General features: G+C 37.1%; 12 protein-coding genes and 2 long non-coding RNA genes across 17 annotated transcripts in view; 4 read left to right on the top strand and 10 right to left on the bottom strand.

The window, feature by feature from the left end:
* The window catches only part of tdrd5 (tudor domain containing 5), an 11,530-nt gene extending 10,274 nt beyond the window's left edge, over window positions 1-1,256 (bottom strand). The window contains exons 1-3 of the mRNA XM_065245614.1: window positions 1,175-1,256; window positions 450-686; window positions 1-157 (exon numbers count right to left, since the gene is read on the bottom strand). The exon at window positions 1-157 is cut by the window's left edge and continues 263 nt beyond it. Of these exons, the coding sequence (XP_065101686.1) occupies window positions 1-157; window positions 450-678 (386 nt within the window). The 5' untranslated portion in view covers window positions 679-686; window positions 1,175-1,256. The remainder of the gene's footprint in view (window positions 158-449; window positions 687-1,174) is intronic.
* Window positions 1,257-2,279: 1,023 nt separating this feature from the next.
* nphs2 (NPHS2 stomatin family member, podocin) lies at window positions 2,280-7,781 on the top strand. Its single transcript, XM_065244031.1, has 8 exons — window positions 2,280-2,794; window positions 2,869-2,972; window positions 3,111-3,183; window positions 6,105-6,187; window positions 6,788-6,991; window positions 7,194-7,249; window positions 7,324-7,402; window positions 7,515-7,781. The coding sequence occupies exons 1-8, from the start codon at window positions 2,479-2,481 to the stop codon at window positions 7,779-7,781; spliced, it is 1,182 nt and encodes a 393-aa protein (XP_065100103.1). The 5' UTR covers window positions 2,280-2,478.
* A 2,155-nt stretch (window positions 7,782-9,936) lies between these two features.
* Window positions 9,937-40,137, bottom strand: axdnd1 (axonemal dynein light chain domain containing 1). Its single transcript, XM_065243268.1, has 25 exons — window positions 40,041-40,137; window positions 36,418-36,596; window positions 36,221-36,324; window positions 36,063-36,144; window positions 35,903-35,988; window positions 35,761-35,817; window positions 35,327-35,435; window positions 34,918-35,039; window positions 17,900-18,040; window positions 17,696-17,800; window positions 17,495-17,615; window positions 17,316-17,417; window positions 17,063-17,229; window positions 14,100-14,157; window positions 13,788-14,022; window positions 13,369-13,582; window positions 13,187-13,280; window positions 12,921-13,105; window positions 12,751-12,841; window positions 12,519-12,653; window positions 12,335-12,424; window positions 11,996-12,106; window positions 10,866-10,957; window positions 10,658-10,788; window positions 9,937-10,083 (listed from the first exon to the last, which is right to left on the bottom strand). Exons 1-25 carry the CDS (start codon window positions 40,135-40,137, stop codon window positions 9,965-9,967), a joined length of 3,027 nt encoding a protein of 1,008 aa, XP_065099340.1. The 3' UTR covers window positions 9,937-9,964.
* LOC135721632 (uncharacterized) lies at window positions 20,557-21,445 on the top strand. The gene is made up of 4 exons (XR_010521535.2): window positions 20,557-20,724; window positions 20,807-20,953; window positions 21,043-21,108; window positions 21,191-21,445. It is a non-coding gene; the product is annotated as an uncharacterized lncRNA (long non-coding RNA).
* LOC135721627 (uncharacterized) lies at window positions 31,947-33,204 on the bottom strand. The gene is made up of 4 exons (XR_010521534.2): window positions 32,668-33,204; window positions 32,439-32,585; window positions 32,284-32,349; window positions 31,947-32,201 (listed from the first exon to the last, which is right to left on the bottom strand). It is a non-coding gene; the product is annotated as an uncharacterized lncRNA (long non-coding RNA).
* A 4,017-nt stretch (window positions 40,138-44,154) lies between the features above and the next one.
* On the bottom strand, window positions 44,155-51,883 carry rab3b (RAB3B, member RAS oncogene family). Its single transcript, XM_065245600.1, has 5 exons — window positions 51,741-51,883; window positions 50,788-51,012; window positions 45,466-45,584; window positions 44,979-45,103; window positions 44,155-44,704 (listed from the first exon to the last, which is right to left on the bottom strand). Exons 2-5 carry the CDS (start codon window positions 51,010-51,012, stop codon window positions 44,520-44,522), a joined length of 654 nt encoding a protein of 217 aa, XP_065101672.1. The 5' UTR covers window positions 51,741-51,883; the 3' UTR covers window positions 44,155-44,519.
* A 1,572-nt stretch (window positions 51,884-53,455) lies between these two features.
* atpaf1 (ATP synthase mitochondrial F1 complex assembly factor 1) lies at window positions 53,456-56,078 on the bottom strand. The gene is made up of 9 exons (XM_065245586.1): window positions 55,859-56,078; window positions 55,660-55,768; window positions 55,435-55,482; window positions 55,266-55,328; window positions 55,044-55,094; window positions 54,566-54,613; window positions 54,228-54,323; window positions 54,044-54,151; window positions 53,456-53,967 (listed from the first exon to the last, which is right to left on the bottom strand). Exons 1-9 carry the CDS (start codon window positions 56,065-56,067, stop codon window positions 53,791-53,793), a joined length of 909 nt encoding a protein of 302 aa, XP_065101658.1. The 5' UTR covers window positions 56,068-56,078; the 3' UTR covers window positions 53,456-53,790.
* Window positions 56,079-57,271: 1,193 nt separating this feature from the next.
* On the bottom strand, window positions 57,272-59,025 carry LOC135721619 (interferon-induced protein 44-like). Its single transcript, XM_065244002.1, is given in 6 exon segments — window positions 57,272-57,830; window positions 57,912-58,000; window positions 58,189-58,360; window positions 58,453-58,605; window positions 58,689-58,884; window positions 58,962-59,025. Coding segments are annotated over 5 exon segments (783 nt in total). The 5' UTR covers window positions 58,869-58,884; window positions 58,962-59,025; the 3' UTR covers window positions 57,272-57,641.
* Window positions 59,026-74,767: 15,742 nt separating this feature from the next.
* lrrc39 (leucine rich repeat containing 39) lies at window positions 74,768-77,943 on the top strand. Of its 2 annotated transcripts, none has more exons than XM_065245574.2 (9): window positions 74,768-75,015; window positions 75,149-75,308; window positions 75,612-75,717; window positions 75,816-75,972; window positions 76,053-76,189; window positions 76,282-76,427; window positions 77,093-77,245; window positions 77,497-77,639; window positions 77,752-77,943. In XM_065245574.2, exons 2-9 carry the CDS (start codon window positions 75,181-75,183, stop codon window positions 77,820-77,822), a joined length of 1,041 nt encoding a protein of 346 aa, XP_065101646.1. In that variant the 5' UTR covers window positions 74,768-75,015; window positions 75,149-75,180; the 3' UTR covers window positions 77,823-77,943. The 2 variants fall into 2 exon arrangements, with proteins under 2 accessions (XP_065101646.1, XP_065101636.1); XM_065245564.2 differs by having other exon boundaries at window positions 74,777-75,015; window positions 75,144-75,308.
* On the bottom strand, window positions 77,835-80,425 carry trmt13 (tRNA methyltransferase 13 homolog). The gene is made up of 12 exons (XM_065245551.2): window positions 80,265-80,425; window positions 80,086-80,135; window positions 79,821-79,887; window positions 79,677-79,736; window positions 79,536-79,605; window positions 79,334-79,440; window positions 79,083-79,250; window positions 78,905-78,977; window positions 78,753-78,827; window positions 78,293-78,680; window positions 78,031-78,215; window positions 77,835-77,953 (listed from the first exon to the last, which is right to left on the bottom strand). The coding sequence occupies exons 1-12, from the start codon at window positions 80,397-80,399 to the stop codon at window positions 77,835-77,837; spliced, it is 1,497 nt and encodes a 498-aa protein (XP_065101623.1). The 5' UTR covers window positions 80,400-80,425.
* A 476-nt stretch (window positions 80,426-80,901) lies between these two features.
* Window positions 80,902-102,049, top strand: osbpl1a (oxysterol binding protein-like 1A). 2 transcript variants are annotated; one of them, XM_065245517.1, is made up of 29 exons: window positions 80,902-81,203; window positions 82,974-83,099; window positions 83,231-83,316; window positions 84,500-84,574; window positions 85,751-85,862; window positions 86,048-86,133; window positions 86,229-86,373; window positions 86,797-86,864; window positions 87,782-87,826; window positions 88,006-88,079; window positions 88,708-88,771; window positions 88,876-88,977; window positions 89,214-89,336; window positions 90,321-90,402; window positions 90,494-90,600; window positions 90,932-91,094; window positions 91,655-91,853; window positions 92,788-92,863; window positions 95,603-95,737; window positions 96,073-96,170; window positions 96,247-96,429; window positions 96,508-96,615; window positions 96,843-96,932; window positions 97,010-97,136; window positions 97,228-97,338; window positions 98,239-98,362; window positions 98,452-98,542; window positions 99,457-99,477; window positions 100,828-102,049. In XM_065245517.1, the coding sequence occupies exons 2-29, from the start codon at window positions 82,976-82,978 to the stop codon at window positions 100,928-100,930; spliced, it is 2,922 nt and encodes a 973-aa protein (XP_065101589.1). In that variant the 5' UTR covers window positions 80,902-81,203; window positions 82,974-82,975; the 3' UTR covers window positions 100,931-102,049. The 2 variants fall into 2 exon arrangements, with proteins under 2 accessions (XP_065101589.1, XP_065101598.1); XM_065245526.1 differs by lacking the exon at window positions 99,457-99,477.
* An 89-nt stretch (window positions 102,050-102,138) lies between these two features.
* On the bottom strand, window positions 102,139-108,471 carry LOC135727622 (uncharacterized). Its single transcript, XM_065245537.1, has 16 exons — window positions 108,347-108,471; window positions 108,163-108,260; window positions 107,894-108,049; window positions 107,749-107,808; window positions 107,564-107,666; window positions 107,411-107,469; window positions 107,013-107,113; window positions 106,858-106,935; window positions 104,735-104,788; window positions 104,600-104,634; window positions 103,788-103,905; window positions 102,970-103,054; window positions 102,777-102,892; window positions 102,526-102,693; window positions 102,371-102,460; window positions 102,139-102,287 (listed from the first exon to the last, which is right to left on the bottom strand). The coding sequence occupies exons 1-16, from the start codon at window positions 108,463-108,465 to the stop codon at window positions 102,162-102,164; spliced, it is 1,566 nt and encodes a 521-aa protein (XP_065101609.1). The 5' UTR covers window positions 108,466-108,471; the 3' UTR covers window positions 102,139-102,161.
* A 3,755-nt stretch (window positions 108,472-112,226) lies between these two features.
* On the bottom strand, window positions 112,227-126,861 carry ttc39c (tetratricopeptide repeat domain 39C). Its single transcript, XM_065245438.1, has 14 exons — window positions 126,185-126,861; window positions 122,800-122,848; window positions 120,689-120,817; window positions 120,424-120,538; window positions 119,823-120,192; window positions 117,190-117,358; window positions 116,403-116,496; window positions 116,052-116,159; window positions 115,857-115,966; window positions 115,647-115,770; window positions 115,465-115,562; window positions 114,082-114,186; window positions 113,501-113,539; window positions 112,227-113,198 (listed from the first exon to the last, which is right to left on the bottom strand). The coding sequence occupies exons 1-14, from the start codon at window positions 126,325-126,327 to the stop codon at window positions 113,109-113,111; spliced, it is 1,743 nt and encodes a 580-aa protein (XP_065101510.1). The 5' UTR covers window positions 126,328-126,861; the 3' UTR covers window positions 112,227-113,108.
* A 7,872-nt stretch (window positions 126,862-134,733) lies between these two features.
* The window catches only part of lama3 (laminin, alpha 3), a 22,155-nt gene continuing 14,503 nt past the window's right edge, over window positions 134,734-142,385 (bottom strand). The window contains exons 24-38 of one of the 2 annotated variants that reach the window (XM_065245405.2): window positions 141,249-141,353; window positions 141,022-141,167; window positions 140,818-140,932; window positions 140,366-140,506; window positions 140,004-140,134; window positions 139,786-139,920; window positions 138,349-138,496; window positions 137,847-137,956; window positions 137,578-137,755; window positions 137,355-137,504; window positions 137,084-137,249; window positions 136,158-136,288; window positions 135,552-135,642; window positions 135,325-135,441; window positions 134,734-135,226 (exon numbers count right to left, since the gene is read on the bottom strand). In XM_065245405.2, coding sequence (XP_065101477.1) covers window positions 135,084-135,226; window positions 135,325-135,441; window positions 135,552-135,642; window positions 136,158-136,288; window positions 137,084-137,249; window positions 137,355-137,504; window positions 137,578-137,755; window positions 137,847-137,956; window positions 138,349-138,496; window positions 139,786-139,920; window positions 140,004-140,134; window positions 140,366-140,506; window positions 140,818-140,932; window positions 141,022-141,167; window positions 141,249-141,353 — 2,007 coding nt within the window. In that variant the 3' untranslated portion in view covers window positions 134,734-135,083. The remainder of the gene's footprint in view (window positions 135,227-135,324; window positions 135,442-135,551; window positions 135,643-136,157; window positions 136,289-137,083; window positions 137,250-137,354; window positions 137,505-137,577; window positions 137,756-137,846; window positions 137,957-138,348; window positions 138,497-139,785; window positions 139,921-140,003; window positions 140,135-140,365; window positions 140,507-140,817; window positions 140,933-141,021; window positions 141,168-141,248; window positions 141,354-142,385) is intronic. The other variant, XM_065245411.2, reaches the window with a different exon arrangement.

The following is a 142,385-nucleotide window of genomic DNA, read 5'->3' as shown; positions in this document are numbered from 1 at the left end:
ACAGCTGGACCCCGTCGAGGCAGAACGACTGGCTGGTGGTGCGGGTAACGGACTTGAAAGGGCTTTGATTGCAACCTTCGATTGTTGGTTTTGGGTTTGTGGTCACGCTGCTTGGAAACCATCTCTTCGATGCGTTTGGTGTTTTCGTCTCCAATTGCTGTAAAGAGGACGATGCACAATTACTCCGAAATTCGATAAGTAAGAGCCAAGACCTTATTGGGAAATTACTTTTACCACACCCATCTACTTGCACTCAATGGAGGGGTTATCAGTAACATGAGCAACATTGAAATGCTATAACCAGTTGTGCAGCCCAACAATACCAGCTATGGGAACGTCTCTTATGAACAACAATACAACTGCAAGATGCAACCTTCAGTGATGTAATCATTGCCAGTATGAATGTAAAACACAAAGTATGTACAGTACATACACCGTATGAACATTACCTTTCAAAATGATGCTGCCATCAAAATTAAACTCCAAGCGCACAACATCAGGGATTTCCTTGACCATATCCAGAACACTGTGGAATCCCAGTACCCTCAGTGGCAAGGGATATCCCAACATCATCTGGTAGTCCCGCTTGAGCTGTTCTGGGGTCAGCCCATGCTTGGCTGATATCAGCAGGGATCTGACATCTTTTTTCAGAGCTGCGAGGACGTGATCCTGGGTCATTCTGACCACTGAAACAACAATAGAAACCATTACAGAGATTCTAATGAATTTAAAGGTTATAATGGGAATTGTATTGGTCTCTACTGGTAATGGGTTTTATTGGTGGGATTTTATAATATGGTGGATGGGAACCAATGAACACCATTAAATCCTACGTTAAATAAGACCCAAAACACACTTTATACAGGATCTTGGTACGGGTTTCAATACAACTTAAACTGATTTTGGTTCATACAGGTAACGTTATTTTTAATGGAAACCATACGTTTTGTATCGTTACCTCAGCAAAACTATTTTTCCACAGATTTGCTTTAATACAGCATGAACTACGTCTAAGAAAACCACAAACATTAAGACACATGAGATGTCTCCACAAGTATTGATTTAATGATATCTCCACGCGCACACGTGCTAAACACGACATTCGCGGGGAAACTTATATTTCTACATTTCTCTCTAACGTTATATGTTAATGTGTTTGAGAGAGACATATTACCTTTATCGAAAAATAAGTTCAACCGTTGTCGTGAAGTAAACGCGGTTTCACATCATCGTGTGTCAATCACGCCACAACACACACGTGTTCGACTTCATGCGGCGCTGCGCAGACCGATCGGCGTATGACATCAAAGTACCGCGAGAGCGACTTATTTATAACCTGCGCTTACGCATCGCGTCACTAAAAACAACACCAAATAAAAATTTTTTATTTTATTTTTAAAAATATTTATTTTATCAAAACGTGTTTACATCTAAATATAGTTTAATTTACAAATACATTGATTTTAATATTTACTGTTTATATTTTAAAAAACAGTCAATTGTTTTTGCATAATTAACAATTTCTACAACATTACACTAATACTTAAATGAGTCATTTACGTTTAAAAATGTTAAGTGTGACTCCAAATATTACATTTGAATATAAATATTTAAAAAAGTTTAATAAAAACGTAAACCTTAAAAATCATTGCATAGCATTACATTATGGGGTGGTTTCTCTGACAGGGATTAGGTTAGTCCTGGACTAAAATAAATGTAAGAGCTGTCCAAACTGAAAACAACTTGCACTTACAAATCTTAAAATACATCAGTGCCATTCGTTTTGCCTCAAAATGCACACAAGTAATGTTTTTAGTAAAGTATGTTTGTTAAAACTAGTTCTATTTCATAATTAAACTAAGGCCTAGTCCTGATTTAAGCTAATCCCTGTCCGGGAAACCACCCCTATAGGGATTAAATTAGGGCTGTCAAAAAATTATCACAATTAATTGCACACAAATAAAAGTTTGTTTGTGCACTGTCTATCATTATTTTGTAATATAATTATAATATAATAATATATATTTTGATTTTGATTTATTTTATATTATATATAAATTACAAATAATATTATACATGTATGTGTGTATTTATATATGCAAAATAATTAAACACAAAACACACACAAATTTATTATGCAAACACAAACTTTTATTTTGTATGTGATGAATCTTTTGACAGCTCTAGATTAAATCTTAAATTTTGAGGGAAAAACATTTAGAAAAAAATGCAATGTTAAATTAAAAGTAATTAAAACATACACCATACTTAACATGAATGCCGGTGATACATCTAGCACCTCTTACAAAACTTGAGTGGGATAATACCACTGTGATGAGTTAGTCAGACGTGTACAAACACTCCCCCATCTTCAAATTAACCAAGATACTCCTCCCTACAAAATCCAAGACCATACAAACACATCAGATATCATACAAACACCACACAACAAAGTCTCCTCTCCACTGTCTGCTTCTTATGATGTTGGCTGAGATGGAGAAAAGATCTGAAACATCACACCATTCTTCAAAATCTGGAAGGGTAAAGAGGGAATCATCACCTTCATCTAAAGAAAGAAAAAGAAAGGCACCCAAATCTGTAAAACTCCAAGAGCCTAACAAAAGAAAAGAACGAGAGAAACCGGAGGTTTCGGAAGCAGAAAGAAAGGGTGAAGCAGAAGATGTTCAAGTCATCTCCAGCAGCACTGTTGTTAATGTAGATAGTGTGAGAGATCACATTAAAGAGGAAAGAGAAGAGTTATTGGGGTTACTGGAGACCGAGGGACATGGAGAAGGTACAGTAAGAGAGGACAAGGACATTACAAAAACATGAAGAAATGATGCTTATATCTTTACTTTTCATCTGCAGGCCTGAAAAAGCGATACTTTGGAGTTTGTGAGATGATTCTTGTGGTTTTTGTCCTTTTTGCTGTTATTTTCTTCTTTCCTATTTCAATTTGGTTCTGCCTGAGGGTAAGCTATTATTTTATATATATATATATATATATATATATATATATATATATATATATATATATATATATATATATATATATATGTTATGGTCTTTAACTTTTATTTATGATTATTATTCATTATCTTTTTTGTTAGATCGTTCGGGAACATGAACGAGCTGTCATTTTTCGACTGGGGCACCTACTGCAAAGAAGACCCATGGGCCCTGGTACATTTTAATATACATATTTGTAACTGCAACCTTGTCTGTAAATACATTATGTAGGATGAGTTTATGTAGAAAACCACAACAATTGACTTAAGCTGCTCACCTTTCAATTTAAGTTTTAAAGGGACACTTTTTGGGAAAATAGGCTCATTTTCCAGCTCCCCTAGAGTCAAACATTTGATTTTTACCATTTTGGAATCCATTCAGCTGATCTCCAGGTCTGGCAGTACCACTTTTAGCATAGCTTAGCACAGTCCATTGAATCTGATTAGACCATTAGCATCACACTCAAAAATAACCAAAACGTTTTCAAATTTAAAACCTGACTCTTCTGTAGTGACATCGTGTACCAAGACTGCTGGAAAATGAAAGTTGCGATTTTCAAGGCAGATATGGCTAGGAACTATACTCTCATTCTGGCGTAATAATCAAGCACTGTGCTGTCGTACCATGGCTGCAGCAGGCAATATTACGCAGCACCTGAAAAATAGTCCCCTTGGTAACTTTTAATAGCAGGGGACTATTTTTTGGCACTGCATAATTTTTACTGTAAAAATGTATTGTTTATAGGGAAGCTGGAAAATGAGCCTATTTTCAAAAAAAAGTGGAGTGTCCCTTTAATTTCCACATTAGCACATTATGGGGCAGTTTCCCAGACCGGATTTAAGTAGTTTTAACAAACATACCTTACAAAAAATCATACTGGTGTGCATCTTGAGATAAAACAATGGCACCGAAATATGTTAAGATGTTTTAGTGCAAGATGTTTTTAAATTAAGGCAGCTCAAATATGCATTTTAGTCTGGGATTAGGAAAAGCCATGTCCGCGAAACCGCCCCTATGTGCTAATAATTCATCATACAGATCTTTTTAAAGGGGACATTTCACAAGACTTTTTTAAGATGTCAAATAAATCTTTGGTGTCCCCAGAGTACACATGTGAAGTTTTAGCTCAAAATATCATATAGATAATTTATTATAGCATGCTAAAATTGTCACTATCAGGGGCGGACTTACCCATTAGGCAAAGGTCGGCAATTGCCTTGGGCCCCGCGTTACCAAGGGGCCCCAAAACGCAGGGGTGTACTTGGTGAGCTGCAACTTTTTGCCCCTGGTTATCATCAAGATTCCCAGAAGACTATCATAATTTTGTTTAATTAGGAATTGTATTTAAACATCTTTTATGTTTTTCAGTATATTCCCATAAAAGGTTTGAACGTTATTATTACATCTGCACGAATCCGCCCCCCATTATAGTTTAGAGTGGATCAATCCATGCATTACCGCATATGCGCACGTAGCTCAAATCAACAAGTTTTAGCAAGCAGAGCTGCAGACAGCAGCGAGTGAGTATGATACATTAAAAGAGCGAAGCTGCAAGGAAATAAACTAACAGTGAAACGTAGCTACACCAATGGAGCAGAAAAGATGATTCAAACAAAAATGTAGCTAAAGTCTCCGCTTTTCTCAACACAAACACTGCCACGGTCTGTGCTGCTCTCAGCAACCTCTTTTCCGTCAGACACATCTCTCTCTCGGCCACGGACACTGATAGTGTGCCGGTGAGTATGCTCCGCAAATAATACAGGTTCTACAGTTTGTATAATATTAGCGTGTAATCTCAGGTACAGTAGCCTTTAGGTAACCTTTAATCCTCCGAAATGTCTGCCCAGCGCCACTAAAGATTGTAATTCATTCCCCAATATGCACACGAATTGGTGATCGCTTGAATCTCATTTAAATCTCATATGAAAACGGTAGCATGCATCGGCTTTGCCCTATATGTCACTAGCGACCGTCAAAGTACAAGATGTGTAGATTAACTGATAGATGACATCTGTATAGTAAATTAATATCACTATTTACATATTGTAATGCAGAAGTAATACATGACGCTTTACCATCCACTGTATAAAGTCAAATTTCACCCCTTGTTTATCTTATCTCCAGTTCTTAACACCTATGATTGCATTATTTTAAAACTAAATTATGTTTCTTCTCATCGTATTATGTTCATTTGAATACAAAGTATTTTGATTTAAAATATATTGTGGATGTAATGTGGCATTAAATGAAAATATATTAAATAAATTCAGTACACAAAGTAAAATAAAAAAGTACATAAATGTACACATCTTTTTACCATGTAGTACTGTGGTTAATATAAAATCCAATCATAGTATTCACTGTATGTATGTATGTGTATGTAAAGGAATACAAAACAGAATACAATTTGGGGTAGATAACCATACCTTAAGGACCTACATAGATGTAAACATTTAGTACCAATATGTACCTTTTGAGATACTAATATGTGTTTTTGAGGTACTAATAAGCTCTCTTTGGTCCCAGTATGTACATCTGAGGTAGTAAAATGAAATCCCTAGGTGCAAAGCTGTACTTTTTGAAAGGGTACAGCCCCAGTAACAGAAAAGGTACAGTTTTGTACCTTTATTTCTGACAGTGTATATGTATATATACTGTATATATTAATCTCAACCTCATTGGGGGCTGAAACTTAGGTAACCTTGAGAAAAAAAGAGATGGAGATAGCGATGATAAAGAGATAGAAAAATACAGTAAAGGGTGCATAGCTAGGGCCCAGACACACATGGTTTTGCCTTGGGCCCCCAAATCACTAAATCCGCCCCTGGTCACTATGGCAGTGCTGTGGTTGAATAGTGCAGATTAAGGGGCGGTATTATCCCCTTCTGACATCACAAGGGGAGCCAGATTTCAATGACCTATTTTTTCACATGTTTGCAGAGAATGGTTTACCAAAACTAAGTTACTGGGTTGATCTTTTTATTTTCTAGGTTGATAGAAGCACTGGGGACACAATTATAGCACTTAAACATGAAAACATGAAAAAATAATAATGTTTTTGGATTTAAAGGCATATATATTTCATTTCTCTTTAGGACTCATATTTAAGCTTCCATTTTTGGACGTGTGCCAAATAGTGGACATACGTCTGAAGATGTTGAACGTCCCTCCTCACGCGGTAAGTTCTCAGCAACAAAGCCATCGAGAGCTTGTGCGGGTATAAGATTGTTTCTGAGATGACATCAGTGTCATTTAATGAGCTGCACTAAAAAGCTGACTACCACAAATACCATCCAACACACCCTAAAATGTAAACATGTGGGAGACACGGCTGGTCCGAGATGATTGGAGACTGAAAAGCTTAGGTCTGAGATTTTTTTCTTTTCGGTGCTCCATGGAAATTATTGCATTACGTTTACATTTTTGCATTTGGCAAATCCAGTGTATTTCAAGACATACATTTGATTTATTTTCATTATGTGAGTGTTCCCTGGGTTCAAGCTGGTCCTCCCAGCCTGCCAAAGCTGGTCTTTCAGCCTGACCAGCTAAGTCCAGCTTAAAAAGTGACCAAAACACAGCTAGACCAGCTTGCTACACCAGCAAAACCAACTAAAGCCAAGCTGGGAGCTATACAAGAGCAGCGCAAAGGTCATGGGTTTGATTCCCAGGATACACACACATTAAAAAAATGTATACCTTGAATGGACTGTAAGTCAATTTGGATAAAAGCATCTGCCAAATGCATAAATGTAAATCTATTTTACTGTTGTCATTTTAGGTGGTGACCAAAGACCTGGTGTGCACTGAGGTGAGCGCAGTATGTTACTATCGTATCGAAAATGTGTCCGTGTGTTACTCTTTGCTCTCCGGTGTCCCGTCCGTGCTGCAGATGCTGGCTCAAGTCTCGGTGAGAGAGATACTGGCCCATCATGTCTTCACTGACATTTTGCTAGACAGAAAACAGATCGCCCAGGAGATCCAGGTAAGCCTCCCAATCCTGTTCCTGGAGGCAGTGCAAATTTTGCTCTCCCATTATTTTCCATCTTGGAGTCTCTACTAATGAGCTTATTCAATAGGAAAAATTGGAAAATGTGTAGTGTTGGTGTACCTCAAGGAACCACTGCTTTAACAGATATGAAGTCAGTGATCTCATAGGCACTCATGGTCTCTTTGCTGATGTGCAGGTGTCTTTAGATTCGGTCACCTGCAGATGGGGCATCAAGGTGGAAAAAGCCGAGATGTGAGTAAAGAGACGAAACTTCACAATAAATATTAATTTATCTAAGAACTGATCCATGTTGTCCACTGCTGTAGAGAGGAGATCAGTCTCCCACCAGAGCTGCAACACAACTTTGCTGTGGAAGCTGAAGCCAGACGTCAAGCACAAGTCAAAGTAAAGCACCACCATTTTTGAGGAAACACACATGTACTGGTAAATACAATGTATTGGAAGTCACTTTGGATAAGAGTGTATCACTACAACGCCACCTTACTTTACGTTGCAGGTGATTGCCGCTGAGGGTGAGAAAGCAGCATGTGAAGCACTGAAGGCCTCCGTAGAGTCTCTTTCTGGGTCTCCGCTGGTCGTGCACCTTCGACTTCTGCAGCTTCTTCACAGTCTACGCTCCGAGCAGCCGGCTGTGGTCCTCAACATACCTCCTGATGTCCTGCACCAATCCATAGACCTCGGCAGTTTAACCAGAACAGCCAATCAGAGCCTGACGCCGGCCGACGAATCGGAAGAGAGTGTTAAAGACTCGCCCATGATGTAGGGACAACACGATATGAGGTGTCTGATGAGATTCGGCTTTAAGATGTTAAGAAATGATTTGTTGCCATGGCAACAGTCAAAACATCAAATGGGTCCATGTGTGGCACAATCACTGGCTATAATAAAAATCGTTTCGAAGCAATTTACATTTATATGCAAATGTGATTTATTTACAGCTATATTAGTGATAGGGATGTACCGATATTATATTTTTTTTTGGGGGGGGGGGGTACAGATACTGATTTAATCAGACAACTATTGCCTAATACCAATGCTGGTATTAAACACTTGTATACAATACACAGTTGGTCTATTAACTAGTTTATTTCTGCATCAACTTATTTTAATGGATTGGATCTATTTAATATTGACCAACATAATAAAAGAGGCACAAAGTAAGTAAATATTGACGATTTTTGGTCTTTTTCCAAGATTTTAAAATAAGCCCAGACATTTTCCTTAAATACTCTTGACCACATGACCCACGCGAATAATCTCACACGTGATTAACTATGTGATTTACGTTTTTTCCCCCATTGCACATCTGACAAACAATAATTTGTACAGATTTTATTTTGTTTTGGGAAGTAGTTAAATATTTTGATAATTCTTGTTTAAAAATGCTGGATTATGCACCAGACATGCAACTTTTTGCCTTCATGCAGTTAAAGGTGCAGTGTGTAATTTTTAGATGGATCTTTTGACAGAAATGCAAAATATTATACAAAACTATATTATCAGGGGTGTATAAAGACCTTTCATAACGAACCGTTATGTGTTTATTACCTTAGAAGGAGACCTTTTTATCTACATACACCGAGGGTCCCCTTACAGGGAAGTCGCCATTTTGTGCTGCCATTTTTCTACAGAAGCCCTTAAAGGACAATTTTTTTTACTAAGTTGTCTCCGACGATGACATGTTTGTCCGATGGGGGACACCGTAGCTTCTCTATGTCTTTTTTAAAAGCGAGGGGTGAGCCGTGGACTAAGCCGTTGGTTGCAATTCGCAACCTCACCACTAGATGCCGCTGAAATTCACACACTGCACCTTTAAAGAGCACCTATTGTCCGATTCACGTTTTCACATTTCCTTTGGTGTGTGTGTATTTGTACGTTAATGATATGCAAAAGGTACACGATGGAGCGAGTTATCGTGTACAATGTAAATTTCTTTTCTTGGACTACAACAAACACATGGATTGTAGGCAACAGTTTACTTCCTGGGATTGGTAGAAAAGCCAACATTATCATTATTCCTCCCGCTTGGACTCACAGCCTGTAAGTTAACTCCTGTTAGCATTGCAATGTGACTGAATCTTTTAAACATGGTAAGGAGCGTCACGTTTCCGGCTGACGTCAGAGATATTCAGGCCAATCATTACGTACAGATCAGCTGGCCAATCAGAGCTTTTCAATCCGTGCTTTTCAGGAAGAGTGTGAAATCTGGAGCTACAAAAATGTACGGTATGTGGAAAATAATGCGGTTTTTTAAACATAAACCACGCAAACACATTGTATTATAGACGGTTTCATCGGACGCACGTGCGGTGACGCGATACGCATCTGGTCCGAACTTTACTTCAAGTTTCAGTTTTTTTAATGGTCTGACTAGTTGCTAAACTGAACTCTTGAACAAATACCTCGTCGAAAATAACAAATGTTTTGGTTTCCTAGGTAATCTACTTGTTGTTTATTTTGCTTGTTATAAAAATAAACTACTTTTAAAGTACTTTGTCGTTATTTATTCTCAGCGGAGTTTACCGAAAGTTACGTGTTGACCACGAAAGCCGCTTGTTTATGTTGTTACTGCTGAAACCGTCTATACCAAATACACAAAATAACATTGTTTTTAGCAATGAAATAGCTGCTCTTAAGCAATCAGTATCTGCCTTTCTCGTGCTATTGCAGATAAGCCGATGGTTTCAAATTCATAAAAAATCGGCTGATACATCAGTGCACCACTAATGACAAACGTAAAAATGTTAAATTTAGTTCTGTAGTTGTTTTGACTATTCACTAAATTAAAAGCTTTCCTATACATCAATCAAGCTAACGCTGAAAGTTTATTTGTTTTTTTAATATTTTGGAAAGACAATAAAATATCATAAATGGTTCAATACACTTTAGACACAGACTAAATACTTTTTAATCCCATTGAACTGTGGTGTATGGTGTATCTCTAGTTTAGTGTCTCTTGGTGCCTTTAGCGCTCGATGCGGCTTTCCGACTTCGAGTTTTGGCTTCAGACGACGGAGCAGGGGTGCTGGGGGTTATGGGAGCAGAGGTAACAGTTTCCTTGCTCACTGTGGAGAATTAAACATAGAGTTAAGTTAGACAGTCAAAATATGTTGTTAAATGTATTTCTACATAAAATCATCCATCCTACATAATGTAAAGACCATTTTGTGAAAATATAACCTTGATATCTTTAACTTCCTAACGGGGCGGAAGCGTTAACGCTCCCATTCACTTTTAATGGGTGACATCATGCATTGGCGAACTGAATTGTGGATCCGTCTGCGCTCGCGTCAGTGCCGTTGCTCGTGGCAGAAGTTGAAAATTTCTCAACTTTTTATGCGCCAACGTGTGCCTTAGCCAATCAGATCGCCTTATGCAAATAACTTAGGCAGAGCCAGCCAATTACGTTTATGGAATACCGGAGCATGTGTTGTGGCCACTGTGATTGGCTGTTGGCCACGCTTCATACAAGCCTTTTGCAAACGTTAACGCTTTCGCCCCGTGTGAATGTACCGTAAGACCAAATTTAAGACTTAAGCCTGGATTTCACAGACAGGGTCATATATTTTTGGTTGTTATATAATCTTAAAGAAAAATGTAAAGTGTAGTAGTAGTATTGTAAGTGTGTTTAACACTTACAAGTGCCCTCCACATTGTGCCGAGCCTGTAGTTGTCTCTCCAGATCTTGTATCTTGTCCAGAGCCGCCAGCAGATCTTCTTCTGCTTTTTGCGCTCGAGCTTCTGCACCTGCGGCACGAGTTTCCACCTCTCTACAAAATACATCTTATATAGAGAAAATCGACAGATCTCATCACAGATTGATTAAATTTTCAGCACCGGTACTTACAAAAGCTCCTGCTGAAGGGATCTCACTGTTTCTAAAGCATTGAAGGCTTCCTTGGCATTCTCGGTGTGAGGAGACACAACAAGTTCTTCTGTCTGTTAAATAAAGGTATTCAAACTTCATAACTGATAGCTGGGAATGGGATTGAAAACAGTTTTACACAGCGGGGTTAGTTGTCACATACTGTTACAATTAAAGGCGGGGTGCGTGATTTTTGAAAACCGCTTTGGAAAAGGAAGCCTGACCGACTAGCAAAATACACTTGTGTAAGGGGCGTAAGGGGCATGTCTACTAACCTACATCGTTGCCTGGGTTGCGTTTGTGTGGGACGGGTCTATCAAAAGGTAGGGGCGTGTTTGTGTAGGTGATTTTAAATATCAACATTGGCTTTCAAAGATCATGCAACCTGCCTTTAAGCCTCAGGTATACAATGATAATAAAAACAATGTAAATACTATTAATCAAAATGATAACTGTTAATACAATATCAGGGGAAATAACTCAAAATTATGATTTTTTTTTTGGGTCCAAATTGTGCAGCCCTTTCAAAAAATCTATTTATTTGCATTGATGCATAATACAAGGATGGTTAGATGAAGGATCATGGATGGAGGAATGTGTTGATATCTGTCTATTAGAGGCAGATATATAAACAATATCCACCTTTAGTATATAGACAGAATTTTATTGCATTATTTGTGTTTAAATCAAATTTTCTAGCAGGTGTTACAACAAACTTTCTGTTTGTTACAATGAACCCCACCTATGGGGTAAGTTGTCACGTTTGCACTCCTGTCACTTTTAGTGTAATTGTATGATAACAGTAGGTCCTTTAAGTATTCATTTGTACTTGTGTTAATTGTGTAAAAAAAATATTAATCTATCTTAAATATTTTTAAGACCCAAAGCCAAAAGGCGTTACTTTCCCATACTCATTGTTATGGATCACAAGATGTTATACCAAATTTTTTAATAATAATTAGAAATAAATAACCAATAAAAAATATTACTTAAGACACCTAATGTACCTGCATTTATATAATCGCCCACATGCTGCATTGGGAATCTTGAAGTGAGATATGTTACCCTCTTTTTAGATGGAAACCTAATGATGTTAAAATGCATAAACTCACCCTGGTGAGCTGGACTGTGTCCTTTCCCAAGATCTGTTCGGTTATATTACCATCATGACCTATTAGCTTGAGGACTGAGCTTTCTTTAGCCTTTACATCGTGGTCTTCCCCCTGCAGAGGTGACCACATGACATTTAGTAACAGTATCTCAAGCCAACATAATAAAGCAAAGACTAAATAGGTGCATAAGTCAATGTTATATGGCACTACATATAGTGACTGTGATATAATATAGGTACAAAGCTTAGTATATAAAGTTTTTGAAGGATTTATGGAGCTAGTAAGTAGGCCAATGGCTAGCTTGCAGTTTATACAGTATAAAAATGGTTCATTATTTACATATTCATCAAGCTTGCTGACATCTTTTGTGAAAAATGGTTCTGCTTCATCTTCCTTTGTCTCTCTAGGTGCCTCTAGTTCTTGCTCTATCTGAAAACACATAAAAGGAAAATACATATATATATACGTAGTTCAAAATTAAATTAAATTAAAACCCATTAGAAACACCTGGTTAAAGTTTTACCAGAGACTCCATGCTGGCGTCCTCTAATGGGATCTCGCTCACAGACTGTGGCACAGAAAGCTGGATCTCCACATGGCTTCCCTTCACATCCATCAGGAGGACCCGACAGCCTTCCATCCATTCGCCGCACTCCTTCTGTACAACGCAAAAGAAACGTGACATTTTAGACCGAACTAAATCTCTTTTGCTACACTTGTAGACGTTTGTCCAGGAAAGATTTGAGGGTTAGCACCTGAAGCTTGGCGAGTCGATGTAGCTCATTTTCTGTATCATGGTGAGTCGAGTTCTGCAAGACGTCCTCTTCCACAATGGCTTGGCAAGAACTGCAGAGCAGTTAGTTGTTATACTACTGATTAAATCTTAAAGCGTCTCTAGCGATGTTAGGTTTAGTGATGATGTCACCTTGTGATGTATTTGGAAAGGTAGTCCAGTTTCCCTGAGATGTTGCTGGCATCTTTACCCAGCTGTTCAGCGGACACATCGACTATGATGTTCAGTTCAGACGATGGATGAGATGCTGCATCCGGCACCATCAGAAGCAGAAGGTCCACCATCCAGCGGATCATTTTAGAGTGAACAGAATTAACCTGGCAACCATGAGACAAGATCATCCAATGAGATTGATGGTTTATGGGATTTGAGGAAAACTGTGTGTGACTGTTCTGTACCTCCTCGCGAAGTCTCATGTTTTCACAGTCGAAAAAGTTTTCTTGGGAGAACAAGAAATCCTTCAATGTTTTTAAGACATCATCGATTTGAATCCTGTCACAGATACATAAGGGCAACTGAACGTCTTTGTTTAATGAGAAACATCTATTTTATATACAACAACAAATAAAAACATGTCTACCTGGTGTGAGGTTTCTGCTTGGCCCTCTCCCGTTCTGGCTGTGTGCCATCCACCTGTAGAAGGGCGTCTTCAAGCTGATTTATCAAACTACCAAGCGCTTCCTCCAGCTCCACCCAATCTAACGGATGGCGTTCTGGATGTCCGCTCAGGGATTTTAGTCTTCTGGACCAGAACTCCATATTTTCAATAAGGGTCATCAGTGTTGCATGGATCCCTGCATAAAGAACCATTTATATTTTACATTTAGGCATTTGGCAGATGCTTTAATGCAAACTGACATACATTTTATCAATATGCTTGTTCCCTACCATCAAGAATCAATCCCATGACCTTTTGTGCTGCAATGCTCTACCAATTGAGGGACAGGAACAAGAACCAAAACATTGATATTTATTGGAGAAATAAGACCCGATTCTCACCACTTTCTCCACTAAAACGGATTTCCAATTGCTTGTGAAGCTCGGTTATGGTCTTGGCCAGCTCCGTCATGGCCTCTTGACCTTTAGGTGGCTCTCCATCTGAAGCAGGGTGTCTCCTAAAGACCCGAAGACAAACCTCAATCCAGGACTCTTGGAGGTTAGTTAGCATTTCAAGCGTTTCCTGAGCAGACACTAGTTCTTCCCCGCCATAACGCTCACTTTGCTCGGTCAATGCCTATAGTTAAATAGAGATACGGCTACTTGAAGTGGCGTACAATTTTACAAGTGAGAAATAAAGTTTGCATTGCTTACCATCGACCATTGTTTCAGGTCAAGTGACAGTTCTTCTTCTGAAGATTTGTCCATTTTTCTAGGGAGGGAAAAAAAAGTGAATTAAACGTACACTCTTATGCTGCGTACACACCAAACGCGAAGCATTGTGTTCCTCGCTCTAGAATACTCGCGGGATTTAACTTTGTGTCATGGGAATTTTTAGCTCGAGTTGAGTATTTTCAACTTGCACGAAGACGCGTTTGAGGCAAATACAGTGTGTTTTTGTGCAATCGCGCTGCCCAATTTGCATCATTTGCATTGCCCCCGCATAAGTTTGCGTCTATTTGCGTTGACTTTGTATGTAATCTACTCGCGCACATCGCTAAACTCGCGTTTAGTGTGTACGCCCAATTAACGTCATTTGCATCGGCCCGCGTGAGTTTGCGTTTGTTTGCGTCTTTGCATTTACTTTGCATGTAATCTACTTGCGCAAATCGTTGAACTCTTGTTTAGTGTGTAAGCCCCATTACGCTGCGTACACACCAAACGCGAAGCATCGTGTTCCTCGCTCTAGAATACTCGCAGGATTTAACTTCATGTCATGCGAATTTTTAGCTCGAGTTGAGTATTTTCAACTTGCACGAAGACGCGTTTGAGGCAAATACCGTGTGTTTTGTGCAATCGCGCTGCGCAATTCGCGTCATTCTCATCGCCCCACATAAGTTCGCGTCTATTTGCGTTGACTTTGTATGTAATCTACTCGCACACATCGCTGAACTCGGGTTTAGTGTGTACGCCCAATTTGGGTCATTTGCATGGGCCCGCGTGAGTTTGTGTTTGTTCGCGTCTTTGCATTTACTTTGCATGTAATCTACTTGCGCAAATCGTTGAATTCTTATTTAGTGTGTGTACGCCCCATTAAGCTGCGTACACACCAAAAATGAAGCATCGCATTTCTTGCTCTAGAAAATTCACGGGATTTAACTTTGTGTCATGCAAATTTTTATCTTGAGTTGAATATTTTCAACTTGCGCGAAGATGCGATTGAGGCAAATACCGTGTGTTTTGTGCAATCGCGCTGCCCAATTCGCGTCATTCGCATCGCCCCACATAAGTTCGCGTCTATTTGCATTGACTTTGTATGTAATCTACTCGCGCACATCGCTGAACTCGCGTTAAGTGTGTACGCCCAATTCGCGTCATTTTCATCGCCCCGCGTGAGTTTTTGTGCAATCAATTCGGTTAATTCGCATCCCCTCGCATAAGTTTGCGTCTATTTGCATTGACTATTTGTCAATTGCATTGGCCCGCGTAAGTTTGCATTTGTTTGCGTCTTTGCATTTACTTTGCATGTAGTCTACTTGCGCAAATCGTTGAACTCTTATTTAGTGTGTACGCCCCATTATGCTGCGTACACACCAAAAATGAAGCATCGCATTTCTTGCTCTAGAAAACTTGCGGGATTTAACTTCGTGTCATGAGAATTTTTAGCTCGAGTTGAGTATTTTCAACTTGCGCGAAGATGCGTTTGAGGCAAATATCGTGTGTTTTTGTGCAATCGTGCTGCCCAAATCGGTTCATTCGCATCGCCTCGCATAAGTTTGCGTCTATTTGCGTACACACTAAAAATGAAGCATCACCTTTCTTGCTCTAGAAAACTCGCAGGGATTTAACTTTGCGTCATTTTTTTGAATATTTTCAACTTGCTCGAAGACGTGATTGAGGCGAATAGAGCGTTTTTGTGCAATCGCGCTGCCCAATTCGGTTAATTCGCATCGCCTCGCATAGGTTTGCGTCTATTTGCGTTGACTTTGTATTAAATCTACTCGCGCACATCGCTAAACTCGTGTCATTTGCATCGGCCCGGGTGAGTTTGCGTTTGTTTGCGTCTTTGCAATTACTTTGCATGTAATCTACTTGCGCAAATCGTTGAACTCTTATTTAGTGTGTACGCCCCATTATGGTGCGTACACACCAAAAATGAAGCATCGCATTTCTTGCTCTAGAAAACTCGCGGGATTTAACTTTGTGTCATGCTAATTTTTATCTTGAGTTGAATATTTTAAACTTGCGCAAAGACGTGTTTGAGGCGAATAGAGCGTTTTTGTGCAATCGCGCTGCCCAATTCGGTTCATTCGCATCGCCTTGCATAAGTTCGCATCTATTTGTGTTGACTTTGAATGTAATCTGCTCGCGCACATCGCTGAACTCGCGTTTAGTGTGTGCGCCCCATTATGCTGTGTTCACACCAAACTCGAAGCATTGCGTTTCTTCACGGTATTTAACTTTGTGTCATGCTAATTTTTAGCTTGAGTTGAATATTTTCAACTTGCACGAAGGCGCGTTTGAGGTGAATAAAGCGTGTTTTTGCTCAATCGCGACAACCAATTTGCGTCATTCGTATCACCCCACACGAGTTTGCATTTATTCGCGTCTAGAGTGTACGCCTCATTATGCTGCGTACACATCAAAAACGAGGCATCGCATTCCTCGCTCTACAAAAGACTAAATCTCATAGATTAAACTTCATGTCATGCAAATTTTTAGCTTGAGTTGAACATTTTCAACTTGTGCGAAGATTCGTTTAAGGTAAATGCTGCGTTTTTACGCATCAATCATGCGCCCAATTTGCGTCATTTCGTATCGCTCCTCGTGAGTTCACATCTATTCATGTTTTTGCATTAACTTTGTATGTAATCTACTAACAAATCCTTAAATTCATGTTTGGTGTGAATGCCTCATTACACAAAAAGGTTCCACACAGCAAACTCCTTTTAAGTATGTCGTGTCACTCCATATTTGCAACGCCTCCAGGTCTTGTAACGAACAAGACAAACAAGACCTGTCGATTCTGTCGATTGGCTCTTTTTAATGGGAGGTGGGACTAGAACAGCCATTCTGACTGTTGCGATCTTCCCCATTCATAAAAATAGCAGTGACGCATCTGGTTAATAATAACTATCTTTGCTCTCACCAATGCCATAGGAGAACCAATCACTGACCTGGTCTGGTCTTGGCAGATCTTCTGCCACTTTACAACATTCGCTCGGACAGATTGGATGGTCTCACGTTGACTGGTTTCTGCCTTTCCGATGTTCTGCATGAAGACGGTTAATTTTTCTTTCCATTGGTCAGTCAACTCTGTGATATGGGACATATCCTCAGAGTCCTATGAAGATAAATAATGATGATGTACATAATCTCTTACACGGTCAAGTACTTACAGATGTCTATTTAGAGGGACTGTGTTTATACCTTTGATGTTAGGACGAGTGTGAAGTGTTCTGCGGTCTTGGCCCAGGTTTGTTCGCTAACATTTAGCCGTTTCACAAGCTGAAGTTTATTTATCTTTACTATCTAAGAAAAATATGTGGCATAAATTGAAACATACACAATATGAACATGTTATTATAAGAGATTATATGCAAAGTTACCTTTATAGCGAGGCTATAGGTCGCTTTTCTCCAAAGGTCCCTCTCATCGGACAGATGGAACATCTGCACTTCAAGTCTTCTCCGCTGCAGCTCGTAAAGATCATGAAACTCTGCTACAATACTACAGAAAAGTCGCTCGTGTGTAAATCTGTATTAAATAGTCTTCGATCAGACCATAACAGTTAGTTTTGATTCACATACTTTGCATTGGACTGCGATTCCTCCAGAGCTTTGGCAAGTTCCTCTTTTGTTTTCTCAGCCTCTTTGGACAAAGACTCATCTTGTTCTTTCATCATACTTAATTCCCTGTTACAGATCCAACAGATACAGGGTTGAAATGTCCAAAACTTTGAAGAGTTGAAATGCAAGCACAATGTTTATTAATTTTTGTATAGTCAGGTTTACGAGTGAAGCTTTGCGACAGAGTTTTTAAAGTGCATGATCTCCTCCATAAGCCGGCGATCCAGGGCCCTCTGTGCTAACGTTTCTGCGTGTAGACCCTTCACCTGCCGTGGGATACGGTTGAGAAGCGCCACATATCTCTGCCTGAAAAGAAAGAGGAAGTGAGGTTGGTACTATTTTAAAGAGATAGTTCCCCCAAAATATTTTTTTAAATAAAGTTATTTAGCCTCAAGTTGTTACAAAACTGTATAAATTTCTTTGTTCATCACAAAGGAAGATATTTGTAATCAAGCAGGAAGCAGGAGCACCATTGACTTCCATAGTAGGAAGAAAATGCTATGGAAGTTAATGGTTGTCCTTATTGTCCCTTTAAAGGGTTAGTTCACCCCAAAATAAAAAATGTATCATAAATCTCTTACCCCTGTTTCAATTGTCTTCAGAACACGTTTTTAGATATTTTTGATGAAAACTAGGGGGCTTGTTACTATCCCATAGACTGCAGTTTGATTTTCACAATCAAGCCCAGAAAAGAATGAAAGACATCGCCAAAAAGGTCCATGTGCCATCAGTAATAATATTATGAAGCGACGAGACAACTTTTGTGCGCAAAGAAAACAAGAACACCTTCAAGGCGCGTTCACGAGCAGACAACGGCGCATGCTGCTGACGTGACCTGCTGAAGTAGTTGCCAACTTTTTTTTTGCAAATTATGCAAACATTGTAAACAATACTTAAACAGCCCGAATAATGCACAAATTACTTATTCTGTGTCTGTACGCTGGCAACTACGTCAGCAGGCCGTAGTCTGCTCGTGAACGCGCACTGAGGGACCAAGAAGGGGAAAAAATTGTTGAATAAAGTAGTTTGTTTTGTTTTCTTTGCGCACAAAGAAACACAGGGGTAAGAGATTTATGATAAAATTGTCATTTTGAGGTAAACTAACCCTTTAATAAAGTGGTTCCCAACCTGGGAACCAGGCACCCCTTAGGGGGGCGCCAGAGTTCACAAGGGGAGCGCGGGAACCGAATCCGATATGCTTTGAGCTCAAACAAAGATATCTAATTATATATATATATATATATATATATATATATATATATATATATATATATATATATATATATATATATATATATATATATATATATAATTAAAGTAATAATATAAATACATATATGTATATATATATATATATAAAATGTTTTAATTCCCATAAAATTTTATAAATCCGTACCCAGTACATAATATATCCTCTATAGCAGGGGTGGGGAACCATGGTCCTGGAGGGCCACTGTCCTGCGTAGTTTAGTTCCAACCCTAATCAAACACACCTGAAATTAATTTCGAAGTAGTCCTGAAGCCTTTAATTAGATTTTTCAGGTGTGTTTGATTAAACACTCCTGCTCTATAGAATCAGCTAGGTCTGGCTCTGTCCCAAGGTTTTTTTCCTCCTAGGACTTTTCCCCCAGGGGAGTGTGCTGACATTGGCTTAACTTAGCACCGTCTTACATACATTACATTATTATTACGCTCGCTAGTACGGTTAATCTTAGCCGCTGTATTCTGCTGCTTATGTTTATGATTTTTCTGTGTTTTTTCCTGCATCTATTACAGTTTTTCTCCATTGGTTTGGCTCATTTCTTGAAACAGAAATTACATTCTCAAAACAACATGGACAAACCTCCAAACCACTTGGCAAGTGTTCACAACAGAATTGAATTTCTCATTCATCTCATCAAATTGCAAATATCTAAGTACATGTCTCAATAGCTCAGTACATCTTTGCAACTGATTAAGTACAGGTAGCCTACATTTAGCACAATTTCCAAGTGAATAGTTCTTTTTGATCTAAACTGATTGGTTGATTCTCAGTCTAATGGTTGTTCACTCCAAAATGTGTCAGCGTCATTTCATTGTATAAGTCATCACATGCACAATAGTCTGTTCAATTGGCAAAATTAGTCAAGAACATAATACCATGAATAACATATATGAATGCTTTGAACATTTGATAAATTTATTACAGCAATTGACAGTCAGGTAAAACTAAAACTTGACTAACAAAGTAGGAGTTTACGCTTTTGTAGAGAATAATGGCATTGGAAGCAAACGAGGCCTCTCACATCCTTGTGTTTGTGGATGAAGCTGCCTTCAACCTGGCCAAGGGCCGAAGACGTGGCAGTAGTTGTAACGGGCCACCATTCGTCAAACTTTTATGACCCCCTCCCCCACCCGTTGACAGGTCGTGTTTTATGACCCCTTTGACAGGGGGCGGGGCCATCAATCAAAATCTGTACAAGTTGTCAACTTTAGACAGAAAGTATTTAATGGTTTTATTGCCGGTCATTTAGTGGTTTGTTTATTCCTGAGTGTGTTTTATGTCACGCGTATGTTGTTATGTTTAATGACAGGTTGTGTTTGTGACATTTGCTATCTATCACCCCTCCCTTTTCGACCCGTGCGAGTCTCAATACGGACTGCATTTCTTTCACAGGGGTGTGTGTTGTTTAATCTACAGTTTTGCAACCTTAAAAGTTTATTTAAAGGCAATCACTAATTATATATATATATATATATATATATATATATATATATATATATGTGTGATTAGATGTAACTGATTAAACTTAAAGCCGATATTTTCTATCGAGTCTATTTTCTGTTCAGACACAAAGTTTTCTGATGATGATATTATGTCAGTGTGTGTTTGTGTGGGGTTCGTGTGATGTAATCTTTGAAAGTTTATGACCGAACTTTTATTGGGGAGCGATAAGAGATCTCCCGGACTCAGGTTGGATGGAGCAGAACTGTTATACTCAAGTCTATTGGTATGTATGTGTTTCGCTGTGTTCGTTCCAGTATTTTGTCTGATTTATTTAAAAACTAAAAATTCAATCTCTGGTATTGCAGCGAAATTGTCTAAACTGGTATTAACTATTCCTGGTAAATCGCGGAGAAGAGTGGCTTGAACAAAAAAGTCAGACCGTGACTAGAACCACCAGCAGCGTAACAAGGAAATCTCGGAGCAAAGAGACGTCGAGTGGTTCGTGTTGTCCGGTGTGTATTTATTTAATCATGTTACAATAGATTTAAACAAACTGGTTTGTTTTAATATTTTCTAATAGCATGTGTTATCTGTTTTAAAGGTTTGGACATCAGCGGTAAAGCGAACGTTGTGTGTACTATTGCAAAATATATAGCGGATCTCCACGGTACGTTTATATTGTATAAGAAAAAGTTTTAATTGTTTTATTTAGATATTTGTCCTAATAACTTGTTTTTATCTGTTTACAGGTTAGGATACAGACCACAACGCTTTGGACGTATCTTTAAAAAAGAGAAAAATCAGAGACTTTTTGGATTTGTCTGGGGGACATTTTAAACATTTTGTGACAAAATGGATTTAAAACATTTCGGATATTGGATACCTAGTTTGATATGTCCACAGAGATTGTTTAAGACGTTTTCACCTCATTTTAGGGTTTATTTTTAATTAAAGGCTTCTTAAAACATGTATGAAAATGTGTATATTATACAATGAGTCTTATATTGTCTGCTCTGACAAAAATAAATTATTATTTTAGATTTTAGGTCAAATGACTGAGTGTGTTTTATGTCAAGCGTATGCTGTTATGTTTAATGACGGCTCGTGTGTGACAGATCGTGTTTTGGCATTCGATGTCAGCACTCACCCCTCCTCCCTACTGTCTCACAAGCCATGCATTCATTCACAGGGGTACGTGTTGTAAAGCGAGTAAAGATTTCTAAAACCCATTACGGGGGTCAAAAAAGTAAATGTTTATTTTAGATTTAGACAAATCATGAACAATGCTATAATTAAAACTTTTGTTTGTAACATCACAAGTTATTTAATTAAATATTCCATATACGGGTATAGTTTAAGCAAAGACCTGAGTCATTACTACAATCTTTAGACGATAGTCTAAACTAAATAAAATTTTAAACGGTTTCAGGAACGCTGTGAACCTTTTCATAACCTGCTCTATAGTTTCACGCGTATTAAAGATCCGGCGGAGCCTGACAAAGCGCCGGGTGTGTGTTCATATATGCCGTTTTAAAATAACCTTAATAAAATGTAATTTTGTCCACTATGGCAAAATAGGGGTTTTATTTTAGATTTAGGGGATTCTTTAACCAAGGATCTGATTAAGACATGCACCGATGGTGTCAGAGAACTTGTATCTGACGTTAATAAACTTTTTAAATGTTTTTAAGACGTCTTAACCACATTTTAGGGTTTATTTTTAATTAAAGTATTCTTAAAACATGTGTGAATATGCGCATATTATACAAAGAGTCTTATATTGTCTGCTCTGACAAAAAAATAAATTATTATTTTAGATTTTAGGACAAATGTCTGCGTGTATCTTATAAATACAACTTGATAATACGTTTGTTTTGTCAAGAGACTTTTTTAAAGTCACACAAGAATAAAATATTTTAGTTGTAACTGGTTACCCTTAAATGTACTATTATCTATTTAACTATAAGCTATATTTTTCTGATAAGCCTTAAACAGAAGCTGCTCTGTGAGCGTCTGGGTGTTTGAGATAATTCACATTAGGGGGCTGCTTGTAAACTAATGTCTTTTAAAACTGCCGTGGTAATGTGTAATATGATAACTCTGTCAAAAAGTAAAAGGTTTATTTTAGATCACAACCTATTTTATGGCAAACAATGCAGTATCTAAAAGTTTGTAACAACACAATTTTATTTAATGAAATATTCAGCATGGGTATAGCACTGTGCCAAAACCACCGGGGTCCGCCAATAACACATTCTTTAGATTAAGGCTTTTTATTTTTAACTAAATAAAATCTTAATCTATTCATGCACAATATTCTGTTCACACCATTAGATTGCGGTCCTGCGCTTACAATAGAGAACATAAGCGGATGCGTGTTCATATCCATACCTTAAGAAACTTTTTTAAACGATTAAAGACATTGTCAATTCATCTTCTGGGGTTTGTTTTTAAAAAATGACACCTTAAAATCAACGGTGAATATGTGTTTATTACACAATAAAATGTAATTCTGTCCGCACCGTTATAATAAGGGTTTTATTTTAGATTTGGGACTTTCTTTAACCAAATGCGTGTACCAAAGTTGTCAGAAAACGTAGGCTGATGCTCTCTTATATATGGTGTTAAGAACCTTTTAAACGTTTTAAGATATTTCACACCCTCTTCTGGGTTGAATTCATTAAAGTCATCTAACATCCACATGTGTACATGTGTATTTACGATAAATGTAACACGGTAGGCATTGTCAAAATAAAAGGTTTCTTGAACATGTTATTCCAGTGTGTGTTTCTCGTCTTGCGAGTGTTCGACATATTTATTGATGTGGAAAAAAGTTTGTTGTTTTGGACGATCAGTTTCAGTCTCTCTCTCTATCACAATCCGTTAGCAACCAGCAGACAACCCCAGCTGTCTGAACAGCGATGATGTTCAGCGGACCGTATAGCCTACTGTTTCTAAAAATCTGTGTTGGTAAAATAAGTGTAATTCACCCCACCCATTGACAATAACTAAAAGGGTTATTTAAGATTTTAGATAGAGCACCAGAGCCTATTTTTTTATTGCCAAACACGGGGGATGTAATAGTTTGTAACAGTACAAAATTATTTAATGAAATATTCAGTACGTTTATATTTAAGCAATGAATTGTACCAAAACCTCCATAGGTCTACTATTCTTTAGACATAAGTCTATTTATTTTAAACTAAATAAAAGCTGATTCGCATCACGAGATCTGTGAAGCATTTCAAGCAGAGGGTTCTGTTCAAGCCATTAAAGATCGGGGCTCCGGCGTTCACAATAGAATATACGCAGATCCGTGCATATATCGGCCATTAAGAAACTTTTTAAACGATTAAAGACATTTTTCATATCATATTCGGGGTCTGTTTTAATATCATGACACCTTAAAACCAATTGTGAATATGTGTTTATTACACAATAAATGTAATACTGAGAGCTATGGCTATATAAAGTTATTTTAGGCATATCATTATCCCATACTAATAAGATAATGATTAAAGCATGTTATTGCATAGCGCAATAAACACATGCACTCACATATCTATGGTTTTAAAAACAAAACTTTTTAATGTTTAAGACATTTGGACCCCATTTCCTGTTTTTTTGTCCGCTGTGGATACCAACCTCTATGTGTTTATTATACAACAAATGCAATTCTGTCAGCATTTCTAGTTTTAGAACGCCTCTGATTTAAACATGCGGGTTTTTAAAATGAAACGGCCATGTGACTATTATGACAAAAGCTATTCGATCTTAATTTTTTGTTTTAACATCCAAAAGTTTTTATACACATTCCATAATTAAACATCTAGGTGTGTATGAGTAAGTTTATATCTAATGTCACACGAGCGGTACCAAGTCGCGTTTGTGTCTGTGTGTGTGTGTGCATCCAGTCTGTTTTTGTGGGGGCGTGTTTATGAGCCCGTGTCTTTGCAAGGTGTGTGTGTGTGGGTGTGTGTGTGTGTGTTTGCATGGGGGTCTATGATGTCTCTGTTTGTTACTAAAACTTTGATATTAAGTCTGTGTCCTCATTGACAATAAGTAAGGGTTTTTAGATGCAGGCTTCATTACACAGATACTGATTAAATCATGTTATCCATTATTTGCGATTTAAAGAAACTTAAAAGGTTTAAGACATTTTATCTCACATTGTGGTGTTGTTTTTAATTAATGTAACCTTAAACCCCCCTCTGTTATCCATTTAGGGAACAATAAAATGTTAGCAAATATTATTTATCAAAGTTGACGATGTTATAAGCCAGGATGTCACTAACGTGACAACAAACATTTTCTTTAAAGACAAAACATCTAACAAAATTGCCAAGGCTTACAGAGACACACTAGACTTTTTTTTTTGTTGTGTGTGTGTGTGTGTGTGTGTGTGTGTGTGTGTGTGTGTGTGTGTGTGTGTGTGTGTGGTTTTTGTTAAACATGATTGTGTGCTACCATTAAACTATCTATATCAACAACACCAGATAGGGTGTACCTCTACATAACAGTAAAATCATGTACATATATTAATTAGGTAAACCTTAACACTTATTTAAAAAATAAAAATATACTATTCGAACATCCTAACCTGATATAGGATAGATTAGGTTTTAAGGTCAACCAGTGTGTATAGCTTTACGACTTACAGCACAAAACACCCCTCAATGACACGAGCAATGACAGGATCTTTATGATGTGGAGCAGACCATTGTTTTGTCTGAGGGATAGGTTCAACTTAGGTTAACATCTATCATTGCATAATAAGCAAACATGAAATTATATTTCACCTATGGTTTGTTACTGATGTTCCTAGTTTCGCGTATTTTTTCTGAAACAAACTTTTCTTTTCAAACTCAGTTGATGTCTAACTAATGTCTGAGATTTTGTAAATTCATCAGATGGTCTTACGTGTGTACTTCTTAAACAAACTTTTCTTTTCAATCTTAGACAGCTTTCATAGGTTTGTCTTTCGATAAGTTGTTCATAGTTTTTATGTGGTAGTGTCAACTTATGTCTGAGATTTTGTAAATTCATCAGATGTTTCTTACGTGTATATTTTCTTAAACAAACATTTTTCTGTTTTTCCAAACTTAGTTAGGATACAACCCTTTGTCGCCTCAAACACATGATCAAAGTTTTTTCTTCGTTAGCGTCAACTAATGTCTGAGATTTTGTAAATTCATCAGAGGTTTCTTACGTGTATATTTTCTTAAACAAACATTTTTCTGTTTTTCCAAACTTAGTTAGGATACACACCTTTGTCGCCTCAAACACATGATCAAAGTTTTTTCTTCGCTAGCGTCAACTAATGTCTGAGATTTTGTAATTTCATCAGATGGTCTTACGTGTGTATTTCTTAAACAAACATGTTGCGTTTCAATCTTAGGCAGAGTTCATACGTTTGTTTTTCATAAGTTGTTCATAGTTTTTCTACGCTAGTGTCAACTTATGTCTGAGATTTTTTGTAAATTCAACAGATGTTGCTTACTTGTGTATTTTCTTAAACAAACTTTTCTTTTTAATCTTAGGTAGTCATCATACTTTTCGGCTCTACATACATTTGTTCAAAGTTTCTCGTAGCTAGTGTCAACTCATGTCTGAGATTTGTAAATTCATCAGATGTTCTTACATGGGTATTTTCTGAAACAAACTTTTCTTTTCAATCTTAGACAGTCTTCATACGTTTGTCTTTCGATAAGTTGCTCACAGTTTTTATGTGGTAGTGTCAACTAATGACAGAGATTTTGTAAACTCATCAGATGTTCATAGTTGTGTCTGTACAGACAATATTATACTTATAACAGTCGTCTTGTTTTCTTTTGTACGTGACAACATATATCTGTGATTGTTTTATGAACACAGATGGTTTCATTTCTGTAGTTTATGTAACACTTTGTCAAACTCTTAAAAGTAGTACTAACTGTTTAAAACAACAATGCAAAGTGTTTTAGATTCACTTGATAAAACTTTTACATCATAACAAACTAGGATAGCAATATGTTTGAATCTGTAACAGGTGATACCACCATTAGCGTGATGTACATAACAAAGTCTGCAAATAATAAAGTTTGATTAGATTTTTATTTAGTAAACCTTTTAACATAAAGGGTAGAGTCTTTTGTATGTAACAACAAAGATGCGATGAAACAACGCAAAACAAGAGAGGATGCGTTTGTTAAACCACATATAAATTAAGATGCATACATCTACAAATGGGGGCAATGTTTGAAATAGTTTGGCCGTATAGCCTTTAAATTCGGGACCATTAGATTAAAAACATTGTCCCCATTTGTAGATGTATGCATCTTAATTTATATGTGGTTTAACAAACGCATCCTCTCTTGTTTTGCGTTGTTTCATCGCATCTTTGTTGTTACATACAAAAGACTCTACCCTTTATGTTAAAAGGTTTACTAAATAAAAATCTAATCAAACTTTATTATTTGCAGACTTTGTTATGTACATCACGCTAATGGTGGTATCACCTGTTACAGATTCAAACATATTGCTATCCTAGTTTGTTATGATGTAAAAGTTTTATCAAGTGAATCTAAAACACTTTGCATTGTTGTTTTAAACAGTTAGTACTACTTTTAAGAGTTTGACAAAGTGTTACATAAACTACAGAAATGAAACCATCTGTGTTCATAAAACAATCACAGATATATGTTGTCACGTACAAAAGAAAACAAGACGACTGTTATAAGTATAATATTGTCTGTACAGACACAACTATGAACATCTGATGAGTTTACAAAATCTCTGTCATTAGTTGACACTACCACATAAAAACTGTGAGCAACTTATCGAAAGACAAACGTATGAAGACTGTCTAAGATTGAAAAGAAAAGTTTGTTTCAGAAAATACCCATGTAAGAACATCTGATGAATTTACAAATCTCAGACATGAGTTGACACTAGCTACGAGAAACTTTGAACAAATGTATGTAGAGCCGAAAAGTATGATGACTACCTAAGATTAAAAAGAAAAGTTTGTTTAAGAAAATACACAAGTAAGCAACATCTGTTGAATTTACAAAAAATCTCAGACATAAGTTGACACTAGCGTAGAAAAACTATGAACAACTTATGAAAAACAAACGTATGAACTCTGCCTAAGATTGAAACGCAACATGTTTGTTTAAGAAATACACACGTAAGACCATCTGATGAAATTACAAAATCTCAGACATTAGTTGACGCTAGCGAAGAAAAAACTTTGATCATGTGTTTGAGGCGACAAAGGTGTGTATCCTAACTAAGTTTGGAAAAACAGAAAAATGTTTGTTTAAGAAAATATACACGTAAGAAACCTCTGATGAATTTACAAAATCTCAGACATTAGTTGACGCTAACGAAGAAAAAACTTTGATCATGTGTTTGAGGCGACAAAGGGTTGTATCCTAACTAAGTTTGGAAAAACAGAAAAATGTTTGTTTAAGAAAATATACACGTAAGAAACATCTGATGAATTTACAAAATCTCAGACATAAGTTGACACTACCACATAAAAACTATGAACAACTTATCGAAAGACAAACCTATGAAAGCTGTCTAAGATTGAAAAGAAAAGTTTGTTTAAGAAGTACACACGTAAGACCATCTGATGAATTTACAAAATCTCAGACATTAGTTAGACATCAACTGAGTTTGAAAAGAAAAGTTTGTTTCAGAAAAAATACGCGAAACTAGGAACATCAGTAACAAACCATAGGTGAAATATAATTTCATGTTTGCTTATTATGCAATGATAGATGTTAACCTAAGTTGAACCTATCCCTCAGACAAAACAATGGTCTGCTCCACATCATAAAGATCCTGTCATTGCTCGTGTCATTGAGGGGTGTTTTGTGCTGTAAGTCGTAAAGCTATACACACTGGTTGACCTTAAAACCTAATCTATCCTATATCAGGTTAGGATGTTCGAATAGTATATTTTTATTTTTTAAATAAGTGTTAAGGTTTACCTAATTAATATATGTACATGATTTTACTGTTATGTAGAGGTACACCCTATCTGGTGTTGTTGATATAGATAGTTTAATGGTAGCACACAATCATGTTTAACAAAAACCACACACACACACACACACACACACACACACACACACACACACAACAAAAAAAAAAGTCTAGTGTGTCTCTGTAAGCCTTGGCAATTTTGTTAGATGTTTTGTCTTTAAAGAAAATGTTTGTTGTCACGTTAGTGACATCCTGGCTTATAACATCGTCAACTTTGATAAATAATATTTGCTAACATTTTATTGTTCCCTAAATGGATAACAGAGGGGGGTTTAAGGTTACATTAATTAAAAACAACACCACAATGTGAGATAAAATGTCTTAAACCTTTTAAGTTTCTTTAAATCGCAAATAATGGATAACATGATTTAATCAGTATCTGTGTAATGAAGCCTGCATCTAAAAACCCTTACTTATTGTCAATGAGGACACAGACTTAATATCAAAGTTTTAGTAACAAACAGAGACATCATAGACCCCCATGCAAACACACACACACACACCCACACACACACACCTTGCAAAGACACGGGCTCATAAACACGCCCCCACAAAAACAGACTGGATGCACACACACACACAGACACAAACGCGACTTGGTACCGCTCGTGTGACATTAGATATAAACTTACTCATACACACCTAGATGTTTAATTATGGAATGTGTATAAAAACTTTTGGATGTTAAAACAAAAAATTAAGATCGAATAGCTTTTGTCATAATAGTCACATGGCCGTTTCATTTTAAAAACCCGCATGTTTAAATCAGAGGCGTTCTAAAACTAGAAATGCTGACAGAATTGCATTTGTTGTATAATAAACACATAGAGGTTGGTATCCACAGCGGACAAAAAAACAGGAAATGGGGTCCAAATGTCTTAAACATTAAAAAGTTTTGTTTTTAAAACCATAGATATGTGAGTGCATGTGTTTATTGCGCTATGCAATAACATGCTTTAATCATTATCTTATTAGTATGGGATAATGATATGCCTAAAATAACTTTATATAGCCATAGCTCTCAGTATTACATTTATTGTGTAATAAACACATATTCACAATTGGTTTTAAGGTGTCATGATATTAAAACAGACCCCGAATATGATATGAAAAATGTCTTTAATCGTTTAAAAAGTTTCTTAATGGCCGATATATGCACGGATCTGCGTATATTCTATTGTGAACGCCGGAGCCCCGATCTTTAATGGCTTGAACAGAACCCTCTGCTTGAAATGCTTCACAGATCTCGTGATGCGAATCAGCTTTTATTTAGTTTAAAATAAATAGACTTATGTCTAAAGAATAGTAGACCTATGGAGGTTTTGGTACAATTCATTGCTTAAATATAAACGTACTGAATATTTCATTAAATAATTTTGTACTGTTACAAACTATTACATCCCCCGTGTTTGGCAATAAAAAAATAGGCTCTGGTGCTCTATCTAAAATCTTAAATAACCCTTTTAGTTATTGTCAATGGGTGGGGTGAATTACACTTATTTTACCAACACAGATTTTTAGAAACAGTAGGCTATACGGTCCGCTGAACATCATCGCTGTTCAGACAGCTGGGGTTGTCTGCTGGTTGCTAACGGATTGTGATAGAGAGAGAGACTGAAACTGATCGTCCAAAACAACAAACTTTTTTCCACATCAATAAATATGTCGAACACTCGCAAGACGAGAAACACACACTGGAATAACATGTTCAAGAAACCTTTTATTTTGACAATGCCTACCGTGTTACATTTATCGTAAATACACATGTACACATGTGGATGTTAGATGACTTTAATGAATTCAACCCAGAAGAGGGTGTGAAATATCTTAAAACGTTTAAAAGGTTCTTAACACCATATATAAGAGAGCATCAGCCTACGTTTTCTGACAACTTTGGTACACGCATTTGGTTAAAGAAAGTCCCAAATCTAAAATAAAACCCTTATTATAACGGTGCGGACAGAATTACATTTTATTGTGTAATAAACACATATTCACCGTTGATTTTAAGGTGTCATTTTTTAAAAACAAACCCCAGAAGATGAATTGACAATGTCTTTAATCGTTTAAAAAAGTTTCTTAAGGTATGGATATGAACACGCATCCGCTTATGTTCTCTATTGTAAGCGCAGGACCGCAATCTAATGGTGTGAACAGAATATTGTGCATGAATAGATTAAGATTTTATTTAGTTAAAAATAAAAAGCCTTAATCTAAAGAATGTGTTATTGGCGGACCCCGGTGGTTTTGGCACAGTGCTATACCCATGCTGAATATTTCATTAAATAAAATTGTGTTGTTACAAACTTTTAGATACTGCATTGTTTGCCATAAAATAGGTTGTGATCTAAAATAAACCTTTTACTTTTTGACAGAGTTATCATATTACACATTACCACGGCAGTTTTAAAAGACATTAGTTTACAAGCAGCCCCCTAATGTGAATTATCTCAAACACCCAGACGCTCACAGAGCAGCTTCTGTTTAAGGCTTATCAGAAAAATATAGCTTATAGTTAAATAGATAATAGTACATTTAAGGGTAACCAGTTACAACTAAAATATTTTATTCTTGTGTGACTTTAAAAAAGTCTCTTGACAAAACAAACGTATTATCAAGTTGTATTTATAAGATACACGCAGACATTTGTCCTAAAATCTAAAATAATAATTTATTTTTTTGTCAGAGCAGACAATATAAGACTCTTTGTATAATATGCGCATATTCACACATGTTTTAAGAATACTTTAATTAAAAATAAACCCTAAAATGTGGTTAAGACGTCTTAAAAACATTTAAAAAGTTTATTAACGTCAGATACAAGTTCTCTGACACCATCGGTGCATGTCTTAATCAGATCCTTGGTTAAAGAATCCCCTAAATCTAAAATAAAACCCCTATTTTGCCATAGTGGACAAAATTACATTTTATTAAGGTTATTTTAAAACGGCATATATGAACACACACCCGGCGCTTTGTCAGGCTCCGCCGGATCTTTAATACGCGTGAAACTATAGAGCAGGTTATGAAAAGGTTCACAGCGTTCCTGAAACCGTTTAAAATTTTATTTAGTTTAGACTATCGTCTAAAGATTGTAGTAATGACTCAGGTCTTTGCTTAAACTATACCCGTATATGGAATATTTAATTAAATAACTTGTGATGTTACAAACAAAAGTTTTAATTATAGCATTGTTCATGATTTGTCTAAATCTAAAATAAACATTTACTTTTTTGACCCCCGTAATGGGTTTTAGAAATCTTTACTCGCTTTACAACACGTACCCCTGTGAATGAATGCATGGCTTGTGAGACAGTAGGGAGGAGGGGTGAGTGCTGACATCGAATGCCAAAACACGATCTGTCACACACGAGCCGTCATTAAACATAACAGCATACGCTTGACATAAAACACACTCAGTCATTTGACCTAAAATCTAAAATAATAATTTATTTTTGTCAGAGCAGACAATATAAGACTCATTGTATAATATACACATTTTCATACATGTTTTAAGAAGCCTTTAATTAAAAATAAACCCTAAAATGAGGTGAAAACGTCTTAAACAATCTCTGTGGACATATCAAACTAGGTATCCAATATCCGAAATGTTTTAAATCCATTTTGTCACAAAATGTTTAAAATGTCCCCCAGACAAATCCAAAAAGTCTCTGATTTTTCTCTTTTTTAAAGATACGTCCAAAGCGTTGTGGTCTGTATCCTAACCTGTAAACAGATAAAAACAAGTTATTAGGACAAATATCTAAATAAAACAATTAAAACTTTTTCTTATACAATATAAACGTACCGTGGAGATCCGCTATATATTTTGCAATAGTACACACAACGTTCGCTTTACCGCTGATGTCCAAACCTTTAAAACAGATAACACATGCTATTAGAAAATATTAAAACAAACCAGTTTGTTTAAATCTATTGTAACATGATTAAATAAATACACACCGGACAACACGAACCACTCGACGTCTCTTTGCTCCGAGATTTCCTTGTTACGCTGCTGGTGGTTCTAGTCACGGTCTGACTTTTTTGTTCAAGCCACTCTTCTCCGCGATTTACCAGGAATAGTTAATACCAGTTTAGACAATTTCGCTGCAATACCAGAGATTGAATTTTTAGTTTTTAAATAAATCAGACAAAATACTGGAACGAACACAGCGAAACACATACATACCAATAGACTTGAGTATAACAGTTCTGCTCCATCCAACCTGAGTCCGGGAGATCTCTTATCGCTCCCCAATAAAAGTTCGGTCATAAACTTTCAAAGATTACATCACACGAACCCCACACAAACACACACTGACATAATATCATCATCAGAAAACTTTGTGTCTGAACAGAAAATAGACTAGTTCGATAGAAAATATCGGCTTTAAGTTTAATCAGTTACATCTAATCACACATATATATATATATATATATATATATATATATATATATATAATTAGTGATTGCCTTTAAATAAACTTTTAAGGTTGCAAAACTGTAGATTAAACAACACACACCCCTGTGAAAGAAATGCAGTCCGTATTGAGACTCGCACGGGTCGAAAAGGGAGGGGTGATAGATAGCAAATGTCACAAACACAACCTGTCATTAAACATAACAACATACGCGTGACATAAAACACACTCAGGAATAAACAAACCACTAAATGACCGGCAATAAAACCATTAAATACTTTCTGTCTAAAGTTGACAACTTGTACAGATTTTGATTGATGGCCCCGCCCCCTGTCAAAGGGGTCATAAAACACGACCTGTCAACGGGTGGGGGAGGGGGTCATAAAAGTTTGACGAATGGTGGCCCGTTACAACTACTCGTGGCCATAAAATGATTGCCCACCTGGCCACGGTGGATGTCCGAGGCCAGTGAGGGGGCAATATTACTATGTTTGATGCCATATCTGAGAATGGTGTGGCCACTCACATCCCCAGTCTTGGCCCATACTATACACAGATGCTCCTCATCTTCTTGGACCGCCTTCATTTTGATTTGATCCCTCAAAATGAGAAAGGTCTCGTCGGGCCTCACCTACCACAATATGTCATTGTATGGGACAATGTGAATTTCTACAGTGGCCTGCTAATCAGGGACTGGTTCACTACTCATCCAAGGATGGTCATGGTGTTCCTACCACCTTACTCTCCTTTCCTCAATCCTATTGAGTTTTTCTCCTCTAGGAGGTGGAGATATATGAGCATAGGGCTCAAAATCAAAGGTCCCTGCTCCATGATGAACGCTGCGTGTTAGGATATTACAGAAGATCAGTGTAGGGGATGGTTGCGACAGGCACGCCGTTTTGTTCCCTCGTTGCATCGCAAGGGAGAATAATACACTGTGATGTGGATGAGAATCTGTGGCCAGACAGACAGCAGCGTGTGGATGGTCAGGAGGGTGAGGATGGTGGCCAGGATAGGGAAGGTGAGGACAGCGACCAGTGAAGAAATGTTAGTTCTGAAACTCCCGCATTATTTACAGCAGGCTGCATATAATTTTCATTGTTTTTTGTGTTTATATTAGAGTATATTATGCTTTATATATTTTATTTTGGTCTGGTGTATGGAAGTTACTTTGTGTGTGAATAAAAGTCGTTACAATTTCCTTGGCAGTGTGAGTGCAATGTGTGGTGTCAAACCTTGGAGGCTACCCTTCCCTAAAATCATATTTTTTTCAGTTTTATACACAATTGTATTCTGTTAGCTAGACAAAAAACAGTACAGTAACCATTGTCAATAAAGGGCTAAGACTGAAAGGTGGACATAAGAGATATTTCATAAAACATCTAAACATTTCGACTTGCAGTGCTTACACAATGCCAAAGGGACGATGCATTTTGGGGGCACTAACTGTTAAAATGAGAAGGATATTTAGTTTTGACACATGAGTGAACTGTTTTGTGAGAGGTATGAGCTTTTGCAGGTGAACCATGTTGTTGTGCCGAACTATCCACTTTATTTTGACAAAAGCACCAAGAGTGTTGAGAACGTCCGTCTGTTTCAAGAAATGAGCCAAAGCAGTTGAGAAGGATATTTGCAATTTTTGTGGCACTGACGCTTTATATGGGAAAGGAATTTAGTTTTGAAGCATGAGTGAACACTTTTGGGAAATATATGAGCTTTTGCAAGTAAGCTATAGTGTTGAGCTGAACTGTAAGACTGTTTTGCCAAATTGTCTTAGAGTTTTGAGAATGTAATTTCTGTTTCAAGAAATGAGCCAAAACAATGGAGAAAAACTGTAATGTAAAGCTGCTTTGAAACAATTAAACAATTGTGAAAAGCGCTATATAAATAAAATAAAATTAAATTGAAAAATGGATGTAGAGGGTTGGAGGGCTCAGATTGTCACGTGAGGCGGCCCCAAGGAAAAATGGTTGAGAACCACTGCTTTAACAGATGGAAAAGTATTGATTGAGATGCACCTGAGTTTGGCGAGAAGCTGACCCCTCTCTGCGCATTCAACGCTGACTTGCCGGATGAGTTCATGGAACACGATGTTGTAAATGTTCTGCTCAATTCGAACAAGCTCCAGTAACTTTTCCATCTATTCAACAAAAGATAAGCATTAAAGAGATAGTTCACCCAACAATGAAAATTGAGGAATGTTTGTCACCAAACCATTTTTGAGCACCATTGACTTCCATAGTATTTTTCTGTCCTACTATGAAAGTCAATGGTGCTCCAGTTTCCTGCTTGTTTATAAATATCTTCCTTTGTGTTCAAAATTGTAACAACTTGAGGGTCAGTAAATGATGACAGGATTTATATTTGTTTGTATACTACATCTTTAATATTTTTACTTGTCTTTGAAGTAAGATTATTTCAATTCACCTGTGAGTGTTCAGTTAGTTCTTCAACATCCTGCTTGACGCCTGCTTTCTCTAGCATATCATCCATCACCTTCATCAGCTGCACCACCTCAAGGCGACTGCTGGGCTTCCTGCACATAATTGTTCATAGTGTTTGTAGTATTTATACAAAGAAAGAGTACATAGATTAGTCCTCCTAGTCCTAGCTTTCAAACTAAGCCCATAAACCACCCAAAATACAACAAGCTTTTCAGAAAAAGATTTTTTATGAGGTTCCTGGATGCAGATCTTAAAAACAAAACCTTTGCGCTGAATGAAATGTATTATATTTTGTCCTAAAATGTGTATTTCTATTAAATTTCATTACAGCCTTTCATAGAAAAGTGAAGTATGATTGGTTAGTTTCATCTTAATCCTGTCAGTGGGCAGATCTTGTATGTAGTGTGAATCACTTACATTGATGGAAAGACTCTTAGCTTCTTTTCATCGTCTTCCAGCAGAATCGTGAATTTGCTGTGAAATGATGACAACATGAACTTAATAAATAAAAGCTACAGGACATAAAAGTGTTTTTATTGATCAAATTCGGCTCACTTACTCATCATAGCACTGAAGCCCCCTAAGACCTTTGTTTTTAATGATGTGATATTCTTCTGGGATCAAAGTTTCCAGTGGACTCTCATCCTTCAAAAAAAAAGTAAAGTTGTCTATACAAATAAAAAAGTATGCAGTAGCAAATTTAGGCCACTTGCTTGCACCTGAGCAGAGCCTCGTTCAGTCATTGGTGAGAGATGCAATTGATCCTTTTGAGTCACGGCATCACAAAGGAAGGATATATCTCTGTTTCAAAGCATAATAGATAAATATATGGGCTGTCTTAAGTAACAATTCATGTCATGTGATCTGCAATTCAAACCTTCCAGCTCCATTTATGGAGGTTGGCTGGTTGAGAAAGTATTGGTATTTCTTGCGGCCAGCCGGGTGGTGCCACAATGCATCAGGCCGGTGTAGTAAGCAAACCTGGTAAGGAAAATAAAACAACTGTGTTAGTTATTGAGTATAGCGACTCGAAAGCTTTAAACATGATCTTTTTTTAGCTGAAGGTCCCCAGACCTCGAAGTCCTTAGGAGTTTTGGTTAATTTGAGGGGTCTGAGTTTGCTTTGAGGAGATACAGTGGATGTCAGGGTGGCAAGGAGCTCGTCAGGAATGAAATCATTATGAAGCGTCTCATCTTGAGGCCTGCTTTTGTCTTTCACAGACACGGATTCTCTCAGAGGAGACTCTTCAATCACTGCATAGACAATTAACAGATAAATAAACAAATGGACAAAATTTTGATAGACAGACAGATAGAAATATACAGTGCATGACAGAAAAATTTATAGACAGACAAGTAGGTAAGTATGTATGTTGGTAGGCAGACAGACAGACAGACAGACATGAAATGGATGGATGGATGGACGGGCAGACAGACGAAGGACAGATAGAGAGGCAGACAGGTGGATGGACAGTAAAACAAACATGAAAACTGATATAAAGACATATGACAGACAGAACAGACAGATGACCACAGCCAGAAAGATGGATGGATGGGATAAACAGATAGACAGATAGATGATGAAGGGATGGATGGACGCAGAAACAAAGAGATAGACAAACAGATGTACAGACAGACAGATAAAAAGACAAACAGGTGGACAAACAGACAGATAGATGGACAAAATGACAGACAAAACAGACAGATGACAACAGCCAGAAAGATGGATGGATGGGGCAAACAGATAGACAGAAAGATGATAAAGGGATGGATGGAGAGATGGATGGAGGAACGTACAGATACACAAACAGATGAACAGACAGAAACATATACAGACAGACAGACAAACAGGTGGACAGAAAGAAAAATAGACAGACAGACAGAAAAATAGACCAACAGACAGGTGGACAGGCAGGTGGATGGACAAAAAGTACAGACATATAGAAAACCAGGCAGAAAAAAGAAAGATGACGACAGCCAGAAAGATGGATGGATGGATGGATGGGACAAATAGATAGACAGAAAGCTGATGAAGGAATGGATGGGACAAACAGCTAGATAGATAGTTGTTTAAGGGATGGATGGATAGATAGATGGATGAATGGATGGATGGATGAACAGACAGAAAGATAGTCAGACAGACAGGTGGATGGACAAAAGGACAGACAGAACAGACGGATGATGACAGCCAGAAAGATGGATGGATGGATGGATGAACAGACATAAAGATGGTCAGACAGACAGGTGGATGGACAAAAGGACAGACAAAACAGACAGATGATGACAGCCAGAAAGATAGATGGACGGATGGATGGATGGATGAGACAAACAGATAGATGATAAAGGGATGGATGGACGGAGGAACAGAGAGAGATGAACAGACGGAAAGATAGAAAGACAGACAAACAGGTAGAAAGACAGACAGACAGACAGACAGACAGACAGAAAGGTGGATGGATAAAAGAACAGACAAACAGGTAGACAGACAGAAAAATAGACATAAAGATGATCAGACAGACAGGTGGATGGACGAAAGGACAGACAAAACAGACAGATGATGACAGCCAGAAAGATGGATGGATGGATGAGACAAACAGATAGACAGATAGATGATAAAGGGATGGATGGACGGAGGAACAGAGAGAGAGATGAACAGACGGAAAGATAGAAAGACAGACAAACAGGTAGAAAGACAGACAAACAGACAGACAGACAGACAGAAAGGTGGATGGATAAAAGAACAGACAAACAGGTAGACAGACAGAAAAATAGACATAAAGATGATCAGACAGACAGGTGGATGGACGAAAGGACAGACAGAACAGACAGATGATGACAGCCAGAAAGATGGATGGATCATGAGACAAACAGATAGACAGATAGATGATAAAGGGATGGATGGACGGAGGAACAGAGATAGAGATGAACAGATGGAAAGATAGAAAGACAGACAAACAGGTAGAAAGACAGACAGACAGACAGACAGAAAGGTGGATGGATAAAAGAACAGACAAACAGGTAGACAGACAGAAAAATAGACAGACAAACAAACCAGACAGGTGGATGGATAAAAGAACAGACAAAACAGACAGATGATGACAGCCAGAAAGATGGATGGATGGAAGGATGAGACAAACAGATAGACAGATAGATGATAAAGGGATGGATGGACGGAGGAACAGAGAGAGAGTTGAACAGACGGAAAGATAGAAATACAGACAAACAGGTAGAAAGACAGACAGACAGACAGGCAGACAGACAGACAGACAGACAGACAGACAGAAAGGTGGATGGATAAAAGAACAGACAGACAGGTAGAAAGACAGAAAAATAGACAGACATATGGACAGACAGGTGGATGGATAAAAGAACAGACAAACAGGTAGAAAGACAGACAGACAGACAGACAGACAGACAGACAGACAGACAGAAAGGTGGATGGATAAAAGAACAGACAAACAGGTAGAAAGACATAAAAATAGACAGACAGGTGGATGGACAAAAGAACAGACAAACAGGTAGAAAGACAGACAGACAGACAAACATACAGAAAGGTGGATGGACAAAAGAACAGACAAATAGGTAGACAGACAAAACAGACAGATGACAATAGCCAGAAAGATGGATGGGACAAACAGACAGATAGATGATTAAGGAATGGATGGATAGATGGATGAATGAACAGACAGAGAGACAAACAAATGAACAGACAGACAGACAGACAGACAGACAGACAGACAGACAGACAGACAAGTGAATGGACAAAAGGGCAGACAGTCAGACAACAAGGCAGAAAAAACAGACATATGACAACAGCCAGAAAGATGGATGGATGGGACAAACAGATAGACAAATAGATGATAAAGGGATGGATGAACAGACAGACAAACAGATGAATAGATAAGAAAGATAGAAAGACAGACAAACAAACAAACCAGACAGGTGAATGGACAAAAGGACAGACAACCAGGCAGACAGAACAGACAGATGATGACAGCCAGAAAGATGGATGGGACAAACAGACAAATAGATAAAGGGATGGATGGATAGATGAACAGACAGAGAGACAAACAAATGAACAGACCAAAAGACAGACAGACAGACAGACAGACAGACAGACAGACAGACAGACAGACAGGTGAATGGACAAAAGAACAGACAGTCAGACAAAACAGAAAGATGGCGACAGCCAGAAAGTTGAATGGATGGGACAAACAGATAGACAGATAGACGATAAAGGGATGGATGGATGGATGAACAGACAGAGAAACAAACAGATGAACAGACAGAGAGACAAACAGATGAACAGACAGACAGACAAACAAACAGACAGACAGACAGACAGACAGACAGACAGACAGACAGACAGACAGGTGAATGGACAAAAGGACAGACAGTCAGACAACAAGGCAGACAAAACAGACATATGACAACAGCCAGAAAGATGGATGGATGGGACAAACAGATAGACAGATAGATGATAAAGGTATGAATTGATAAGAGACAATATTGACACAGAAACATAGACAGACAGACCGACGGACAGACCGACAGAAACACACGACAGAGAAATAGATTATCACGATCCCATCAAAATTTCTGTAAAGTTTAACAATTGAACAGTTTTAAAGTTTATAAAAAATTTTTAGGAGGCTTTATATGAATACACATAAAATGTTAAATATTTTTTGTACTCACTGTTATTGAGAGAGGAGTGATTTCGTTTCTTCATCCTGCGACTCTCAGGTCTCGGTGTATCAGGAGGAGACGGGCTGGACTTTACACACACCGACATATTATTAACACCTATCAAAGTCTCTGCCTGAACACGCTTTAAACACGAATAAAACACTGCAGACCCGCTAAAACATGAAAATAACGCATAATTTAACTTTACGCATAATTTAACTTTGTTTAACTTTTACACAAAGAAACAAAAACATCGGTGCTGGTGTCCGCACTTCCTACATTAACACAATAATACAAGTTTGTTGCCATGGACGCGTCGCGTGTCGTATAGAGTTACAGAATCAAACTAAGATAAATTAACCTGATAAACACGATACTTTATGATAATAATTCTTCGATATAAAAGTTATGGTCTTACCTCTAATGTAATTCTTGTCCTTTTGTAAAGTCCTTAAAATATTTATCAGTCTTTTGAATAATTTAATGGGTTGTCATGGTGGACAAGCGTCTTATACTGTCTAGCAGACATCCTTATCAATAACTATAAAAGATATGTTTACTTCAAATGACAAATTTTAATCAGACATTATTATTTATTTTGTTAATTTAATTTTTAGACATTTAATGAGCCTGCAGATGCAAATATATATATAGCCTACAAGAAACAAAAATCTAAAGGAGTTCAAAAGTTACAATAAAAGAAACAAACAAACAATCTTGCTGAAAATCACCAAAACAGCTGTACACCAAAACAGCTGTAATTTTCTGTAGTATTTAAAGTTCGTTTAACAAGTCTTTTTTTGGGTCACCATCTGTATACAACAAGTAGAAAAAGAAGAAGTGTATTTAGAATAGAAGATTATACGAATAGGACAAACTGGACTAATTACTACCTTTTTAAAAGGAGCAACAACGGGTAAATAGATATTGTGACTAGTTAATTAAATGACAAAAGTGCAAGAGGGTGAAAAATGAAGCCACACATTTCGATCAACCCCTGGTGGCTGCCTGCAGTATGGGTCGTGATCAAATTCTTGTATTTATTAACAAATAAATGTAAAACAAATATTTCCATGTATCTTTAAAAGTCACAGTTTGATATACAGTTGATACATTTAATGTAATGTAATTTAATGCAATATGTGATTTTGTATTCAGTTAAAGGGATAGTTTACCCAAAAATGAAAATTCTGTATTCTTTTCTCATTCTCAAGTTGTTCAAAACCTGTATAAATTACATTATTTTGCAGAACACAGTTGAAGATATTTTGAAGAATGTAGCAGATCAGAGGCACCATTCACTTCCATAGGATTATGTTTTTTTTTACTGTGGGAGACAATGGTACCTCTGATCTGCTATAAACATTCTTCAAAATATCATAATTTGTGTTCAGGATATAACTTGTTTTTCTTATTATCCCAGGAAATCCCGTTATTATCCCGTTTTGCATAAACATGAGAGGACAGATGTCTGGGGCATTAGTATTTTTTTAGCATTTTATTAATATTTTTAATTAAATATGTTCGAGTTTTTACCTCATTGTAAGACTATAAAAATTGTTACTTACTAAATCAACTTACTATTTAACTTACAAATACTTAAAAGCAAAGGGTGTTGCTTTCTGCAATGTGCATATTATGCGTATAAACTCCTCATATTAGCACATATTAATTTCTTTAAAGGAGAAGTATGTACACCTACCTTTTTCCGTGTTGAATCCTATTGGCTGTTCACTTAAAAAAACATCTGCCTTAAAGGTGTAGCGGAGGATTCTCTCGAATTTGAGAAAAGAACCGCCTTCTCCACTTTTTAAAAAAATGAAATTGCACAACACCCCTGATTGACAACTAGGAGGACCAATAGTCTTGATGATCCACCCGGAAAAAGAAAATCCTTTGCAATACCTTTAATGTGTATATGCATAATGAATAATCATTAACTCTGGGTTTAAACCTGAAAGTTGATAACCAGCATCATGAGACAGATTAACCCATGTTGGATTTGTCGAGTTTTAACTAACAACGTACTCTGCAACTCTGGGTTTGTTCAACTTGATTTATGTGAAAGGCCGTAGACTGAATACGATTGTTTATTTTACAGGCAAGCTTGAAGATTTCCACTCGGTGCTCCTGAAGTATTGTCAGGAGAAGCCACACTTCCATGACTCCGACATGTTAGCTCGCACGCAGCTGGCAATAGTACACCATAATGAAAATGTGCAATAAATTGACTTCTGGTAAGTGATAAAACAATACCCAGGGTTCCCATTGGTCACGGCATTTCTGGAATATCATGGAATTTGAAAAGGTCTTTACCAGACATTGAAAGTCAGGGATTTTTTTTTTTTGACCATGTCATGGAATATCAGGGATTTTTGTTTATTGCTTTAATTTTTAGTTTCCATTTATCAAAACGTAATCAGCTTGTTAAAGGGGACATATCATGAAAATTCTCCATGTTTAAGTGCTATAATTGGGTCCCCAGTGCTTATATGAACCTAGAAAATGTGAAAAAGATCAACCCGGCAAGTAACTTAGTTTTGGTAAACTTTTCTCGGCAAGCATGTGAAAAAATAGAAATTTGGCTCCCCCTGTGATGTCAGAAAGGGGATCTTAATCTGGACGTTCCAACCACAACACTTGTGTATTGGTAAATCAATTATTTTTACAGTGTAAATCGCTAAAGGACATATAAAAGCAATACTATCATGTTTTCTATATAATTACCATTTATTAAATATTTCACATCATTTTCCTGTTTTCTATTATTTCTTCCTTATATTTATAGTCTACGTGTTTGTTCTAAAACTATTGTAAAACTATTATGTTTACACACAAATTAAAATGGATAGGCCTGTTTATATATTAATACCCCGTGTGTGTTATATTTAGATATTTATTAAGTATGTAAACATAATAATTTTAGAACAAACAGGAAGAAGACATAAGCAAAGATACAAGCTAAAAATAGAAAACGAAAATAGAAAACGAAAAAAAATTTTTTATAATTTAATAAATGGTGATATTAATGATTTTTCTTAAATCTTTCTAAATAAATAATAAATGTAACGTGATAAAAACGCTGTAAGAAACACATAGAGGGATCAGACTTCGAAAGAACACCGGACATCTTCTCTAATTATTTTCTATTCTAATTATTAAAAGATTTCCAAGGAGCGGGTTGCCAAGACACCGGTTCGGAAAGTTCTGGAATTCCATAAGAACTCAAATGTTGTTTTTACAGATGAGTCATCTCATGATGTCACAGATCCCAATTTACCTTTAAATATTTCACCAAAACCTGTCAAAGAAGCAGTAGCGTGTATTTTGCATACAATGAGATAAATATAACCCACTATTATATGTGATTTGTGCTTTTATTGTTACAAATTGCATCTAAAAGTAACATTCACAACTGTACAATCACTTTACACCCCAGTGCAATTTGTCTACAAATCAAAATACACTGATGGCAAAATCACATCTACAGTATATATTCCCGATAAAGGAACCAGCGGCATAAAAATAAATACAGTATCTACTACGAAAAATGTTGCCTATGACATCTGAATTAAAAATATCTCATTTGGAATAATCGTTTCTACTATAATTACATAAGCCACTCGTACATAACGTCACTTGATAAAAATCCAAAGTAGGTTATACGTACACCAATCCACACGGATTCGCTACAAGTTTCTGATATATAAAGACATCCTGGCACGAGTTTACGATATATTTATTTGCAACGTTTCGCTTAAGGATTTCATTGATTAATAAATATATTTGATAAGAAACCGAACAATGGAATGTGTCGATTGTGTCGCATACAATAACTGTAACGGATGGCTTTTGACGATACTAAATTTCACATGTTATATTTGTGTATAAGACATTCATTTTCATTTTGCACGCATTTCATCGTAAGTTTAAGATTAAAGTTGTTTTTCATCTTAACGTGAACATACTCTTAATGCATACTGTGCCAGCAGTTATAGATGGAGTCCAACATCCAATGTGCAATTCCTGTCGGTCAAATAAATAACAAGAGCACCTTGAAAACCTTGAACTCTGCATAATATTCAGTAATATAGCCTGCAGTTGTCCGACTTTGTTTTGTTTCTTGTTTCTTTTGATAGTCACTATAAGTGGAATGACATTTAAACTATATACTGTAAACCAAGCATTATCAACCACCATTAAACTACTTTATATATATATATATATACCACAATTGAAATATAACTTTAAAGTTTGTGCCACGTGTTTTAAACGTAGTTTCGGCAGTGAACACTGAAGTTCTGATAGCCATATAGCCTTGTGCTTTTTTTCTAGTCCCTGCTTTTGAGTTTTCTACAGACTCTAGAGGTGCTATTGTCACCGAACTACTTTATGTGTTTGACAGCTACAAACTAACAGATCGGTTGCCACACGAAAAACTCCAAACAACGTCGCATCCACGGATTGGCTTATGAGGAAAGATTGAAATCAGCAACAATTTTGAGGTAGCTGGGGCGGCTTATCGGTTAGCCGGGTAGCTTTGGCGCCGGTGACCATGGATGGATCCGCATCGACTCTCTCTGACATCTTCACGCAGATAATGTCAACCAGACGCTCGAATACTTGTCTGACGTTTATATTCTCTTTGGCACTCGCTTCGTAGTATTCAAAGCCTGCAAGAAAAGACCACATACTGTATGTGCTCTTTAAAGGAATAGTTAACCCAAAAATCATTTACCCTCATTTTGACTTCTGTAGCATTTGTTTTATGGATATCATGATTACCATCAACTGTGTGGATACCATAATTTATCAAAACATCTTGTTTTGTGTTCAAAATAAGGCTGAGTAAATGAATTTTGAGTGAATTTTAAGTTTCATGGATACATTTTTTTCATTTTTTCTAAATTGAAAGAATCAGATGAAAGGTTGGGGCATGTAACTCACCCAACTGGTCGGCTAGGTGCTTCCCCTTCTCGAAAGGGACCACTCTCTCCTCATCCATGTCACATTTGTTTCCCACCAATATCACTTGAGCGTTATCCCAAGAATAGGTTTTGATCTGTGTTGCCCTGTAAGAAAAACTATGTAATAACCCAGCAAGCAATTTTGCGTTTAAAAGACGTCCAATAGACGTATAAGCTGAAATGAGACAAAGTTTGGGCATCTAACCAAATAAAATAAATGAAACCAAACATTCTGTAATCGCTGTTGACTTTGCCTACACAATGGAATATCATTATTTCGGCAAAAACGACATGTAACCAAATTCAAGTTAATTTTGGCTGGAAGAAAGTTACTCATAAGCAGACTATATTGGGTCTATAGTTAACCTAGACAGTGAAATGACGGATATTGCTTGCTTATTTCTCTTTTTTTTTCAGAATCAGCACATCATGCACCATAGCCTAAAAATGAACGTTGTACTACTTACCAGTCCTGGACTGCATTGTATGACTCTTCATTAGTGATGTCATACATCAGGATAAAGCCCATGGCTCCTCTATAGTAAGCCGTAGTTATAGTTCGATATCGCTCTTGTCCGGCCGTATCCTATATATCAAGACAAATTATGTCAAGACAAATTATCGGTTTGGTATATTATAAAATATACAAGTGCAACAACTTGAACGCCATGAACACCATCATTTTTTTTTTATTGCAGTCTGAATGTAGTCTAATAGGATGCACCGATACAAAATATCTATGCCAATACCGATATTTAGTTTCATAGAATGAGATCTACATTACATACCGATAGTTTTGCTTTTTACTCCTTGTTTTTAAATTATTATGTCAGAAATGTCCTGATCATCGGCTGTTTTTTTATCAACCAATAATAAAAAAGATTTTCTGCCGATACTGATTATAGGCAGATATATCCCTGCTGATATATAAACCTTGTTACCTCCATCAATTTGGAAGTGGCTCAAATCAGAATTGAAAAGATCAGATTCCATGTTTGTGCTGTTCACACTGTCATGCAAAGAGACAGACATGGGTCACATATGAGCAAAAAATTGGATTTTGACTGCAGTCTGAACGTAGTCTAATAGGATTCATTGATACATACAGTATATCTATGCCAATACCGATATTTGGTTTCTTAGAATGAGATCTAGGTTACATACCGATAGTTTTTTAAATTATTATGTCAGAAATGCACTGATCAGCTGTGTTTTGTTTTAAATCAGCAAATGATTGAAAAAACGCTTTTATCTGCCTATACTGATTATTATAGGCACATATATCACTACCGATATATAAATCTTGTTACCTCCATCAATTTGAAAGTGGATCAAATCAGAATCGAAAAGATCAGATTCCATGTTTATGCTGTTCACACTGTCATGCAAAGAGACAGACATGGGTCACAATCGGATTTTGACTGCAGTCTGAATGTAGTCTAATAGGATGCACTGATACAAAATATCTATGCCAATACCGATATTGGGTTTCTTAGAATGATATCTACGTTACATACCGATAGTTTTGCTTTTTACACCTTGCTTTTAAATTATTATGTCAGAAGTGCCCTGATCATTGGCTGTTTTTTATCGGCAAACGATCGAAAAACGCTTTTATCTGCCGCTACTGATTATTATAGGCAGATATCGCTGCCAATATATAAATCTTGTTACCTCCATCAATTTGGAAGTTGCTTAAATCAGAATCGAACAGATTAGATTTCATGTTTGTGCTGTTCGCACTGTCATGCAAAGAGACAAACATGGGTCACATATGAGCAAATAATCAGATTTTGACTGCAGTTTGAATGTAGTATAATAGGATGCACCGATACAGAATATCTATGCCAATACCGATATTCGGTTTCTTAGAATGAGATTTACATTAAATACGGATAGTTTTGCTTTTTACTCTTTGTTTTTAAATTATTATGTCAGAAGTGCCCTGATCAGCGTGTTTTTTTTATCTGCAAACGATCAGAAAAAAAAGGTTTTATCTGCCGATACTGATTATTATAGGAAGATATATTGCTGCCGATATATAAATCTTGTTACATCCATCAATTTGAAAGTGGATCAAATCAGAATCGAAAATAACAGATTCCAATTCCATGTTTGTGATGTTCGCACTGTCATGCAAAGAGAGACATATGAGCAAAAAAAAAACGGATTTTGATTGCAGTCTGAACGTAGTCTAATAGGATGCACCAATACAAAATTTCCATGCCAATACCGATATTCAGTTTCTTACAATGAGATTTATGTTACATACCAATAGTTTTGCTTTTTACTCCTTGTTTTTAAATTATTATGTCAGAAGTGCCCTGATCACCGGCTGTTTGTTTTTTTTTAATCAGCAAATGATAAAAAACGCTTTTATCTGCCGATACTGATTATTATAGGCAGATATATTGCTGCCGATATATAAGTCTTGTTAACACAAAGCTTTTAAACACTAAGGGCCCTATCTTGCACCCAGCGCAATTGACTTTGTCAGTGACGCATCAATCATTCGTATTTTGCGCCGGCGCACAGCGGGGTTTTTCCCTCCACAGATGCACGTCAGCAAACTAGGGAATGAACTTGCGCTCCCTGGGCGGTTCAGCGCAAAAAGGAGGCGTGTTGCGGCGCAAACCATCTCTTATGCTATTTTGCAGTTTCAAAGAACAATTGCGCTACTAACCAAAAAAAACTAGTCTAGGGCTCTATTTTAACGATCTGAAACGCAAGTGCGAAGCGCAACGCTCAAGTGAGTTTGTGGGCGGATCTTGGGCGCTGTTGCTATTTTCCCGGCGTGAGAAATAACTCTTGCGCCGGGCGCAAATCAATAAGGGGTTGGTCTGAAGTAGGTTCATTATTCATAGGTGTGGTTTGGGCGTAACGTCAAATAAACCAATCAGAACGCTAGCCAACATTCCCTTTAAACGCAAGGGCGCAAGTTCCATGGCGGGTTGCTATTATTATGGAGATTTACCAGGCGCACGCCAGGAGCGGTTCACAGCCGAGGAGACCGACGTCCTTGTACGGGGGAATCCCACGCTTGCCAGCATAAATCGAGCACGCCGTGTAACGGGAGGTGGATCTGCCTCAGGACTTGACGCCAGCAGAGGACATCGCTGCGTCCACCCTCACCGCTGAAAGGGTTTGGGGGCTTTGAAATCGGACCCAAGAAACGCAAGCAAGGTCCAACCCCAAAGTACTCTTACAAATCAAGTTCATATACATTAAGGTTTCTTATGAAAACATTTTAATTATTATTTACATAAAATAAACGTAATACAGCCACACAACAAAGTTATGAAAATATTTTAATCGTTATTTGCATGAGAATAAATAAAAACTATCACCACAATGCTCACCACTATGATTCCCCTTATCTCGTGTATTAATATTTTTTATTGTAACAATTTATGATTTAATGATTTCCCTTATCTCATGTATTAATATTTTTTATTGTAACAATTTATGATTTAATGATTTCCCTTATCTCATGTATTAATATTTTTTATTGTAACAATTTATGATTTGCAAAAATAACTGTTGCATCTGTGTAGATTAGATAAGCAATGCGCGTTGTGCACGCTATACATTATGGTCAAGCATGCGCCCTTAAAATAGCATATTGAACCACGCGCAACGCGCCACTGACTTTAGACTAGTTTTTTTTGGTTAGTAGCGCAATTGTTCTTTGAAACTGCAAAATAGCATAAGAGATGGTTTGCGCCGCAACACGCCTCCTTTTTGCGCTGAACCGCCCAGGGAGCGCAAGTTCATTCCCTAGTTTGCTGACGTGCATCTGTGGAGGGAAAAACCCCGCTGTGCGCCGGCGCAAAATACGAATGATTGATGCGTCACTGACAAAGTCAATTGCGCTGGGTGCAAGATAGGGCCCTTAAAGTCAGTGGCGCGTTGCGCGTGGTTCAATATGCTATTTTAAGGGCGCATGCTTGACCATAATGTATAGCGTGCACAACGCGCATTGCTTATCTAATCTACACAGATGCAACAGTTATTTTTGCAAATCATAAATTGTTACAATAAAAAATATTAATACATGAGATAAGGGAAATCATTAAATCATAAATTGTTACAATAAAAAATATTAATACATGAGATAAGGGAAATCATTAAATCATAAATTGTTACAATAAAAAATATTAATACACGAGATAAGGGGAATCATAGTGGTGAGCATTGTGGTGATAGTTTTTATTTATTCTCATGCAAATAACGATTAAAATATTTTCATAACTTTGTTGTGTGGCTGTATTACGTTTATTTTATGTAAATAATAATTAAAATGTTTTCATAAGAAACCTTAATGTATATGAACTTGATTTGTAAGAGTACTTTGGGGTTGGACCTTGCTTGCGTTTCTTGGGTCCGATTTCAAAGCCCCCAAACCCTTTCAGCGGTGAGGGTGGACGCAGCGATGTCCTCTGCTGGCGTCAAGTCCTGAGGCAGATCCACCTCCCGTTACACGGCGTGCTCGATTTATGCTGGCAAGCGTGGGATTCCCCCGTACAAGGACGTCGGTCTCCTCGGCTGTGAACCGCTCCTGGCGTGCGCCTGGTAAATCTCCATAATAATAGCAACCCGCCATGGAACTTGCGCCCTTGCGTTTAAAGGGAATGTTGGCTAGCGTTCTGATTGGTTTATTTGACGTTACGCCCAAACCACACCTATGAATAATGAACCTACTTCAGACCAACCCCTTATTGATTTGCGCCCGGCGCAAGAGTTATTTCTCACGCCGGGAAAATAGCAACAGCGCCCAAGATCCGCCCACAAACTCACTTGAGCGTTGCGCTTCGCACTTGCGTTTCAGATCGTTAAAATAGAGCCCTAAGTGTGTATTTATAGCAAACAACAAACTATACTTTACTAACTTTACTATACACAAACCGTGCTAAGACGTGCTAAAAGTGGTTCACTGGCTCGGAATCATAAGGGAACCATTTTTAGTGCCATATAGCACCTATGTAGTACCTGTGTAGAACCATATTGTGCTAGAATCATATGTGGTGCTATATCACCCCTATATGGTTCTTCATAGGTGCTATATAGCACTAAAAATGGTTCCCCTATGATTACAAGCTTTTGGTGCTATTTAGCACCATTTTTAAGTGTGTAATAGTGCCATAACAAATGAGTGCAAGCCAGTCAGTCACAATTCAGAAAAAGAGGCATCTTAAACGTCCAACATGCAGTTTTTAACAGAACGGCATGAATGCTATAGATAAACATACGAGGACAAAAGAAATGAATGGTTCATTGGAACATCAATGGAACGTAATAATTACGTCTATTTTAGGCCCCTCTTTATTCAACAGCCGGGGCGCGCTTTCGTTTCTTTCCTCTTGCCGCCAGTTTCCTCCCAGCTGTTGTGTGAATGAGAATCTATTTTTACACGTTCAATTCAGAATCGCAGCTTATCACAAATTTTAGCCACAAAAATGCCCTCGCGTGCTCTCTGCAACCCCCTTCAACCTCAGGGGCCGCATTAATTGGCTATGATGAGCATCATTTTGCCAGTGAACGGTATGGAGAGCTGCTGCCATGACAACCAGCATCGATGATGCATGTGGGAAAAAAGAGGGCGCTTGTTTTCATTTCCTTCAGAAAAGATGGCTCTCATTCACAGTCTGGTGAAAGGTTACTGGCAAAGGACGGTGAACTTAGATACGGCCTCATGGGTTTTGTTTGATTCAGTCATTCAGTCATATGGTTATAATACCATAAAACACCATGTGTGGCATTCAATTCCTCAAATTTAGCAAAAGACTCACCCATATCTGAAGTTTAACTCTTTTGTCGTTCCTGTAAACAGTCTTCACCTTAAAGTCGATGCCAACCGTGCTGACAAAAGAGTTGCTGAAGGAGTCGTCCGCATATCTGAATAAAAAACTGGTCTTGCCTACGCTGCTGTTGCCAATGATCAGGAGCTTGAACATGTAGTCAAAGTTCTGATCGGATCCATCTCTCTGCCCGAAACGCTGGTCTGCTTTTGCCATCTGTGTAGACCAAGAGGTGCACAAATATAATAGAAAAAGAACTTAATATAGTGTCTATGGCTCTGACGTTGCGCTAGCAGTGCAAAGGTCACAGGTTCGATTACCAGAAACGCATATAATGAAATCACTGTCACTTGGGCTACTTTGAATTAAAATGTGACACTCGCAAAAATAAAGACCAAAAATGGTTCTGTGCATGCGAAAACCCCTTTTTCTAGCACCTTTATTTAGTGTAAATGCCTGTCAAATTCCTAAATGTAGGCTAATGTATACATATTACAAATATTAAAAACATTTAACAATCATTATATTCATAACATAGGCTAAATAAAATATAAACAGCAACCAATACTACGATTTAAATAACTGATCACCTCGTCATACTGTCATGAATGAGCTGAGGTAACGTTATAATCAAAACACATCTAGAATGATGCGCGTGCCGATTCATTGTTTATTTTAAAAGCCCCCATTACGCATTCAAGTGGCCAGACTCAGTTTGTTTATAACATCGATTAGACATAAAATCGACAGGTGACATTTGCCAGCCATGACCATTCGCAACCGAACACAATTATCACTGCATAGAATGCCACGAACATGGAAACGATCAGGTGACACACGAGCTCGTGCACGACTAACGACATTTTGATCGACAACATTCACCGACAAACATCCATAAACGACAAGGAGCCGTCAATTAATGGCCATTTGATGGAGATGCTCACCTCGGATGCGAGCGCGGCTCCGGTCTGCTTGATCTTACAGCTGGGCGTCTGCAGCACCTGACGACGCGCGTGCACGGATGCGCCTGTCAACCAAGTACCGCTCTCTCAAAACGCCGGTATAGCGTGTAAACGATTATAGTGCTTATAAATAGCGTTTATTATTAGGTTTATTTGAATTCTGTGCAGGAGTGAAGCAGGGTGGGTGGCATACCGACGTTGTCGGTCATGATCTGAACCATTTATATGTATAATAATTATTAGCCTATTACTAATACGATTTAAACTATTACTGAATGTTTGTATAGTGTGTCATATTCATGTAGGATTAAGTGGTGTTTTATTGGTTCCCATCCACCAGATAACATCCAACCAACATATTAGTGCAACCCTCAGAGACCATTATAGTTTTCATTAAACCCAATAAAATTCCTGTTATAACCATTAAATCCATTATACTTTCTCTGATGGTTTCTGGACAACCTCTTACTGGAACATAATTGGCTCCATTTTGCACACTTAATTCACAATAGTATAATATACATTTACATTGGATAACAAAATATCAAATGAAAGTTGTAAAACATACTGTTAAAAGGCATTTGGGCATTTTCTGGTCTTTATAAAAATACAGAATTGGGCAAATAAGCAAACTTTTATTGTAATGTACACACAACAGACATACAAACTGAAATACTACCATAGTGTCCCCAAGGTATATTCAGATTTTATTTGCTTCCCTTTTAAAGAACAATACAGACTTGTAAATTATGTTAAATTAATGCTTTGATTTGTAATTGAATGTGTAATGTTTTCAATACATTTGAAATACGGAATTAAACAGTGTTTTTAACATTTTTGCACTTTATTCACTTTTTATAGTACACTGCTATTATTTTGAACAGAAGTGTTTATAATATATCACTCAATGGGTAGAGGCGTGCCCTCACATTCCAGTTTCAGTAATAAGTCATTTTGGAAAAGAATCCAAACCAAATTGACAATGCACCTTTTGTCCATAAACAATGCATTTCATTACAGAATACACTGCAAAAATTACTTTCTTAGAATTTTTGTGTTGTTTTTAGTAGAAATATCTACAAATTCTTAAATCCAGATGCATTTTCTTGATGAGAAAGATAAAAATTAAGTCTAGTTTTTAGACAAAAACTATGAAATTTAAGTGAATTTGTGCTTGAAAAACAATGAAAAATATCTGCCAATGGGCTGAACATTTTTTTCTTGAATTAAGCGTTTAAGAATAAAGTAAACTTATTTCAAGATTTTTTTGTTACCCTGTTGGCCGATTTATTTGCTTATTTTAAGCACAAATTTACTTAAGTTTTAGATTTTTTTTGTCTAAAAAACTAGATTTTTTTTCTTGGGTACTGATAAGCAAAAAGACCCAAGAAAACAAGTATATTTTTTAGACAAAAATATAAAATTTAAGTGAATTTGTACTTAAAACTAATAATCTCCCAATTTTTTTCTTGAATTAACTGTTTAAGATAAAAGTCAACTTATTTCAAGATTTTTTTCTTACAATGGGGTGAGATATTTGTCTTGAATTGTTTAAAAAAAAAAAGTAAACTTTTTAAGATTAAAATTTTTTCTGCTCTCAATGAAAATACACCTTAATTTCAAAATGTTTAGATATTTGTTTGTACTAAAAACAAAACAAAATATTAAGTATATCATTTTTGGCAGTGGAGGAAAGATGGATATATCTTAGAATAAAATTAATATATCAGCAGGGGTCTGTTATTTCTAATATGCATTAATTTTGCCTTTATAGCAAATTTTGTTTGCAAGTATTGACAGGAACACACACAAGTTGTGAATGAGAAATCAACCAGAATGTGAATCTGCATACACAGTAGCAGATGAACATGACTTCAGCATTTCATATCTTATCAGTCTAATAACCCTGAATGTAAGATAACAGACATTCAGTAATCATATAGATACAGAGACATCCAAGTTAACATCTCTTCTCATAGAAATTCATTTACAGATCTTCCATCGAACCACAGTTCAAATGTTTTTATCGCATTTATTTTGTGGTGACTCCTGGTCCTATTCCGCTCTGTTCTAGTTCTGCTATCACAGACATGTGTTTGAAGTCTGCTGGTTTGTGGTTGAAGGTTTCGACCAATCGGAAAGTTTCATACCGCTGCGATCCATAAAACAACTGCACCTGATTGGCCAAGCACTGGGCCTGCTGGACAGTCTAAAAAAAAAAGGTTTCAATTAAAAACTCCTGGCATAAATATTTGATTCACAAAAGGACCTGGTTTCCCACTTACCAGAAATTTGGTATCCATTTCAGCAGTCATAAGTACAATGCCCTTGTCCTTCTGCAGGTCTGAATAATGGTACAAAATGACCTGACTGGGTGCGTTGTCCCCCATTGTCTAAAACGGAAACCCTTTTAAGCATCACCCAATCCAACAAACAATGTGCAGTTTATATAAAAAAGTAACAAAATACCTGAACGTTGATCAAAGAGGTAAAGTGCAGCTCCTGACCGGACCATTGGCCGATAAAGAACTCATAACCCTCTTGCTGGGGCAGAGCGTACAGAAACTGTGCAAAGATTTACAAGACTAAGCAACTGATACTATATTTTGGTTTTAAACAATATACACACAAGCTGGCAATTAGAAGTGCGAATTAGATGAATATTTTTTTTTAAAAGGAAACCTCACTAAAAGAAAGGAAATACTGCCACCAAGTGGTAACAGTCAGGCTTTATTATTAAATAGCAGAGCACTAGTACATATAATGTCAATGCTATCCGACTTTAAAAAGTGTCAAATAAGCCTTACCGTTGGGCATGATTTGGCACGACCAAAAATAATGTCAAATGTTGGACCCTGTAATAGAGAATGTGTTGTTATTAAATACGTTATTATATGATTTGACTAAAACAGTCTTTTTAACTTCTGTCCCCACTACCGGGACGTTTTAGTTGTCTCATAAAAACGCAAAAAAATTAAACTACCCAGCACTCTTTTTTATAATATTCTTGCTCGACTATATTTGCGTGACATCGCTGTACCGCGAGAGCGATCTGAACGCCTACTCTCAAATTACTCTCGCGCGACTATGATGTCACAAACTGATCAGTCTGCGCAGCAGAGTCGAAGAAACCTGTTTCGCTAATTAATAATGATATAACTAAATCAATGACATGTGGCTGAGTAGTATCTGACCAGTCATCACAATAACTCGAAAGGGAATCTAAATATAGCACTAACTTTGAAGTAAACAATTTAACGTAATAAACATACGAAAAAAACTCACTGGTATGATAGCACTGATTGTGTCCTTGTTTGCGAAGTACTGCTTCCAAAGCTAAAGAATGAAAAGTGTTTGGTCGATTATAAATTTGCAACAATTATTTTCATCACTTAATGTTTAACTAAATTATCCTATTTCAGAATACAGAAACTCGGAAAAATGACAAAATAATAAAACAAAACAATGCTTAACTGGAAATCCACTACTACATTTTCTTAACGTTACCTCTCCAATTTCAGATCCAGATTTGTCCTTAACCATATCAAGATTGAGAATTGATCCCAATGTCTAAAAAAATAAAATAAAGTAATAATGCACAAAATGCCGATCATACAAACAATAACGTTTGTTGAAATGTGTATACTTCAGCTTGCATTTAATTATTATTGCATACCTTATCTTTGCTGTAGCCCGTGGATCCCTCTTTACCTCGTTTGTCCAGCTACAATAGTAAAAGTAACGTTAAGTGGTCACCATCATCTGTCCAGTTTATGGACTTTTGGTCTGACATTTAAACTTTATTAATATAAAAATGCACAAGTTATTTATCAAGTGAAATGTCTTACATGTTGAAATCCATAGGCATTAAATCAAACATTATATTAACGTCACGACTGACCTCTTTATCCATATACTTCACGAATTCGGCTTGTCTGGACTGTCCGAGCGGTTGAGTCTTCACTTCACTTCGCTTTTCCAGTCGTGCTTTGTATTCTTGAGGTTTTGAACTGGTGTTACAGCATATTATTAATACGCGCATTAGATGAGTAATAACAAACTGTTATTTTCAACCACACCAGCGTTTGACAGCTACTCACCTGCGCAGCTTTCTGATCTTCTCTTCATATTTACTATAATAGGGGTTTTCCTCTAACTCCGGTTCTTTCTTTACCGAAAACGCCCTAAACTGAGATGGCACAAGTCCTGGGATGAGAGGTCGGATGCCGGTGGTCCTGACCGCCAACATCCCACGATACAAACATGACATTTGTACCATGGCCGCCGCCATCTTTTCCCCGTCCCACATCTAGAAGTGTCCGGGCGGGAAACAGACGGAACCAAAGTTTAGTTTGAGAAGAACGTACCGGTTTCTATTTTAAAGGGGACATTTCACTTTTCACAAGACTTTTTTTAAGATGTCAAATAAATCTTTGGTGTCCCCAAAATACATATGTGAACTTTTAGCCCAAAATAGCATATAGATAATTTATTATGGCCCTGTCCCAAATTATGGCCCTGTCCCAAATGGCGCACTTCATGTGGACTCAAGTCCAAAAATGACCCAAGAAAACAAGTCTAGTTTTAAGACCAAAAATTTTACATTTAAGTGATTTGTGCATAAAACAAGCAAAAAAATCTGCCAATGGGGTAAGCAAAATTTTCTAGCATTTAGTGTTAAAGAAAAATGTTCAAGGTTTGTTTGCTCACCTCATTGGCTGATTGCTTGTTTTATGCACAAAATCACTTAAATTTTAGACTTATTTTCTTGGGTCATTTTGTTCATCAAGAAAAAGCATCTTAATTTAAGAATTTTTAGATATTTTTACTGAAAACAAGACAAAAATACTAAGAACATTTTTTCTTGAAAATCATTTTTTGCAGTGTATGTAGTGTGGGCCGGTTTTGGGCCAAAATGCCAGGGCCGAATTTTTGTCCCAGTCCAGCCCTGGATGATCCAATCTCCTCAATCTCCCATTTGTGCCAAGTTGATTTTCGCCCCCTAGCGGTTGGTGAATGCAGGCAGGGAAACTAAAAAATGCATTTTCGCATTAAACAAGTGTAGGTACTGAACAAGCTGATTAGTTGATGTCTGCTGTATGATGTTGTTATTATGAGTATTCAGTAACAAGATATTAAACTACCAAGATCTTTTTACACATCTTCTTTATGATGCTCTATGTATTATTTGTTACATTTAATAAATCAATAAAAGCAAGTGTTACCTTAAAAATAACAAGGGAAAAGCAGTTTTTGTAAACTATTTAAAATGGTGATTTTGACCACTAAAACAAATCGAATCCTGCAATGGATATTATTGATATGTGATATTAAAAAGCACTTAATGATATTGGCATCCGTAGTTTGCTTTACCCAGTACCCACGTTATGTTTCTTTTTATTACTTAATTCAACATTTTCTTAGACGTCTCAAATAATTTGTAGATTTGTGGTGTTGAAATAAGTTAATTTATTAAATATAATAAAACAAATTAAATACACATTTATAGGTGCCATTTCAAACACATATTCTTTAAATAACATATTTATGGGTTATAACTTACAGCACTTGAATTATATTACATTTTAATTATGCATCTTTAAAATACAATTTGATCAATATCTTTTTGTGTACCACAATTGAAATCATCAGATGAATATCAGCTTTTTGTCATGGCATGGTCAAGTTCACAGATATTAGCTGAAAACTTCAACCTTATTCAGTATATCAGAATCATCATTCATGGGCATTGTGTCTGAATGGCAGTGTGATGATCTACCTGTACAGTAATAGTATTACAAAAATAATAATGATTACATTACTGCTGGACGAAGTCCTGGAAATGCAGTGTACAAGTTAACAACAAAAAATTTACATATAACTTTAAGCAACATTGGCATCAACATCATCCAAATAATCTTCAGCATAGTTGAGCATCTGCTGTACAGCGGTGAGAAGCAGGAGATCACAGTTGAGGTTCAGTTCAAGCTCCTGACTGTAGTTCTTCACAGGTAACACACAAGACACAGGAACACCCAGTCGAGAGCTGACCTCCTGTACCTGTAGAGTCAATACAAATCTCTCAGTCCATCTCTCACACTTTCAGCTCCATATCACACAGTTTCAGCTCTGGAAGATCTCACCTTTGTCAATGTAGGAACTGACATAAACCTTTTAAAGATCCTCCTCCACCAGAGGATACGCCTCATCTATTTTTGTCATCAAGACGATCTGAGGAACACCTGAAAATTGTTTAATTAAGCAGAGATATCAGCAGCTTAATATGCAACACAAATTTACATTTATATGGCACAAAAATAACAACTGGCTGCACAGATACAAATAGTCACTCTGTGATAAAGCTGTAAATCACAGCTATTGACCAATCAGCATTAAGAACCGAAATCATGTGTTTTGTAAATGCACTTACTCAGTGAATTCACTTTTTTGCGTATGGCTGCAAGTTTTTCCTCCAGTTTGCTGGACATGAGGGAGATTTTGGTGGCGTCTATCACAAACACCACACAGTGGATCCTCTCCTGTAGAGATGAAGGTCTGGAGGATTTTTGCTCATCAGGATGAAATGGTACCATGGGGTTGAACTTAAGCAAAACAATTGATGGTAAAGTACATTAAGAATCAACTTCAACTAGTTCATTTGGATACAACCGTATCATCTTTATGTTCATCTTACTTGATATCGGTCTGGTATGAGACCCTGAATGATGCTGCTGATGTCCTCAATATCCAGACCTGCACCTGTCTGCTCCTCCAGTCCCATAGTGTCACACAACACAAATGGCAATGGCTTTCCCTCACGACCATCTTTCAGTGGATATGTGCGAAACTAAAAGAAAATATAGGGACCAAAACAATAAGTCATGAAGAGATATTTAATGCTCTTCTTAATAAAGGAAGCTTTTATTGTACCTGTGTTGTGAGGCTGGTGCTTTTAGATCCTGCCATTGGTTTGTTGGTCATGCGACCCATGAAGATGGAGTTGATGGAGTTGAAGAAACTGGATTTTCCAGCCCCTACAGGACCGATCATTAGGATTCGAACGCGGTTCACAGAGGACACCAGGGGTTTATGATCTTTGATGCACTTCATGAGGTCTTGTTTTTGTCTACAATAGCAGTTAAACCATTAGTTTAACAGCATGAAATGAGCAACAGGGTGAAACAACATTTTGTGAAAACATACTTTTCTGTCCACAGAATATTTCTCCATGGCTTCTCCTTTGCTTGATCTGCAGTCACATGGGAAACATCTGGAAGACAAATATTGAATAGATGATTTGAACGTGTTGTCAAGTATAATAAACAATGTAAATTACAGATGCACCGATAAAACTTTTTTGGAGAACGAGTACTTGCAATTCAGTACTTGCCGATACTGAGTAATTTAAATTTACAGGTAACATCTTTAGTCATATAATTTAACAAAAAACCAAGGGACTAGTTTTCCAGTTTGTTGTAAACTCGGCCTCTTTGGACAACACAAGAGGCATTAACCCCTTACACGCTGCTCAAACATAAACATTTCTCAGACCGTGGTATCGATCCCGGGTATCGGGGGACTTTTAACGAATACGAGAACTTTAGAAAATGTGGTATCAAAGCCGATACCCGATACCAGTATCGGTATCAGTGCATAATTACTTACAAAAAATAAGACTGTAGTCCTAAATTAATCAATATAAGTAGTGATATAAACCTTTTTCTTATGATTTACTTATGATTTAATATTTTTGGGAACCAACGTTCTAGGAACGTTCCTTGTAGGTTATATTTATAATAACCTAGAGAGAACGTTCCCAGTAGCTTTTTTAAGATATAACGAATAAACGTTATAAATGGCCTTTATTAAGGCAACTTGGTAAAGCTCCCAGGGCAGTAAATACCCACTGCTCTTGTTGCTATCCATCAAAAAATATATATTTTTTAGGAAATTAAGTGAAAACATCATATGGCGCAAACAACAAAAAATGTGATGTCCACATATATGGACATCAGGTCTTAGTAGGTTAATGGGAATTCTATTGGTTTAAATGAAACTATAATGGTCTCTGTTGGAAATAAATAACATTTTGACAAAATAACTTTAAACCATGATTTTTTTACGTCAGGGTACACGAGTTGAGTCATGCTCAATTCAAACTAATAGAAACAAAAGGCTTATAGAAACCAATATTTAACAAGAAACGAAACCGAAACCAGTGCGAGTGCAACTAACAAGGCTTAAACTAACAATTTTAAACTAACAATTTTCTTAAAATACAACTTACTAAACATCTGATTCTAAAAAGCTACTTTTACTTACAGTAATGCATTACGATAAAAATATGTGTTTCATATCCTAGTTATATAAAATAAACTCTTTAAATTGAATGTTTAACAAAAATTTAGACCTACAATCTGTCTTACCTTTCACAATGAAAAGCCTCTATGAATGAATGAAATGAAAATGCTTGTAGTTTATTGGAATAAAGCAGATGAATCTCCAGGAGTCTCCCTCTTTCTCTCCCTCTGTCTGTGTTTCCTATTCGTGCCGTTAGTTTGTTGTTGTTACGCCCACTAGCGGTTGCTGAATGCACGGCAGGGAAACCATAAAAAGTTATATTGACTTGAAATGAAAAAGTGAATAAAATGCATCACTGCATTAACTGAGTATAAATTATTTAATAATTAAATGTATTATTTGTAGTATCTGCTGTATGATGATCATGTTATTATTTATGAGTATTGAGTAGCAGAACGTACTTCAATAATGTTATATACAACATAACCGACATGACAATCCTTTCTTATTTGAAGAATATTACACATCTTTGTCATACTTCACAGGATCTTTAGTGTTATCTATACATCATGTGTTACATTTAAGAAATCAAAAGTCAGATTAATAAAGAGAAAAGTGTCATGCTGGAGATATTTTGATCAATATCTCATAAGTAAATAATAGCAGGTATGATTTTCAATAATTTTGTGTAATGCTTTTCAGTACACTACACTAATAATAATAATAATAATAATTAATTTGCATCGAATAATCTGCTGTGACAGAAGTGGAGGATGGAACCTGTGTCATTGTGTGGGTCAGTGTTAAAGGGATAGTTCACCCAAAAATAAAATTCTGTCATCATTTACTCACCCTCATGTTGTTACAAACCTAAATATATGTCTTTGTTCTGATGAACACAAAAGGAAGATATTTTGAGAAATGTTTGCAAACAGTTTGTGGGCCCCATTTACTTCCATAATATACATTTTTCCTACCAGGGAAGTGAATGGGGTCCATGAATAGTTTGCTTACAAACATTTCTCAAAATATCTTCCTTTGTGTTCATCAGAACAAAGACATTTATTCAGGTTTATAACAACATGAGGGTGAGTAAATAACGACAGAATTTTCATTTTTGGGTGAACTATCCCTTTAAATGCACACGCCTAACTTCTGTTCTGTCCCTTATTAAATAATCAATTATTATTTAGCATCACGTGTTTCTATCTGTTATACCCATTTACTGTATCATGTCAGCATTATCACTTAAGTATCATATGTTAACATTTTTGCCTCAATATAATGACAATGTATTTACACACACATTCAGATTCATCTCATATTATCTAATAAGTTAAAGAGAGTGATGAGTTTGTTTATAAATCAACACAATTGATGTGGAAATGTACTGTGTCGTAACATTTATTAACTTGTGTTAAATTTATTCATCCACTGATACTTAAAGATATATTAATAATTAACAAAATTATGTACAATATTTAGTCCAATAACAAATCACATAACAATAAATTTTATTAAAAAATATTTTATTTTCAAATAATAAAAAAATAAATTTTCTTAGACAGAGATAGACAGCAATTGATATTTGCAACTGTAAATGTAATAAAACTGCTTTAACATTATTATATGTGCTTCCACGCCTGCTGAACCCTCATCATAAGTGCACGCATGCGCAGACGTCCCATGAAGCTTAGTGTCATTAACTAAACTCTTGACTCGCTCCGTCTGCGGTTCACCTCCAGGGGTTCAGCTGATCTGTCTTTTATAAATCTCATAAAACTAAACACTCTTCAGAGATAAAGGATGCAATACTACTCTATCAAGAATAACATGAGATGAGCAGAAACACTGTGTTAATGTTTTTATGAAGAAATCTCAGTTCATTCAGAGCATCACTGGATGTTTATCATTTTAAATGACTCATAATAATAAAACGGTGACTTTACAAAGGAACATTTTTAATCAAATGACTTACCTCTGAAACAGTTGAATAAAATGTTGTGCTGCTTTATAGGTCACCTCCTTTATGTGGCCATCAAGATCCCTGCATGCAATGTGATAAAGAAAACAATGTGAATCATGTGCTATATACAAACATTAACATTCAACACTTCATATACAGATCTCTCTTACAGTGTAAACCTTACGGATGTTTTCACCTTTACATAGTAAATAAAATATTATTTACTGTGTTTATTAAAAACAAACCCTTCAGAAATGATTCACGGTCAGTATCTCATATATTATATGTCATATGCTGTAGGGGGACGTTTCTAAACCTTTTGATCTTTTAAGCTTGTAATCAGATTGTTAGAAGATGATTTTAAGTTAGTTTACAGTTTACTGCTTGAACTCATCTGTGATCTGTCCTGCTTAGTGTTACTATAAGAATTAAGGGAGAACAGAGACACTTAAGTGAAGTTTCTCTCCCAGTGATTTCAACCTAACTTGGGTCTTTGTCTTATTAGGTTTACAGTAAGCTTGCTTTCTAGTGGGTGAAAGAAATTTTGGTAAAACCTACATTTACATTACATTTAAGTTTGTCACAATAAATAAACATAATGAATGTGTCACAAATAATGTTTGTTTTCTGCACTATTCTCTGTTTCATAAAAAAATATTTTATTTATTTTCTCCACATGAGGGTGGGGTTTGAGGAGGTGAGATTGGAGCTCCTCTTCTTGATATTTTTAAATCAATCCGTTAAGTCTTGCTTTTTTGGATGGAGAGACCATGTCTTCAGATAATTCCTGCAAAGAAAGCAAACAGAGATTTAAGACACTAAATAACTTTTTTATCGAATTTGTTTTGCTCAGAGCTCTGATATAAATCTACCTGTGCAGTACAAGGAGCCGAACGCTTAAGACAGCGACGCTGAGGAGGAGAGACGGGAGGAGGCACTTGCTGGATTGGCTGACTGAGATTAGATAAATACATATAAAAGTATTGTGAGAATTGCATCAGCAAACAATTAAAAGATCACTAAAAGATCTAAAACATCATAAAAGATCTCAAATCAAAAACTTAATGTAATATAACAAAGGTTAAGGTTAAAATAAAGACTTACTGAGAAACAGAAGAAGAGTCCACCTCCCCAGCGTCTGCTTTATTTTGCTGTAAATAAAACAATCATAGATTTAATAAATGAAATTCCTAATGAAATTGTCATTAATAATGTTAAGGGCTTTGGTGAAATCTACCTGAGAGGACGTCTGGGCCTGAAGAGGCGTGACCTCATCCAATGGCCCAAACAGTCTGGCCCTTTTTTGCTTTGGCTCCACCTCATCTCTGACTCCATTATTTTGCTGTAATTAAGATTTAATACACGTATATTAAAACAAATTAAAATTAACATTGAGTTCTGCTAAAGGCTTCAGTTTAAATCTACCTGTAGAGGAGATGGAGCCCGACGCTTCCTGGCCGGAGGCAGAGAAGGAGGCGTTTGATCTTGAGGAGGTAAAAGTCTACACATACAAATAAATATACTGTAAGAATGGTTTCTGCTAACATTTAAACAATAAAAAATATGTTTACAGTAAAAGATTTAAAAACAACGTAATACTAGACTGGTTACAGATGAATTTATAGAGACTTTGATAAACTTACTGAGACGACGGAGGCCTTTGGGGCTGAGGAGGCGCAAATGCGGCCGAAAGACCACTGGGAGATGAAGGTCTAAAAACACATTTTAATATATTGTCAAGAACTGTTTCTGTAAACATTTTTGCAAATAAAAAAGGTAAAGTCTAAAACAGACAGACAATGATAAACTTACTGAGCTTTAAGATCGCTTGCTGTTAAGCACAGTTTGGCCTTCTTTGGCGTCGGCTCCACCTCATCTCTGACTCCATTATTTTGCTGTAATCAAGATTTAATACACGTATATTAAAACAAATTGAAATTAACATTAAGTCCAGCTAAAGGCTTCAGTTTAAATCTACCTGTAGAGGAGATGGAGCCCGACGCTTCCTGGACGGAGGCAGAGAAGGAGGCGCAAGAGGAGGTGGAAGTCTACACATACAAATAAAGATACTGTAAGAACTGTTTCTGCTAACATTTGAACAATAAAAAGTTTACTGTACAAGATTTAAAAACACAGCTAAATGTAATACCACACTGGTTACAGATGAATTTAGAGAGACTTTTATAAACTTACTGAAAAGATGAACTGTCCTCAACCTTCATGTCCTCCACAGCGTCTACGTTATTTTGCTGTAAGTAAAACAATTATGTTTAATACATTAACATGAAACTAGTTTTTCATTTATATTGGCACTAATATTGGCACAATCTACCAGAGAGGACGAAGGCGGAGGTTGAGGAGGTGCAACTGCTGCTGGAGGCTGTGGAGCAGGTGCAGGAGGAGGGAAGAAAAGGACCCATGCTGGAGGAGGCGCAACTGCGGCCGACGAACCATGTGAAGGTGAAGGTCTAAAAACACATTTAGTACAATGTTAAAGAACTGTTTCTGCTAACATATGAACAATAAAAAAGTTTACTGTAAAAGATTTAAAAACACAGCTAAAGGTAATACCACACTAGTTACAGATGCATTTAGAAAGACTTTGATAAACTTACTGAGAGAAGGAACTGTCCTCAACCTTCATGTCCTTCAGAGCGTCTGTGATATTTTGCTGTAAATAAAACAATCATGTTTAATATACTTACATACTTTTTCATTTATATTGGCACTAATAATGTTCACAATCTACCAGAGAGGACGGAGGCGGAGGTTGAGGAGGCGCAACCGGAGTTGCCAAGCCATCTGGAGGTGAAGGTCTAAAAACACATTAACAAATATATTGTCAAGAACTTTTTCTGAAAACATTTAAACAATAAAAAAAAACAAAGTTTACTGTAAAAGATTTAAAAACACATCTAAACTTAATACTAGACTGGTTACAGATGAATTTAAAGAGACTTTGATAAACTTACTGAGAAGATGAACCATCAACCTCCATGCCCTCAACAGCGTCAGCGGTATTTTGCTGTAAGTAACACAATCAGAGATTTAAAACATTTACATGAAACTACGTTTTCATTAATATTGACACTAATAATGTTCACAATCTACCTGAGAGGACGGAGGCGGAGGTTGAGGAGGCGCAACCGGAATTGCCAAGCCATCTGGAGGTGAAGGTCTAAAAACACATTAACAAATATCGTTAAGAACTGTTTCTGCAAACATTTAAACAATAAAAAATGTGTTTACTGTACAAGATTTAAAAACACAGCTAAATGTAATACCACACTGGTTACAGATGGATGTAGAGAGACTTTGATAAACTTACTGAGAAGATGAACCGTCTTCAACCTCCATGTCCTCCACAGCGTCTGTGTTGTTTTGCTGTAAATAAAACAATCATGTTTAATACATTTACAACTTTTTCATTAATATTTTCACTGATAATGCTTACAATCTACCTGAGAGGACGGAGGCGCCTGGGGCTGAGGAGGTGCAACTGCAGCTGGAGGCTGTGGAGCAGGTGCAGGTGGAGGGGAGAAGAGGACCCCTGCTGGAGGCTGTGGAGCAGGTACAGGTGGAGGGGAGGAGAGGGCACCTGCTGGAGGCTGTGGAGCAGGTGCAGGTGGAGGGGAGGAGAGGACCCCTGCTGGAGGCTGTGGAGCAGGTGCAGGTGGAGGGGAGGAGAGGACCCCTGCTGGAGGCTGTGGAGCAGGTACAGGTGGAGGGGAGGAGAGGACACCTGCTGGAGGCTGTGGAGCAGGTGCAGGAGGAAGGAAGGAGAGGACCCCTGCTGGAGGCTGTGGAGCAGGTGCAGGTGGAGGGGAGGAGAGGACCACTGCTGGAGGCTGTAGAGCAGGTGGAGAAAAGAAGAGAAGCCCGGGTGGAGGCTCTGGAGCAGGTACCAGGAGGCCCTCGGGTGGAGGCTCTGGAGCAGGTACCAGGAGGCCCTCAGCTTGAGGGTCGCTAGGAGCAGGAGCAGGAGGAGGGGAGGAGAGGACCCCTGCTGGAGGCTGTGGAGCCGGTGCAGGAGGTGGTAAGGGGAGTGCTTTGGCTGGAGGTTGTGGAGCAGGAAAAAAGAGAAGCCCTGGTGGAGGCTCTGGAGCAGGTATTAGGAGGCCCTCAGCTGGAGGGTCAGCAGGAGCAGGAGGAGGGATGACCTCAACTGGTTCATCCTCGTCCAGATCCTCGAGGACCCATGAAGGTAGTTGGCATTTCATGCCAACAAATATCATGGGAAACCTAGGAACACATATGAAAAACTGTGTGCACCATTTCTGCAATGATTTTAGTGCTTAAGCAACTGCTGTTTATTTTTGCATACAGGCAAAACTAACATATTATAACTAAACCTATAAGAAATGGAAGAATATATTTGCCCAAACTGAATACATTAATAAGATTCTCTTTAAGCACGACATCAATCTGAATTGTATGACTTCTAATGTACTGGTTCACTTTTGTTATCATCATTGTTTGACAAATGAAAAGCATTCTTGACAGATGTGGCAGAAGCAAGATCTTCATACCTCTTGATGAACCGGTGGAGATGAATCAATTTTTGGGGCCACTCCTCTTCTTTCCGGAGTCGAAGCATTTCCCTGTCCAGTGTGTTCCTCACCAGACTACATGCCTCCTCCGAGGTCAGGGCAAAGCTGACCAAACTTTGCCCTACCTTGAATCTGCATGGGAGAAAAATTATCATTGTAAACTATCTCGGCTCCCTAACAATCTGATCAGCATTACTTAATCGCTGGAAGTCAAAACACAAAAAATGTTACTGAAACAAAACAACTGAAGATCTGTGAGTCCTTACCGGAATTCTGCGGAAACATATCCGCATCCGGAGAAACGGACCAGATCGAAGACTAAAGTCTCTGCCCTCGCCTTCAGATCTTTAGTCTCCGTGTCCTTGATATTCTCCTAGAAATCACATCATCATCAGTTAGGTTATGTGTAAGTTTCTGTAAAACCCTCTGGTTGGTATTGAAATGTGATGTTTTACTTTTGTGATTACATAATTCATCTCTATAAAAACTCTCTGAAGATGACACAAGCAGACAGAATCTCACCTGATGTGTGCCGGCTGGATTTGTGGGAGGAGGTGTGGACTCCTCACGAGATGCCTTCGGTTCCACCGTAAACCAAAGGTCACTCCACTGCGGAAACCCTTCTGAGAACGAAACAAAGAGGTTAAATGAAACAACTTGATGACAACAAAATGATTTTCAAAAATAAACTAAATCAAGTGCCTCCACACCTTTCACGGGAGCTGCAGGCTTCATTTCTGCCCTGGGGACCACTCGGCCGACCCAAGGCAGAAATGGTGCTGGTTGGATGCTGAGTGGCTCCACGTCACTACAGTCATCCAAAACAGAGGAACTCCTGAAATATCAAAATAATAATTCAGTAAATTAGAGCTAAAATCTTGGAAATGGACAGCTCTGATGTAAGACACATGAGTACAAACATCCATTACAAAGAGTTTTAATGTTGTGTAAGTCTTATGTTACCCTTTGGTGAGAGAGCTGGTGTCATAGCGTGTTCCAGACACAGAAGATAGCTCATGGTGGGATGAAGACTTTGACCCCCCCTCCTCAAAGTCTTCATCCTCATCCATGGCTTTCTCCTCTGGACCTGTAAGTGAAAAGAACAGATACAAATTAAGGATCCCAGCATCATCCTTAAATCCAGCATATCGTCCAGGATTGTCATTCTGAGATTCAGTGTCAGTGTGGTAAAGGACACCAAAACATTCAAAGCTTCAAATAATTGTTATTTTCAGAAAATGTTCATTTATGGTTAATCAATCCTACAAAAACCACATCGACCACACATTAACTGCAAAAAATAATGATCAGTATTCATAAGGGAATAATTAGGGAATCATTCAAAAGTCCTTTGGCTAAAGGTGTCTCTATCTCACACACATTTCACTCAGTGTTTTTTTTTAACATCAGTCACAGATCTTTTTGGACTTATACAGATTACAGGTGAGAATGTATGAACTTACAGGCTTCCTCTGGCACCGCAGGAGTCTGAGGAGCGGCGGCTCCGTCAGATGAACTCACTTCGGATGTCACCGAGTCGTGAGCATCCTCCTTGAAATCACATGATCATCAGTTAACACTCTGGTTGGTATTGAAATGTGATGTTTTACTTTTGAAATTACATAATTCATCTCTATAAAAACTCTCTGAAGGTGACACAAGCAGACAGGATCTCACCTGATATGTGCCGGCTGCCTTGTCGGTTGGAGGTGTGGACACCTCAAATGAAGCATTGTGGTCCACCGTGTCAGAAAGGTCACTCCACAGCGGAGAACCCTCTGAGAACAAAGCAAAGAGGTTAAATGAAACAACTTGATGACAACAAAATGATTTTCACAAATATACTAAATCAAGTCTGTCCACACCTTCCACGGGAGCTGGTAGCTTCATTCCAGCTCTGGGGACCCGGCCGACCCAAGGCAGAGAGAGAGGTGCTGGTTGGATGCTGAGGGCTTCAACCTCCCTACAGATGTCCACAACAGAGGAACTCCTGAAAATATATCAAAGCAATAAGTCAGTAAATTAGAGCTAAAATCTTGGAAATGGACAGCTCTGATATAAGACACATAAGTACAGACATCCATTACAAAGAGTTTTAATGTTGTGTAAGTCTTATGTTACCCTTTGGTGAGAGAGCTGGTGTCATAGCCTGTACCAGACACGGTAGATAGCTCATGGTGGGACGAAGACTCTGACCCCCCCTCCTCAAAGTCTTCATCCTCATCCATGGCTTTCTCCTCTGGACCTGTAAGTGAAAAGAACAGATACGAATTAAGGATCCAAGCGTCATCATTTAATCCAGCATATCGTCCAGGATTGCCATTCTGAGATTCAGTGTCAGTGTGGTAAAGGACAGCAAAACACTTCAAAACTTCAAATAATTGTTATTTTCAGAAAATTTTCATTTATTGTTAATCAATCCTACAAAAACCATATAGACTACATTAACTGCAAAAAGTAATGATCACTATTCATAAGGGAATTATTAAGGAATCATTTAAAAAGTCCTTTGGCTAAAGGTGTCTCTATCTCTCTCTCACACACATTTCACTCAGTTTTTTTTTTGTTTGAACATCAGTCACAGATAATGTTGAACTTATACAGATTACAGGTGAAAATGTATGAACTTACAGGCTTCCTCTGCTGCTGTCGACTCTGGAGGAGGTGGCGTGATCACACCGGACCTCACCGAAGCCTCAGCATCCTGATGCGGACTGCTCGGTTCACCGAGCGCCTCCTCCTGTAAAACAGGTACGGAGGGCTCGATGAACTGAGGAGCAGAAACGGCTCTGCTGATTGAAACAGTGGGCCGATTCTCCTTGATAAACAGGAGAGTCGACCCTTTGTCCAACTCAGCAAGAAACTCGTCTGCTGAAAGACAGCTCCGCGATCCTCGTTCAACAACGATAACGGGACTCATGATAAACACAAAATCCACAAGACAAACAAACACGCAGAACAAACACCACAAAAAAGCACGAAAAACGCTGAAAATAGCCTTGGACTCGAGAAAGTACCAAAACACGCCGAACTGTAAACCCACGAAATAATGAAGGGCGCGCTGACTTATATAGCCTCTGAAACTCGACGTAATAATCACAGCATTGCGGCGTCACCCTTGCGAAAATTAACCATGGTTACTGTAGTAAAACTATGGCAACCACAAAACAGAAACATATATTTTTTAACAAAATATAATATATTTTCATTATAAATATATCTTTTTATAATTACTTTATAAATATAAGTTTTATCGTGAAATGTCTATCTTTCTATATTAGATAAAAAATCTTCAACAATATTCCCTTCAGTTCAAGTCCAAAGTTTAATTTTGCATACAGCCCCCTTCATATATTTTCTTGTAACATTTGAAAAGTAAATGATCACATCTTTTAAAATATTATATTATTTATGCTTAATAATTACACGTCAGTATTTGTTGTACTGCTTGCTATTTGTGTTGACCTTAATAAATAAATAAAACGCCATATATTTTGTCCGGAAAATGGACGTTTATTATTGTATTAGTATGCTTGGTTTTAACTTTAAATAAAAATTGGATTGTTATGAGTTTAAATGTAACATCTTTTGAGGCAAATGTTCGTTTATTAACAGATTCGCATTCATTACAAACTGTGTTAGACATTAACATTTGTTTTTTATCATAGAAAAATCCATTTACAATCTTTAAGTTTAAAATGTTTTGAAATAAATGAGGTAGCAAACATAGAGACAAATATTCAAAGATTTAAACGGGGATCATTGTATATTTCAGTCTGAGCTTTTAAGAAGAATAATTCAAATGTATGTAAAAATTGTCACCAGATATGCATTTAAATAACTGTAAGTGTTATAGATGACATACGTTTAATAATAGTGTACATTACCACCTCATTTAATGCTTGTTTATTATGACTTTCGATTCAAAACATTAAATACTTTACACAAATTAACATTTTAATTTTTTTGTGATAATAAACAGCGCACACACAAAAAAGATTAAAAACACAAAATCGCATGAACAGAATCAATAAGTAACGTTAGATACATTTGTTTTTACATTTCAATATATATATATTTATATTCACATATCTCTAAACCCCGCACTTAATATATAAGTAATTAATTAAAAAAATTACATTAAAACCACAAAAGAAAAGAAGATTGAAATAATAGAAATGATAATAACAACATCAACAATGATAATCATCATAATAAGTAAATAAATAAAGAGGAAGTGTTACTGAACAGTTCATTTGGTGTAACCATAGGCTACATGTTTTCTGTATTTTTTATTTCACAAAAAGAAATAACACATTCCTTTTTATAACCGTCGAAGCCGATGGTGCTATTAGTGGACAGCGCTTGGACATGTGGTGCTTTTGCACTTTTCGGCGACCCGAGTTCGATTCCCGACTCATGGTCATTTGCCGTTTCCATAAGTTACCCCGCTCTCCTCTCTGTCCTCTCCTCTAGCACTGTTTAAATAAAAGGTAAAATGGGCAAAAAGAATAATTATATCCTTAATATTATGTTGGTACATTTTATTTCAGATTACTATTCCTCGTATTTAAACATGAACATTAAGAAATTGAGTAAGTTTGGTGATATTGTCATCTTAAACAGACATCATAGCAGTCTCACATAGCTGCCTGCCTGTAGATTAAGTGACGCCATAGCTTGTATAACCAATCAGAAAAGCGGAACGGGAGCAAAAAGTATTTGCATAAAAGCGGACCTAGTTGGGCACACGCCACACGCTCATGCAGCGCTGCCAACTGCGTCACTGTTATGCAGTATGTGGCAAAAAGGCTGAAGATGTGACAATTAATGATTTAGTAAATATTAATTAGATACATAACTTTAATATTTATTATTTATTACATATAGTTATTAAAATAATTAAATAAATGTTTAATTAAAACGATGTGCTTTGTACATTTACTTAGAAGTTTATCAATAGCTTTTCAGTGTCTACTGTCATTATTAGCATCTATTTCAAGTTTAAGTTGCACAGTTAATAAGAAGTGGTTAAATAATTTATTAACATAATATTGACGCACATCGACATATAATAGGCCGTGGCACAGGGTTTTTCCACAAATGTACAAATCCAGTTTAATCTAAATTAAATATTGTTAAAATTATATCAGCAAGTCTAGTGACAATTATTGATGTTGTTGTAATTTGTGAATTTTTGTTCAAGAAAGGCTTGGTTGACTTCATGCAGCGCTGGAAGAACTGACAGTCAGATGACGTCAAAGTTCCGCGAGAGCGATTCCTCCGTATGATTTCACTACTCGCTCTCGCGGTACTTTGACGTAATTTGGCTGTCGTGACACTTTAAAAATCTTAAAATAAAATCTCACAACACAAAAAGTGTAAAAAACTGAACACAATAATTTAAACGTAACCCGCACCGGCCTGTGGGCGGGCGCATCTATGGGTATCTGTACTTTGTTTATGTTCTGATCTTGTTTTTGCAATCAGGAGTGGATTAAATGATGCAGACGGACCGAATAATATTATTAATATGAATGTTAGTAACGTTACTTACATATCATCTCATATGGTTCTGATAATTTCAAACGAATCCAGGAAACACCAGTAAGGGTCCATCAAAATGCATCCCACGTTAATCCAAAACAATGAAAATTGGGGGAAATTCCCGAACGATCCACCATTGTTTACATGCGCGCTTCCGGTTAGTATGATCGATCATGTTCATCTTCAATTAAATATAAATTCTTATCACTGAAAAGTCATGTCTTCCTGCTCCGTCAATTTCTTCTGAGCAAAATGACACCGGCTTTTTTTGTTTGTCCAATCAGATAAGGTTTGAGAACTTTAAATATCCAGGGAGCGTAATCATTGGGTAAACGGGTTGTCATTTTTTACACCTTAGGTTTTGATTGGACGAAGCCAAAATGCCTAGCCAGAGCCAGAAAGATAGACATACGTGTAATAATATGTACATTTTCACCTCAGTTAATGCTTGTTTATTATGGTTTTCGATTCAAAACATTTAATGCTTTACACAAATTAACATTTTTAAATATTTTTTCTTTTGTGATAATACACAGCGCACACACAAAAAATATAAAAAAAACACAAAATCGCACGAACATAATCAATGAGTAACGTTACATACATTTGTATTTACATTTAAAAAAATAAATAAAAAATACACTTATATTCACATATTTCAAGCTCTACATCCCGCACTTAATTTGCCGTTATAAATAAAAATAAAAAAGCAAAATTATATCTTTAATATTCTTTTTGGTTAATTTTATTTCAAATTACTGTTCCTCGTATTACACATGAACCTTAAAAAATTGAGTAAGTTCTCCTGAACAGACATCATAGCAGTCTCACATAGCTGCCTGCAGAATTAAGTGACGCCATAGCTTGTTAACCAATCAGAAATGAACCAGATGAACCTCATACAATCTCCCATTTGTCCCAAGTTGATTTTCGCCCCCTAGCGGTTGGTGAATGCAGGCAGGTAAACTAAAAAAATGCATTGAACAAGCTGATTAGTTGATGTCTGCTGTATGTTATTATGATTATTCAGTAACAAGATATGAAACAACCAGGATCCTTTTACACATCTTCTTTACAATGCTCTATGCTGGAGCTTAAGTGTTTAATCTATGTATTATTTCTTACATTTAATAAATCAATAAAAGCAAGTGTTACCTTAAAAATTAACAAGGGGAAAGTGTTTTTTGTAAACAATTATAAATGGTGATTTATGAGTAATACCACCACTAAAACAAATTGAATCCTGTAATGGATATTATTGATATGTGATATTAATAATCCCTTAATGATATTGGCACCCGTAGTTTGCTTTACCCGGTACCCACGTTAAGTTTATTTTTATTACTTAAATATAATAAAACAAATGATATACACATTTATAGGTGCCATTTCAAACACATATTCTGGAAATAACATATTTATGGGTAATTCACAACTTACAGCACTTGAATTATATCAAATTTTAATTATGCATCTTTAAACTACAATTTGATCAATATTGAATCTTTTGTCTACTACAACTGAAACGATGCTTCATTACGTCATAACTGTTTCGAAAATCCGATGATTCACCACTAGGGGGAGTGGTGACTCGGACTCAACAAATGACCAGTGTAGGTAAACTCGGGTCAGTTTTATTATTAAAGTTCATAAAACATTCATCCTTCTGACTAATAACACTACTATTTTGTCTACTTTTTTTTAATGACAAAAATGTGCATAATTAAAAAGGGAGTTTATTTTAATGATATGTTTGCCATGATTAAAACTAAAAACACAGTATACACTTTTAATTATGTCTTAATAAAATCAAATAATTAACTTTTCTTAAAAACATATTTTTAGAACAATCTTGCTATTATTTTGTAAAAAGTGTAAAATGTTTGGACAGATCTTGCTGCTTTTACACTATTTTAACCAGCAGGTGTCGCCAGCTGTATGGTGTTTCGAACATTTCGAAACTGAATCAGTTTGCGAAGCAATTGGTTCAATTGATTTAAAGATTCGAAAAGCTTCGTTTCTCCCATCACTAGAAACAGACTCTCATGTCATATTTTTCCCCAAATGGTAATGAAATATGAAATTACACTCTTTGAGCTTTGCAACAATATAGTTTGTCAAGATTATTAGGTTAAGGATAGGGTATTAGAGCTGTATGGAGTCCGACAGTGGATACGTTTGTTGAATATATTTATAAAAAAAAATCTTTATTTGCCGTATGCATTCTGTATGCCGTTTATAAGGAGTAGCCATAATCCATTAAAATCCAAAATGTATTTATTTTAGTTGAAATAAAAAAACAGTACTTTTTATTGTTTTTTTTATTGTAATAACAAAAATAATGTTTCATGCGTGTTGCATATAGCCTATTGCTCCTAGTAAACAACTATAGTTTCTTCAACTAATTGTGGATGTGAAGTTTAAATCATATACTCAAAATAAAAGACAAAAAACTAACTAGTCTCGTTACATTTTAGCAGTGTGTGTTGCAATGCCAGTTGACCCAAATTCTGTTTAAAAATTCTGCAACAGCAGCTGTCATCCTTGTTTATACCGAAACAACGTTTATTTAAGCATTGTCTAAAGCTTCACGGTTAATCAGATAAATGTTGCTCTATTCTTGAACCCAGGTCTAGTGAGTTATGCGAAACTGCCCAGCTGCTCGTGCCAACTTGAACACGTGACCGCACTATTCCCAGTGTTGTCTTTGGTTATATTTAGAACCTGACTAGCTAGAGTTACGACCCAAACCAATGACTACACCGTCTGAATAATTAATTTAAAACTTAATCTTTCAACAAACATAACGCTTACTGGAATTATCAGAGGAATTACATGAATGCTGTGTTGGTGACACCAGGGGAAAAACATGTAATTTGAGCCAATGAGAGTGGTAAGCACGTTAACTCTACACATTAATATTTGTGTTCGATTTTATTTTAAACAATCATATCAGTAAACTAAAATTTAAAGTTTTTAAAAAAATAACAGTCATACTGTGCACAAATTTTCTTTTCCAAGTCTAGTTTGCTCGTGAGATTCAGGGCTGTTTGTCATCATGACGGGGGTCGCAGTCTGCTTCGGTACCGTGAACTCTATCAAAGCACTGTGGGAGACCAAGATAAAGAAAAGTAAAGATGATCTGAGGACAGAGAAAGAGCAGAGAGATCGCATAGCAGTGGGTAGGTACGTGCACTACCGCAATGTGTATGCCAAAATGAAATTACCTTATCAAGAAAATGTGTTTGACTTCGTGTGCCGCTGCAAGAACAGACAGGCAGATGACGTCAAACTACCGCGAGCGCAATTCGAAATTAGACGCGGTACTTTGACGTCATCGTCCACCGTTTTTGCGCCGCTGCATGAAGTCGAACAAACCTAATGCTTCCCATAAATGTCAAAGGTCGTAGACCAAATCAAGTCTACAATATTTTGGCACCAAGCTTGTATGATACGCCCTCATCCTCAAAAAACAAATGTTTAATGTAGGTTGACGGGTGCCTGGGAGGATCGCATAACTTTGGCCAAGCTAAAGGAAAAAATTGTGACTGAGGAAGGACGTGTCATCCTACGTATTGAAAAAGAGGATTGGAAGGTACAACGATTTGTATTTTGTGAGATTTAAAGGGATAGTTCCCTTAAAAATAAAAATGTACAAATTTTGTGTTTGTATCTATTGGCATCCTTCTGCAGACACTTCCTGCGGCTCTGGTCCAGCTCACCCACATCCAAGAATGGCAGTTACACCGAATAGGACTTCAGAAGATCCCGCAGTTCATCTCAACCTTTCAAAATCTCATAGTTTTGGACTTGTCTCGTAATTCAGTCGCAGAGATTCCCAAAGAGATCGGTCGGTATATGACCATAGAATATACGTCTCAACCTTTACATTAAACATAAGTATCCTTTACACATTCTTGTTAATTACAGGTAAATTAACTCGGTTACGAGACCTGTTGTTGAGCTATAACCGAGTAAACTACGTACCGGAGGAAATCGGCTGTTGTGAAAATCTGGAGAAACTAGAACTGGCAATGAATCACGATCTGGATGATCTTCCTGCCGGGGTATCAAAGTTACATGCCTATATATCCCATATATCCTCATTCACATCCCCGCTTGCATTTGTTTAGAAATGTATTCGATTTAATTTCCACAGCTTAGCAATCTAAAGAAGTTGTATCATTTGGATCTCTCCATGAACCAATTTACCACTATTCCGGACTGTGTGGTCAACCTTCCTTCTCTGGAATGGCTAGACATGGGGAGCAACCGATTGGAGACGTTGCCAGATGACATTCACAGGTAAAAACCAAACTTCAGGTCACATTTTTGTAGACGAACCGAGATTCAGTTTAAAGGGACATTCCAGCTCCCCTAGAGTTAAACATTTGATTCTCACCATTTTGGAATCCATTCAGTTGATATCTGGGTCTAGCGCTAGCACTTTTAGCATAGCTTAATCCATTGAGTCTGATTAGACCATTAGCATCGCGCAAAAAATAACCGAAGAGTGATATTACGCATTGCCCGAAAATAGTCCCCTGCCATTAAAAGTAGCCAAGGGGGCTATTTTCGGGCAGTGTGTAATATCACTACGCCTGCTGCAGCCATGTTACAACTGCAAAGTGCTTGATTATTACGCCAGTTTAAGAGTATAGTTCCTAGCCATATCTGCCTAGAAAATCGCAGCTTTTAATTTCCGTCGGTCTAAGTATACGATGTAACTACAGAAGAGTCAAGCTTTAAATAGGAAAAATATCGAAACTCTTTGGTTATTTTTTAGCTCGATGCTAATGGTCTAATCAGATTCAATGGATTATGCTAAGCTATGCTAAAAGTGCTAGCGTCAGACCCGGATATCGGCTGAATGGATTTCAAAACGGTAAGAATCAAATGTTTAACTCTAGGGGAGCTTTTTTTTTTAAGTGGAGTGTCCCTTTAAGACCCGTTATGTCCCATGCATCCAGAATGGAGAAACTTCATACCCTGTGGCTCCCGAGAAATGAACTAGAGTACCTGCCGGACAACATCAGCCGCATGCAAAGCCTAGACACGCTGGTTCTGAGCAAGAATAAACTACGAGACATTCCTCCATTAATGGAGAGCATGAGTAACCTCAGGTTAGCATCACTTCATTTCTGTATATATTGGATTTATTGAAAAATATTTCATCTTTGTTGACCAATAAAAATATTTACAAAAGCGATCTTTTAAGTCTAAGATCTTCATTCATTAAATCAGCAAAATGCTGATTTTCTAAAAACAAATATGAAAATTCTGTGAAAATAAACACTATTAGCAAACTATATTACGAGATTGTGTCTTAAGTTTTTTTTACGTTATTGTGTAGCTTAATTCGATCTTATGACAGGTTTGTGAATTTCCGAGACAACCCTTTGACGTACGACGTGACGCTTCCCGATTTAAACGAAGATGTCGACGAAGAGGAGAACGACAGGGAGATGTTCGGGCGAGAGTTCATGCACTACTACATCCAGGAGTCCCGAAAAAGAGGTTACGCTGTACTCAATATGTATATATAATATAAAACATTGCGTAAATAAAACGGGTATAAAAACAAAAGCCTTCAGACCCTCTTAATGACCAACTCAAATGTGTATTGCAGGATCCCAAACGTTCACGTCAGTGCTAAACATGGCGTTGGATGCTGTGCCAGAGCTAGCGTCATCTTTGTGACTAGCATGCTGGCTACTGTCTGCTGGTTTGTCTTCTTGGCCCGGCCCGTTCTTCTGAACCAACAATGTGAAGTCTATTGTCATCATGTTTTGTTGCTCTTGTTTTGTAGCTCTTAAAATTTTGTGGATGAGCTAAAAAATAAAATTCGAAAATTAAAAATGACAAGTGCCCTGCTTTGCTGATATGTCTGCTTGTTTGTGTCATGTACTTTCTGTATTCTGATTCGATGACGGCACGGCTGTCAGTAACACGTTCTCCAACGATACGTCTCTGCTTGTGTAGTACTTCAAGCTGGATTCGAAACCTCTTTGCTTGAGGTAATACACTCGGCCTTCGTCGATCAAAAGTTTACAAAGTCGTCCGATCTGTTCGCGATCTTCAACCGACATCACACTGCAAGGATGTGAAGAACCATTAGACTAAAAAATAATGATATGCTTAATTAAAGATTCATTGGTTGATTCACCCACCCATTAAGGATATCTGGTATGGCTTCCTCGTTCTTCTCATGTTCATCCTCTGTATTACGGTCACTCGGTTGCTCTGATGTCTTAGAGCCGAATTTCCTCATCCCGCACGTAGCCCAGCTCGACATGCGCTGAAAAGCGGCGAAATCCTCCGGACCGAGACCTCGTTGACTGAAGAACTCTTTTCCAACATAATGTCTCCAATCGCAACGGTGGTGGCAGCACAAAGCAACGGCCAATCCTGACACTACAAGGCCGCCACCGGTGGCTTCGGTTGGAGGAACGGATTTTATGTCGTCATCACCTGCTCCCTGCTGGAGCTTTACACGTTTGGTCGGAGGTTCGTCGTCATCTTTGCACAAGTGGTCGAATAAACATCGAAGGGCAAGATCTGTCAAGGAACACACGTTGTGAAGCGGACTTTGCATTATGGAGTACTGAAAGTTATGGGATGTTTGTCTACCTGTTGCTGCACCACACAGATGCTTCCCAACCCCAACTACAGGAAGTCTTTTATCTGTCAGGAGGGGAACTTGATCTTAAAGATGCCAAAAGAAAATAATGAGTAAGAATAATGTATTTTTTCAATTGTAACATGATGGAAAGTGTACTTACTTAAATCAAGATGCTGAATATCGACCTGCAGCCTTTCAAATGTTGAGTCTGCATTTTTGTGTTTGCCGTCTACCTTAAAAAACACATTGGATGTAAATTAAACCTGACTTCTAAGTGAAAAAATTACCAATTTTGTTCGATTTGAGGAAAAAATTGCTTTAGGTTAATGACATCACACCTTGAAACGAGTACTGGACCGCTCCACGAGTAAAAAGTGGACGTTTTCAGCTTCTTTTAGAGCGATGTGAATCCAGTGAGACAGTTTTCCTTTTCCGGCACCAAACTCTATGTAGCATCTCTCTGGGCTGAGCAATTCCAAAGCTTCCATGTTTCCCAAGATCGAGGCCTGTTAAACAAGATAATACAGGAATCTAAGCACAAACACCATTTATAATGATAGGTATAGTCTGGCAGTCCCAAGTGCGTTACCTGTTGCTTTAGGTGTTTGAAGGCAGAATCTCCATTTTTGGGATCATTTAAAGGTTCATCAAGAGCGGAGTGTGAAAGTGTGCTTTCGACAATCTTGGTGTTCAGCCCTGAGGACAACAGATACATAAAAGTCAATTAAAGTTTGTATTCTAAATGCACCACTGTCCCTATTTATGTCATTAAACCCTTGCTGAATGAATACCTTTCAATGCAGTCTTGAGTTTCACAATCAATTCATCCAGTTCCTCTTTGGTTCGATCAGCGATTGATACCTACATACAGCATTATTATTATTATGTCTAATACCTTAAAGTCATTAAATACAGATATAAAGACAGATCACCTCTTCTATGGTTTCATCTTCACTTCCACACCCAGCATTGATGTCCTTCACATAATAACACTGATGATGACACGAACACATTTTAAATACTTTAGTTAAATATTCAAACACAACAATGATAAAATAATTTGATGTGGTACTTACGGGCTTTGGTTTTTCCTTGGAGTTGCATTTCTTCAGGTGTTTAGCCAAATTATCTTCATATACTGTACTGTTTAAAACAGGTTTTTTGGGAATGACAAAAAAATATATTTAAGTCCATTATATAAATGTATGTGTGCATTTATTCAAATCGGTTGCATCCTTCTGCATGGACGTATTCATTAGATTATAATGCATAACTTAATGCATCTGTTTTTGTACTTCTGTGCAACAGTAACCAAACTTGTGACAGTATTTATATTCTTACTGTTTGGGGTCCAAAGGACATGGTATTCGTTTTTTCTCGGTCTCTTCGCCCTATATGAAAAAAAAATATGAATATTTAAACAAGTTTTATTTGTTTGACTATTATTATGTATGAGGTAACTTATGCATAGCAAACAGGTACGAATTGACACCGTAATGTATTTTCTTTTGCAAACATACAGCATTGGCATGTTCCCCGCATAAGGTCTTTCCTTTCCCAACAATCATTTTGCAGTATCGTTTCTTTTTAGTGACATAAAAAGCACATCGTCCAGGTAAAGGTGCTGACACGCCGTCTGGTTTGGATGCCTCCATACTGACGAGCCGAATGAATAACTTCCGCAAGGAATTTCAAAATAAGAGACCTGTAAAGTGGAGAGTAAAAATAGCAAATGAACTGAAAAAATATTAATAAACTCAAAGCAGTTAAAAATAACTCCTCACACAAAGTTATACAAATATAATATTATAAACATAAAAATCGATTGTATATAAATATAAAACAATTTGGTGGTACCATGTACAAAAAGCTATGCTGGTTAACGTGTTGTTTTTATGTATTAATTTGAAAAGTTAAGCATGATCTTTTTATATTGAACTTTTTTAATTATTTTACTTTTTAATTAGTTTTTTTATCTATTTTTTATTACCATTGTGTTAGTAAAAATTGACATTTGAGAACATAGTATTATACAATAATAAGAACAAACATTCTGTTATGAGGGATTTACAATAATAAAAAAATTATAAAAACTTGCTGTTAACGTGACCATATCTATGAACGTGACTGTTTCCAAACCGGAAGTAAGTCGTCATCATACGTGTTGTCGGTCAGCTGGTCATTTACATACTGCGGAATGATGTTAGTTTGTATTTGTGTGGATTTCACTGAGCACTCGTGGAATTTATGTGTGGTTACACAACAGATGTTTGGATAATAAACGTACTTTGCATTGTTAGAAAAAACTCACGTGCGTGTTGCATATACAGGAAGTGTTAAAACATCACATGCTTTTAAAAATCTATAATACGGAATTTCTTTACTGAAACTGAGGGACTTCGGATAAGGAATGGCACTGTGTTTCTTGGATCCTCATGTCATGTGATTACGGGAAATCGGCAAGTATTTTTTTTTACAAAGTTTAAACGAAGTTTGCCACTGAATGCTAATGAATTTAAACTGTTAGGGTTGGGTTAGAAGAATTCAAAATATAAAAAGGATAGAATATTAATAAAATATTTTGACTAGTTTTATTAAAATTATTATATTATTCTATTTTATTCTAATGTAATTTATTCAGTTTCTATACTGTATTGTATCATTCTCAAATAGATATCTTGTTATCTGTGACTGCAGCTCATTTCAAAGTCTCATGAAAGGTGAGAATTGATAAATCCTCACCCTGAGGTTCAGATCATCAATACTGTGACCTAAATCAACTAAAACAGTGTATAGACACATTGATTTTTATTTTACAATGGGAAATGTTGCTTTTCTCTGAGAATTTCTACAGCAAAGATCCCTACCAGATTATTGTTATATTAAGCGATCAGATTCAATCAGGTTTATCAAGTTGAACCATCCTGATGTTACAGTTTGTATTAGTTTGCTTGTAAGGTTTTAAAAAAAACACATTATGGTGAAATTGTTTTTTACATAATCTTTGCTGAAAAATCTTTGTACTTTATAAGTCCCCAGGAAATGAATATTTTTTTGGCTTTAGTGTGAATATTTTAGCCTTAAGGATATCTATATATTAGTGTACTACAAAACACTGACAAAATTCACATTTTGAGGATATAAGCATTTAGAAGTCTCTCACATCCGCCAATACGGATCAACAATTTTTTTTTACGTCAGTGCCCAACTGTTATAGGCGTGTATAAAACACTGCACCTTCAGATTTGGGTGGGATAACTTGTTCTTTTCAGGAAATGATTGACATCTACATTTTCTCTCCATTTAAAGTTATTATTTTTAGAATTTGATGTATACATTTAATCAGGTTGTCTTGAACGCATGTTGCAGATCTGTTTCAAATGTTTACCTTTACATGACACCAGTTTGACAGATAGCGTTTTGTTATAGCATCATAGAATTGACGTTTAGGATATGCGGCCAGCAATTAAAAATAGCATTGGAACAACATAAGATACTTCCAGATTTGTTACGACTTGTCAGAGCAGAATGTTTTAAGAGATTTTTTTGCGTTGCTTTTTTAATTAATTTCTGGTCTGGACCTGTTTAGGTCTTACAGATGCATCCTTCAACTTCTTTTCTGGGTATTGACCTACATTTCACACAAAGACGGCTTTATGTGATGGTGTACAGCTAATGTAGTTCAATGCGATTGCTGTGTTAAAATGCTGCTGTTAAAGGGATAGTTCACCCAAAAATGAAATTGGTAATATCATTGCGCCTCATGCAGACATGGTACCGCAGAAAAACACCTTGATTATTACACCAGAATGAGAGTATAGTTCCTAGCCATATCTGCCTAGAAAATCAACAACAATGGACCGAATAGCTTTTCTCACGTCTTTCTCCGCTTCCATTTACTGAACTACAACTCAAACTTACGCACGACCTCAACGTCATCGTTCTTAGCCACCCCCCTCTGTTCGCTGATTGGACCTGCAGATTTTTGCAGGAGAAAACAAAACTCTACATAGCAGACCCAGACGTAGTACTGAAGCGAAATGAAAATTAAGCAAAGCACGTAGGAGGGCGGAGCCAGGCTAATTTAAAATGGCTTTCACTTTGAAGAAAAAATGGAGCAAAAACATTGATGACTGTACATGCACTACACAGATTTATTCAATCAAACCTATATTTTGTATGTGTCTCAATATTTCACCTTGTAATGTTTTTTTACTTTGTTCACAAAGCCATGGAGGAGCTGGATCCAGAGGAGCTTTTCCTCAAGGATGCCAGGAACGGGAACTTAGAGGGTATCCAAAGGCTTTTGATGTCCAAAATAAAAGAAGAGACCAAAATCGACATCAATTGCAAAGGTAGGAGACGCAGTTTGCCTTAATATTCTTAAATTTTTGCTTGATTATGTGCATATTATTTTGCACTGTGCTCTAAATAATAAAGCTTAAAGTTTATGTAACTGTAATTTCTTGTGTTCAAATTGTTTTAGGCAAGAGCAAATCTAACCATGGTTGGACGCCTCTCCATCTCGCCTGTTATTTTGGACACAAAGATGTTGTCGAGGTGTTATTGAAGGTAACGACGTGTTCCCGAAGGTCAGCTAACAGACCATTGCCCGTGCAATGCCAAGATCGTGGGTTCAATTTCTATGCATAGTTTTGCATAGCTTTGGATAACAGCATCTGCTAAATGCATGATTGTATGTACTGATAATCTAAGGGTTTCTTTATCATCACACTGCAAAAAAATGATTTTCAAGAAAACAATTTCTTAGTATTTTTGTCTTGTTTTCTGTAAAAATATCTAAAAATTCTTAAAAGTGACATAGAATGATTGAACGGAGTATTTATCCTTATTCTGTGATGTGACATGTAGACAAAACATTTTTTGTTTGGGTCTGTAATGCCTTAGAAGCTTCCTAAAAACCTCTCTGAGATAGCTCTATAAGGGTGGGGGATTTTAAACAAGTGGTTTTGCACCTATTTGGCTCCCCCTACTGGCTAAACTTGCAATCTCATTACTGATTGGCTGACTTTGCTGCCACTCAAAAAATTTAGCCAATTATTTTAAAGTGGAGGGGCAGTTAGATGCCTGTGATGTCATAAGCATCAGTTTTTCAGATTGGGTCGTTTTCTGGCTGACATTTCTAAAAGAGGAATTTCTATGAGACTGAGATGTTTAGCATGTCTAGCACTTTTTGTATGTTTGTGAATGCAGGTAGACTACCATTATTCAACAAAGACAAGGTAAAAATGGTTTTTCATTCTCTGTCCCCTTTAAATTAAGATGTATTTTCTTGATGAGCAAAGCGACCCAAGAAAATAAGTCTAGTTTTTAGACCAAAAATGTCAAATTTAAGTGATTTTGTGCATAAAACAAGCAAATAAATCTGCCAATGGGCTAAGCTATTTTTTTTTAATTTAGTGTTTAAGAAAAATTTTCAAGATTTTTTGCTTACCCCATTGGCAGATTTTTTTGCTTGTTTTATGCACAAAATCACTTAAATTTGATATTTTTGGTCTAAAAACTAGACTTATTTTCTAAGGCCGTTTTGCATATCAAGAAAAAGCATCTTAATTAAGGTATTTTTAGATAGTATTTTTGTCTTTTTTTTTAGGTAAAAATAATTTTAAAAAGTCTTTTTTTGCAGTGCACTATGTTAATTTTCCCATTTGTGTGTTTTATGAGGATCGTTCTTCTTTTACACCAAGTGTGGGTTGCAAATGATTCAATATTTGCCTCTTTATGCTTCCAATAGGCTGGAGCCGATGCAAATTTGCCAAATAACGTTGGAGACACCCCTCTTCACAAAGCGGCATTTACTGGGAGAAAGGTATTACCTTTATTAAGTTTCTTTTTGCACAACATACATAATATATTGAATACAAAATTTCCTACGTAATGTAAAGAACATTCTGTGAAAATATATCCTTGATATCTTTAACTCATTCCTGCCAGCCATTTTTTTTAAATTTGCCCACCAGCATTTTTGTGATTTTTTTTTTCAAAAGTTTCTTTTAAAAATATATAAACATACAAATATATCAAATGAAAGAACAGACCCACTGCTTTCAAACAAACAAACAAGATCCAAAAAGGGAAAAAAAAGTTTTATCCTATCTATATTTTTTTCTCTGCTTCTAAACTCTTATATACGGGGACATGGAGAAAAAATTAAATAAAGTTTAAACTATCGCATGCGCACGTAAAACTATCGCATGCGCATGTGAAGCGAAAGTTTCAGAGGAAACTAAACCTTTAAAAAAAATCTATTTTATTCTAGGTAGGGGGGGGGGGGGCTCGGTATAAATATTGGCATTTTTCTTTAAATATATATATATATATATATATATATATATATATATATATATATATATATATATATATATATATATATATATATATATATATATATATATATATATATATATATATATATATATATATATTTAGCAAAAAGCTGAAATAATTGAATTTTTTGAAGGAATTTTGTTGGAGATCGGATTCAGAACGATTATCAAAACACACACAGAGTTTAAAATTAGTAAAAATGCAGATTAACATAAAAATTCACTTTAGGAACACTTTTTTTATGCAAATGCTTTCTCTTAATTGACGAGATAACTCGTCAATGGCGGGGAAAGAGTTAATATTGACTGGGTAAGGTCATATTAAAGCCGGAGTGCACAATGTTTGAAAAACGCTTTGGAAAAGGGAGTCGGGCCTATCAAAAGAAGGTCCAGATTCTATTGGGGTAGGGGTGTGTTTTTTTAGATGATTTTAAATATCAACATTGGCTTTCAAACATTGTGCACTCCGCCTATAAAGATTGAAATCGATGTAAAATCAAGTCAAACTTTGTTCCATCATCTCAAATGTATATTTTGAGATTTTAACTTGGATTTCACAGACAGGGTCACTCACAAATGCTCCCTAAAATGGGAATGAATCATTAATAAATGCTGAAAAGTAATTGAATACTGCTGCTGATGTTTTCTGTGTTGTTTAGGAGGTTGTAATGCTGCTTCTTCGGCACGACGCCTGTGCTTCTGTCATCAATGGCAATGCAGAGATTCCTAAAGACGTCACCCAGAGCGCTGAGATCAGAAGCATGTTAGAGGGTAAGTAAACGTCAAAATTAATTAAAAGACAAAATATTACCATTGATAAACATCCCTTAAACACAAAAAAACAAATCATGAATGTAAAAAACATAACAATAACATCTTTAAATGGTAAATCCCTGTATATTTACAGCTTTTATCAGTTAAAATCATCTGATAACTGTTCACTTGTTACTTACTAGCTGCGGGAAGAACCGAGGAGAGGATTCTAGAGGAGCAGTTGTTAGACGCCGCTCGGGAAGGAACCGTAACTACCCTCACCAGACTGGTAACCATGTCATGAACAACTTAACAACCTTAAAAGTCTTCATCATTAACCCCGTATATCTGTCATATTGACTATAAATATTCCTGTGATTCCAGTTAAACATGAAGAAACCCCCCAATATAAACTGCAGAGATCTGCTAGGCAACACACCGCTGCACTGCGCTGCTTACAGGGGACAGAAAGAGTGCGCCATTAAACTTCTGCAGCTCCGGGCCGACCCGTATATCAAAAACAATAACGGTAATCGGCATTGGTCGAATTGAACCATTTTGTTGTTTATTTTGCTTTCAGTATTCGTTTTATAGGTTTAGATCTATTAACGTACTGCTCTTATTTTTGTTCTTCCAGTCATATGTAAAATACTTTTTCCTGATAAGATTTTATTTATATAATATCATATATTTATTATCCTAGTCCCAGACTAAAATGCATGTTTGATCCGTCTTAATTTAAAAACACCTTGCACTGACATTTCTTAACATACATCTGTGCCATTGTTTTGTCTAAATATGCACACCAGTATTGTGTTTTGTAAGATTTGTTTGTAAGGACTACTTAAATAATAAGGCGTAGTCCCGGATTATTCTAAACCCTGTCTGGGAAACCGCCCCGTAATGACTAATACGCGATGTTGACAATTGTATTTGAAACTCTTGTTTTCAGATCAGACTGTGTTTGACTTGGCTAGTGATGCAGAGTTGAAGCAGATCATTACAAGCAACATTATGAAAGTAGGTTTGTTATTATAATGCAAACATACTGTCACACACTGCAAAAATTGCCTTTCTTAATTAGTATTTTTGTCTTGTTTTCAGTAAAAATATTAAAAAAATCTTAAATCAAGATGTATTTTCTTGATGAGCAAAATGAATGAAATCTGCCAATGTAAAATGTGATTCAAGAAAATGTTCTTATTCCATTGGCAATTTTTTTTTGCTTGTTTTAACCATACATTTGTGTAAAATGTTATATTTTTTGTCTTAAAACTAGACTTAGAGTTTGCTAGGTAATTTTGCTCATCAAGAAAATACTATAATAATATTTATACTGAAAACCAGACAAAAATACTAAGAAAGTCATTTATTGCAGTGCAAATAAATCAAATACACTGCAAAAAAGGATTTTCAAAAAAAAAATTCTTAGTATTTTTGTCTTGTTTTCAGTAAAATATCTAATTTTCTTGATGAGGAAAACGACCCAAGAAAAAATATAAAGTTTTTTTTTTTAAACAAAAGATATCAAATTTAAGTGATTTTGTGCATAAAACAAGCAAAAAATCTGCCATTGGGTAAGCAAAAAAATCTTGAAAATGTTTTCTTCAACACTAAATTCAAGAAAAAATTGTAAGATTTTTTTGCTTAACCCATTAGCAGATTTTTTTGCTTGTTTTATTCACAAAATCACTTAAATTTGATATTTTAAGAACTTTTAGATATTTTTACTGAAAACAAGACAAAAATACTAAGATTTTTTTCTTGAAAATTATTTTTTGCAGTGTACCATTTCAGCCCTGATGCAATGCATTGTTCCCTATCCTTAATGATTTTTGACTCATGAATCCCTTGCTCGTAAACAGATCAACACTTCATTAATGTGAATTTTTTACATTTTTCTGTAAATTTGTCTACAATTTCCACTGGTTTTACAGGGCATTACACGACGTGTCGAAACATTTGAGGGAACTCTTTACAAGGTAAGTTTGATGTTTATCAAAACTATCCCAACCATCTTTAGTAATTAACGTTGTATTATATAGTAGTATGGTATTAAATAGTGTGTATATCAGTGGCGAGGCTACATAAGGGCCAGGGTGGCACTATTTAATTAAAATCTATTTTATCTATTTATCATATCTTCTTTATCCTAATTCAGAGTTCGAGGTTTTTTGGATGGCGCTCACATTGGGTGGTTCTTCAAGATGGGGTCTTATCATGGTACCCTAAACAGTGAGCATCCATCTTTAAAATGTTAATTTTGTGTATAAAATAAAGACTTGGTGCTTGGCTTTTTTTTGACAAGGGCTAACAAAAAACACACAACCAGAACCATCTTATACAATACAATACAATCTATATTTGTAAAGCACATTTACAAAAGCAGAGTCCGACCAAAGTGCTGTACACAAGAACTAATATATATAAAAGTTAAAAAGCTTAAGATTTTATATTATAGGTGCCATAGAATAAAAACTCTATCTTTGTTTCCTCATCCTTATGTAAACTAGTGCATGCAAAAGACCAGGCCAATCTCAACATAACAGTCGAAATCTATGCCTCAACATCTTTACTAATGTGAGCTACGGGCATGAGCCGCAGAGCCAATCAAAGCAGAGCTCAACATTATTATTGATGTCCCTTCCAAATAGGGCAAAATAGACCATTTCATTCAAAGGACAAATCAATTGTTAATAAAGTTACATACCTTCTATGTAAATATCAAAAAACAATTTAACATTATTTCAAAGCATTCTTTGGCACCTTTAAATAAAGGAAAATATAAAGATAGTGAGATGTTTCTTGAAGTGAGGTATACATCTCAGTTGTAATTATTCGTCTTGTCTTCTTGTTACCCAAGGTCAGATGCTGATTCAAATACACGAAGGCAAGGTTGCAAACCTTTAACGCAGGCTCAGTGCATGGTGAGATTCATGTGATGATTTATCACAAACGAATAAGATGCTGGGTCATGTGTCACGGTAGGAATTTCTAACATGACCTGCCAAACTCCTTTTTCATTTTTCAGATCAACGCGACAGATAACTGCTATTTCACAGTCAAATGCTTTGACGACAGCATTCACCATTTTAAAGTATCACCCAAGAATGACCCTGAAGTCACCAGAAAGGTGAGATTCCTTTGCACACCAGACAAATTAACACCCAAATGGGGGTATATCTCAGCTTTTATATAATCTAAAATGTTAAAATGTAAATGTTGACTGGCTAGTAACTTTAGAAAACCACTAGGCACTGTGGCTGGTGTGCAAAAAAGTCAATGTCAAGCCCTGTTAACAACACATGTTTCTATGTGACCCATTTAGTAATATATAACTATAACATTTTGTGTGTTATGTTTTATAAGAAATGGTTGGAGGCCATAGAGAAACATTCAGCATTTAGCACACATTACTGCTCGCAAGACTCGGACAGCGAGGAAGAAGAGGATCGCGGCATGCCTTTGGGCGAACTGTCCGAATCGTTGCAGGTGAAAGGTCTTCCTGTTTTGGTGGTGTATCTGTATCTTCATGATCACATCAGCTGTCTAAATGCATGTGATGGCTCTTTCTTCCTTGTGTATGATGTTAAGCAACTCTCTATCTGAAAGCATCGTCATGTGACAACACTATCTATCAGTTCAAATATGAGGCTTAGATGAGGTTTCCTGCCTGCAGTGCAAAAAATGACTTTCTTACTTAGTATTTTTGTCTTGTTTTCAGTCAAAATATCTTAAAATTCTTAAATTAAGATGTATTTTCTTGATGCGCAAAATGACAGAAAATAAGTCTTGCTTTAAGAAAAAAAAATATAAACTTTAAGTAAAATAGTGTTTAAAACAAGCAAAAAAAATCTGCCAATGTAATAAGAAACATTTTCTTGAAATACACAGCTAAAAATGATTTTTAAGAAAAAAATCTTAGTATTTTTGTCTTGTTTTCAGTAAAAATATCAAAAAATTATTAAATCTAGAAGCTTTTTCTGGATGAGCAGAACGACCCAAGAAAATAAGTGAATTTAAGTGAATTTGTGCATAAAACAAGCAAAAAAATCTGCCAATGGGGTAAGCAGAAAAATATTGAACATTTTTATTAAACACTAAATTCAAGAAAAATGTGCTTACCCCATTGGCAGATTTTTTTGCTTGTTTTATGCACAAAATCACTTAAATTTGATATTTTGGGTCTAAAAACTAGACTTATTTTCTTGGGTGGTTTTGTTTATCAAGAAAACACATCTTAATTTAAGAATTTTTTGATATTTTTTACTGAAAACAAGACAAAAAATACTAAGTAAGAAAGTCATTTTTTGCAGTGTGTACAACTTGCTGTTTTATAAAGTTGCTTGTGTTTATTTCTGCAGTATAAGGAAAAGGACTTCCTTTTTCTTTGTAACCACAGGAAGTGGTATCGTTGACTAACCTTTACTCATTTAAACTTTCTCCGTCTCTTTTTTTCCCCTCTTTGTCACGCAGCGGGCCGAGTCCAGTCATCAAAAGTTGGAGACGGAGATGTTGACTCTCCTGTCCATGGTGAAAGAGGACGGACTTGCCGAACGTGAGACCCTTCGAACTTTAATTGTCCCATCTGATTGGCTAAACCCCATACGCCTTGAGTTTCAAAGCTACGTATTTTTGTTTTCTCCCAGGGTTTCCTTCTGCGATTGTTCAGAAGCTAAAAGAGGTCTGTGAAGCCTCCAATGAAACCTGCTCCTCATTGCAACAGTGTATGGGGCTTTTTTCCAAACAGGAAGGGGTATGTGAGACATTTCACTGCAAGGACAATCATTGCTTTAAACCATATTTGAGGACATTATTCAAATTGCCTGCTAAAATTATTTTTAAGTGCATTACAAATGATCCCCCTTGGGGATCGAACCCATGACCTTCTGTGCTGCTAATGCAATGCTTTACCGATTAAGCCACGAGATTCGGGTAAGGGCATTAATATCTGCTTTTGTCAGATTATATTCAGGCATTGATCATTAGAGCACCTGTATTAAAAAGCACTTGCAACGGCAAGGTCACAGGTTCGAATCCCAGGGAATGCATGGCTTTGGATAAAACCTCGGTAAACTTCTCTCCAGGCACGCAGTTTGAAACTGGAGCATGAGGTGGAGAAGAATGAAATCCTGTCGGAGGCTTTGCAGACCCTGGCCACAGAACATCACGAGTTGGAGCAGTCGCTGGTCAAAGCATCATCTCCACGCAACGCTCTCAGCGAAGACGAGTTTTACGATGCTCTGTCTGGTCAGTCATAGCTAATGCTTGAGAGTAAAGAGAATGGCATGAAGAATAAATAAAGAAAATTTCGGTCGATGCAGACTTTTCCTGAGCACTTTAGGGTGCCATTTGGGACAGGGCCTTTGTCTATTGATGTCAAATAACATCAGACTGACATTTAATGCAAAATAATGCCCCGAAGGCTCAAATTATAAATCATTATTATAAGCTTATCGATGTGAATCAGGGTAAAATAAGGAGACCAAAAGATATGATTTGCAGCTTTACGTTAAATATGCATTAATAGGAGGATTATATCATGATTTTATGCTCTGTCTTCACATAAAAAAAAGAAGAGCCCATCCATGCTGCATTAACAGTTACTTATATAAGATCTTAAATTGCTTGTTTATCTTCAGAAGTGTTTTATAAGAGCAAGACACCTTATTCATGTGTCCAGTCACTTCCGACTACCTGCCTCCATTAAACGCCACCTGATCCCTGGCTCGGGTTTCCTCTAGGAACCTGTTGCCGTCGGCTACACATTGTCAATGTCAACCATGTGTGTTTGTTCTCGGTTGTCACAGATTCAGACTCGGAGCCTGTGGTGAGCGGATTTGAGACGGCCGGTAACTCGTACGAAGACGAGGAGGGCGGCAAGCTCCACCGCAGCTTCCGAAGTCGTCTTGACCGCAGGATGTCCCGGGAAGACCGCCGTGGTGGTGGTATTGAGAAGGAAAATGATGATGATGAAGGGTCAAGGGTTAATGGAATGAGGAAACACAGGTGGGGAAATTGTGTGATTTGTAAATTTAAGAAAATAAAAATACTTAATAGTCAAATTAAAAACTAAATGCTTTTTATGAATGATAGCTAAATATTTTTAAGGCTAAGGTTGGGTAAGAGAATGAACTAGAACGTCTTGTTTACAAAGTTTAGCCACTTAAGTTTAGTCTTATTTAAATCCAGTTAAATGAACGTTTAAAAATGAAGTATAAAACAAATATTCAAATATAGCGTTTTTAGTTATTTACTATTTGTAACTTCTCTTATCTTGTGTTTGTTTTGTTTGTGGTAAATAATTTAGCGAGTCGAGGCCAGAAGAGGTGCACATAATGAAACCGTAAAAGATTGATGAGATAGTCGAGTTTAACGTTGTAATTTGAACTTTTAAGGCTCGGCACGTTGACTGACGGCTCTTGATGGACAGTTGACTGGCTTTGCATCTGATGCTAGAGATTTTTTTTAAATTGAATGCTTTGAAAACTTTGTTTTGTACAATTGTATGCAAAAAATACATACAATAAAAAATATCTTAACTAGTCAACCAATTGATTTTGTTTTTAGTTTATCACAATATTTGGTTTCTCCATCTCTTACTATATAACATGCTTGGAGAATACCATGTTACCCTGCGTCACGTTTCTCAATGACTATGTTTAGCATGTGCGATAAAAAAAAGTGTAGGTTTCAGTGTCTGAAATTGATCGGACTTTGGCCCTGCTTTGCTAAATAAGATATTAAGCTTCTGTTACCTGACTGATCACACCGGTTTAGATGTGTTTCATCTGTGTGTCACACACATAGATACAACTGCACAGACACATTTCTGTTTTGTTAAAAAGGTTTATTAATGTAAACAGACCAACTTGTTTGTAATTTAAAATGTCGACATGGTTCAGCTCATTTGATGGCATGTTCTGTTGTTATTTATGCACAGGAGTAGTTTGCCAGCACCCATGTTTTCCAGAAATGACTTCAGTATCTGGAGCATACTGAGGAAGTGCATTGGGATGGTGAGATACTTTTTTTTACTTTGTTAAACTTCGCTTGTATATAACTTAAACCTGAGGTTATGAAGTGGGTCATTATTTGTAGCTGGTAAATGTTGGTGCATGAAACAAAACAGGAAGTTGATTTGCAGTCACTTTTTTATCAAATAAATAGAATGTCTGTAAATCAAAGCTGTTTGTGTAAGCTCATGGCTCACACAGGCCTTTTTAAAATACAGCCATCATTAGTTTATGTTGGATGAGTAGTGATTATTGACCTCTCTCTCTCTTTCTCACTCTTTTACTCACTTTGTCATTTACTCTCACTTACTCACTTTTATTTTCACACAATTCAATACATTTTTTCATTCTGTCACTGTCTCCCTCTCTTTTACTTTCTCACTTACTGTCTTTTACTAACTCTCACTCACGGTCTCCACTTTCATGGTCTCACTTATTGTTTCTCTCACTCTTTCTCTTTCTCTGACTCACTATGAAGCTCACTCACTCTTCTCTCACTCACTGTGTCACTTGCTCTATTTCTCATACTTTCCCACTCACTATTTCACTTGCTCTATCTCTCACTCTTTCTCACTATCTTACTCACTATGTCACTCGCTCTATCTCTCTCTTTCTCACTCACTATGTTACTCACTCTATCTCTCTCTTTCTCACTCACTATGTCCCTTGCTCTATCTCTCACTCTTTCTCACTATCTTACTCACTATGTCACTCACTCTATCTCACTCTTTCTCACTCACTATGTTACTCACTCTATCTCTCACTCTCTCATTTACTGTGTCACTTGCTCTATTTCTCACACTTTCCCACTCACTATTTCACTTGCTCTATCTCTCACTCTTTCTCACTCACTATGTCACCCACTCTATCTCTCACTCTCTCATTTACTGTGTCACTTGCTCTATTTCTCACACTTTCCCACGCACTATGTCACCCACTCTATCTCTCATTCTTTCTCACTCACTATGTCACTCGCTCTATCTCTCTCTTTCTCACTCACTATGGTACTCACTCTATCTCTCACTCTCTCATTTACTGTGTCACTTGCTCTATTTCTCACACTTTCCCACTCACTATGTCACCCACTCTATCTCTCATTCTTTCTCACTCACTATGTCACTTGCTCTATCTCTCACTCTTTCTCACTATCTTACTCACTATGTCACTCGCTCTATCTCTCTCTTTCTCACTCTCTATGTTACTCACTCTATCTCTCACTCTCTCATTTACTGTGTCACTTGCTCTATTTCTCACTCTTTCTCACTCACCTTGTCTCTCACTCTTTCTCTCACTCACTGCGTCCCTTGCTCTATCTCTCACTATCTTACTCACTATGCCACCCACTCTGTCTCTCACTTTTTCACTCACTGTGTCACTTGCTCTATCTCTCACTCTTTCTCACTCACTATTTCACTTGCTCTATCTCTCACTCTTTCTCACTCTATGTTACTCTCTCTATCTCTCACTCTCTCATTTACTTTGTTACTTGCTCTATTTCTCACACTTTCCCACTCACCATTTCACTTGGTCTATCTCTCACTCTTTCTCACTCTATGTTACTCACTTTTTCTCTCACTCACAATGTCACTTGCTCTATCTCTCACCCTTTCTCACTATCTTACTCACTATGTCACTCGCTCTATCTCTCTCTTTCTCACTCACTGTGTTACTCACTCTATCTCTCTCTTTCTCACTCACTATGTCCCTTGCTCTATATCTCACTCTTTCTCACTATCTTACTCACTATGTCACTCGCTCTCTCACTCTTTCTCACTCACTATGTTACTCACTCTATCTCTCACTCTCTCATTTACTGTGTCACTTGCTCTATTTCTCACACTTTCCCACTCACTATTTCACTTGCTCTATCTCTCACTCTTTCTCACTCACTATGTCACCCACTCTATCTCTCACTCTCTCATTTACTGTGTCACTTGCTCTATTTCTCACTCTTTCTCACTCACCTTGTCCCTCACTCTTTCTCTCACTCACTATGTCCCTTGCTCTATCTCTCACTCTTTCTCACTATGTTACTCACTATGTCACTCGCTCTATCTATCTCTCTCTTTCTCACTCACTATGTCACTTGCTCTATCTCTCACTCTTTCTCACTTACTCACTCACTCACAATGTCACTTGCTCCATCTCTCACTCTTTCTCACTATCTTACTCACTATGTCACCCACTCTGTCTCTCACTTTCTCTCTCCCTCAATATGTCACTCGCTCTGTCTCTAACTCTTTCTTACTCACTATGTCACTTGCTCTTTCTCCACTCTTTCTCACTCACTATGTCACTCGCTCTGTCTCTAACTCTTTCTCAATCACTGTCACTCATTCTATGTCCCTCATACATATTAATTGTCACTCTCTTTATCTCACATTCACTCTGTCATTCTCACTCTCTTCATCAATTTCAATTCAATTCAATTGAAAGAACTTTATCGGCATGATTGTGTCACTTACAATATTGCCAAAGCATTATACATAAAACAAGAAACATACAATAACACAATCGTAACAAACATTAAGGTGCAATTAAGCTAAGGTGCTGGGTGATGGATGAAGTACTACTGCAAATAAAATAAAATAGAATCAGAGGATATTTACAATATAAAGTAGACTTTGAAATATAAACATTTGAAGTAGCACATGAGAGGTAAAAAACACTGCACAAGATCAGAGCTGTAGATTATTTCTGATGGTGTGTAACTGATAAACTTTATCTCTCTCTCTCTTTTAGGAGCTGTCTAAGATCACCATGCCCGTCATTTTTAATGAGCCGCTGAGTTTCTTGCAGAGGCTTACTGAATATATGGAGCACACGTATCTCATTCACCAGGCTAATGAATCAAATGATTCTATTGAGAGAATGAAGGTACATTTAATTCTCACTGTTATAATATTTATTACTGTAGCATATATACATATATATATATATATACAAAATTATTGTGTGATATGGCTTATATTATTACAATACCATAATATATGGGGTTTCAGTAGCCAATTAACCTGATAGAAGAGCTACATATCCCACACAGATGATATATATTTATACTATTATGTCTATTTTGTATAGGTATTTCAAAGTCTATGTAGCTGTCTACATAATAGCGTTTCTAGCTTACACATTTAAATAGTGTTTACATCATCAAATGTACATTGTCAAACTAAATCAATGTGTTTAGATCCATCTGTGCTTTTCTCCAGAGTGTGGCAGCGTTTGCCGTCTCAGCCGTGGCGTCTCAGTGGGACAGGACGGGAAAACCCTTCAACCCACTGCTAGGAGAAACATACGAGCTAGTAAGGTGAGACATTTTCCTCTCTGTCATAAAAATACATGAAAATATATTCTTAAGTTCATCTCAATGGCGTTTTCTCCAGGGATGATCTCGATTTTCGGTTAATATCAGAACAAGTGAGTCACCATCCGCCTGTCAGTGCCTTCCACGCCGAGGGTTTGCAGAAGGATTTCGTTTTCCACGGTTCGATCTACCCCAAACTGAAGTTCTGGGGTAAGAGCGTGGAGGCGGAGCCAAAGGGCATCATCACTCTAGAACTTCCAAAGTGAGCAGGCATCTGATTGGTGGAATTTTGCTAATATTGATTTAGTGTTTTGCTAAATGTAAATTCGGTAAATTGCAGGCATAACGAGGCGTACACATGGACGAACCCCACGTGTTGTGTCCACAACATCATCGTGGGACAGCTGTGGATCGAACAGTATGGAAATGTGGAGGTCATTAACCACAGGTACCGATGAGAATGTAGAGTTTTGGTGGAGATAACCTCATCGGGTTTCCTATTGACCACACAAATCCTGCATGGGTACCACATAGACACAGTTCACATTTGTATGTGTTTAAATGTCATCGTCTTTTCAAAGTGCGGGCATAACCAGTGACTCTAAAAATACTATTTGTGAAGAAGGACTTTGAATAGGCAGTAATTTAAGAGTATTTGCTGATGTTTTCTAACAGGACCGGTGAAAAATGCTGCTTAAATTTCAAACCCTGTGGACTTTTTGGGAAGGAATTGCACAAGGTTGAAGGTTACATCTTGGACAAGAGGTGAGTAGTTTAAAAAGTCTTTCAGCAAAAGATACAACATCACCGGCGTAAACTGTCAATGTGTACGTTCCCCGCAGCAAGAAGAAAGTTTGCGTCCTTTACGGGAAATGGACCGAGTGCATGTACATAGTCGACCCGGCTGCGTTCGAAGCTCACAGGAAGAACGCTAAAAAAACGGCAGAGGATAAAAAAAGCAGCAAGCAGGTATTTTGCACATCTTTCGGTCTGCAGGAAGAAGTAATTTTTTGTGTGTTTTTAAGCTTTTAGTTGCAAATTTATATTTGGGGTCTGGTAGACATCGGGTGATGCTGAAGAAACGCCTCAACCGGGTGGAGATTCATTGGAGGTGATACCAGGCAGTCATTTACTGTGGAGAATAGCACCACGACCAGCCAACTCCACCCAGGTTAGTTTTAGAGAGCTAGAAACAAATTAATCACAGCAATGTTGGCTTAAAGGAATATTCCACTTTAAAAAAAAAATTTGATAGTTTATTCACTCCACGTCATCCAAGATGTTTATGTCTTTCTTTGTTTAGTCGAGAAGAAATTGTGTTTTTTAAGGAAAACATTCCAGGTTTTTTCTCCATAATGAAAATATGATCATTTTTCAGCTCCCCTAGAGTTAAAGATTTGATTTTTAACATTTTGGAATCCATTCAGTCGATCTCCGGGTCTGACGCTACCACTTTTAGCATAGCTTAGCATAATCAATTGAATCTGATTAGACCATTAGCATCGCGCTCAAAAATGACCAAAGAGTTTTACAGTGCCCGAAAATAGTCTCCTTGGTTACTTTCAATAGCAGGGGACTATTTTTGGGAACTGTGTAATATCATTGCCCCCCTGCAGCCATGTTACAGCAGCAAAGTCCTTGATTATTACGTCAGAATGAGAGTATAGTTCCTAGACATTTCGGCCTAGAAAATCGCAACTTTAAATTTTCCGTCGGTCTTAGTACACGATGTAACTACAGAAGAGTCTTAAAGTTTTAAACAGGAAAAATATCTCTCTCTCTTTGGTCATTTTTTAGCACAATGCTAATGGTCTAATCAGATTCAATGGATTATGCTAAGCTATGCTAAAAGTGCTAGCGCCAGACCCGGAGATCAGCTGAATGGATTCCAACTCTAGGGGAGCTGGAAAATGAGCATATTTAAATCAAAAAGTGGAGTGTCCCTTTAAAAACAGCATTTTTTTATTCCATACCAGTGCCACAGTATTTACATTCATGCATTTGTATCCCAAGTGACTTAAGGTCCAGCGAAAGTCTCATAGTTTTTATTTATTTTTTGCATATGTAAAAGATGTACATCTTCACTACATTCGCAATGCAACTCAACGAGCTGGACAAAGAAATAGAAGACGTGATTCCTAAAACAGACAGCAGATTGAGACCTGACATAAGAGCAATGGAAAACGGAGACATTGGTATGCGAATGTGATTTTATTATTGATTTGCGGTATTACAGATATGTAGAAGAAGCTCCTAAATTTCTTTTTTTTTTTTGCAATGTTAGACTTGGCCAGCGAGGAGAAAAAGAGGCTGGAGGAGAAGCAGAGAGCCGCTCGTAAGAGTCGCTCAAAGTCAGATGAAGAGTGGAAGTCAAGGTATGCAGAAAGAGACCGTTTTGTATCTTTGTACACATTCTTACTAAGCATTAACTACGGTAACCTTGGTATATTGCTTGTGACTAACTGCTGTGATAACGTATATCAAACACACTAATGGATGAGTTTTTATATGTGACCCTGTCTGTGAAATCCATGCTAAGGTCTCATAATCAAATTATGAGGTTTGGAGCATCAAAGTTTGATTTCTCTCATTGATTTCAATCTTTGACATGATCTTACTCAGTCACTAATAAAGATATCAAGGTTATATTTTCATACAATGTTTTTTACATGATGTAGGAGGATTTTGTGTAAAAAATATTGACTTTAGCTGGGTTTTTAAAGGGGACATATCATAAAAATCAGACTTTTTTCATGTTTAAGTGCTATAATTGGGTCCTCAGTGCTTGTGTCAACCTAGAAAATGTGTAAAAGATCAACCCAGTAACTTAGTTTTGGTAAACCATTTTCTGCAAGCATGTGAAAAAATTGTCCATTGAAATTTGGCTCCCCCTGTGATGTCAGTAGGGGATAATACCGCCCCTTAATCTGCACTTTCCAACCACAACACTGCCATTTAGTTCAGCTCATTTGCATTTTAAAGGACACTCAAAACAGCAAATTTTTGCTCACACCTACAAAGTGGCAATTTTAACATGCTATAATAAATTATTTATATGAGATTTTGAGCTAAAACTTCACATACGTACTCTGGGGACTACAAAGATTTGTTTGACATCTTAAAAAAGTCTTGTGAAATGTCCCCTTTAGACTGTTTGGTTTAAACTCAAACACTCCTTTGACTGCATGCTAATTCTGCTTCACTGCACAATATACTCTGCATTTAACTCCGTTTTACCCAACATTTCTTTTGGCACCACCGTCTGTCCTGTGACTGGTTCGGTGAGCAGAAACGTCGCTTCTGGCCCCAGGTTTGATTCTCGCTTTTTTGCTTTATGTAACTGCTTTTACATTTTCACCTGAGGGGTTGCTTTGGGGTTTTATAAGTTGGGTAAGAGCGCCATCTGGTGGATAATAGAGAAAAAAACAGGTTGTTGGAAAAACTCGTCATTGGCAGTGAAGCGTTTTCTCTTAATGAGTAATTAAAGGTCCCCTTACATGGAAGTCGCCGCCATTTTTCTACAATAGCCCCCAATATCTTTATGGGGAGCGTTTTGTCCCTACGTTGTCTCAGATGATGACATGTTTGTCCTTTGGCGCTACCGTAGCTTCTCTCTATGCGTTTCGCCATATTTAAAAGGATAGTTTATCCAAAAATTGAAATTTTGTCATCATTTATTCATCCTCATGTTGTTTCAAACCTGTATCAAGTTCTTTATTCTGCTGAACACAAAGGAAGATATTTTGAGCAATGTTAATAACCGAACCATTTTTTAAGCACAGTTGACTTCCATAGTAGCATTTTTTCCTACTATGGAAGTCAACGGTGCTTCCGTTTCCTGCTTCATTAAAAAAACTTTGTTTTCATCAGAACAAAGAAGTTTATACGGGTTTGTAACAACATGAGGGTCTGACAACAGTCTGATTAAACCCTATGATAAAGCATTATTTGCTAAATAAATGAAATCTTTGTGAATAGCAGCATTGTTTTATTGTCCACTTAGACAATGTATTTTTAATGTGGAATAAGACGATGTAAACAGAGCTCTCTGGCCTTCGACTGCAAAGCGCAGGTTGTGAAACTTTACACCCGGTTCAAGTGTTGTAGCCGAATCCACTGAACGAAATAAAAGAGACGGGAAATGGGGTCAAACTAAAAATTTTAATGCATCTCTGTGGGATTACCCCAGTGAGTGACGTGGCAAAACTACAAATAAAATTAAATTATATTGCATTATAATTTAATAAAGTCATGTTCACACCAAGGATGTTAACAAAGAACAATGATAAAAAACTATTTAAAAAAAAACTACTGTATAAGTTACGATTGTATGATAAAGAGCAATTTTTTCAGCTAATAAATAAAAAACTTATATTTCTTAAAAAAAATATTTCATTCCAAATAGCTCGCACATGGATTGAAAATGTGAAACCACAACGTGAGTTTAGAATAAAAATAATGTTAGTATTATTATATCTTTATTTGGTGTTAACAAACAATAAACCGACCACAGGTGAGCAACATGACGTAACTAGAACCATCGCCTTGTAATTAAGACAGACTTAACAGTGTCGAAATCAAAGTCGTGTTTTTTTGACGATAGTGAAATTGTTTTAGTTTTGTCACAATACATCAAACCTTTTCTCTGTGTTTGCGACAGGTGGTTTCATCAGGGTCCAAATCCGCACAACGGCTCTCAGGACTGGCTGTTCTCCAACAACTACTGGGATCGTGAATATTCCCAATTACCGGACATATACTGACCCAAGTAGCCCTGCATTGTTTTAGCTATGTGGTGGTTTGCCAGGTGAAAAGTAGCAAGTTGCAAATTCACTTTAATATTTATAGAGACTTATTCCATTTTACACTTATATTTTTCTTAATTATGCCATGAAAATATTTAAATGCTGCATAACAAAGTCTTTTAGGATCCACAGATTTATAACATATTAAAGTATGGCATAAAAGCTATTATGTGCAATTTTCCCAAAGAGAAAATTATGCTATAAGCTTATTAAAAGTATGCACCTTTAGGGGCCGTTCACATCTCGGGCCTAAAAATGCCTGGTAGGTTCTCATAACATGACCTGCGGTGCGCTTGCGGCATTCTGAAAAGTTGAAATGTTTTTAACTCGATGCGGTGCAGACGCGCCTGGTAAAAACGTGTGCGTTGCGATTAGGAGCGCGCATACATTTGAAATAATGAACTTGAGCACGCAAAAGATGCGATATGTGAACGGCCCCTTAGGGTGTCCCACAGGGCTCGAGTATTGGCCCTATTCTTTTTCTGGTCAATTTTAATTTGACAAGTTTTTATTTCTAAGTTTGTAACATTCTCATTGTGTTGAGAGTGGAGTATGGCATAAAAATAACATTATTGTTTATAAAATGACTGTTACAGGTTTGGATTTGACCATTTGTAATACAAATTAAAAGCTCACATTCTGCACATGCAAAGTATGCACAGTATTAGGACAGGAGATGTAGATTTTATTTTTATCTTTGTTCTAACTAATATATTGACTAATATCTTGTTAATTTATTTTATAACATATTCCAGTTATGTATTTACATTGCATTTGCCGTTTTAGTTGATTTTAACATGTGTTTTAAGTGGAAAGTGAAGTGTGTTCGTGTTCACACCAGAACCAAAATCATATCAAACGAATCTGATAATGTTGAACATTTTAACAGCGTGAACTGCAAACAAAGTTACATTTGGATCATAGTCTTGCATTTATTTTCGTGTGTGCAGATGTGTTGTTGTGCGTGCATATTTTTTTAAAGATGCACTATAAAAAAATAAGCAGAATAACTTTGTACATACAAGGCATTAATGTTGTGTGTGTATATCACATATAAAAAAAATAAAATTGTGAAATTTTATGGTCTGATCTGATTTGATGTCATTTTATGTGCTAAATATTTAAATCTTGTAAAATTATCAACACAACTAGAAAATTCATGCTTCCACATTTTTATTTGTTATCAGCATCACTCTGACCCATTGGTCACTAAGGGGACTCCGTGTACCCTAAAGCGATAGATGCAGGTGTATTCAGGGTGACCCCAGTTACTCAGGATCCTCAGTTCCACCATGCTGTAAACTTGTGTAGACTCCTTCAAAAGCAAAATAAAAGTCACTCTAGGTAATATAAATGCTAGTTTCATCACAAATCAAGGTTCTCAATTTTATGACATACTGGTATTTTGAAGGTTTGTATAGGATCTTCATCCTGGTTGTACGTGAAGCTCCCCAACAGTTGTCCTCCATCACACTGAGTGGACAAACCCTAAAGATGCAAGCGAATGAGATCATTTTCATAATATAATAAATGTAAATTATATGTGAACTCACATAAACAACAAAGTCTTTGGGAGCGCTGTCTATTTTCCCAGTTGGCGAAAGAGTCCTAGAAATGTGTTCGAGGGTAACGTGGGTGATCCTGATCGGATAGGACAGAGATATCGTCAGGAAACCCTTTGAGCCACGGAACGCCCAGCATTTTCCGGGATGCACCTCCGGCTGCAACAAAAGCAAAACACTGTTATTCCCAAAAACTGAGGCTGGTGTAAATATACCTGGATGTTTTTGTGTTTGTGTGACACCTGTATGACGGTTCGTGGGCTTTCAGAATAATACCACAGCGGTATGCTGAACAAGCTGAATTGCGGAGACTTCACCTGATATGTTTCCGAGCATTGGGTTGACATAATGCTACCACCTAAGGAACATATACTGATCAGTTTTAAATGAACTGAAATCTAGTAAATGTGAAGTTGGCGACACAAGAAAAAATACCTGAGGATTCGAGAGCATAGTCTGCCATGCCAGTGCCATCAGATTTGTACAAACTCAAAGTGCTTTGAACGATGTCCGTCACATCCTATATTATGTTCAGGAAAAAAGAGGAATTAATTTAAATCTTTAATACAAGAGTACACTGCAAAAAATGATTTTCAAGAAAAAAATTCTTAGTATTTTTGTCTTGTTTTCAGTAAAAATATCAAAAAATTCTTAAATTAAGATGTATTTTCTTGATAAGCAAAACGACCCAAGAAAATAAGTCTAGTTTTTAGACCAAAAATATCGAATTTAAGTGATTTTGTGCATAAAACAAGCAAAAAAATCTGCCAATGGGCTAAGCAAATTTTTCTTGAATTTAGTGTTTAAGAAAAATTTTCACGATTTTTTTTTTGCCTACCCCATTTGCAGTTTTTTTGCTTTTTTTAAGCACAAATTCACTAAAATTTGATATTTTTGGTCTAAAAACTAGACTTATTTTCTTGGGTCGTTTTGCTTATCAAGAAAAAGCATCTTAATTTAAGAATTTTTTTATATTTTTACTGAAAACAAGACAAAAATACTAAGAAAATGTTTTCTTGAAAATAATGTTTTGCAGTGTAGAATGACATTTACAGATACCGATTGTTTTTTTATTCCTTTTTATTTAACGCTTTGATTAAACAGGATATAATCTGCCCCGATAAACGACTGTTTTTAAACAATCTGCGGATGTCTTATCTGCCAATACCGATTATAGGCTGATATATGGGTACATTGGTTTGTAAATGTGAATATATGTGTGTTTTGAGCAACAGAAACATGTGAACATCTACTTTGGTGTTCAGAAGATTTTGTATATCGAGTTTCTGCTTGAGGGCGTTGGACGTTTCTCTGATGTTTATAACATCTGATCTTAGGTTGGAGATCTGCTGCTGGTACTCCGATTCGAGACTGAGTAAAAGAAACGGAGAACATTTAATATACAGTACTGTGTAACTGTGCAAAAGTCAGGCCACCATGCCAGAATTAGATTTGTTGTTTTTGCAATGTTATAGTGATCATATATAATTATTTCTCAGTCTCTTTAATACAATACATCCAGAAAATACAGGAAATGTGTATGTAGTATTAAAAACTGTATAAGAATGTAAACTGATGTGTCAAGTTTTTTAGGGTAAACACCCCTTCCACTTGAGCAATAGCAGAAAAATGCAGGATCTCTTAAATCTAAATCAAATTAAATCCTAATTTCTAATTTTAAAGAAATGTGTCTTTTTACTTATTTTTGCTAATAAAAAAACCACTCAAGATGTGTTTAGTGCCAAGAGAGGTCACACTAAACACCGACGATGCCTAAAGAAGACATTTATTCTTAAAAATTTATTTATTTATTTTTTGTACATATTTCCTGTATTTTCTGTTTTGTATTTTAATAAAATGGATTGAAAAATAAATATGGATGGCCATTAAAACTTCTAAAACAAGAAGTCTGGTGGTGGTGGCCTTAAACCTTTGCACAGTACTGTAGATTTCATTTTTGATAGCAACGTAACAACGAAACATAATAAAATGCAATAAATGTTTGTCTCAACAAATAAAAAATATGACCACCATGTATTATTAAACAGAATAATAAAAAACTCACTTAATTTCTTGCATTGTCACATCCTTTTGAAACATCTACAGGATGAAACACACACAGGTCATATAGATGAATCGAGTAACTTGTAAAAACCTAGTTTTTAATAACAGATTTATTTTACGTATGAGATTCTCTCACCTCTAATTTCAGGTTCTGTTTTATATTCTCAAGTTGAAGCCTTGTGATTTCCTTCTGTTACAGAAAGAGAGGTTCAAACCCATAAAGACGTCTACAGATACTTAAGCCTACAGTATTTCTATTCACAGCAGTGGTGGCTCGTGACTGCTTTTCCGAGGGGCGCAAATTGTAAATATGTGTTCGGAGAGTCACGTGTGTTGCTCGTGTTTTCAAAATATTTACAAACAGTAACAGTAAACTCTGATTACGCATGATATTATGTATCTGGCAAACGCGAGCGTCTCTTTTATCAGAAACCCTTTAGACGCGTCTAAAGCAGGCACTTATTTTGACAAAACACCTGATGCACACAGGTTCACTCTACGCGCAGAACACATATTTTGAAATTACGAACCACACACATGACGGGCTACATATATGTTGTGACAAACTTCGTCATTGCATCGCGTGCCCTTGAAAAAAGAAGTCACTGGCCGCCACCGATTCGCAGAAAAACATTCTATCTGTCTGTTTGTCATCTATCTATCATTTATTTATCTGTCTGTCTATCATCTGTCTGTCTGTTTATCGTCTGTTTCTCTGTCTATCTTTACATCTATTAGTTAAAACTCTGCCTGTCCTTCCATCCGTCTATCTATCTGTTTATCACCTATCTGTTTGTGTCAGTGTCTGTCTGTCTGTTAGATATATCGTCTGTTTGTCTGTCTTTCATCTATCTGTTTATCGTCTGTCTGTCTGTCATCTATCTATCATCTATCTGTCTATCATTCATCTGTTTGTCTGTCTATCTATCCATCTATCAGTTAAAACTCTGTCTATCTTTCTGTCTAACGTCTATCTGTCTGTTTGTCTGTGTCTGTCTGTTATCTATGTATTCTCTGTCTGTCTGTCTTTCATCTATCTGTCTATCTTCTATCTGTCTCTGTCTATCTGTCATCTATCTATCTATCATCTGTCTGTCTGTCTGTCTATCTATCTATCATCTGTCTGTCTATCATCTGTCTGTGTGTGTCTGTCTGTCTGTCATCTATCTGTCATCTGTCTGTCTGTCTGTCTGTCTGTCTGTCTGTCTGTCTGTCTGTCTATCTATCTATCTATCTATCATCTCTTTGTCTATCATCTGTCTGTTCGTCTGTCTGTGTCTGTCTGTCTGTCATCTATCTCTGTCTATCTGTCATCTATCTATCTATCATCTGTCTGTCTGTCTGTCTATCTATCTATCATCTGTCTGTCTATCATCTGTCTGTGTGTGTCTGTCTGTCTGTCTGTCATCTATTTATCATCTATCTGTCTACCTTCTATCTGTCTCTGTCTGTCTGTCATCTATCTGTCATCTATCTATCATCTATCTGTCTGTCTGTCTGTCTGTCTGTCTGTCTGTCTGTCTGTCTGTCTGTCTGTCTGTCTGTCTGTCTGTCTGTCTGTCTGTCTGTCTGTCTGTCTGTCTGTCTGTCTGTCTGTCTATCTATCTATCTATCTATCTATCTATCTATCTATCTATCTATCTATCATCTCTTTGTCTATCATCTGTCTGTTCGTCTGTCTGTGTCTGTCTGTCTGTCATCTATTTATCATCTATCTGTCTATCATTCATCTGTCTGTCTGTCTGCCTGTCTGTCTGTCTGTCTATCTATCTATCATCTGTCTGTCTATTATCTGTCTGTTCGTCTGTCTGTCTGTCATCTATTTATCATCTATCTGTCTATCATTCATCTGTCTGTCTGTCTGTCTGTCTGTCTGACATCTATCTGTCTATCATCCATCTGTCTGTCTGTCTGTTGTCTATCTGTCTATCTGTCTATCATCTATCTGTCTATCTATCCGTCTGTCCGTCCGTCTATCCATCTCTCCGTCTATCCATCTCTCTGTCTATCCATCTCTCCGTCTATCCATCTCTCCATCCATCCATCCATCCATATATCCATATATCTATCTATCTATCTATCTATCCGTCTGTCTGTATATCTATCTGTCTATTAACCTATCTATCTGTTTGTCTGTCATCCATCCATCAACTGTCTGTCTGTCTGTCTAGCCGTCCATCTGTCCATCCTTTGTCGTCCGTCCATCCATCCTTCGTCGTCCATCCATCCATCCATCCATCCATCCATCCATCTCCTCACCATCATGTTGGCCTCTCTTTCACGCATGCTAGTGATGTCATTCTTCATCTTTGCCAGGATTTCATAAGGCAAGTGGCCCTGTAAAACAGAGAGAGTCTTCAAAAAAAGGTTTCCTCTGCAGTTTGCTTTAGTTTATGTATATGAATATTCCTTACATTGTCTGATGTAGGCCTGCTTTTGTTTGTTTTACATGGTGGAAGAATTTCTGCGTGACGCCAATGAAATGGGGAAGCGAATGGAAGGATGTACCAAAGACCTGGAGCAAAAGAGTGATTAGAGTATGACATTTATACATCAACCACCACATATGATAAAATATTGATAAAAGATTATAAAGACAAACCTTTATAATAACATGCATTGATAAATTATTATTGAATTATGCATTATGAGACCAATATCACTTCTGTATAGCTAGTGCTAAAGTATTGTGTTAGCACTGTCATGACACACAATTACAAACTGTATCCCTTGTAATGCACTATAAGTCATTTAGAAAAAAAAAGCATTTTCCAAATGTGTAAATGTAAACCATAGTGAAGACTCGACTCACCATAAAACAAACATATGATGAGAGAGAACATAACAGCTTTCCTCAAACCTGCACTGCATCTATTAAAAAAATGTATATAGGTTGTAAAAGAGAGTAAATGATCCCAAAACATATTTATGCCGAAATCCATAAAAAATAAATCGACATGTTTACCTGCTGAGCTGAAAATCATAAGACGCCTGCATTCTTGACATGTTCTGGTTTAATGTGTGCCAGGCCTTCTCCAACCAACAACAGAATAAGGCTAAAACCACATCTGTCCCAAAAAAAAATTCATGCATGAATAAAACAAATGTTTTACTAGAGAGGGCGATATTAAAAACTGATACATTTATTACCTGGAGAGTGTAAAACATCCATGAAGGCTAACTTTGGATTTTCAATGTAATGGGCTGAATCTGGAGACAAGTAAGCAAGATTTTTAAATGTGTAACTAGGAATAAATATATGTACTTTCTTTAATGTATGAACACACACACATACCATTAAAGGTGGATGATTGAGGTTGTTCATCAGTTAAATGATACACAGGTGCAAATCCCTGAATGTTGTTCTGGGAAAAAGGCAAATCGGTGCTGTCTGTCTCGAATGTTTCTGTCTTTGGGCCAGCCACTTTAAAGTTCGACTTCATGCCTAGACCTGAGATGGTAAAAACAGCATGTTATAAAGAAGAAAATGGTCTGAAATTAACATGCTGTAAGACCAGCATGCTTGTAGTCTAATAAAAACTGTAATGTATTATCAGCACTGACCTCTATTATATACGCCATCATTTGAATAATCAGTCAGTAATTTATTCCCACTGTTGGATGTTGATGTGGGGGTTGCACCATGACCTTTATGTGATCTCCTTTTAAATAAATATATATATGAAAATGAAGATATAATGATCATGGTACATGAATGCAGAAGACTTTTAGGTTTCAGAGTCCACACCTGGGTGGAGTTTCTCTATATGAGATCCTACAAACCAATCCATTAGAACCAGTATGGGCTGGATCATCTTCTGTAAGGTAGTATCCACTTGACATCAACCTGGAGCTGCGCCTTAACATCTCTGTAAATGCATAACACACATAAGATATTATAGATAGGATGAAAATTATTATATGAAGGTTATACATTTAAATATGACTTCAATTATGTTTTGTAACATTTCAACAGGGATGCATTTATAATAAAAATGTCTAAATTTAATATGAGGTTATATAATTACACAATAATAAATAAGCATATTTAGGACAAATATTTAAGCATGAAAAAGTCAGTTAATGTTTTTAGAAGATGAAATGTTCCACAAGTCAACATATTAAACATGCATTGATTCAAATTTACCTGTGCCGATCTCCAATCAGTCTTGATGTTTCACGCTCTCTTTATCCCCTGGCCCTCGACAGGGATAAAGTGCTAAAAGTGACCAAAAACTTAAATCCAAGTGATAGCTAATAAAAAACTCGTCTTAAGAGAAGAGACAACCGAATGCGTCGACAGCTTCTTCAAATGAATACAGTAATAGCGTCATGCATTTTTTAAACATATCAAGCTTGTAATAATAAAAACGTACAAACGATCTTAGATAATGTACAAATTATAAACAGCATTTTTGCTGTTGTAAATTCCCTCCTTTATTCGTGTTTATGTCAGTTTGAATTACTCACAGATAAATTACAAATTAATTCATTTGTCGTTTTTGAATCATTATGATAATGAGGGGCGTGGCTACAACACAGACGTAACGAGGAATCCACCGAATATGAAAGAAACGGTGTGGTTGTTGATTCTAATAATAAGATGTGCTTCCTTGTACAACTTTTGATTTTACTTGGAAAATATCACATTCATATGAAAAAATGGACGAAAGCTAAGCCAAATTATGAACATTTTATAAAAGAAATTAAACAATATGGTAGACAAAATCAAAAACAAAAAAGGAAGAAAGACCCATGATATTTGTTACTTTAGATTGTTGTAACTTACCACTGGCATTTTTTTCTTTTTTTTTTATTATTTACAATTTTATGTTTATTTTGCTTTCCACTTGTTGCGAGTTGTATAACCCCCTGTATAATTTTTGCATTTCTGAGAAAAAAAGAAGAAGAAAAGAAACGGTTTGGTGGAGGAAAATTGTTATGTAAACTTTGCTTTTATCATTATTTTGGTTTTACTGTATGAAATCTGAAACTTTAATAATGTGCTAAAACGACTTTTACTTCAGCACCATGGACAGTATATCGCACCATATAAGGTAGGCCTACTTCCGTCTTATTGTTGATAGATGCTAAGCGCCCACTACGCACCGACCCAATTTTTAGTTTAAGAAACTGAAAATGAAATTTTTTCTAACAGTAATAGTTTAAAAAAGCAAACAATAAATTCCTTGTTTTGGCCAATAACCATTTACGTTTATATCAATTAAAAAAATGTTTTAGGCGGGGCAATCATTCATAAATGCAAGTTGAATTATTTTCAAATGGTTTTAAGCACAGCTCATCCAATCAGAATTTATGAATAAAAACGTGTTTCATTGGATTTAAATGTTTTTTACTTATTTTTGTTACACATTTGTTAAATGTTTTTTACATATTTTTGTTACACAGAGATGTATTTTGTTGCACATATGTTTTTCTTTATTTCTTTTTTCGCACCTAAGCCAGCTGGTAAAGATTTATTTAAGATACTATATTAGGCTAGGGTGGTATAAATAAAAAGCCAGAAATAACCCACTGGTTTGGCTATGTACAATACAGAACCGGAAAGTTTGATAGTTCAATAGCTATTATGTAAAGCAGAATAACTTAAATTAACTGCTTATTTTTGCTTGATAATATCTAACTAAATTAGGTAATAAACTTCACTGATCTTGTCTATTCATGTTTAGTGTCTATTTTTACGGACTCTCTAGATCAGGGGTCCCCAACCTTTTTTTCACCAAGGACCGGTTTCAGCTTTAAAAAAAATTCGCGGACCGGGGGGTGAGATTGGGGGGGGCGCGATGAGTTGCTGTTCAAACGTGCTGAAAATCCTCCTTTTCGAAATTTACGTTTAAACGGAAGTAAAGATAACAACCATGCATTAGGAAAAGTAATAATTGCTTTATTTAGACTAGTATATTTTCTATAGATGTGTAAAACCATATTTTGGTGGATTGTTTTTTACTTTCATTGTTTTTACTAGTTTGCCTGCCCATTTAGTCTTAATAATTAATGGAACCTAAACGAACTTGGCTTGCTGTTCTCGAAGGCAGCTCGAATCTTGGTCGGGCTCGAGACCCAATTCCAAGTAAAAGAAGAGAAGAAAAATGCAGTGAAGGAGGAGAGATGCCAGAAGAATTGCGGCTGCATGGGCGCAGAGGCACGGAGACTCACGTTTACCATGATTAATGATGATTGACAAGTTTAGGTTCCTTTCAAACCTACGTTAAAAGTGTAGCCGTTAAAATATTATTAGCCTAATAGTTTATTTTGATCATGGTGCTACGATCGATGGATAATTCTGAAGTTGTTTTAAAGAAGAATAAAATAATTACTTTTCAGTCATTTGCGCTGTCACACATTTTAACGTCTCCGCATATGTACATCATTGCGATGTACATTTGCAAAGATTCATAAATTCATACCTCCGCAATTCTTTGATCGATTGTGTTTTAGAAGTACTGTATGCTCAAACTCTAATGACAGCAATGTGATCGCTGATGCGCTGGTAGAGAGAGAGAGGCGGAGAAAAAGAGAGAGAGCGGCTCTGTTCAAAAGTGGAAATGATTGATGTTATTTGAAGTCGGCTCTTACAGTACAAAATACCAGATTAAGCTATTACGTGGCTATTATACACATTTTTTCGGGACGTTCTTGCGACCCGGTGGCAACTTGTCCACGACCCAGTACTGGGTCGCGACCCGGTGGTTGGGGACCTCTGCTCTAGATAACTTACCTGCATTACGTCACGAATGAAGCAGTCATTCAGCGCAGTCACCAAGCACGTGCACGACGTAAAACGTAGACTAGAGCGTCAACGACCCAGGTAGCTGGTTGAACGACGACTGCACGCGTTCCAAAGATATTTTACTTAAAATGTAATACATTTAAACACTAAAAACTACAAAAGGGCTAAAATTGCTCAATCGTTAAGCATTTGAGTGCAAAGTCTAGCATTAACAATCAAAACTCAACGAATACAAACAGAAATCGAGAACAGTTTCACGGTAAGTTTAGTCATTTTATTATTCAAGTCCTAATTGTATTGTCCTCACAAGGTTTTCATACCCTGAACATCCAATATATTGACATGTTTCACAGTGAAAACAAGTTTTGAGTATTTAAATCAAGCCTCTTGACTTGGCAGATGTTACTGAGAGCCTAAAGGGTCTTGTTAATAAAGAATTACTGTATAAGTTAATGAAGCCCTGACCGGGCAGATATTTGACATCTAAGGGACCAAGAAAATAAGGAAGTTCAAGTTTCACAACAATTTCACAATATATACACCAACTAAAACAAGTTCAAGTTATTCAGAGGCAAAATTATCAAAAGGTGATACTGATGCGCTGTTAAAAGCCTACAAATAATAAACTTAGGCCGACAACATTGTTACAGAACATCCGGCACAAAACAAATACAAGATACTTGTCAAAAACAAGAAAAATTAGTTCCTCTGACCTAGAGGAAAACCGGTAGGTAGTTATGCATGGTTTCTCTCTTCAGAGAATATATCCTGTTGTCACAAATTGCCGACAAGCAGGGGACATCATAACAAAAGGTATAGCAAAGTAGATGCTAACGTTAATGCTAACTTAACATACAACTTTGTTAACATTAAGTGTAAATTACAAAAAAAGATATGTGGTGTAGTGTTATATGGTCATAGCAACATACAGTTCGTAATTAATACATACATACAATCAAAAGTTTCAATGCAATGACTGCAATATTCCTTGACTGGTCAAGAGATAGACTGATATCATCGGCCAGACCGATTTATGTGCTGACATTTGGCTATTTAAGAATATCGGTGGAACCGATAACTGACCGCTTGACCAACTGACAGTGTTTTATGTGAATCTGAATACAAATTAGTAAAAAAAGTGTTAATCTAATATAGTTTCTTATTTGCTATCATAAACTGTAATATATCGGTCAACATGCTTCCTGGATACTGGATAAAATCTATTATCGGTCGACCACTATACTAGACATTGCTGTGGTGAATACGATCATGATCTGGCACATGTATAACTTTAGATAATATCTCATTAAGATAAATGGTTAAGCAAGATAATTTTGTGTAAATGCTCTTATGTTAAAGTCTAGTCCATGCTAATGTACTTAGTAATGTAGGGCAAGCTATAGTAAAGGACACATTATCAACGTGATTCATTGTGAGATTTGGATTACTGTCCATCCAGATTTTTCAATGCACACCATCCAAGTTTCCCGCTCACACATAACGCATCCAAAATGTAAAGTGAGTCTATGTGTGAATGCAAAAAAAAATAAGATGATTGAGACCAATAGCTACATGGACAATTATTTGTGAACCAGTTTTGATACTACACTAAGTTGAAAAGAAAAATCGTAAAATTGATCCTCTGAAGTCAGATAACCTTTGTTTTTCCTTCCAAAGCACGACTACTTCGAATGGCTTTTTGTTTTAAAAGTGCTGGGCAGGAGTGGTCAAGGTGCACTTTTTTTTGGTTGGGACGGGGTCAGTGGGGGACCACTTCCTTTATGGAGGCGAGGGCAGAGTGGATACGCACGTGCAGTCTGTTCTCGAAGTCGTACCCGGTGTAGTTTTCCTGCAAGTAAATGCAAAGTCGTCCAAGTGAACGTTTTTGGAACATTATGGGGTGGTTTCCCGGACAGGGATTAGCTTAAGACAGTACTAGGCCTTAGTTTAATTAGGAAATATAACTAGTTTTAACAAACATGCCTTACTAAAATGCATTTTGAGGCAAAACAAAGGGCACTGATGTATTTTAAGATATGTCAGTGCAAGTTGTTTTCAGTTTGGACAGCTCTTGCATTTATTTTAGTCTAGGACTAGTCTAATCCCTGTCCGGGATAAGATTTTGGTGATTTATGGTAACTTTAGTCTTACCTTGGCCTGTAGCAGTAATGACCTTCCTTTACTCAGAGTCTTGCAAGAAAAGAAATCCGAAAATTATTACAGTGTATAAGAAACAAAAGTACAACATTATTATAATCTCTAATTTAGTTTAATAATTTTTTTAAAAATAATTTAGTAATTATTAAATTTTTACGTAATATATATATATTTAATATAATATAATTAGATCAGTGGTAAAATATTCATTAATTGCATATTAATAGCATTGCGTTATTTGTACAAAAAAGACACTTTGGATAAAAGCTTCTGCCAAATGCGTAAATGTAAATGTAACTAACAAATATTATACAGTACTTGAGCTATACTGAAAAATTCTTGGATTCATTAGATTAATAACTTATTGTAAATAAATTTGTTCATAAAGCGAGCAACGTTTGTGTACTTCAATATTTTAAATCAAGTCCACTACTTCTGTGTTAATCCCTGGGAATGGGATTTTAAAAATAAAACTTATGTCAATGGCAAATATTACATTTTTTTAAAGCGGATTTATCTAATCCAGTGAAGTACTGAAAAATTTGAATAAGGAGAATTTTAAATGTTTTATTTACCTCAGGCTTAGCCAGTAACACACAGCCCAGCTCATAGCAGGAATATGGCTGAACGTAGCTATTGTTCAGACGACCGTACTCATCATGTGCTGCCAGCTGGAACGACTATGAACAAACAAACAAAAATAGTATAAAAAACGATCTTTAAATGGGACCTACTCTGGTACATTGAATTTAAACGACTGTTTTTGTTACTGTACCTTTAAAAGGTGCAGTGTGTAAATTTTAGGAAGATCAATTGACAGAAATGCTACATATTTTGTGCCGGCATGTTTCTAAAGTAGCCCTAAATGGGCAAACTGCTCTACAGAGCGCATTTCATTACTGTTGTCTCAGATGACGACATGTTTGCCTGTGGTGGCTACCGTAGCTTCTCTATGCGTTTCGAAAGAGAGGGGTGAGTGGTGGACCAACTCGTTGGTTGCAATTTGAAATCTCACCGCTTGATGCCGCTAAAATCTACACATGGCACCTTTATGGTTTTTATAGATGGAAATCAGTCATGTGACCTTTTACGTCATGCCGCCATCTTGAGGACCTACGGAGTACCAGTAGGCTACTGACAAGCATTAGCATTGTACGATTAGCATCATTGCTTGCTACGATTTACAGATTTCTTATCTTTTACTGTCTATGATTATTACGGATAGAGTAAAAGGCTACGAAGATAACATGTCGCACATCGACTGTCATGAAAAGAAACGCTACTTTAAAAAAAATATATCTTGGTTAGGGTGTGATGCCTACTCGATCCCTGATGCGTTCTTCCAGCCGCTGTCCGCTGCTACCGAACTACCATTATTTTACAACATAAGCAGCGTGACACAACATGAAACTTTGCTCGAAGTATCACCTGGATCTCTACACATGAACGCGAGCATTGAGAACATTGTTTGTGTACATAGAGTTTACTAAAAAGAAAGGTTTAGCTGACTTTAGCTGTTATGGTGTCCGCTCGTCATCTCTGCCAGACTTAAATAATCGCTTTCCGAATGCGAATGAATGAATCTCATATGAGGCTTGTTTTTCAACTAGAAGGTCAATATTGTTTTTCATTTGCGACAAAACAACAAATTATCCGTGCATTTTTATGGAACTATGCTTTAGGAGCTATACATCTTTACTCTCCACCCTCCTTACGTTGCATTCGGAGATCGATACATCTTGACTGGGAAGATGGCAGCGAGCGGACTCCAAATCAACCAAAGTCAGTTGTTAAAAACCTTCTTTTTAGTAAACTCTAAACACTTCTTTTGCGACCACTTCAGGTACTCAAAATGGCGAAAGACAAGTGAGTGACATCAGCTGATATTCATGTATAGCAACAGATGACCTCAACAGATACTCAATAGACATTCAACCAACACAACACTATGAACAAACCTGAACAGCATCTTTAATATTTCCAAGACATTTTTGAATAGCACCAAGCAGCAGATTTTTCAAGCCAAGACTTGACTGGTCATCCAGTCCTTGTAGCACTAAAAAGTAAATAAGAAGCAAAATATTGATTGACAAATCTCAAAGGCTGACTAGCTTTTTATGTTATTTATCATGGTACCTACCTTGGTTCATAAGCTGGAGTTTGGAGGAAGAGCAGTTTGGAAGAGCTTTCCATAAGTACAGAACCTCCACAACACCCAGAATGCAGAGCTCTCGTGTGAGGGGGACCTTTCTCAGTTTTTCTGCCTGTCAAATGGTAGCCAAGGGTTTTATGATTGTTTATAAAATGAAAATATAAATATAAAATGGGGGCTTTGTGAAGTAAAACATACTCTTTTCAGTGCAAACTGCTCGATCTGATTGTTCTTGCGTTTAAACAACTTCTGGACGTCTCGAAAGACAGCTTTGGCTCCCTCGAGATCACCAGAAGCCCCCTGACATACTTTTATTTGAGAAAGGCAAACATTTCGTTATACTTAGAAATGCATACAAAATAAAAGAGTGTAAAACAAGGAATACATTCAGACCTCCAGTGAGGTAAGCGTAATAACACTGCGACCATCGGGATTCATTTTTCAGTCTTTCGAACGACCTGTAAGCGTCTTCAAAGCTCATCTCGATCATGCTGCACCAACCTGCGATAAAATAATAAATCAAATTTGGTTATATATTTATTAGAGCACTTTAAACAGTACGAATTGGTCACGATTTTACCATTTGAGAAAAATGTAAAAGATCGTAAACGTTTTTTTCGTCGCATTCTTTTATTGGATTTGTATTGTAAAGTATGACAAGCAAAAAAATCTAATGGGTACATAAAGTTCGTACAATGTGTACCCGCCCAAATACATCTAGATTTTAAGATACAGTAGTCTTACCGATTTCGTACAAGCACACGTGCTGAATCTCTCTTTGGTCTGAGGCGAATTCCAAAGCATCCTGGAATGACGCCAATGCACTGTTGATTTGGCACTGAAAGAGAAAAATTGGCATAATCACTTAAAGGGATGGTTCACCCAAAAATGAAAAGTACCCCATGATCTACTCACCCTCAAGCCATCCTCAGTGTATATGATTTTCTTTTCTTCAGAAGAACACAATCGAGTTATAATAGAAAATGTCCTGGCTTTTCCAAGTTTCATAATGATAGTAAATGGTGCTTTTGATTTGAAAAGTAAAAAAAAAAAATTTTTAAAACATCGACTGCCCTCAGAAGGCCATGTGGATAACTTCTGTAAAGGATCGATGGACTTTACTGGGCTTCAAATCAGAAGCACTATTTACTGCCATTATTACGTTTGGAACAGCCAGGACATTTCCTAATATAACTCTGATTGTGTTCGTCTGATAAAGGATAATATACATAGAGGAAGGTGAGTTAATTTTTGAGTCATAATTTCATCCCCAGTGAGTCATAATAAGGCAATGTATAATTTGAGACGTCTAATGTTAATCGCTGGCTTTGGCACTGTATGCATTTAATAAAGCCTCAGAAAAAAATTGTTGATTACATATTAATGAAATATTATAGTATCGATAACTCTACAATTATTATTTTGATGTGGCAATCCATTCTGAAACACAAATCATCCTGTTTTATTCCCATCATTTCCCCATCAAATAACTGTCATGAAATCTCTGATCTGCTATAGTCTAAACACAAACCTCTAATCTCTGCACTCGTCCTCTAAAGAAGATGAAGAGGGAAGAGTTTGGGTAAACCATTGCTTTCTTCTGCAGGATGGCTTTGGCCTCCTGGAGCCCAGCACGAGAGTCTGAGCCGTCCAGTGCAAAGAAAGGCTGGACCACGGTGTGGTACCACAACAGGGCCAAACTGAGAAAGAGATTAGCATGTAAAAGAAATAAATAATAAAACAATATACCATTAATCTGTCTATCCATCTCTTAACATTTAGCCTCTCTTACAAATGAGCATTTCACATTCTGTGTGTTTATCCCTCTATCTGTCTGTCTGTCCGTCTATATGTCTATCCCTCTATTCGTCTGTCTGTCAATTAGTCCGTCTGTCTATCTATCAATCCCTCTATCCGTCTTTCCCTCTATGACGGATTGACAGACAGACGAATGGATGGATGGATGAAGGGAGGGATAGATAGACGGATGGAGGGATAGATAGATAGGCAGATGGATGGAGTGATAGACAAACGGATTGACAGACAGACAGATTGACAGAAGAAAAGAGGGAAAGAAGGACAGACAGATTGACAGACAGGTGGATTGAGGGATTGACAGACAGACCGACGGATTGACAACTGAGAGAGGGATAGACAGACGGATTGACGGATAGAGGGATAGACAGACAGACGGATAGAGGGATAGACTGACGGACGGATCGACAGACAGACTGATAGAGGGATAGACAGATGAATTGACGGACTGTCTGTCAATCCGGGGGATAGATAGACAGACGAATGGATGGATGGAGTGATGGATAGACTGACGGATTGACGAAGTCTATCCATCACTCCATCCCATCCATTCATCTGTCTATCTATCCCTCCGGATTGACAGACAATCCGTCAATTCGTCTGTCTATCCCTCTATCAGTCTGTCTGTCAATCCGTCTGTCTATCCATCTATCAGTCTTTCTGTCAATCCGTCCATCTGTCAATCCGTCTGTCTATCCCTCTATCCGTCTGTCTGTCTGTCAATCCCTCTATCTGTCAATTCTTCTGTCTGTCTGTCAATCCGTCAGTCTATCCATCACTCCATCCCATCCATTCATCTGTCTATCTATCCCTCCGGATTGACAGACAATCCGTCAATTCGTTTGTCTATCCCTCTATCAGTCTGTCTGTCAATCCGTCTGTCTATCCATCTATCAGTCTGTCTGTCAATCCGTCCATCTGTCAATCCGTCTGTCTATCCCTCAATCCGTCTGTCTGTCTGTCTGTCTATCCCTCTATCTGTCAATTTGTATGTCTGTCTGTCGGTCTATCCCTCTATCTGTCAATTCGTCTGTCTGTCTGTCAATCTGTCAGTCTATCTATCACTCCATCCATCCATTCGTCTGTCTATCTATCCCCCGGATTGACAGACAGTCCGTCAATTCATCTGTCTATCCCTCTATCAGTCTGTCTGTCGATCCGTCCGTCAGTCTATCCCTCTATCCGTCTGTCTGTCTATCCGTCAATCCGTCTGTCTATCCCTCTCTCAGTTGTCAATCCGTCGGTCTGTCTGTCAATCCCTCAATCCACCTGTCTGTCAATCTGTCTGTCCTTCTTTCCCTCTTTTCTTCTGTCAATCTGTCTGTCTGTCAATCCGTTTGTCTATCACTCCATCCATCTGTCTATCTATCCCTCCATCCATCCGTCTATCTAGCCCTCCCCCCATCCATCCATCCATTCGTCTGTCTGTCTATCCATCCATCCATCTGTTTAGCTATTGCTTCATCTATCTAGCTTGCTATCGCTCTATTCGTCTGTATCTATCCATCCGTCTGTCTAGCTATCCCATCATCCATATATCTGTCTATCTAACCCTCCATCCATCCATCCATCCATCCATCCATCTATCTGTCTATCTATCCCTCTGTCTTTCTATCTGTCATCCATCCCTCCATCCATCTGTCTTTCTATCTGTCATCCATCCCTCTATCAATCCATCTGTCTGTGTATCCATCCGTCTATCTATTCCTCATCCATTCGTCTATCTATCCATTTCTACATCCATCCATCCATCCATCCATCCATCCATCTATCCATTTTTCCATCCATCTGTCAATCCAACTGTTTATCCCTCTATCTGCCTGTCTGTCTGTCCCCCTATTCATGCACCTGTCATTCAGTCCGTCAGTCTGTCTATCCGTCCATTCATCCGTCTGAGAGTTTTAGCCTATGCTGAAATAAGCATGCTTAAATGAATTTCTATTAATAGATCTGCTCTTTGCAATCTGTCCTCTTCTGGCAATAAACTACCAAAAACAAGCGTACATTATACAAACAGAATTGTGATAATTAAAATAATTAATCTAAAAATGTCTGTACTCATCTATGAATCTGTAGTTTTACAGCATTTGCTTCTTCGTAATGCCCTTTATCTCTAACTGTGACCTTTCAGATTGCATTAATTATGTAACCTCAGCATGAAATCAGTTTAATAGCACGACAGCATGCTGACACACACACAAGGAGAAGTATTCATATTTCCCCATCAATGCAAGTGAAAATATGAATTCTGAACATAAAAAGGCACTAATAATAGTAATGCTTCACTCATTACACTGATAATATAACGTACAAATATTTTAAATGCATAATAAAGTCATCCACACTTACGTGGCAAGTGGCGCTTTCATATCCCTGCTTTCACTGGCATATGCCAAAGAGGCAAGACCTTGGTGACGGTCACCAGGGAAACCCAACAGGTTGACGATCTTGAGCAGGTGTGGTGGTACCATTGAAATACACAGGTGAAAGAGCCCATAACCGAAGCTCACTGAACCCTTCAGACGGTCCAAAACCTCTTCCGTTACCCTGCCGCCGCTCTCCGTAGGGGATGCGTTGTGGTTGGCCTGATCGGAGGCCATCGCCCCCTCCTGGTCGGAGGATCGTCTACGGCAGGCCTCTTGCAGCTGACTGATGTCGCTGTAGCATTTGTTGTACATTTTCCAGGCCTTACGGAGGATCCAGCCTCCTTTGATGTACGCTAAGGAGAAAGTAAAGAGCATATTACACTTCAGTGCGTTATTTTGTAATTAAGGCGATTTCCTCAAAACGTGAACCCAGCATTAAACGTACAGTAGCGTTATTTAATCGGAAAGGGGTTGAGGAAGTACCGTTTTTGGTGCAAGAAAACTAAACTAACATATCTTATACTTTATAATAAAAAAATTCACGAATCATCATTATTATATAACAATCATCTTGTGTATTATACCAGACAGCTCCTGTTTGACGAAGGACAGTACGGCAAGATAGACCTGGCAGTCCGCCACGATGATCTGCCTCTGAAGTCGATCCACAACCTCCACCCCTGACCGCTGGGAGTCCATCTGACGTGGTGATAAAATTGGTATTTATGCATTTTTTCGCACACTTTTATTCAAAATGACTTGGCTACATGTTTTATAATTCTTTGCATTTCCTTGAAAACGAACCCATAATCTATGCTCTACCGCAGACACATTAATGCACAAACTTACGCTCTTCTTGATTTTGTTACGAATCGTCTCGATGACGCCGGCATTGTCACTCTCGCATAGTTTTTCAGTGGTCCTCAGATCATCGCTGGCCATCTGCATTTTCTCTTCCTCGAACGTCATCATGGCATTCTATAAGTAAACAAATATACATTTTTTTCGTTTTATCATAGATTTAATCCGAAGTTAAAGAAGTTGTTTTATGTATATAGCACCTTTTCATAGCTCAAGGTCGCTTCACATAGTGCTATACAATACATTTACACATCCACATACACAATACAGAACACATAAAGCCACATACACAATACAAAAACATAAGGACAGATACCAATTCATCCTAAAAGAGAATAGATGTATTTATCCAACATAGAAAGCTCAAACCTGAATGAACTTTCACATCTATTGTTTGTAACAAACAATGGTCAATTCATAAATCGCAACGCTAGACAAACGCATTTGAGCTACACTTCGTCTAATACTTAACAGTAGTTAAGGTAAGAGTGCCTGGATACAGTAATCTTTCTTTCTTAACATTATGTGAGTGATGACAGGCAGAAACATTTCAAACAATATAACACAGCAAGCGGCACAAAGTTACAGTCTCAGGAATAAAAACAATTATATATTGCACTTTCAATTTATAGCCACACGTAAAAAGTCTAGTGCGTTTCATTGGGGGATACTACAAATTCGAAGGCAAATGTAGAAGGTCTGGGTATTCGATGCAAACAAAACGTTTGCATAAAGTATGCAGACTGCACACTACAAAAATAGGAACTAGTACAAAGTTTCTAAAGAAGACTCTCTGTCTCTTTATCCATTACTTTCATCTCATTTTCACTTCCTAGCCTCTCACTTCATCTAATAATTGCCAAAGTGGTTTGTAGGAGGAGTAAGAATGAGAGCGTGTGCTGCCCATGTCATATAATGATGATAACAAAGATGGACTATGCATGATGGGCTGATGTTGTTCACTAGTCTAATTTGATAAGGATGTGCCTACGATGTTAAAACACTCACAAAGTGCTATCATGTCTTGCTGGATGTGTGTACAAAATAAGGGGCCATTTACGTAACATTTTCAACCAAAACTGGGTACGTTTTTAAGTTTTGGCTGTTCGTTTACACAACAGCAATGTTTGGGGTCCGTTTAAAGACGGGTTTTAAAATGCAAGTTTTTGAAAACAGCGCTTTTTGTCTCCATGTAAACTACGAAAATGTGAATCTGTAATAATGGTGACATCATGCGCATGTGTTAAACAGTCCCTCCAGAAAAACGTGATTATGTGATCGTATGATTCAATGCATATCAGCCAAAGTCTGCATATTTATGCGGAGGCCTCATTTTTTCAAATACGCCGCACTTTCGCTGCATAAATTGCAGATTTCCACCTGCAAAATATGCGGGGCTTGCATGATTTCATAATCCCCCCATTTTCATAACAATAAGTCACATTTATCTAAGCAGAAAGTTGAAAAATGTTGCCCTTACTTCACACAAGTGCAGCCATGTCCCCTGTTGCCATGGGAACGTTATGAAGTGACGTAATTACGCGACGTGAACATCATTGAAAAGCTGCAAACCGTTTTTGCGAGTTCTCGCATAAAATTGCATAAATATCCCACATATTTCATTGAATTTTTTAAGAAAACGTACCGCAAGATCAAGGATTTTTGCCCGCAACAATCACAAAAAAACACTATTGGCATATGGCAGTATAACCAAAACAACAAAGGCAACCTACAGGACTGTCTTTGTGCTACTCAAGATACTGAGTTCATTACACTTCTCCAACCGAGTTTACAACATTTTTTCATAGTCCAGGGTCACTTGTAGTAAAAAACCTACCTCATTGACCATCTAAACAAGACTGCTCGATGCTTTTGCTGTCTTGATTGTTTGTATTTTTCAATTTGTATAGGAAAGTGTATTTGTGCAGTCATGTAAAATTTCTTTACAAAGTATTAAGTACAGCACAGCTATTTTAGACGTTTTTGTGAATCAGTGAAAATACAGATCTTTCTGACACAGTTGTCGCGTGTGTGTGAAATTTTCAAAAAACACAAAAGAAAACGTGTACGTTTTTTTCTACGTCACGTCATTTACTTACCAAGAAGCTGACGAAACTGGCCCCAAAGCTCATTAATGGACTATGGGTCCTGCGGAGAAAATTAAAAACAACAAATTAGTTTTAAGTCATGAGACCCAGCCTGATCTCACGAAAATTTGTACGTATTTTACGAGTTGGCTAATTTGTATGAAGTGAATCGTGCAAAAACATACAATTATCATAATAAACAATGACGAAACCCACCCTTAACTCCAACATCACTTCAGCAAAGGCAAATTGTTCAGAAATGTGCGATTGTGGTCATACAAATTAATAAAAATTATGCTAGGTGCACACCAAAAGATTTTTTACATCTTACAAGATTTTCAAAATCACATACATGAGGATAAAAACATCCTAGATTTTACCGTTTTGATCCTATAGTGCAGGGGTCGGCAAGTAACTTTGGCCGCGGGCCAATATTTTTTTTAGCCAGTAGATGGCGGGCCAACTGCTGTTGGCACACTTACGTCTTATTTTGAATTAGCCTAGTATAGGCTATCTGATCTTTTGTCAAGAAACATTGTCTTTATTTCCTATTTAAAATACGAAAGACGGCATTAAAAATGGCTAAAAACATGGTTATGGGTCTGTGTATCATTCGTTCAATCGTTTTTTTAATTAAAAACAAAAATGAAAAAATTAACCACCACGGGTTTTCTGATTGTGTGCTCAGATAAAAAATTAATTACTGGATTAGACAATTTTTTTATTTAACACCTTTATAGGCATAATATATAAATGAAATCATTTTAAACAGATCAAGTACTATTAGTGGTAACATTACAGGCATTTATGCTCTCATGAAAGACTCTTACAGTCCGACTTTTGAACTGTATTCCTTTTTTTATTAATATTTATCCGGGACACACACATACACACCTAAGGTTTAAGGAGGTCTCCGCTTTTTGTCCAGCTCCGACAAGGTTCTATTCAGTAAACCGCTTAAAATACACTCTGTGTTCACCCGCTTTATTTCCCGACCTGACGGGTCCGCAAAACTTAACGTTAGATCTCGTTCCCAGAATCTCAAATTCAATGTCTCTAACGAAAAAAGAGAGATGAAGTAGCCTATAACAATTATAAATGTTATACAAAAATTGTGTTCGTGCCAATATAAATATTATTTTAACATTGTATTGTTAGCAGAGAAAAAATGTCACAGAAAAAATAATGAAATATAAATAATAAATTAAATTGGACAAAGCCTCTCACTCAAACCGAAACCATTGGTTGCAGAGTTGCTGTTCAAACAAATTGCTGAAAATCCTCCTTTGCCAAATTTATTTTTAAAAGGAGGTAAAGATCAAAGAACTATGCGTTAGGAAAATTAATAATGGCTTTATTTTAATAGACATGTAAAACCATATTTTGGCGGATTACTTTCATTTTTAACGAATTTACCTGCCCATTTAGTCTTAATTATTAACGGTAAACGAACTTGACTTGCTGTGGAACCTAAGGTCGGGCTCGAGCCCCAAGTTCAAGTAACAGAACAGAACAGTAGATTCCTACGTTAAAAGTGTAATAGTTAAAATATTACTGCAGTAAAAGAGTTTATTTTATCATATTTTGTGTAGTGGTTTCTAAATGCCTGCAATTACTTTTCAGTAATTTGCAATGTCACGGAGTTTAACGTCTTCACGCGTGACGCATTGACATGATTTACGAGGTAAATTTGCAAATGATTCATGAAGTCAAACCTCTGCAATTATTTGATTGATTGTGTTTTAGAAGTATGTTCAAAATCTAATGACAGTTATGATCGCGGATGCGCTGGTAGAGAAAGAGAACGAGAAAGAGCGGCCGGTTAAGATTAAACTAGCTATTATACGCATTTTTTTCAGGACATTCTTGCGAGCCGGTGGCAACTTGTCCACGACGCAAATATTTTTTTAGCAGGTAATACATATTATTTGTCAGTGTGTTATACGCGAATAAATAATAATGAAAAAAGTTCAAAAGTCGGACTGTAAGCGAATGAGACTTACCGGAAAGGTTTCTATTCAAACCCTTATTCAAACCCTTATTAAAATGTAATCTGTTAGTACCTGATCTGTTTAAATTTATTTCATTGGTATATGTCTGCTAAGGTGTTCAATTAAAATTTGTCCGAACCCGTTTTCATTCATTTTTGTTATTTTTGATCTGAGCGCACATTCAGAAAACAAGTCGTTTGATTTTAGTTCAGGAAATAAATAATAGAAAAACAAGTCGTTTTTCTTTCTTTTTTTTTTGGTTTTGATTTGAAAAACGAATGAAGGAATGATACACGGGGCCATTTTTGTAAACTGTTATTTTAAAATAAAAAAGTGTGATAAAAAAAAAAACGGATTTCAAATTAATCCGACGGGCCAGAAAATATTACTGGCGGGCCACTTTTGGCCCGCGGGCCGCCTGTTGCCGACCCCTGCTATAGTGTGTGGTGTGCCATGATGTGTCAAAAGCCAGCAACCCACACACGAACAGATTTTCAACCAGAGTCTCGAATGTGAACACAGGGGATGTCGCAAAAGCATGGTGGACGATAAGCAGGAAGAAATTTTAATGATAGTGTTTGGAATGATTTTCACAGAAAATTAAAGGGGGGAAAAAGAAAAGGGCTTGGGTGAAGTCGTGGAGACAGCAGGAACATGGTCTGTACAAGTTCACTTTGCATCAACTTCACATTAGGAACGATTACCGTTTTCACGATTAACCACGATAAATGTCCTGGCGGTTAGTAATATCGTTAAAAAATGTAATTATCATTACAAACGTGTTTGATTACCGTGATTTTGAAAACTCGCGGTAAATCCTTTCCAGTCAGTTTGACGCAGGCGCGTACATGCAACATAGTTTTTTGCACAAAACGGCACTTGAAATAGTCTTTGGTTATATTTTCTGGGTTTAAGTGTTTATTTTTTGGAAAAGAACTGACATGTGTGCTTTGAAAGAAATAGGACACAGTAAATCTTATTTCGACAACTGTATTTAGTACAAATAGTAGGCAAATTAGGATGCAGGGATGCACAGTGTCCCTTCTATGACGTCATGTGCACACTCTCGACCTTGCATATAGTGTCACGTGCACGCTGGGGCCGACGTGACGTAACGCGATGCTTCTCGCCAGGTGCCAATATAGGAAATAGGATCATCGCAACACGCTTTTGCATGTATCACGTATGCATGCACAACTCTGACAGCCCGTAAATAAACACACAAAACCTCCTTCCGTAAATCGATTTCAAATCTGCACAAGCATGTGACAGAAAAGACCAAAATTGCAGAAGGGGAATGCAAGATAGCAAGAATGTTTGTCGTCATTTTCATGAAGTGAAAATAGAAAGTCGAGGGACCGGTTACGCACAAATAACATTTTGAAATAAGAAAAGATTAGTCTCACCTGTATCTCTTAAAAAGCTCGTCGCTTTCTTTGAAGCCATTGTTGAGCAGCATATTGATGCCTTGAAACGCCAGTTCGGCGTCATCTATCTGTTCGGCTTTCTCTTCAACCTGCTGCTGCTGTGGATGATCTGGGCCTGCCATCTTCTCGTTTTACTGTTTTCACACGACAATAACCACTAACTGCGTTTAACAAACCATCACAATCATAAAACACCGCAGTGAAGATCGCTTGTCAAGTTTTGTTTAAGCACACGCGCTAAATCAAACAATCGCTGGCGCAACAACCAACATCTGCGCCTGTGCCATACAAATGCCTTGACATTTTCATCACCAACGCACGATTAAATGTCGTCGTCTGGATAAAATCCGACCCCTTCCGCGTCCAATCTGCAGCCCTAAAGTGTTTTTAGATCCGCGGTCTTCGCCTCCATCAGGCCGCCGCGAGCTGTGAAATGTCAACCGGCTGTGTGTGCATTACGCAATGTTAAAGGCGCATCGGAGCAGTGGCGTCTTTCATGCGATGTATCCGCCTCTCATTCACCCGCTGTGATATGAAAGATGATTTAATAGACTGAGGTTTTCAAAAGGATGAGGACTCACTCACAGCTTCCTCTTGACAGTCGCACACCCTTTGCACCCAACCAGGAAATTGCCACATTAACCCTTTGCTTGCCTGAAATAACGCACAATCCAGTAAACAAGGCTGTGCGTTCAAAAGGAGTGGCTTGTTAAAATAAAATAAAATACAATTACTGTTAAATACATTAGAATTTGGAGTGGCTTGTATATGTCCAGTATAATATAATAGATTAAACATAAAATAATTAAATTAAAAGTATTAATTTATGATTAAAAACATTAAAAATCGGAGTGGGTTATTCCTTAAATAAATAAAATCTAATTGAAATAAAATATTAAAAAATGTAGAATTTAGAGTGGTATATTTCCAAAATACATCAAATTGATTTAATAAAAATATAAAATTAAATTAGATACTATAAGGACATTATAATTTGGAGCTTATTTCCAAAATAAATAAAATTTAATTAAATGAAAATATTGAATATTTAATTTAAGTTAAATTAAAAACCATACAATAATAAGTATTACAATTTACAGACATTAAAACAACAACAAAATTTTATTAGTGTTATTATTATTATACAATGTTATTAATTAACAATTTTCTATTAAAAATAACTACGTTTTTTGTTGTTTTCTGTTTGCCTAATGGTGCAATATCTAAACATTTTTCCCTTGGCCAAACACTGAGTAGTGGTTGTCTGTTTATGCCCCATAAAAATTATATTCACCCAAGGGCATGAACATCGAGAGGTTGAAGTGTCAAGAAACACTACAAATGTTTTAACTAAAGGGCAGTCTTTCACAAGACAAAAAAAATATTATTTGGTGTCTCCAGAGTACGTATGTGAAGTTTTAGCTCAAAATATCATATTGATAATTTATTATAACATGTTAAAATTGCCACTTTGTAGGTGTAAGCAAAAATGTGTCATTTTTGTGTGTGTCCTTTAAACTGCAAATGAGTTGATCTCTGCACTAATGATTCTTACTAGGACTGGTTGTTAAAATCCCTATCTTTCAGCACAAAATTGATGTCATCTTGGGTGGAGTGGAATTTTCACAGAACTCATGGTGCCACCAGTGCGACACATCTTCTATTGTGTGGCCGACCTCATTGGGTGTTTCGGCCACTTATCACAAGACACCCTCTGCCGGGGTTGGCCCACCACGGGTTGATCAGACCCGGGTGTGTGTCGCACGATGGTGGTACCAAGCGATCATTTGGCAGTCCATGTTGCGTCCCTTCGTTTCAGCCACAGCCAGTGGCTGCTCCGTTCCGCTGCAGTGGCAAGTTCTTTGACTGCCTTCCGTTGGGACTGCCCTCTGATCCCTACTTCCTTCAAGAGCCTTGTGGTAGAGCTGGCTACAAAACCTCTGCACCCCACCTCCACTGGCCACACCTTCACATTCCAGTTCCGCCCCTCTGCTTCAGCTGCTAAGTTGGCATATCGCAGTCTCTTCCGTTCGAATGCCTCATCGATGGCATCCTCCCATGGGACAGTCATTTCAACAATGAAGACACGCCGGCAGGACTTGGACCAGAGGACAAGGTCTGGGCGCAGGTTGGTTGTTGCTATTTCAGGTGGGAAGGTGAGCCTCTGATTAAGGTCTACCCGCATTTCCCAATCCCGGGCTGCGTTCAGGGGGCCAGAGTTTGGGAGTGATGGCTTAGTCCACTGTTTCTCCCCTTCCCGCATGAAAGTTATTCTCTGTGGAATGGCAGTCTCGGCATTTAGAGGCATGGTATTGGTGGTTACCCTCTTGTTCTCAAGTTCGGCCGCCAAGCACCTCAGTACTTGGTTGTGGCGCCAGGTGTACCTTCCTTGAGTTAGGCTGGTTTTACATCCCACCAAGATGTGTTTGAGGGTTGCTGGGGCTGCACACAGGGGACAAGCTGGGTCCTCTGCATACCAAAGATGTAGTTTGGTTGGGGATGGCAGGACATCATAGGTGGCTTTGATGATGAAACTTATCCTATTAGCCTCTAGGGCTGGGAAAAAAATCGATTTGATTTTAAAATCGAGTTGGCAGGTCAAATCGATTCATATTTTTAAAAAATCGATTTTTTTAAAGATTTTTTTTCTCCCCCTCTGCAGTATAGATCAGTACATACAGTGTTTCCCAAACATAGGCTCTACTGGGCATTCCGCCCAGGTAAAATTGACCCGCCCAGGAAAAAAAATCACTTTACGAATTTCCGTATTTTCTGAACTCGACTGGATGACCCGTGTTTTGTTGAGAGAGCCTGTGAAGATGCACGCGTCATAAACTCATTATCCAGCGCATCATAAACTCATCATCCAGTGCGGCAAACTGGATTAACTGCATCACATACTGAGGTAACTGAGCAGCCAGGGAACTACACTGCGACCAAAATGGTCGCATATGCTTATGTGCATATGTGTTTATAGCATCCAAGTTGGCTTCATTTTGCGTGCAAGCACGTTGTGTCTCTCCCGTTGAGTGTCCGTTCACGTGCTCTTCGTTTCTCAATGAATTGGGTGCGACGCGAAGCAAGCTCAGTGTCACATTGTATCCTTTATGTTTCTGAACTTGAGCAGAGTTTTACCATTAGAGGTCTTTCTTCCCTGAGAGGACCCGTACGGTTCCGGGTTTATATTAGAAATGGTCAGTCGGTCCTAGTTTATTACTTTGAGTCCCAAGTATGATTAATATTGTGTGTAAAACCCGATTCGACCGGAGAACTGCCGTGAGCGCTACCTAAAGCTCGAGTGAAGTTTCAGCGTGCCTCTGGTTTCTATGGTGATGACAACTGGCTCTTGTTGCGCCCACGCGCTGCATTTTCTTTAATCCATTTTTTTATAATCTAATCTATACTATTAATAGACCATATCTTTTCTAAAATCTAAAAAGTTTGCACAGAGATTGTAGCAAAAAGCAGTGCTAATGTCAAGCCCATTGCACTGAACGAGCAAAGCTAAAGCTGACTCAGGATATAAAAAAACGCTAAGCTGTAATGTAAAGTCTGTCATCAGGACAGCAAGTAAACTTTTAAATCTGAAATAATGAGTGGATTAAGCTTTTTTAATCGGCAAAAGAGAAATAGAAAGCAGAAGCAGTAAAAGTGCCTATCTCTAGAAATTATTATCATTATAACATCAGTCACATTTATAATCTATAGACCTGCACTGTCTTTTAATATACTGTACATAGTATTGTATATATTGAGTTTGATAAAAGGGGTCGTCAAATTGCTTCATATATCAGTGCAAAAACAGAAAGTGTTTTCGTGGTGCTTTGACAAACAGTGTCAGCTTTGTTCATGACAAAGAAAGTTTGGGGTGGTTAGATTAATGAACTATAATGTGAAATTAATATTAATGTTCAATAATTCAAAGTATTGTGTTGTGTCACACATTATTAGTTCTGTGTCACATGTATAGTAGACCATTTTTTGTCGGTGGATTATAATGATTGCCCTTTTCACCAGCTACCACCACAAGTAAATTTCAGATCTGTGGGAAACACTGACATACATTTTGCATTCGCCAATCTTCATTCCTTCTCAATTTTTTGTTGATGCATTTTAATTAAATATAATAAATATATATTTTAAAAATATAGGGCTCTATCTTACACCCGGCGCAATGCAGCGCAATGCGCGACGCAAGTGTCTTTTGCTAGTTTCCACCCTAATTTTCACGTTTAGCGCCGCGTTGTTTAAATAGCAATTGCATTTGCGCCCCCTTTTGCGCCCATGGGCGTTCTGGTCTGAAAACGAGGTGTGTTCAGGCGCATTGTTGGCGCGTTGCTATTTTGAGGCAACTAAAATAGCCTACGCCATTGACCAACAAAAACCTGGTCTAAAGTCTAAAGTCAATGGCGCAATGTGTTTTATGTTATTTAAAGAGCGCATTAGTAAAATGCGCCTATACACGGGAGGACAACGCGGGTTTGCTTATCACAAGGTACATGAATGCGCAGCAGCACAAAAACGCTTTTAAATATGAAAGATTAAAGGATTGAATGTAAAAGATTATTATGGAGTCTCTTGGACATAAATGAGGACTAATTATGAGACGTTAGAAGGCACAAAGAGCTCCTTCACCTGTAGCCTGGTAAGTAAATAAATGCTTTGCTTTTAACAAATGTATCTGTTTTTAAATGCTACCTCACGGATTTATTGTCTATGATGACTCTGTACCTGTGGATATGATGAGATGAGAAACATTTTTAAGTAATGCTTAAAAAAACTCTTTGCTAAAAAAAAACCGCTGTCCAAAGTGCTGAAACGTGAGGAGAGCCGTTTGTAAATTCTTTATCTCCTGTTTATTACAAATAAAGTATTTTTAGAGTACAAACCTTATCTTACATGCTTGTAAATAATTTTTTGATGATATTGGATAGCCATACATTAAAAGCAATTACAAGCCTGCTTTTTACTTCCATGACTAAAAGAAAACGGGTTTTAAAGGTTTTGATAAAAAAATAACAATTTCAATACAAGTGAAAAACAACACAATTATTTAACATTAATCTTAAACTGGGGATCTTCTTCCTCCGCTTATTTTTTCAGTTTACAAAGTCCGTCATCTAAATAGGGATTAGACATAACGCCAGCGCAACTAGCTTTTAAAGGGGATGAGAGCAGAGACTCTCATTGGTTTATTGCACGTTACGCCCAAAATACTCCCATTACAATAGGACCTACCCTTTTCGACCATGCGCTCGGCGCAAAATCCATTTTTCCCGTCGTTAAATTAGCAAAAGTGGATTCGGACACGCCCATTTAGATGTTGCGCTGTGCGCTTTAGACAATGCGCTTAGATCGTTAAAATAGGGCCCATATACAGTTTGCAATTATTTTGTTTTAAATGGGGTCGGGGGAAAAAAATAGATTCGAATCGTAAATCGAGTTTTTTATAAAAAAATCTCAGATTTTTTTATGGGGACGAATCGCCCAGCCCTATTAGCCTCCATGCCCCACATCTCACTCCATGTGATTTTCCTCCTCTCCACGTCATCCCACTTCATCCAACAACCTTGCTGGACTTGGGAGACAGCCTTGGCACACATGGTTGCTTCCTCCTGGTGGCGCACCTCCTCCACCACCATGTGCCACCGCTCGCTTGGAGTAGCCTTTTGCCACGTGGGTGTTGCTGCTTCCATTCCAAGGCCTGCTCTGCCATATTGGACATGCCCCACTATATCCCGGTGTCTGAGAGCAGCCTTTGCCGCCGCAACCGCTGCTGCCGGCTTCCATTGCCTCCCCGTTGCCAGGGTAGGAGCAGCGCCTCTGATGACTGGATCCCGGGATTCGGTCAGAGTCATTTCCAGCCTTGCTTTGGCACATTTGTACTCCTCCACCAGGCTTGAGATTGGCAGGGAGAGGGCTCCATTGCCGTATAGGCCAATGCTGGTAAGGCATCTTGGCAGTCCAAGCCACTTCCTCACTTGTGCATTCACTAATCTCTCCATTCGAATGGCATGGGATAGTGTGACCTCATAGATAGAAATTGGCCACATGATTCGGGGCAACAGCCCAAACTGAAAGCACCACAGCTTCAGCTTCCCTGGAAGAGCAGTGTTGTTGATCTTCTTGAGGCCGCTGATTGTATCCTGTCTGAGTTGCTCCACCTGCTTCGAGTCTTTGAGTTCTGCGCTATACCAGCGGCCGAGGCTTTTGATGGGCTTCTCCAGAATTGTTGGTATTGGCTTGTTGTTAATCTGGAACCTCTCATTGGTAAGCTGGCCCTTGACAATGGAGATACTGCGGGATTTGCTGGGTTTAATCTCCATTCTTGCCCATTTGATGTTTCCCTGGAGTTTGTCCAACAGGCGTTTAGTGCATGCATTTGTTGTTGTTATTGTCGTCATGTCGTCCATATACGCCCTGATTGGAGGAAGACGCAGCCCACTCTTCAACCGCTCGCCTCCTACCACCCATAGGGATGCACGAATAATGAGCTCCATCGCCATGGTAAACGCCAGTGGAGAGATTGTGCAGCCCGCCATTATGCCTATCTCGAGGTGCTGCCAGGCAGTTGTACTAGTCTGTGCTGTCACACAGAACTGAAGGTCCTGGAAATAGGCTTTGACCAACCTTGTGATACCCTCTGGGACATGGAAGAACTTGAACGCAGTCCATAGAATTTCATGCGGCACTGACCCAAACGCATTGGCAAGATCCAAGAAAACCACATGCAAATCTTTCTTCTCCTTCTTGGCTGTCTGTATTTGGTGCCAGATGACATTTGTATGTTCCAGGCATCCTGAGAATCCACTTATCCCTGCATTCTGTACTGAGGTGTCTACAAAGTTGTTCTTTTGCAAGAACACAGAGAGCCTCTGGGCCACAACACTGAAAAATATCTTTCCTTCCACATTCAGGAGGTTTATCTGGCGGAACTGATCGATGGTTGAGGAATTCTTTTCTTTGGGAATCAGGATTCCTCCTGCCCGTCGCCATGCCTTTGGTATAATTTCTTTTTCCCATGCCACTTTCATGAGCTTCCAGAGGAACTTCAAGACGCCTGGCGCGTTCTTATAAACCCTATATGGAACGCCATTGGGCCCAGGGGCTGAGGCTGTCCTTGCTCGCCTTACTGTGCTCTCCACTTCGCTCCAGGTAGGAGGTCTTGTTGAATTGGCGGCATATCATCCGGAATGTTGGTTGGCACATGCCTCTGTTTGTCCGAGTAGGTCTTCTTCAGGTACTTCTCTAGTTCTCGTAAGGGTACTTTGAGGGTCCCAGTTTTCTCTTTGACAAAGAGGTCTTTGACAAACTTATAGGGATCTCTGTAGAAGGCAGTCCTCGTTCGTTCCTTCTTCTTGTGTTGCTTTCTAAGGCATTCTGCTCTTCGCAGTGTTGCAATACGCTGCTTGATGTCACCCTGTAGAGCCTCAATTCCTTTTCTTTCCTCTTCTGTGGACTTCCTCCATTGTTTACTCAGGTTCCTTCTTTCTTTCACCAGTCGCACAATCTCTTGTTGTCTTCTGGACTTGAGCTTGACTGATGGGTTCTTCTGCGCCCCAAGGTTTGGGGTTGTACTTTTAACTCCAAATCTCACTGCTCCATAGCTGTAAATGACCTCTCCGACCTTATCCAGCTTTTTCTCCATGCAACCTTTTAGCCCTTCTAAAAGATGGACAAGGTCTGTGTTTGTGGTTTCCCACTCCTTTTTCTGGCAGGATTAAGGCCACAATATTTGAGGCTTCCGTCCATTCATCTTCCTCTCTACTGCTGTCTGTGGCTGGATGGGCTCTGGACTCATGTCCGTTGGTGGCTCTGTGCTTGGTTGAGCTTTGTCTGGGGTTCTGATACCCTGTGGACTGTGGTGAATATCCTGCCATTGGGCTTCACTCGACTGATTTGCCCTACCTCTAAAGAAATAGTGGTCAATGCGAGGCCCCTTTCTAGGCTCTCTCAAGCACTTTTTTCTGCCCTGGTGGATCTTGAGACCCTTCTCTGATGTTATCTTTTCCCAGCCACTAAATGACAGTGCCGTGGTTGGATAGTGCAGATTAAGGGGCGATATTATCCCCTTCTGACATCACAAGGAGAGCCAGATTTCAATGACCTATTTTTTCAAATGCTTGCAGAGAACGGTTAACCAAAACTATATTACTGGTATGTTCTTTAACACATTTAAACAACGGGGACCCAATTATAGCACTTAAACTAGAAAAATTCAGATTTTGATGATATGTCCTCTTTTAAACATTTCTAGTCTTTATATTTCTGTTTCTTTTCATTAGTAGAAACTACGCCCCTGTATCGACCACACATCTGCGTAACATAAGACGGACTGCGGGCAAAAGTGCATGATAGAGAGATAAAAAGCTGGCTTTTTGCATGGCATGACTCAGGTCTGACATATTAATGCACATGCCATAAATAGATGATAAATATGCAAGCAAAATGTCATGTGTAGTGCATCCAACAACACAGTGCCCGATGAGTGCAAAAATATCAGATGTCAAACATCGTATTCATTTAATCTGTTTTACTTTTATTTTCTACCATTGATTACCAATTTTCATATTTGATGAAAGGTACTGGGCTTTTCTGTAGCTTATTTATTTACTAAGTGACTTCCAGTATTTTTAACATATTCTCTTTCATTCACATTATCCATCTACACATTTTCTAGAGGCATTTCTGAAAAATTCCAGTTGAAACCATAATGCAGAAACACACACCTTTTTTTTAAACTTGCAACCTCTGATTTATTGATGTACTATCATTATTTCACAATCACTATTTTTATTCAAAAACACTTATAAAATCAGTTACTTTGCTCGAGAAGATGTTCACATAAGCACTTTTTGATTTTTGCTTCATTTTGCCACTATTCTGCCGGGCATTCATTCATGTTTATGGGGCCGAACACGCTTGTCATTTCTTCAAATGAGAGGGCACCGTTGTTGAGCCGTAAATTTCTTAGGCAGCCCACGTAAGAAGTCTGTTTCTCCACTCCTTTCCGGCTGTTCTCTGTGTAAATAATGAGAGACATCAACTTAAAGTTGAAATATTTTGGGATTTTTATGAAGAAAAACATTGTTTGAGTTAGTTTGTTGAAATGAATTTACCAGAAATTCCACCTATGTAGATAATTTCTCGAGCTAAAGGAGGGGATATGGTCGGCCCTTTGACTCGTGAGGTCACGGCATCCACTCTGAGCTTAATGGTTCTCTGTCGTACGGACACTTAGGAATACAGGCATCGTTAACATTGCATGCCATGGTACCACATTTTGTCTGTAAATGATGTCTTAATAATTACACACTTAAGTATAACAAAAGCAATGATGCAATACCTGCGACATAGTGAAACGAAGCACACAGGGATCCTGTCGGAGTTACTGTAGTGCCATAGCGACGTCTCCCATCATTTACTTTTACAACCACCTAATAAATCATAATCATTTTTTACATTTATGTGTTTGGAAGATGCCTTTATTCAAAACAACCTACGTTGCATTCAGGCTGTATGTTTTTTATTAGTAATAGGCTGTCAAAAGATTAATCGCGATTAATCGCATACAAAATAAAAGTATATATATATTTATTTATTTATTTATATATTTAGATATATTTTATTTTATATATAGATAAAAAAATCTACATACATAACATTTTTCTAAATTGTATACATGTATGTGTGTAATTATATATACAAAATAATTACACACAGTGCATAAACAAATATTATCCAAAAACAAACTTTTATTTTGTATGCGATTAATCACGATTAATCTTTTGACAGCCCGAATTCATACACTGTTTTTAAAATATTTAAGCGATGTGATTTTTGCGTACTGGACCCTCATTGCCCAGTCGGATGCTTATTATTATCATCAATAAAACAATTTACAACGTACAATACGTAAAAAATATTCATAAACTGTATTTAGCTTGTTCACCTTTCCTCTCTTGAGAAACAAAGTGAGGGTGCGTCCATGTAGATCTATCTTGTGGAAGAGAAGGCCGGTCTGGTTTCTGGGCCAAAACTCAAAAGCGAGGTCAAAGGTAGAACCAAGGTGAAGATACTTTTCTGTACACACACAAAAAATGTCTTTATTTTATTATATGAAACATGCACTGTTTCTATGAAAACACACATAAGTTGTACAGTATTGTTCAAATAGGCCACCATCAGCTTTGATGTTTTGCAAAGTTTTCAATATTAATTGACTTTATTTAAGGAGGGGGGCATGATTTTTTAGATGTTTAGATTTCAAATGTTAACATTGGCTTTCAGAGATCATGCACCCCGCATTTAACATACAAACAGAAAATATAGAAAATATGTACACTGTAAAAATATTTGTTGGTACTTGGTGACCCTACATTTTTTGTAAATTCATCTTAAAAATATTTGTTAACTCAGTAAAGTTGTGTAAAAATTGTAATGTCAACTAAAAATTTTAAGGCAACCAGGTAACTTACTTTTTTAAGTTAAACTAACTTATTTTACAGTGCAATTGGAAAAACCACAAATCTGGTGGCACGGTGACTAATGGGGCATACACACCAAACACGAATTCAATGATTTGCACAAGTAGAGTCTATGAAAAGACGCAAATAGATGCAAACTTGCGCGGGGCGATGAGAATGGCTCAAATTGGGCGGCGCGTTTTCTGCGAAAGCACATGTTATTCGTCTCAAATACATCTTTGCGCAAATTGTAAATATTCAACTCAAGCAAAAAATGGCATGACACAAAGTGTAATCCCGTGAGTAGTCTAGAGCGAGGAACGCGAAGCTACACGTTTGGTGTGTACGTAGCATAACACTCTTGCACAGTAGTGTACATGTATCAGAGAAGCTTTATATAAAAGGGCCAAACCTAAGACCACATGTGCGCCATCTCCAGCAAAATATGCCCCCTTCGCTGTCATCCCTTTAAAACAGGGTGCGGCACCATAGTTGACAGATGGTTCAGAAAGGAGAACTTTAGAAAACCTGAAATCACGGATACATCCGATCATGCTCTTCTGAGAAAGAGCTTTTCCCTGACAAGAGAAAATTTCTTTTTTAACACAAGGTAACTGACCCAAGGTCCTAGTTTAGTATACGACAATACAGTATATAAAAACGGGAAAAATATGCATTCATACATGTGTTTTGTAGATGATTTGTTGTTGTCTGTGTCCCACATAGACAGGAGACTGAAGATCATGGGTGGACCCTTTTAAGAGCTCTTTATCAGGTGCTGTAATGCCATCCACAGCTAGATAAAAGCTGTTTCGTTTCAAACCGAACTTGATCTGTACACAATATTTCATGAAAATTTAACATGCACAGTCACACATAGCTTTCTGTGTTTGCTACAGCACTTACATTGTGCCAGTCGCCATCATTGATCTTATGTGAGGAGACTATTTCCTCTCCACCAACAGAGAGTTTAACATTTCCGTTAGTCAGATACAAGAACACAACTGGTGCACCCTGTTTCCCTGTGATATGGATTATAAGTCCATGAAAGGATTTGGTTTGGACATCCAGAGAGAACTGTGGCCTGTAGGACAAAGATTTCATTGATGAAATAAATGCTGTGTAGAATTTAAGACATTGTACAGGTGCTTCAAAATCAAAAATTCAAAAATAACCTGTTATTGAGTTTCTCTGAATCTATTTTAAACTGCAACTGGCTGCTGACCCCAAGGTGATAGGTGCGTTTTATAGATCTTGGGTTCCTGCAGGCTTGTATGGATAATCCCTGTTAAAATCAACAACATGTTTGGCCAGGTATTGTTATTAAGATGTGCATTTTGTTCAACGATGTAAATCCAGTGTGCACAAATTATTTGGCAGATACTAAATACAGTACTGGAAGTAAAAAAAACCTTAAGCATGCTTACTGTATACTTTCTCATATATGAGCATGTAAAACATCCCACAAAAATATCTACGTCGCTGATATACTTTATTTGATCAGAATGAACGTTACTTTAATTACACAGCAGTAAAACAAATACTTTTAGCAATGTCTTGTACACAAATAAGCATGATGAAAATATGTAAATACGCAAAATAAATTGTGAGCAAGCTTCATACAGGGAAATCTTTATATGGTATTTGTGCACGCACTGCGATAATCTTTTTAAATACCTGGTTTATTTTAGATGTAACTTTGGCATGTCTTGCGCTCTTCTTGGTGATGTTTAGAGGAGGTCTCTCTGCTTTACAGGACCCCACAGATACGTCTCCTTCCTTAATTAAACCGCTGAAATCCACTGGAATGTAGTCGCTCTGTAGACTGAACCAAAATCCTAATTCGAAAGCTGCATCCTTCGAAGACTGCAGCCTTCGAAGACAGAGTTCCACAAACACTGCGAAGGATTTAAACTTCGTGACCTTGAAACACAGCTATTGACCATACCTCCGAAGGCTAGATCATTTGAATGTCACAAGTTTGAAGCCTTCGAAGGGTTTGTGGAATTCGGAGGCTGCATCCTTCAAAGACTGAGTACTTGCTTTCGAAGGATGTGAGCTTCAAAGGATGGAGCCTTAGAATTGGGACACAACTATTAACTATAGCTCCAAAGGCTGGATACTTCAGAGGTCACGAAGGCTAACACCTTCGTAGTCTTTGTGGACTTCTGAGGCTGCATTTTTTGGAGGCTGGATCCTTCGAAGACTGAATTCTTGCTTTTGAGGGATGTTACCTTTAAAGGATGCAGCCTTTGAATTGGGACACATCTACTGACTATACCAGGCTGACGCCTTTGTTGTCTTTGTGGAATTCTGAGGCTGCATCCTTTGGAGGCTGCATCCTTTGAAGACTGAGTCTTCGAAGGATGCGACCGTTATAGGATGCAGCCTTGGAATTGTGACACAGCTATTGACCATAGTTCCAAAGGCTGGGAACTTCAAAAGTCACGAAGGCTAACGCCTTTGTAGTCTTTGTGGACTTCTTAGGCTGCATTCTTTGGAGGCTGAATCCTTTGAAGACTGAATCCTTGCTTTTGAGGGATGTGAGCTTCAAAGGATGGAGCCTTAGAATTGGAACACAGCTATTGACTATAGATCCAAAGGCTGAATCTCTCAAAGGTCACGAAGGCTGAAGCCTTCATAGTCCTTGTGGACTTCTGAGGCTGCATTCTTCGGAGGCTGCATCCTTCGAAGACTGAGTCCTTGCTTACAAATGATGTGACCTTTAAAGGAAGCAGCCTTGGAATTGTGACACAGCTAATGACTATAGTTCCAAAGGCTGGATCCTTCAAAGGTGACGAAGGCTGAAGCCTTCGTGGACTTAGGAGGCTGATTCCTTCGGAGGCTGCATCCTTCGAAGACTGAGTCCTCAATTTCAAAGAATGTGACCTGTGTCGAAATTGTGACACAGCTATTGACTATAGCTCCAAAGGCTGGATCCTTTAAAGGTCATGAAGGCTGAAGCCTTTGTAGTCTTCGTGGACTTCAGAGGCTGCATCCCTAGAAGACTGAGTCCTTGATTTTGAGGGATGTCACACAGCTTGAGTGTGATATTTCTTTATATATTGAAACATGATGTCATTCAATTTATGAAATACAGAAATATAACTAAACCTCCGTATGTACAGATTCCTCAAACAGCCATCCAAGGCACCTCTTCCCAAAACAAATTTGTTTTGTTGGCTTGGAAGAAATGACGGCATACTTAATGGATCTCCCGTGTTTGTGTTATCGACAATAAACTGCATCCTGAGAATAAAATATTTGACATGAATTTTGAAAATTGTCCCTTCAAAATAGCTTTAAATTCATACACCAAGACATTTCCTTACCCTGAACTGTTTTTGTAGGCAGTCACATAGTGCCATTTTCCAATTTCATTTTTGTTTCTGGATTTTAAGGTATTCTTACCGTCTGTCATTTTGACAAAGCTATCATTCAAGGAGATAAGGAATGTATTGTTCTGCAAAGCAAAGAAAATACAACTTTTTTTAGTTAATTGTATTTATGTTAAATTATATAAAGTACTGTATGAAGTACATTTTCTTAAAATAAATCATTTATAATAAATAATATTAAAATCTATATAGCCACAATATACAGCAAAAATTTATTTTGGTAAAATAAAGATCCTTTTTGATGCATGTTTGAGTTTTTATCCATGTATGACATGTAGATGGAGCAATTAACTAACCATCCCATTATATATTAAGTCATCATAGTCCTTAAATCCTGTCTTAAATCCAAAAGAAATCATCAATCCCGAGTCTGTATCTTCAACAGTTTGTGGAACATCCATAGAACCCCCAGGTTTAAAAGTGGCCTCTCGAATACCCTAAAAATAAACCAAACAGGAACAAGCAGAATTATACATAAATTATATAGGGGTGGTTTCAAGGACAGGGGCTTAGTCCCAGACTAAAATGCATGTTTGAGCTGCCTTAATTTAAAAACGTCTTGCACTGACATATCTTAACATATATCAATGTCATTGTTTTGCCTCAAGATGAACACAGATATTGTTAATTGTATGGTTTGTTTGTAAAAACGACCTAATATAACTAAAGCCTAATCCTGGATTTATCCAAGCCCTTTACGGGAAACTGCCCCTTAATAGACACAATTAAATAATCCACATTTTCTTACCAGTAAAGTATTTTGACAACCTGGGATAATTCCAACTTCTTCTTTAAAATTAACAGCAATATTCACCTGGACTTGTTCTATACATCCTTTAAGTGGCGAAAGAACAACATTATATCTGCATGGGCAAAGAAAAGTCAAGATACATTTTTTTTTATCAAAAATAAAGTGCATAAATAAAATTATTAAACAAAGGGAAAAAAATACTTTTCTCGGACTTCAGTTGGCACACCACCAATGTAGGCCTCTTTGAAGAGACCCTTGACATTTCCAAGATAAATTATGACCTGACTTTTGATCTCTATTGCAGTTTCATTCTTATCCAGAAAAATTCTGATCAGCATGTTGTTTGGCTAAAGTGGGGAATAGAATTAAAACTGCAGAAATTATTTAACCAACTCTTATTTTGGGCTAAGGAAATAGAAAATACTTACTTGGAGAGATACTTTACCATCACTTTTTTCATAAATTATTTTGTCATTGTTTGCACCCTGCAAAACAATATAGCCTCCTTCCATTGTAACTAAGTAGTAAGAGCTCTGTAAGAATAAAAATAAATTTTCATTTGAACAATTTGAATTTTTTAATTTAATTTAATTTAATTTAATTTAATTTAATTTAATTTAATTTAATTTAATTTAATTTAATTTAATTTAATTTAATTTAATTTAATTTAATTTAATTTAATTTAATTTAATTTCAAATGTTTGATTTCAATACAAGCAGCAAATACTACAGAATTAGAGGTAACACTTTACTTGAAGGGGTGTTAATAAGACTGAAATGACACCTTTATGACAACTGTCATTAAGTGTCATTCGCTCAATTATGTAATTTTTAATGCAAAGATGACATTGTTTGAGATATCTTCGTTATGACAACTTGAGATAAACCAAGACAACTTAACTTGTCATAAATCTGTCATAAACACGACATAGCAGATTAATTATCAAACTTAACATTACATTTTGTCATGTGGTTAATTTTGAAATTGTCTGTCATAAGGCCATTATAATTGAGTCTGACGTTTTTACCATTGATATAAACTGAAGAACTTGTCATTAAAATATAATGAAATGTTTATAGTTAAAAAAAGTTTTATAATAGCATCATTAATATTTTTCTTGACCTCAACTACAGTGGTACATATTGAATTTGTCATTAAAATGTCATTAATACTCAAATAGTTTTAATAGTCAAATAGTTTTATAACAGCATCATGAATGTTTTTTTTAAGTTTCCAACAGGTGTTAGAGAAATAAAACCCATCATCCAATAATAATAATAATAATAATAATAATTAAAATGGATAAAATTTATTTTTTTTGCATTTGGAGAACGATTCATATAAAATTAAATGAAAACAGTACAATAATGGGTTAAGCCATGCAGCATTTGGTCCATATTGCTGTAAAAAAACAGTTAATTATATTAAATTAATTAATTAATGAAAGTTTTCCTTCTATGTCAGAAATTTCAGAACTACCGTGCCCCTAAGGTGACACTGGAGTTAAAAAAATCAAAAGTTTAGTTTCATGTGCTGATTTTTTTTTTAAAGTTTAGTTTCACGT

This window comes from Paramisgurnus dabryanus, chromosome 24, assembly GCF_030506205.2.
Source record: "Paramisgurnus dabryanus chromosome 24, PD_genome_1.1, whole genome shotgun sequence".
NCBI classification, from domain to species: domain Eukaryota; kingdom Metazoa; phylum Chordata; class Actinopteri; order Cypriniformes; family Cobitidae; genus Paramisgurnus; species Paramisgurnus dabryanus.
The sequence above is the reverse complement of the archived record's forward strand: the minus strand, read 5'-3'. Positions and strand labels throughout refer to the sequence as shown.

What these genes read in the sequence shown, in the direction of transcription:
- nphs2 (XM_065244031.1), top strand. Translation starts at nt 2,479, where the DNA reads ATGATGTTGGCTGAGATGGAGAAAAGATCTGAAACATCACACCATTCT. An exon ending in CAATTTGGTTCTGCCTGAGG is followed by an intron (nt 2,973 to 3,110) that starts GTAAGCTATTAT and finishes CTTTTTTGTTAG; the next exon opens with ATCGTTCGGGAACATGAACG. An exon ending in AAGAAGACCCATGGGCCCTG is followed by an intron (nt 3,184 to 6,104) that starts GTACATTTTAAT and finishes ATTTCTCTTTAG; the next exon opens with GACTCATATTTAAGCTTCCA.
- osbpl1a (XM_065245517.1), top strand. Translation starts at nt 82,976, where the DNA reads ATGGAGGAGCTGGATCCAGAGGAGCTTTTCCTCAAGGATGCCAGGAAC. An exon ending in AATCGACATCAATTGCAAAG is followed by an intron (nt 83,100 to 83,230) that starts GTAGGAGACGCA and finishes AAATTGTTTTAG; the next exon opens with GCAAGAGCAAATCTAACCAT. An exon ending in GAAACATACGAGCTAGTAAG is followed by an intron (nt 96,171 to 96,246) that starts GTGAGACATTTT and finishes CGTTTTCTCCAG; the next exon opens with GGATGATCTCGATTTTCGGT.
- rab3b (XM_065245600.1), bottom strand. Translation starts at nt 51,012, where the DNA reads ATGGCAAAAGCAGACCAGCGTTTCGGGCAGAGAGATGGATCCGATCAG. An exon ending in TACAATGCAGTCCAGGACTG is followed by an intron (nt 45,104 to 45,465) that starts GTAAGTAGTACA and finishes TTTTTCTTACAG; the next exon opens with GGCAACACAGATCAAAACCT. An exon ending in GCACCTAGCCGACCAGTTGG is followed by an intron (nt 44,705 to 44,978) that starts GTGAGTTACATG and finishes CTTTTCTTGCAG; the next exon opens with GCTTTGAATACTACGAAGCG.
- atpaf1 (XM_065245586.1), bottom strand. Translation starts at nt 56,067, where the DNA reads ATGTGGGACGGGGAAAAGATGGCGGCGGCCATGGTACAAATGTCATGT. An exon ending in CTGGATCTGAAATTGGAGAG is followed by an intron (nt 55,095 to 55,265) that starts GTAACGTTAAGA and finishes TTCATTCTTTAG; the next exon opens with CTTTGGAAGCAGTACTTCGC. An exon ending in GTGCCAAATCATGCCCAACG is followed by an intron (nt 54,324 to 54,565) that starts GTAAGGCTTATT and finishes ATCTTTGCACAG; the next exon opens with TTTCTGTACGCTCTGCCCCA.
- LOC135727622 (XM_065245537.1), bottom strand. Translation starts at nt 108,465, where the DNA reads ATGTTAAGGCGCAGCTCCAGGTTGATGTCAAGTGGATACTACCTTACA. An exon ending in GCCCACGAACCGTCATACAG is followed by an intron (nt 102,694 to 102,776) that starts GTGTCACACAAA and finishes CTTTTGTTGCAG; the next exon opens with CCGGAGGTGCATCCCGGAAA. An exon ending in CCAAAGACTTTGTTGTTTAT is followed by an intron (nt 102,461 to 102,525) that starts GTGAGTTCACAT and finishes TTGCATCTTTAG; the next exon opens with GGTTTGTCCACTCAGTGTGA.
- trmt13 (XM_065245551.2), bottom strand. Translation starts at nt 80,399, where the DNA reads ATGGAGGCATCCAAACCAGACGGCGTGTCAGCACCTTTACCTGGACGA. An exon ending in GCGGGGAACATGCCAATGCT is followed by an intron (nt 80,136 to 80,264) that starts GTATGTTTGCAA and finishes TTTTTCATATAG; the next exon opens with GGCGAAGAGACCGAGAAAAA. An exon ending in ATACCAGATATCCTTAATGG is followed by an intron (nt 78,216 to 78,292) that starts GTGGGTGAATCA and finishes ACATCCTTGCAG; the next exon opens with TGTGATGTCGGTTGAAGATC.
- ttc39c (XM_065245438.1), bottom strand. Translation starts at nt 126,327, where the DNA reads ATGGCAGGCCCAGATCATCCACAGCAGCAGCAGGTTGAAGAGAAAGCC. An exon ending in GACGAGTGCAGAGATTAGAG is followed by an intron (nt 116,497 to 117,189) that starts GTTTGTGTTTAG and finishes TTTCTCTTTCAG; the next exon opens with TGCCAAATCAACAGTGCATT. An exon ending in ATATTAAAGATGCTGTTCAG is followed by an intron (nt 114,187 to 115,464) that starts GTTTGTTCATAG and finishes GTTTGTTCATAG; the next exon opens with TCGTTCCAGCTGGCAGCACA.
- axdnd1 (XM_065243268.1), bottom strand. Translation starts at nt 40,137, where the DNA reads ATGTCGGTGTGTGTAAAGTCCAGCCCGTCTCCTCCTGATACACCGAGA. An exon ending in GAATCGCAGTCCAATGCAAA is followed by an intron (nt 17,616 to 17,695) that starts GTATGTGAATCA and finishes ACTTTTCTGTAG; the next exon opens with TATTGTAGCAGAGTTTCATG. An exon ending in GCACAATGTGGAGGGCACTT is followed by an intron (nt 10,084 to 10,657) that starts GTAAGTGTTAAA and finishes AATTCTCCACAG; the next exon opens with TGAGCAAGGAAACTGTTACC.
- lrrc39 (XM_065245574.2), top strand. Translation starts at nt 75,181, where the DNA reads ATGACGGGGGTCGCAGTCTGCTTCGGTACCGTGAACTCTATCAAAGCA. An exon ending in GATCGCATAGCAGTGGGTAG is followed by an intron (nt 75,309 to 75,611) that starts GTACGTGCACTA and finishes TGTTTAATGTAG; the next exon opens with GTTGACGGGTGCCTGGGAGG. An exon ending in TGGATGATCTTCCTGCCGGG is followed by an intron (nt 76,190 to 76,281) that starts GTATCAAAGTTA and finishes TAATTTCCACAG; the next exon opens with CTTAGCAATCTAAAGAAGTT.